This window comes from Dromiciops gliroides, chromosome 3 (genome assembly GCF_019393635.1).
Source record: "Dromiciops gliroides isolate mDroGli1 chromosome 3, mDroGli1.pri, whole genome shotgun sequence".
Lineage (NCBI taxonomy): Eukaryota > Metazoa > Chordata > Mammalia > Microbiotheria > Microbiotheriidae > Dromiciops > Dromiciops gliroides.
Genome location: NC_057863.1, coordinates 507,737,934 through 507,882,112, shown reverse-complemented (window position 1 = coordinate 507,882,112; position 144,179 = coordinate 507,737,934). Strand labels below are relative to the sequence as shown.

At 35.4% G+C, this 144,179-nt stretch overlaps 1 pseudogene; it reads right to left on the bottom strand.

Annotated features, from left to right (window-relative positions):
- Positions 1 to 28,591: 28,591 nt before the first annotated feature.
- Positions 28,592 to 90,545, bottom strand: LOC122747852 (annotated as a pseudogene).
- Positions 90,546 to 144,179: the final 53,634 nt, after the last annotated feature.

The following is a 144,179-nucleotide window of genomic DNA, read 5'->3' as shown; positions in this document are numbered from 1 at the left end:
TAAAAGTTAGGGGCAGCTAGATGGCACAGTGGATAGAGCACTGGCCCTGGAGTCAGGAGTACCTGAGTTCAAATCCGGCCTCAGACACTTAACACACACTTACTAGCTGTGTGACCCTGGGCAAATCACTTAACCCCAATTGCCTCACTAAAACAAACAAACAAACAAACAAAAACATTAAAAGTTGGTTCAACCCTCACTATTTAGTTTGAATAGAGTTTTAAGTAATATCAGTATTCCAAAGGAAATAAAACAGTGTCAAAATATTCCATTTCTCCATGATGGTGGAATGAAATATGCAACTGTTTCACATTAGACGCATGAGTTGAACCAGGCTACAGCTGGAGCTGATTTTGTGTAGACAAAGTCAGATTTGCTGGTTTCCCTTAAATTATTTTATATTCCTTTTTTTTTTCTCGACAGGATTTCTTTGTCAAGATAGGATTTAAGCAATGGTAAGATTAAGGTTTGCTAGACAGTGGGATTAATGACTAATTCAAGAAGAAATAGACCATTTGCAAGCAGTGCAAAATCTGGTATTTTTTTCTAAATGGAAGTACCTGTCGAATACTGCCTATATTTGTGCTTCTGACTTGTTGAGCTCCCTGAGAGATGAATTATGACTTTAGCCTTAGATTGCCATCCATCCTCATGTTACATGCTCCCAAAAAGAGAGAGACATAATTTTCTCAAGGTAAAAGTTTAAATAGGTGATGGATACACAAAGAATATTAGTGGGAGGTTCTTTATAGAGAATGTGGCTTAGAAAGGAGGATTTAAATAAAGATGAAAAGTTATATTTGGTTTTTTCTGAAATGTACATCTGCTGGGGACCCTCACCCACTGAGATTTGCCAGTATTAGTCAAGATTCAAATTGGTAAAATTTGCTCTATTATCCATTATTTAACTAGGCACCAGTCCTTTTTTCCAAGGAAAATTCTCATGTGCTTTGAAAAAAGGATACAAAATGACAGTATCTGAGAAATGCATTTAGCAAACATTGGTGATGTCAAGAAAGGTTTGAAACATCTGGAGTGGGGCTTGAGAAAAAACCTTATCAGAGGCTATGTCTGATGAGGAATGAATGACAATTTCTAGACATCAAGAGGTATCTAAATCTAGCAAAAAAAGCATGACAACTTACTTTTTAAAATGGCACCAAGACACACTTGGATACCAGCAAAATTCTTTAGAAGATCACAACTGAACAGAAAGGAAAGGAAAGAAAATTGGTATCATTTCAAAAAGAAGAGAGCATTGCAGAAAAGGATGGTTATCAAAAAATAAAACCTTAAGATAGAACAGTCTAGGAAAAACAAAAACAAAACATTGTCTTAAAAAGGAAGATAGAGAAGGGCTAAAGGACAATTGAGGGAAAATTCCTACCTTGCTAGCATACAAAAAAATCTACTAAAATTATATTAAAGAGGAGAGAAAGAAGCTCCATATGAAATCAGAGTTCAGTAAGAAAGAGAATCAATACAAGAGAAAAACAGTCATGGGAGATCTACAAATCTGACTTTGGTATTTTGGATACAGTAAGATACAATGGTATGTATTCATATTGTATTAAATTAAAACAATAAAGAAAAGAGAAAAATGAAACCTATTCTAGGGTAAATTACTGCTTAGTTTTCCTAAGAATTTATGTTCCTGTGAAGGCTAAAAGTAAATACCACAGAAATAAAAGAAAGTCAACTCAGGTAAAAATGATTTGCAAAAAATAATCAAGGATATCAGCAGCTCAAATATAAAGCATAAAATATTGGTTATAGGGGAGTGTAGAAAAGACTACAGGACATATGTATGAGCACAAGATGGAAAAAAAGCAAAGTATGAATGAAAAAAATTAGAAGGGAAGTCAAAATATTAAAGAAAAAAATTGTCTTTAGCATATCAAGGACCTGGGGTCACTGAAGAAGGCTGAAACTTTTTTAATAGTAAGAATAAATTATTGACCAATGAAATAGATGTTGCTAAAATATTAAATTAATTCCTTGCTTCTTGTCTCAGTTTTCACAAGGAAAATAAGGCACAAATGCTAGAAACTGACATTCATTTCCCTTGAGAGAACAAGAAATATTACAGGAAATGGTGATCATGCCAGAACAGGTAATCAAAAATAATGGTTGAACTGACCCACATAAGGAATACAAAAAAGGGAACAGCCAATGCTCCAAGTGGATCTTACAGTTTGTAATGAGACCATCCACAAGACAAAATACCAGAGGAGAAAGAGGATTTAGTTTCTGTTGCAGCCAATGTTTTTCTAAAACCTAATATTTAAAGTATTCAACCCACCATTTCTTTTGGCTATTATAGAAAGATAAGTGATAAGTACAGGAAGAAGGAAACACAATGGGATCAGTGCTCAAAACAACCACATTGTACCACCATATAATCCAAAGCAGCATTAACAGGTCTATAGACTTGTAAATTGCTCATAATTATGCTTACAAATACATGCTATAATTTGCAATAATAGCTCTTCAGCAAAGGAAAAAATAAGAGAAGATGCACTGTCCTACATTCATTACATTTCTCAAGAAGGGAAGAGAAGCTCCTGTTCATAAAGGGGCAAGAGACTAAAATAGGGCCTCTTTCATAGGTATAAGTGATGAAGCTAAGAATGGATGGAAATTAATTCATTGTTTTAAGTATGCAGTTGTTTAAAAATATGGAAAATTAGTTTAACATAATTGCTATTAATGTTCCAGAATTAGATGGGAATATGTAAGGTTTGTACAAGGAACTTTTAGTGAGGGAATTTCTTTGACTGGTGTATATTACAACCTATTATACAACTTAAATAACTTCCTGAGGCACATTGAGGTCATTTTTCCAAGGTTGAAAGACTAAATTAAAAACCCACTAAGGGGAAGCTAGGTGTCACAATGGATAAAGCACTGGCCCTGGATTCAGGAGGACCTGAGTTCAAATCTGGCCTCAGACACCTGACACTTACTAGCTATGTGACCCTAGGCAAGTCACTTCACCCTCATTGACCTGAAAAGAAACCCACAAAAAATATCCCACTAATATATATCACAAATCAAATTCAAACTCATCTTCTTGGATAAGGTCATGGGAATGCATGGCTTCTGATAATTCACTCCATCAATTCTTTATGAAAATAAAGATATAATCAAAGACAGAAACACCAAGCCTTTTGTTATCAAAGTAAAAAAAAAAGTTGAATATATTTGACTAACTGCAAGTAATACCTACTTAGGTACTTTGGTAATATAGTTGTGCAATGAGAACCTATTAAAGGGAGAAATCATAGTATAACAGAAAATGCTTTAGATTTGGAGTCAAATGATGTGTCTCTACCATGATTAACTTTGTGACCTTTGGCAAATCACTAGACCTAAGTGGTGTGAAGAAGCTAGCTAGAACAAGATCCCGGGGCAGTTAGCTGGCACAGTGGATAAAGCACCGGCCCTGGATTCAGGAGTACCTGAGTTCAAATCTGGCCTCAGACACTTGATACTTACTAGCTGTGTGACCCTGGGCAAGTCACTTAACCCCCATTTGCCCTGCAAAAAAAAAAAAAAGAACAAAAAAACAAGATCCCAAAGGCCAGTTGTTAAATTTCTAGGTGAACATTTACAACTTGGAAATAAAAACAAAACAAAAACCAGTACAAATCATGACATTTTATCGAACTGATGATTGTCTAAATTGAAGAAAGGTATAGAGAAAATGTTAAAAATGTAGGTTAAATATAAAATATATCCTCTGTGTGTGTTTTCCAGAGAGTGGGTTGTTTAACCTTTACTAGTATATTCCCAATTTACCTCCAAAGCTCTCGGGATCTCTAAAATGATGGATCTGGATTACATCCCTTTAACATCTCTTCTAGCTTTAATCTCTTATCCTATGATAGAGTATAGGAATAAAAGGAGCCTTCAGTATAATCAACAACAACTACTTCCCTTTATGCATGAGGGGATAGAGGCCCAGAAAAGCTTATTTATTGGCTAAAGGTTAGACAGAAAAGAAATAGTACAGAGGGATTTAAATTCAGGTTTTATGATTCCAAATTCTATACTCTTTCATTTGCACCATGGTATTGAGGGTTTCCTAATATTTTATTTTATTTTATTTATTATTATTTTTTTAGTGAGGCAATTAGGGTTAAGTGACTTGCCCAGGGTCACACAGCTAGTAAGGGTTAAGTGTCTGAGGCGGGATTTGAACTCAGGTACTCCTGACTCCAGGGCCAGTGCTCTATCCACTGCACCACCTAGCTGCCCCTTCCTAATATTTTAATAATGAAGTCTCATTAAATGTGTCCAAGATAGGTCTGTCTCTTATAGATACTACTTACTTTTGGCATCATCTTATTGCTCACCATATGAACAATAGCAACAATGATAATAAAGCACTTATAAGACACAGCTAATCAAGGAAAATTATAGTAAAGTTGTAATATACCATTAGTAAGGAGAATTGGGCCATCTTGAGGGAAAGTGAAAGAGGCAAAGTAGTAGTGAAATGCCACATTAATGCATGTTTCCTCCAAAATAGGGACAGCAAAAACAAGTTGTAGTTCTGGACACAGAAAGTCCACAAAAATAGGCAGAGACGAGCAGTACCTAACACTAGGAGAAAATTTCAGGATTTCCCCAAAGTTTGGGAAGTCCTAAAAAACCAACTACAAAGTGGAGGTCAGACAATATCAACTAAATTACACTTTGCTGTGCTCAACACTTGTGTAATTGTATAGAAGGTGAGAAGACTGGCTTTGTTTCTCAAGGGGTTGGAGCTATAATATGGAATCACATGATATATCTTCATCTTCCCTACACATTCCATAATTCCTGGCAATGATGTTCAAAGTGTTTGAAGATAACAAATGAAATTGTGAATGCTTGTTGTACTTTCTAATATTCAACCTTAAAACATGGTTTTCAGGAACATATAATATATTGAAACCAGGTACCATCATTACCAAAATATATTCTATAAAAATAAAAAGGGCATTCAAAATGTCATAGTCCCAGGGTAAATATGAGTAGATTAGTGAACATAATAGTCTAATAAATCATAGTTGGTATTTTGGAGAAAACCAAGGATATAATTCATTTTTCTTATTAATCAATAATTTAATTGCAATGACCAAATTATCTCCATTCACAGTCATTAATAGCATCTCATTTATAGATTTTATGAAATAATAATCCAGTAACTTTCTTATTCCCTTTGGGTTTATTGGGTAGTAAGAGAGAATATTACTTTCCCAAGCATTATTAGTCATTTGAGCATTGACTAATGATTTTAATTGACCCAGAACTACAAACTATTATTTCCAGTCAATATTATCCAGACATAAATATAATTTGAGCAAAGGCCAGAAACAAGAATAATACAAAGAAAAACAAATGAACCAGAAAAAGGTTTGTTAAATGTCAGTTTTCATGTATATGAACATTAGAAAAAGTTTTAAATCAACTTAAAAATACTGAGTCAAGGATGAAGAAGCACAAAACAACTATTATCCTGTTTTCTCTATCCGTTATCCAGGCTCACTTTCCATCTTGTCTCACCACCCATGCTTCTCATTTTAAGAGATTTAAAATGGAATTTATCTGTAGGCTTGGGAAAAGTGAAGCTGTACATGTGATGAAGCCAAATTAATACAAGTATCGACACCCGTATTAACATTATAAAACCTACATATAAAATTAGAGTTGGACAGCACTATATGCAAGTAAACATGAATTTTACATATGAAGAATGTTAGACATAAATTTTACTACACTAGAAGTTATAGAGCTTCATAGTGGCAAATAGAAGAATGAAACTCAAGTTTTCTGACTTCTGGTCTTATAGACTTTCTGCTATATGAAATGGCACAAGAAAATTAGGGAAACTTACCTTCATAAAATCAGATACTTGAAAATTAATCTCTAAGAATTCTGTTGATGTTTTTAATTTACGAAATTACATGTTAGAAATACCAACAAAAATATTATAGTTATTTAATCTGATATATTTCTAAATCAAAAGGAAATAAATAAATTATGACTGTTAATAAAATTTGCCAGTTTTCAAAGTCTATGATAGGTAGCAAGAACATAGAAATTTAAAAGTTAATAAATTGGCTAAAATAATGACCCCAAAATAAAAATAACAACAATAAACCTGACCCAAGAAAGTTATTATGGTGGGGAAAAAAAAAAGAAACAAACTTAGAAAAAGACAACAAAGTCAAAACAGCTACAAGCAAGGGCTCAAAATGAGAAATGGTCCCAGACCCATCAAGACTTCCAGGAAGAGCTCATAAAGGATTTTAAAAAGCAAATAAAAGAAATAGAGGAAAAACTTGGGAAAATTCAAAATGTTGCCAAAAAAATAGGAAGAACATCAGCAGCTTGAGAAATAAGACGCAAAAAATACTGAAGAAAATAACAACTAAAAAAATAGAATAGGCCAAATGGTAAAGGAGACACAAAAATCCACTGAAAAAAATAACTCCTTTAAGAAAAATAGAATTGCCCAAATGAAAAAGGAAACACCAAACCTAAGCAAAGAAAATAAGTCTTTAAAAATTAGAATTGGGAAGTGGCAGTCATCAAAACTATTTTGTACTGGCTAAAAAATGGAGTGGAGAGTCAATGGAATAGGTTAGTCACAGGAGACACAGCAGTAAATGACTTTAGTAATGTACTGTTTGATAAACCCAAAGATTCCAGATTCTGGGATAGGAACTCAGTATTTAACAAAAACTACTGGGAAAACTTGAACATAGTATGGCAGAAACTAGGCGTCAACCAACATCTTACATCTTATACTAAAATAAGATCAAAATGGGTACGTGATTTAGACAAAAAAAGGTGATACCATAGGTAAATTAGGAGAGGAAGGAATAGTTTACCTCTCAGGTCTTTGGAAAGGAGAACAGTTTATAACTGAACAAGAGATAGAGAATATTATGAAATGCTAAATGGATAATTTTGACTACATTAAATTAAGAAGTTTTTGCATGAATAGAAGCAATGCCTCCAAAATTAAAAGGGAGACAGAAAGCTGGGAAAGAATTTTTATAGTCAGTACTCCTGATAAAGGCCTCAATGCTAAAATATATAGGGAACTAAATCAAATTTATAAGAATCCAAGTCATTCACCAATTGAGAAATGGTCAAAGGATATGAACAGTTTTGTGATGAAGAAATCAAAGCTATCTATTGCCATATGAAAAAATGTTCTAAATCACTATTGATTAGAGAAATGCAAATTAAAACAACTCTATGGTACCAGATTGGCTAATATGACAAAAAAGGAAAATAATAAATGTTGGACAAGCTGTGGAAAAATTGGTGGAGCTTTGAACTGATCCAACGATTCTGGAGAGCAGTTTGAAACTATGCCCAAAAGGCTACAAAGCTGTCCATACCATTTGACCCAGCAATACCACTATTAGGTCTTTTTCCCAGGGAGATCATGGAAAAGGGAAAAGGACCCACATGTACAACAATATTTATAGTTGCTCTTTTTGTGGTGGCAAGGAATTGGAAATTATGGGGTTGCCCATTAATTAGGTAATGGCTGAACAAGTTGTGGTATATGAATGTAATGGAATACTATTGTGCTGTAAGAAATGATGAGCAGGAAAATTTAAGAGAAACCTGGAAGTACTTGCATGAACTGATGATGAATGAGATGACCAGAACTAGGGGAACATTGTACCCAGTATCAACAACATTATGTGTTCATCAACTGTGATAGACTTGATTCTTCTCAGCAATGCAATAGTCTGAGATAGTTCCAAAGGACTCAGGATGGAAAATGTTTTTTGTTAATGTTGTTTTTCTTTTTTGAGGTTTTTTTTTTCTTTTTGCTCTGATTCTTCTCTCATAACATGACTAATGCAGAAATATGTTTAATGTGATTGTACATACATAACATACATAACATTGTGTGATGAACAATGGGGATGGACTTGGCCCTTCTCAGCAGTGCAATGATCCAAAACAATTTCAAAGAACTCATGATAGAAAATGTTCTCAACATCCAGAAAAAAAGAACTCTGGATTATGGATGCAGATTGAACCATACTGCTTGTAGTTTTGGGATGTTTTTTCCTTTCTTTTTTAAGGGTTTTCCTTTGTGCTCTGATTCTTCTTTCACACTATGACTATTGCCGAAATATATTTAATGTGATTTTACATATATGACCTTTATTAGATTGCTTTCCACCTTGGGGAGGAGGGAGTGAAGGAAAGGTGGGAGAAAATTTTGAACTAAAGATCCAATGAAAACAATTGTTGAAATCTATCCTTACTTGTAACTGGAAAATAATAAAATAATTTTATTTTTAAAAATAGAATTGGGGCAGCTAGGTGGTGCAGTGGATAGAGCACCAGCCCTGGAGTCAGGAGTACCTGAGTTCAAATCCAGCCTCAGACACTTAACACTTACTAGCTGCATGACCCTGGGCAAGTCACTTAACCCCAATTGCCTCACACAGAAAAAAAAATTTTTTAAATAGAATTGGGAAAGTGGGAACTAATGAATTCATGAGAAATCAAGAAACAATTTTTAAAAATCAAAAGAATGTCAAAATAGAAGAAAATGTAAACTATCACTTTGGATAAATAACTGGCCAGAAAAATAGATTGGGCAGAGAAAATTAAAGAATTATTGGAGGCAGCTAGGTGACACACTGAATAAAACACCAGCCCTGGATTCAGGAGGACCTGAATCCAAATTTGGCCTCAGACGCTTGACACTTAACTAGCTGTGTGACCCTGGGTAAGTTAGCCCTCATTGCCCCACAAAACAAAACAAAAACAAACAAACAAAAAAATTATTGGACTATCTGAAAGCCATGATCATATTTCACGATATTATCAAGGAAAACTTACCTGATATCCTAGAGAAAGAAAGGAAAATGAAATAATTGCTCAATCTGTTCCTGAAAGAGGTCACAACAAGAAAACTTCAAGGAATGTCATTGCCAAATTGTAAAACTCTTAGGTGAAAGAAAAAATACTGAAAGTAGGCAGAAAGGCAAAATTTAAATATGGTGCAACCACAATCAAGATAACTGAAGACTTAGCAGCTTTTATATTAATGGGTAGAAAGACTTAGGTTATGATATTCTGGAAGGCAAAGGGGCTAGGATTACAAGTAAGAATCTCCTACCTTGCAAAAATTAGTATAATTTTTCTGGGAGGAGAAGAATGAATATTTAATGAAATAAAGGATTTTCAAGCATTCCTGATAAAAAGACCAGTTATAAGACATACCAGAGCTATAAGAAATATCAGAGCTGAAGAGAAAATTTGATTTCTAAATATAAGATTCAAGAGAAGTATAAAAAAGCTAAATATGAAAGACATTTAAGAAAGGATTTAATAAGATTATACTGTTTACATTCCTACATGGAAAGATGGCATACTTGTAACTTCTATAAATTTATCATTATCTTCACAATTAGGAGGATAAATAGAGCACATCAGTGTGAGTTGACTATGGTGGAATGATTAGAAAAAAATAAAATTAAGTGGTGAAAAAGAAATGTACTGGGAGAAGGGGTAAATGAGAAGTTTAATGGGGTAAACTATTTCACATAACAAAAGCATGAAAAAGCATATAAAGTGAAGGGGGGATATTAGGGGAGGAGGATAATGCTTGCACTTTATTTTTATCAGAATTGGATAAAAGAGGGAATGACACATACATTTGGTTAGATATAGAAATCTATCTTACCCTAAAAGGAAGTAGATAAGTAAACAGATAAGGGGGCAGGGGTATAAAGAGGAGGGTGGAATGGGGGAGGTTGTGATCAGTAGCAAAATCCTATTGTGGATGTACAGGGTGAAAGAATAATAAGAGATGAATAAAAAAGGGGAAATATAGAATGTAAGGGAAAACACAGTTATAATAATTATTAATGTAAATGGGATGAACTCACCTATAAAATCGAAATGGATAGCAGAGTGGATTAAAAATCAGAATCTGACAAAGCAAAAAGCCATATACAGATTAAAGGGATAGGAATTGAGCAAAAACTACTATTCTTCAGTTGAAATAAAACAACAACAAAAGAGAAGGGGTAGGAATCATGATCTCAGACAATGCAAAAGACAAAATACATAGAATAAAAAGAATTAAAAACAACAGTAGATTTTGCTCAAAGGAACCATAAATTTTAAAGTAATATTGATACAAAACATATAAGTACCTACTGGTATGGCATCACAATTATTAAAGGAAAAGACTCATAATGTACAAGAGGATATAGAAAGTAAAATGATACTGGGGGGACCTCAACTTTCTCCTGTATAATAATATATTCCCCTATTATATCAATAATAATAATGTACTGTTATTATATAAGAGAAATCTTACAAAATAAACAATAAATTAAGGAAATGAATAGAATTTTAGAAAGTTGAAAATTGAATATGAATAGAAAGGAATATACCTTTTGTTATCTAAGATTACTTGCTACAAAAATTAATCATGAATTAGGGCATAACCAAATGCAGGAAAGTAGAAATGCTATATTCAACCTATTCAGATAATAATGCAATAAGAATTACATTCAATAAAGGTTCATGGAAAGCAAGATTAAAAATAATTGAAAACAAAATATCAAATACTAAAGAATCAGTGGGCAAAGGACAAATCACAGAAATTAAATAAATCCTACATGCTCACAGTGTATGTTCTTTGTGTTTTAATCCTGTAGTTTCCTTGCAAGTATATTATCTTAAAATTGTTAAGTGATTTGTCCAGGGTCAAACAGATAAATAAGTCTGAGTTCATAATTGAATTCAGGTCTTCCCAACTCCAAACCCATGATTATACTCCCTGAACCAGCGAGCACCTATAGATATAATCTATAAGACTATAAATTACATATAAGTTATTGGCCCATTTTGATAGAGGGATTTTCCTTAATGGAGAGTTCACTATAAGATTGAAATCAGAAATCTAATCTCTAACATTCTTAATTTTCAATATTCAAAACAAATATTCATGGGATATAAGACAAGTGATTGTTCTTGATTCCAATGCTGAGATTAGGAAATCAAAATGGAATGAGTTTAAATGAATTGGTCAAGGTTATAAAAGAACTCTGGAGAAGCAGTCCAAATCCCTGTCCAATAACTTGATGTTCATTCCCTTGAGCTGTGCTGGCTCCCATCAAGTAATTAGTAGCTTTTCCATTCCAGTCAAGAGTGAGAAACATAAACCATATGAAGAAACAATGAAATGATGAAGGATCTGGGTGATTAATATGACCCATACTCTAATGAGTAAAAGTACAAGTAAGTTTTATAGACAAATATGAACTGATTTTCATTTTAAAGCTGCATATTCATACAGAAAAGAAAAACAAGGCAGGTTTCTGGCTAGTTGGTAAAGGAGTCAATACTTTTCAGTAACCAGAATCATTGAGCTTATAGTTGGAAAGAGTTTATCAAGTTCAATCCCTTTCATATAGAAATATATAAATAGAGCCATGGGAGGATTTTGTGAGATTTCCCAATATAACTATGTTGGAGCCAAACAAGCAAACAAAACAAAACAAAATACAAATAAAAAAACTAGGCACTGTCATCTCATGTTTGCAATTATTTCTACTAAATTACACTGCCACTCTGGTTCACTTCACTTGTTACCAAAATGTGGGTCAACACAGTGAAAGCATATATGAGTAAAATTGTAAATAACTAATAAGGTTTTTTAAAACCCGAATGTGGACCTTGCTATGTCTTAATTTATTTTTGATCCTTCATGACTATGACTATGCATGCTTTAAAGCCCATGTGGAATAATGATAAACTTGGAATAAAAACATTCAGGTTTCAAATTTCACATCTTGTAATAAAAAATACATATTATGGGCAAGTTATTTAATTTTCTTGAACTGTAATTTCATCACTTTTGTAATAGATTTTCTCAAAGGACTTATGTTCTATTTTTTGGTATGGTGTGGGTAGGTACATGTTACAGGTAGAAAGATAAGTAAAATGAGTAAATTTAAAAAATAAAAGAAAATAATTTTATCAGAGACCTGGGACAGCTGGGCAAAGCATTTCAAAGTGCCACTTGGGCTATGCTTTCAGGAAAATTAAAGACTTTAAGAAGGAATACAGAAAGAAGGAATTCTAAAAATAGGGTGAATGGGATTATGGTGGCCTATGTGAAGCCATTAAGGTGAGAGAAAGGTCAGCTACATCTAACATATACCTAGTTTGCCATGGAGAGTGCAAAAAAAAAAGGAATAATATTAATTATATTTATTTTTCAATTTTGAATAGAATTTTTTCCAAAATATATGTAAAAACAAATTTTGACACCAATTTTTAAAAACTTTGTGTTCCAACTTCTCTTCCTCCCTCCCTTCCCACCCCCTACCCACAAGAACTCAAGCAATTCAAAATGAGTTATATATGAGTAGTCATGGAAAATATTTCCACATTAGGTAGGTTGTGAGAGAAAACAGTTAAAAAACAAAACTTCAGATTAAGGAATTGTCAAAAACAATTTTTTAATGTGTTTCCATCTGTTTTCAGATAGTATCAGTTCTTCCTCTGTAGATGGATTGCATTTTTCCTTAAATCCTTCAGGGTTATATTGGATCATTGCCTTGCTGAAAATAACCACATGCTTCCCAGCTGATCATCTTAAACTATTACTGTTATTTTGTATACAGTACATTTCACTCTGCTTCACTTCATGTAGGTCTTTCCAGATTTTTCTGATAGCATCCTGTTCATCATATTTTTGATATAGTACCTTAAACTTGACAAAGAAATTTCTTCATAATAGCCCAGCAAAGTAGGTACCATATATTTTGCCATTATAATCAATCATATTAACTATTTCCCTCCATCCTATTCCCTTCCCATGATATTTACTCTATTTTCTATGTTCTTTTAACCTATTCCTCCTCAAAAGTGTTTTAATTCTGACTGTCCCCTCCCCTGTTCTGCACTCCCTTTTTTCACCCTTCCCTCCTTATCCTCTTCCCCTCCTACTTTCCTGTAGGGTTAAATAGATTACTCCTCCCACTTGGGCGTGAATGTTATTCCCTCCTTGAGCCCACTCTGATGAGATTAAGGTCTTTGAGCTAATTCTGTGTTCTAAATTTTTCTTCCTCCCTCCCTCCTCAACCTGTCCTATGAAATCAAGAAATTCACTATGTCATACTTGTGCAGTAATGCAGATCTTCACCTTCCTTGAAAGTGTTTTGCTTTTTACTGTTCCTTCCCCCAATCTGCCCTTCCTTACTTCTCTTCTTCTCCCTCCCCTCCCTCAGGGCAAACTATATTACTATACCTACTTGAGTATGTATGTTAGTCCCTCTTTGAACCAATTCTCATAATGTTAAGGTTCACTCACTCTCCCACTCCTTCCCCCTCTTCCCCTTCCCTCCATAAGCTTTTTTTCTTGTTTCCTTCATGTGAACTACCACTCCCCAGACTATCTCTCCCCTCCTATCTCCCCCCCCCCATCTATTCCTCCTTCACCTTAACCCTATTTTAATGATATCATCATGGATTAGTTAGGTGGCACAGTGGATAAAGTACCAGCTCTAGACCCAGGTGGCCCCAAGCCCAAATCTGTTCATAAGACACCCCACCCTGTTTGCCTCACAAAGAAAAAAAACATAAATGATTTACAGATATCATCCCTTCATAGAGAATAATATGAATTAAAAATGAAAGGTAAGTGACAGGTAGTTTGTGGACAGTTGTAAATGTCATTTTCAAGATTTGGTATTTTATTTTACAGGAAATACAGAATCACTAGAAATTTTTTATTACAAAGTTACATGGCTAGATATATAGTTTATGATGGAAGATATTTAAAGGATATAATGGAGATGAAACAGACTAGAATAAAGAAGTTCAATGAGTAAGCAATTCCAAAAGTCTAAGCAAGAAGTGATAAGTGTAAGAAGTGGGTTGTTTTCTTTATCAGTGAGAAGGCGCAGATGGATGGGAGGAAGGTAAAATCAAGAAGACTTGTCTTCTTTCATCATATAGAGAGGAAAGGAGAAGAAACAGGGATGATTATATTTATGAATCTAGGTGACTGGAAACTGTTATCAATTATGAACCTGGTAGTGTCCTTAAAAATGGTAAATTGTAGAGAAGAAATAAGTTTTGGAGGAAATGAGTAATTTTATTTGGGACAACTTAAGTTTAAGACTTCTATGGGATATTCAGGTGACAGTATTCAGAAAGGAAATTGTGATAACTTGACTGGATTTCCCATGAGACATTCAAACTAAATATATAGGTTGAAAGGCATCTGTATAAAGATAATGACCAAAACCAATGAAATTGATACCATTAAGAATGATATACTGCAGAGAAAAGAGGGCAGAAGAAGCAGTATCTGGTGTTCAAACATAGTGAGTGAAAATAGAACAATGATATTACAAATGATAGGGGGGGAAGTAGATTTGGAGATATTATCCAGGATAAGTGGGTGGTCAACAGGGTTAAAAGTTTCAAAGGAATCAAGTAGATTCAGGAATAAGGGAGGGCCATTGACTTCAATATCTGGGGTGTAAAGCTAACTTCTTTTCTTTTTGGAGCATCCTATTCATTGATTTATCATAGCTAATAACTAGTCTTGAGCTATTCAAATTTATTTTCTTTTATACTTGAAGTTCTTCCTCCTGGCTGCCTAAAATACATACATACATACACAAATACACACATGTGTATGCATGTGTGTATATATGTTCACATTCTGAACTTTGATTACTACTACTTGCCGTTAGTTGTTTCATTCATATCTGACTCTCCATTTCTCCATTTGGAGTTTTTTTGGCAAAGATAGTATAGAGGTAGGTCATTTCTTTTTCCAACTCACTTTACAGCTTAGGGAATTGAATCAAACAGGGTTACACAGCTTGTAAGTATCTTGAGACCCATTTTAAACTCGTGGACATGAGTCTTCCTGACTCCAGGCTTAGCACTCTTTCCACTATGCCATCTAGTACCCCTTTTGATTTCTACATGTACTATGAAAATTCTCTCTCTTAGTGGCCTATGGAACCTATTGGTCTCTACATTGCCTTCTTCTATTTACCTATATTTCTGGGGAATATTACATTTATTTTCTCTTAACTCCCCCTGCTATAGCATTCATGTTTTCTACTTGTACTTTTCTGGGATACCCATGATTCTCAAATTCTTTCTTTTGAATCTCATCTTCAGCCTCTACAGAGAAATACTATATATAGTTATCATGAATTAATTCCAGTGTTGTCTTGGGATTCCACCATGTGGTCAAAACAAATACATAAAAACATACAAAATCATTTGAAAAGAGGATTCCACTCACCACCAGAAAATGAATGTGTGCATCCTTATGAGCAAAATGAAATCCAGTATAACCAAAAGATAAATAGCTCTTGTGAGAAAACTTAGTAGGTTCTCAAATAAATAGTAGCTGAGTGAAACAAGGCTGGAAAATGAGTCAGCTTACTGAAGTCAAAGCTGGATACATATTTTTTCTGAAGTGTTAACAGTGATCAGGAATGTCATGAAGTTGGCAAAGGCTTTGTAATTGAAACTAGTTAACAAGATTGTATGCCTACCAGAAGAGATGAACACAACAGACTCAGAACAATGTAATTACTATTTGCAGGAAATCACCATACCACCACTATTTGTGTGTGTACTTGCACCATGAGGACCTGGAGACTCTCACCATCAATGTGCCTAAAGGGGACAAACTTATAATTCTGGTTAACTTTAACTCGAGACCAGGCTCAGATTATTAGACATGTCATGTAGTCTTTGTGATAAACAGAGTTGGAGACACAATAGCAACAGGCACTTACTACTTAAGACTTCTGTACCTCAACTTGTGACTTTCTCATCACCAACACGGTCTTCTGGTTCTCTAAACACACACACACACACACACACACACACACTACTAGGATAGCTTTTCAATTGCTATGAAGGTAGTATTCAACTACATCAAAATTAAAGTGCAGGTGAAGTTTAAAGAGATGCAGTATTCTTGGCTTAATAGGAAGCCAGATAAAATTCAGTGTTATGCTGAAAGTAACAATTTAAAGCATTTTTAATGCTGTGAGTATTATTTATGGGCCAAAGACTTATGATACATCTTAACTACTCAGGGCTAATGGAGCCACATTGATTAGTGATAAGGACATAATCCTAGAGTGAGGGACTGAACACTTCCATAGTGTTTTAAACAGACTGTCTATAAATTAATAGTGAATTGACTATATGCCTCAAATTGAAGTCAATCCCTCTCTACTCAAACTTACAACTGCAGAAGAGGTTTTGAATGTCATTAGGTGCCTCCCTTGTGTCGAGGTACCTGGTGTTGATTATATTCCAGCTGGGATTTACCAAGTAGGGGTCCACTGCTCATACAAAAGTTGATGGAAATTTCCTGAGTTATACAGTATAATATCAGTAAATCGAATTGCTTCCATTAGAATTATCTCAGGAAGATTATAAAGATCATCTGGCAAGATAAGGCACAGGCACTGAGGTCATTTCTTGAGCTAACCTGCCAGGAATTCAAACTCTACCTCAGGGAGCACAACTCCAAAGGGCTGGCCACAACATACAAATTCCAAAAGAAAGTTTGCCTAAAAGACTATTGTATGAACACAACACAAGTACTCACATGAAGGTCAGCAAGAAGAGATACAAGGATATTCTCATGGTCTTTCAAAAGAACTTTGCATTCAGTTGTGAGATACTGATACAGGCCTGCCCAGCATTGTGTGTCTGCATCAAAGAAGGCACTATACTGTATGAACAAAACAGAATTTCAATACCTCAAAAGAAATGTGAAATGTGCACATTTAGAAACATCTCCATTCCAAATGTACACATGAACTATTTGTCTTCAAGATATATTAGATCCTTCCAAGCTCATATGTGTCTGATCAGTTTCAGTTGGACACACTGTAACTTGACCCTAGTATAGTGATATCATTTTGGTCCTCTTTGAGAAGGAAGGACAATAAGTGACCAGCCAATCTTTCTGAGTCCATTCTGTTCATGTTCCACTTCACTGCAAAATGAGTTTTCTAAGCTTCAGGTCCAAGTGTTTCACCTCCATAGGCAATAATCTGCAATGGCTCTCTAGTTACTGTCAAGCTCAACTACAAATTATTTATTTGGTATTTAAACTCCATATAATTTTCTCCTTCCTATATTCCCAGTATTGTTATATTTTAAACCTCTACAAATACTCTAAAATGTATTGACATTGACTTCTTTACTATTTCTAGAACAAGACACTCTATTTCCTGATTCTGTCCCCTAAGCTTGTAATGACCTTCCTTTGCATTATTGCTTTCTGAATCACTTCAAGATTCAGCCCAAATATCACTTTATGTAAGAGATATTCCCTTATCCCCTCAACTGCTACTGTCTTTACTCTGAAATTATTTCCTATTGAACTGTTCATAACTAGTTTATATACATTTCTTTCCATGCTGTGTTCCCCATTAAAATGTAAACCATGATGGCAGAGACTGTATTTTTCTTTGTGTTTCCCAGTACCTGGATCAGTGTTTCACACAAAGCAAACCTTTATTAAATACTTTTTGACTAAGAGAATTATATTCTACATTTGTACAGTAGGTCTTCATATAGCAAAGCCTTGGCATCTCCCTTCTTGCTTAAACCCAAATTCATGTTATTTTAGGATATAGATAGATAGATAGATAGATAGATAGATAGATAGATAGATAGATAGATAGATAGATAGATAGATAGATAAAGATAGGGAGAGGCAATCATTGTTCACACAGCACCTTCATAAGGTATAGAGTTAAGTGCTTCAAATGGTCTTGGTGATATTATTAGAACATATTTTTCTCTTTGGATGTTATATTTCTAATCTTTATTGTCACCCTTCAATAATAGTCTAAGTAAAAAGGCCCCAGGGTTTATTGGTGGGTAAGGAAAATTGAGTTATTTTGGTCTTGAAGCATAATGGAACTAATCTGTTTCTTGGCACTATTTCTTTGGAATTGAGCTTCTGACAACTAACCCCACATTTTTCCTATAGCTATGAAAAATGGCTATTAATAACCAATGATTTGGGGAGATCCAAAGTTCCCCATTTTTCTAAAGTCCTCATTTCAAAAGCTCAGTTTCTTGAAGGACATTACTGATAATGAGATTGAATTAATTTTTCTCCATCTTTGTCAGACCCCACCCAAAGTATACTTAGGTTTCAATAGAGATAAATTATTTTAAAAGATTGCCCAAAGCTGGGTAATGTAAAAATGAATGATATAATCAAAGTTGATTAGAATAGGACCAACCTCTCATTGTAATATTCATTTTCTCATTAATTGTTCACCAATCAGAGTTGATTGCCACCCTCAGGAACACCCTTCTTTTTTTTTTAAAGTGTTTTCTCTCAACTCACATAGTTAAGGTTTTGGTTTTTTTGGGGGGGGTTGTGGGGCAATGATGGTTAAGTGACTTACTCAGGGTCACACGGCTAGTAAGTGTCAAATGTCTGAGGCTGGATTTGAATTCAGGTCCTCCTGAATCCAGAGCCAATGCTTTATCCACTGCACCACCTAGCTGCCCCCCAGGATCACCCTTCTTTCAAGGGCACATAAGCAATGAACCTGCTGCCATGATTGTCTTTGGCATTCACTGAATTTTTATTAAAATGGTAGCATTACTTATAAAATGACTACCCAGAAAGTATGTTTTTCAAACTTTTTAAACACCATATAGCATTCATCTATCTAGTTAGGTCATAACAAAATGAATATCAAGTTCTTTGCTTATTCTTTCTTAGTGCTGCTCATGCCTTGACCTCTAATGACAAGTGCTTTTTTCTTCCAGGAGGAGTGGCCCTTTATGCTACTCCATCTCCTGGATGACTTAGATATTTGTATGGAATCTAATTAGTTTGACGTTTTTTTCTTTTTCTTTTTTTTTTTTTTTTTGGCTTTAAGGCTCACATCTAGGAACATAACATAGACTGGTTTTGCCTCTGCCTCCTGCCTCCACATCTCACTTTTCAGACTTTTTCACCTCATCACCATCAAAATTCCTACAATGGAGCTATATTTCTATGCTCAGAAGAATCCTTTTTCCAAAGCAGGTACATATATATTGGTATGTGAGTGTTTATGTGTGTATGTGTATATGTGTATGCATACATGTATATATATATACGTGTGTATGTATGTGTGTGCGTATATAGGTATCCACACATATATCCCCATATAAACACATTTGTATACATAGATACATACATATTGATATGTATACATATGTGTGTGTGAATGTGTGTGTATGTGTGTGTGTGTATACACATATAGATAAAATATCCCCATACACACACATTCACAAATCCTGGATAAAGAACAGTTATACTAGAAGATAAATTGACAATTCAGTTGTATGGAGAGTACATACCATAGATGAGTACAAGTCATGATGATGCATCTACATGAGGGGAAGGAAGCTTCTGACTTCAAGTTAAAATAGGAGAGGTTTTTTTCCAGTGGAAGAGGGTCAAATTTGAAATTCCTATAAAGGAAAACAGATGAAAATAATTTAAATTCCAAGTGCAAGAGGACTGATACATGTAGTCATTCATTTGTTTTATATGTTTAAAAACATTATTCTAAGAAAGGTTTTACAGACTTTAGCAGATTTCCAAATGAATCAAGGGGGAAAAAATAAAGCATTCGTGCTCTAGAAACCCTCAAGAACCATGATGTCCAGTTGCTGTTTGTTCTGTAAGTTTAAATGCTTATAAGTGAGTCCCCTGTGGTTGTCCATTAATATTCTATATCCCACCACATCAGTCCTCTAACATTCCTTCATTGCTTCAATGGAATATGCAAAAGTGACTGTTCTTCTTATATTAATAAAGAGAGGCTTGAAAAATATATTTTTCTGTGATACCAATCTTGGATTTTTGTCTCCTATGAATATCTGAGAATTTCAACCACTCTTTTTAAAAGAAAATATAGCTATCTTTTAGCTTTCTTTCTCTTATCTTTTCAGCTTAAAGTTATTTTCTGACATTTTGCAATATTCCAGGTACACACACTTTTGCTAAACATTATTCAGTGTCCTCTCTACTTAGGCAAAAGGCCACTTACATTCTAACAAAATTATCCAAAATAAATATTGTTTTCAAAAATTATCATAACAATATATAAAATATTCACATTTTCCATTTTTTAAATGTATGAAAAACAAACATATAATACTGATTTTAATATAGAGGCTTTGTCATACATAACCTTCATCTTCATGCAAATACAATATCAGAATTTGATTTTAGGCATTATTTTAAATTTTTTTGAAGAGGAATATTAGAAGGGCTCAGCTGAGTGCTTTCTCTATTCCACCATCTTAAGCCTGTCACAAAACCTTTAATATATGTGAGGAAAATACCTTGTCTGAGTAAAGGCTGTAATGCTATATTTTCTGTACTGAATCACATGTTTTCTTAACACAAAAACTATAGGACACATGCAGATCTTCTATTCTCACCTCAGTTGAAATGTTTCTGTAAAGAGATTTTCCAGAGATGTGAATGGAACCATATATATCAGTAGATTTGAGAATCAAACAGTTGCTCAGTTGCCTTTTTCTTTAATTGTATAAACTGATTTTTTTCATGCTTTTCGGTTCTTCCTATCTTTTAGACATCTTAAAATTGATCTTAAAATGCCTTTATAATTGGACAAACTCTATCAGAGATTTCTTTAATATTTAACTAATACAACTTGTTTTAAAGACACTCATCTTTCTTCCCAATGTTATTTTTTTTATGTAACATTGACTCTTCTTCACATGGAGTATCAGATACTGAAGGATTAGAGTCCAAATTTGATTATTCTTTTCTCATAACTGGTAAAAATAATTCTTCAGTGATGAAAAATATGTCCCTTATCTTGAAATAGAGGTGGGCAACTATAAGGCAAAATATTTACTATGTTGTAAAATGTAGGCACTGTATTCTTTTAATTCACTAACTGTTTTTCTTTTCTATGAGGAATGTTTTGAAACCTAGGTAATAGTTGGTGGTATATCTGGAATTGATAATACAGAAATAAAACAAATGAATAACATATTACAAAAGTAGATCCCCCTTTGGAATGCTGGAAGATCTGATCTATTTCATGCCCATTTCCTTTTTTCCCATCTGGTACCATCTAAACACTATCTGACTATACTGATTTTCAGAATCATAGAATTTTATATTTGGAAGGTTAACTTGGTGGCCACTTACTTCAACACACATTTCAATGGAATTACAACCACAGTATATCAGGCAAGTGGATATCTAGCATTTGTGTGAAGATGTTGAATAAAGGGGAGCCTATTTTCTGAAGGCAGCCCATTTGACTATTGGAGGAGCTGAAAGGCCTCAGTAATTCAAGATTGGGATTTACCGAGGGGTGAACAATACTAGTACAAAGGGACAAAAAAGTTTGAGAGAACAGGAAGGGAGTAAAGTGAAGTCAGAGGAGTACATGACTGAAGAAGTTTCAGGACTCTAGGTCAGGTTAATTTGACTGCTGTTCCCAGAGCAAAATGTGGAAATTGCAGTGGTAGAAGAATATAATATATGTGTCATGGGAAAAAGATATCACTGGAGGAAAGATAAGATGGTAGTATAAAGAAAGCACTCACCTGAACTCTCCCAACTTTATCCTCCAAATAACTTTATAATAATGCCTCAAATAGAATTTTGGGGTGGCAGAGAAAACAGAAGGTCAGAGTAAAACATTCTTCCAGCCAAAGGTAACTTAGGAGTTCAGAAAGAGAGGATTTTGAAATGGTAAAAAAGACGATCCCAGGGGAGACCATGTGGATAAACACTCATGGTAGGATGAAGTGGTTGTGACAATAGAAGCAGGAACTTTGGAAATTCTTCAGCCAGTGATGGTAAGGGTCAGAATGAGGTTACAATAGGTGCCTGTGCTATAACTGCACACAGGACCAAACAATGTTTGGAAGTTCCTTTGGCTAGACCCATTTCTTGATTATATTTCAAGAGCAGAGAGGAGCACTTTTGGTCAAAAAAGAATGGAAGTTCTGAGGGGCAGTATTAGTTCCCATCACAAAGAGTTCAGAGACCCTGAGGAATAGTATCATTTACTGTTCCAGGGGAGGAGGGGCCTTGTGGAGCTATGTTGATTATAATCCGAAGAGATGAAGAGCCCCTCATATGTGTATATAGATACATTGAAATATTGACTACACATATACATACATACACACATATGTGTGTGTATGTATGGATACACACACTCAATTGTTAATTGAAATTTATCTTATTTCACAGGGAAGTAGGAGGGGAAGGGACTAAAAGAAAGTGGGTGATACAAGGTAGGGCAGATAAAAGAAGTCAGTTATCAGAAGTGAAATAGTCTTTAGAGGAAGGACAATATAAAAAGAGAAAAGGATAAACAGAAGAAATTAGGAATGAGTACAATGAAGTTAGCAATCATATCTGTGAATGTAAATAGGATGAACTGTCCCATAAAAGAGAAGCAGTAAGTAGAATGGATTAGAAATCAGAATTCAAAAAGTGTTGTTTACAGGAAATACACTGGAAACAGAGTTAAAATAAGGGGCTAGAACAGAATTGATTAAGTTTCAACTGATTTCTAAAAAGCAAGATTAGCAATCACCATCTCAGACAAAGCAAAAGCAAAAAATAGATCTAATTAACAGAAATAGGAAAGGAATTTACATCTTGTAAAACAGCACCACAAACAATAAAGTAATATCATTTTTTTCAGTGAGTTACTGAATACTTTTATTCTGCACATAGTTGCCACTAAGGATCTTGCCAGTGGGCTCATCGGGGCTGCATTACAAGCATAAGGTTGCACATATCAACACAATGGGTGGGGGTGAGAACATTGGAACCAGTCTAAAAATTTTTTTTTCTCCCACCCTCCATTCCCTCCCTTCTCCCCAAGATGGAAAGCAGTCTGATATAGGTTGTATATGTACAATCACATTAAAAATATTTCTACATTAGTCATCTTGTGAAAGAAGAATCAGACCACAAGGAGAAAACCTCAAAAAAGAAGGGGAAAAAACAGTCCAAAAGTAGAAACAGTATGGTTCAATCTGCATTCATAATTCATAGCTCTTTTTTTTAATGAATGTTGAGAACATTTTCTATCATGAGTTCTTTGAAACTGTTTTAGATTGTTGCACTGCTGAAAAGAGCCAGGTCTATCCCCATTGATTAACACACAATGTTGCTGTTACTGTGTACAAAGTTCTCCTGGTTCTGCTCCTCTCAGTCAGCATGAGTTCATGTAAGTCCTTCCAGGTTTCTCTGAATTCCTCCTGTTCACAATTTCTTACAGCACAATAATATTCCATTACATTCATATACCACAACTTGTTTAGCTATTCCCCTATGGATGGGCATTTCCTCGATTTCCAATTCTTTGCCACCACAAAGAGAGCAGCTATAAAAATTTTTGTACATGTGGGTCCTTTTCCCTTTTCCGTAATCTCTTTGTGATACAGACCTAGCAGTGGTACCACTGGGTCAAAGGGTATGAACAATCCCATAGCCCGTTAGGTATGGTTCCAAACTGCTTTCTAGAATGGTTGGAGCATTGTTCAACATTTATTATTTTCATTTTTTGTCATATTTGCCAATCTGATAGATAGTATTTTATTATTGTGTTCAGAGTTCCTGGGTTTGTCTTGGCAGGTAGACTCCCAAGTATTTTATATTGTTTACCATTAATTTAAATGGAATTTCTCTTTCTATCTCTTGTTGCTGAGCTTTGTTGGCCATGTTTAGAAATGCTGATGATTTATGTGGGTTTATTTTATGTCCTCCAACTTTGCTAAAGTTGTTAATTGTTTCAAGCAGTTTCTTAGTTTATTATTTAGGATTCTATAAGTATACCACCATATCATCTGCAAAGAGTGATAGTTTTGTTTCCTCCTTGCCTATTCTAATTCCTTTAATTCCTTTTTCTTCTCTCATCATGATAGCTAAGATTTCTAGTATAATATTAAATTAATATTAAATAATAGAGGGGATAATGGACATCCCTGTTTCACCCCTGATCTTATGGGGAATGCCTCTAACTTATCCCCATTAAATGTTTGCTGATGGATTTAGGTAGATACTGCTTATTATTTTAAGGAAGCTCCACCTATTCCTATGCTCTCTAGTGTTTTTAATAGGAATGAGTGTTGTATTTTGTCAAATGCTTTCTCTGCATCTATTGAGATAAAAAAAGGATTTTGGTTAGTTTTGTTATTGATGTGGTTGATCATATTAGTTTTTCTAATATTGAACCAGCCTTGAATTCCTGGTATAAATCCCACCTGGTCATAGTATATAATCCTGGTGATCACTTGCTGTAATCTTCTTGCTAATATTTTATTTAAGATTTTTACATTGATATTAATTAGGGAAATTGGTCTGCAAGTTTCTTTCTCTGTTTTGGCTCTTACTGGTTTAGGTATTAACACCATATTTGTGCCCTCAAAGGAATTTGGTGGAACTCCTTCTTCAAGTATTTTTCCAAATAGTTTGTATAGAATTTGAATTAATTATTCTTTAAATGATTGGTAGAATTCACTTGTAAACCCATCTGGCCCTGGAGATTTTTTCTTAGGGAGTTTATTAATGGCTTGTTCAATTTCATGTTCTAATATGGACCTATTTAAGGATTTTATTTCCTCTTCAGTTAACCTGGGTAATTTGCATCTTTGTAAATATTCATCCATTTCATTTAGATTTTCAAATTTATTGGTATAGAGTTAGGCAAAATAGCTCCTAATTATTGCTTTAATTTCCACTTCATTGGTGGTGAGATTACCCCTTTCAGTTTTGATACTGGTAATTTGCTTTTCTAATTTCTTTTTTTAAATAAAATTAACCAAAGGCTTATCTATTTTATTGTTTTCTTTCATTGAACCAGTTCTTAGTTTTATTGATTAGTTCTATAGTTTTCTTGCGTTCAATTTTATTAATTTCTCTTTTGATTTTCAGGATTTCTAATTTAGTATTTAGTTGTGGATTTTTAATTTGTTCTTTTTTCTAGCTTTTTAAGTTGCATGCCCAATTCATTGATCTCCTCTTTCTCTTTTATATTCATGTAAGCATTTAGAGATATAAAATTTCCCATAAGCACTGCTTTGGCTGCATCCCATAGGTTTTGCAATGATGTCTCATTATTGTCATTCTCTTGGATGAAGTTATTGATTGTTTCTATGATTTGTTGTTTGATCCACTCATTCTTTAGGATGAGATTGTTGTTTCCAAATAACTTTCGGTCTACTTTTCCATGGGTCTTTTGTACATGTAATTTTTATTGCATCATGATCTGAGAATGATGCATTTACTATTTCTGCTTTTCTACATTTCACTATGAGGTTTTTGTGCCCTAATACATGGTCAATTTTTTAGTATATGCCATGTAACGCTGAGAAAAAGGTATATTCCATCCTATCCCTATTCAGTTTTCTCCAGATAGCTATCATATCTATCTTTTCTAATATTATATTCACCTCTTCAACTTCTTATTTATTTTCTGGTTAAATTTATCTAATTCTGAGAGATGAAGGTTCAGATCCTCCACTAGTATAATTTTGCTATTTCCTCTTGTAACTCATTTAACTTTTCCCCTAAGAATTTGGATGCTATACCACTTGGTACTTACAGGTTTGGTATTGATATTACCTCATTATCTATCAATCTTTTAGCAAGATGTAATTTGCTTCCTTATCTCTTTTAATTAAATTTATTTTTGCTTTTGCTTTGTCTGAGATTAGGATTGCTAACCATGTTTTTTTGAAGTCAGCTGAAGCATAATATATTTTGCTCCAACCTTTTATCTTTACTCCCCATGTATCTCTCTGCTTCAAATGTGTTTCTTGTAAAAAACATATTGTAGGATTCTGATCTTTAATCAACTTTGCTATTCAATTCAGTTTTATGTGAGAGTTCATTCCATTCACATTCACAGTTAAGATTAGCAACTGTTTATTTCCATCCATCCTGCTTTCCATTTTGTTCATACTCCTTTTTTCCATTCTTTCACTCTATTCTTCTTGATCTGTGTTTTACTTCTGACCACAGGCTCCCTCAATCTGCCCTCCCTTTTATCAGCTATCCTTATTTTTCTTGCCCCTTTTTTCACCTGCTTCTGCCCTCCCTTCTGTCAATACCACCCTTTTTCCCTTCCCCTTTTGATTCCCTAAAGAGTAATTTAAGTTCCTTTCAACAAATGGAAGTGAATTTTCTTCCTTCCCTGAATCAAATGTGATGAGAGTAAGGTTGCAAAAATGCTCACCCATCCCTTCTTTCCCTCTATTGTAATGGGTTCTTTCTTTTCTTCTTCATATAATGGATTTAACCCCATTCCACCTCCTTCTTCCTCTTCTCCCCCTAGATTTCTTTTATTCTGCCCCTTAAGTTTCTTTATATCATAACATCAAAGTTGATTTAATAACAATACCTTAACAGAGATAAAGATCTCAAGAGTTAAAAGTATTATCCCCCCTCATAGGGATGCAAGCAGTTTAACATCATTGAACAACCTTCCACCCCACCCCCACCACCCTTTGTTTACCTCTTTATATTTCTCTAGAGTCTTGTATTCGGAGATCAAATTTCAGTTCTGGTCTTTTGATCAGGTATCCTTGGAAGTCCTCTATTTCATTGAATGTCCAACTTTTCGTCTGAAAAAGAATCCTCAGCGTTGCTGGATAATTGATTATGGGTTCTGATCCAAGCTCCTTTGCCTTCTGGAATATCATATTCCAAGCCCTCTGATCCTTTAATGTTGAAGCTGTCATGTCCTGTGCAATCTTGACTGTGGCTCCATGATATTTCAATGGTTTCTTTCTGGCTGCTTGGAGTATTTTCTCCTTCACCAGATAATTCTAGAGTTGGGCTACAAAATTCCTTGAAGTGTTCTTTTTGGGGTCTCTTTCAGGAGGTGATCTTTCAATGATGATTTTATCTTCTGATTCTATAATTTCAGGGCAGTTGTCATTGATAATTTCCTAGAATATGGTATCTAGACTATTTTCTTGATCATGGCTTTCAGGTAGTCCAATAATTCTCATATTATCTCTCCTGGATATATTTTCCAGATTAATTGTTTTTCAAATGAGCTATTTTATATCTTCTTCTATTTTTTCAGTTGTTTGATTCTGCTTGACAGATTCTTGGTGTCTCATGGAGTCATTAGCTTCCATCTGTCCAATTTTACTTTTTTTTTTTTTTTGTGTGTGTGTGTGTTTTTTTTTTTGGGGGGGGGGCAATGATGTTTAAGTGACTTCTCCAGAGTCACACAGCTAGGAAGTATCAAGTGTCTGAGGCCAGATTTGGATTCAGGTCCTCATGAATCCAGGGCAGGTGCTCCACTGTGCCACCTACCTGCCTCTTCCAATTTTAATTTGTAAGGCATTATTTTCCTCAGTAAGCTTTTGTACCTCTTATTCCATTTGCCCAGTATTTTTTCTCCCATTTGGCCAATTTTTTCCCCATTTGACCATTTTTTTCTCTCATTTGTCCAATTGTATATTTTAAAGAATTTTTTTCCTTAGTCATTTTTTGTATTTCTTTTTGCAGTGGAATTCTCATTTCTGTCATTTCTTTTTCCACTTTTTCTTTTACTTCTCTCATTTGGTTTTTAAAAGCCTTTTTGACCCCTTCAAAGAAGGCTTTTTGGTCTTGAGACAAGATCATCTTCCCATTTGTATCTTCACATGTAGGCATTTTGACAAACACATCTGAGTTTGAGTTTTGATCTTCCCTTTCACCATAGAAGCTGCCAATGGTAAGGGTCCTTTTTTGTTTCTTGCTCATGTTGTAGCCTATTTTTAAACTTATAAATTTGAACTCTGCTCCTTGGGCACAGGGTTCACTGTTGCAAGCTTCTTACTGTTCTCAGCTATACCACTGTAAGCTGCCTTACTCTCAGCTATGTCAAATTGCAACAGTGTTGAGCTGCCCACTCAGCCAACCTGTGCTGAGATGAGTTGCCAGCTGAGCTGAGCAGTGCTGAGCCTCCCTCCCCTTTCACCCAGGTGAGATAGACATTTCCTGAAGTCTTCTTAATTATATCAAGTTGGAGGATTGTGTCTCTTTTAGTAGGTTCTGTAGTTCCCGAATCTGTTTAGAGTCTTGATTTAATGTTGTTTTTGAGGGAAACATGGGATAGTTCAATTAACTTCCTGGCTTCTCTCTGGCATCTTGGGTCCACCTCCAGAACTCCAGAGCTTCCCATTCTCAGGACTGGAGATTCATGCCTGCTGGCTCTGAGGTTTCCTGGACAGATTACTTGGCCTGGGAGTTTCTGAAGTTCCTTCCAGCAAATTTAACCTTGCTGCCCAGCTCTTCCTCTATTCTGAAAAGCCAGTTATATTTGGCCAGATGCTTAGGTTGGCAGGGAGGCACCAGTCTTGATCTGCGCAGCGCAGTGACCTACCAGCAGGTTTACAATGAAGGCATCTTCAGTCTCCCAAGAATAATGAGAAACCATTACTCCTCACCCATTGGACTGGGTCAGCTTGCATGCCTTGAGAGATTAAGTCATGGAGCCAATCTAGTTTAGAGGCAGTTGCAGGATTTCTCACTCACAGCCTTTTCAGTGTTCCTGGGATTGGTCATGGTAAGATCATCCCCTACCAGCTGGATACCAGCAGTAGCAGTAAAATTCTTCCAAGCTCCTCAATCATCCTGATCAAATGGATCTTCAATAGACACCACTGTTTACTCATTGATGAAGCTCTTATAGAGTTAGCCAAGGTCAGAAGGGGAGCTGTATCTGATGGCATCATCAGGTGACTTGAAGTCCAAGTCATATTTCTCTGATCTGAAGAATTTTGAGGCAGCCACATCCATGAAATTATGATGTTATCAGTATAGCTGGCCTTACCAATGGCATTCTTTAGTAGCTCCAGAGCTTCCTTATTCTCCAGGATGTTAGGATCAAAGCCACCCTCATCCCCTATATTGGTGGCACCCTGTCCATATTTCTGCTTAATAACACTGTTCAGGTGATGTTAGACCTCAGCTCCAATGTGCATGGCCTCCTTGAAGTTTGCTGCACCAACCAAAAGGATCATGCACTCCTGCATGGCCAGCTTGTTACCAGCATGAGAGCCTCCATTGATCATGTTGAGAGCTGGAACAGGCAGGAGGAGTTCATCATTTCCAGCAAGGTCAGCAATATGTTGGAAGTGGGACACACCTTTCTTAGCAGCTCAGGCCTTACAAACAGCCAGAGGCACTCCCAAGATGGCATTTGCACCAAATTTAGATTTATTCTTGGTGGGGTCCATCTCAGTCATCAAGTTGTCAATCTTGTCCTGTTCCACAACACTCAGTTTCTTGCTAACCAGGGTTAGGGCAACAGTTTTATTGATGTGCTCAACCACTTTTTTTTTTCTTTTTTGGTGAGGCAATTGGGGTTAAGTGACTTTCCCAGGGTCACACAGCTAGTAAGTGTTAAGTGTCTGAGGTCGGATTTGAACTCAGGTCCTCCTGAATCCAGGGCTGGTGCTCTATGCACTGCGCCACCTAGTTGCCCCACTCAACCACTTTTGAGACACTTTTCTCCATGTAGCAGGTCTTATCCTTGTATTGGAGCTCCAGGACTTCATGGATGCCAGTAGAAGCACCACTGGGCACAGCAGCTCAGAAGAGACCTTTTTCAGAATAGAGATCAATTTTAACAGTGGGGTTTCCACAAGAGTCAAAGATCTCTCTTGTTTGGATCCTGAGAATATATATGTTGAGTTTCTGGATGAGGTCTCATCCGCAAGGTTCAGAGAACAGAGGCCAAGGGGGAGGTATTATCATTATTAATCTTATATATATATATATATATACTAAATGAAATAATATCTGGATTTTCAAAGTGAAAGTTAAATGAATTACAGGAGGAAACAGACAGTAAAATTATATACTAAAGGAGAACCTCAAGTTTCTCCTTTTAGAACTAGGTACATCTCCCCATAAAATAAAGAACAAGGTCAAATATATATATATAGAATCTTAGAAAATTTAGATATGATATACCTCTGGAGAAAATTGAATGGTAATAGAAAGGAATATGCCTTTTTCTTAGCTATACATGGTACCTTCAAAATAAGTGACCATGTATTACGGCATACAACCTCATAACCAAAAGAAAAAAAAGTACAAATATTACAGGCTATAAGACAATAAAATATATTAAAAAGGAGCAGTGAAAGCATAGATTAAAAGCTAATTAGAAATTAAAAATCTAATCCCAAATAATGAGAGAGTTAAAGAACAAATAATAGAAACAATAATATCATTAAAGAGAATGACAATGAAACAACATTTTCAAATTTATGGAATGCAGGCAAAGCAATACTTCAAGGGAAAATTATATCTTGAAATGTTTTCACCAATAAGATAAAAAGCAGATCATTGAATTGGGCCTGCAACTAAAACATGCTAAAATAATTATAAATTAAAAATCTTTAATTAATCAATCAGTTGGAAATCCTGAAAAACAAAGTAGAGATTAATAAAATTGAAAATAAGGAAACCACTGAACTAATAAATACAACTAGAAGATCCTTTATGAAAAAAAAATAAACCAATGGTTAATTTGATTTTTTAATGAAAAAAACCAAAATTACCAGTATCAAAAAATAAAAATGATAAATGTGCCACCAATAAAGAGGAAATTAAATTAATTTTAAAGTTAGTTTGTCCAATTATATTCCAGGAAAACTGATGATATAAAGAGATAGATGAATATTTTCTAAAATATAAACTTCCTAGATAAACAGAAGAGGAAATAGAATATTTAAATAACTTTATCTTAGAGAAAGAAATTGAAAAAGCCCTCACTGAGCTCCCTAAAGAAGAAAATACTCTCAGGATAAAATAGGTTTACAAGTGAATTCTACCAAACATTCAAAGAATTAATAATACCAATACCATATAAACTATTTTAATAGGTAAATAAGTAGTCATAAGAAATTCCTTTTATGATACAAATATTGTTTTGAAACTAGGAAGAACAAAGACAAAGAAAGAAAACTAAAAAATATTTTAATTAATATTTATTCAAACATTTTAAACTATTAGTAAGAAGTTTAGAGAACCATTTTAGAAAGGTACAACACTACAGGGATGGTTTAATAATGGAAAACCATCAACATGATTGACCATATCAATAACAAAAATCATAGGATTAGCTCAATAGATAAAGAAAACAGCCATTGACAAAATACAACACATATTCCTATTAAAAGCATTAGAAATCATAGGAATTGAAAATAAATAAATATTTAAATAAATATTAAGTTTAAGTAAATATTAAAATAATATTCTAAAACAAAGAGCAAGCATAATTTGCAATGGGGTTTAACTTCAAGTCTTCCCAGTAATTTCAAGGTGAAGCAAGGATGTCATTATCAAAATTATTGCTATAAACTTTACTTGAAATAAAAGCAATAGCAATAAAGCAAGAAAAAGAAATTGAAGGAATGAAAATAGGCAAGGAGTAAATGAAACTATCACTCTTTGCAAATGATATGAAGCTATATTTAGAGAACCCTAGAAAATCAGGTAGGTGGTGCAGTGGATAAAGCAACGATTTTGGATTCAGATGGGCCTGAGTTCAAATCCAGCCTCAGACACTTGACACTAGCTGTGTGACCGTGGGCAAGTCACTTAACCCTCATTGCCCTGCCCAAAAAAAAAAAGTATACGAAACAATTAACAACTTTAGCAAAGTTGCAGCATATGAAACAGGCCCTCAAAAATCATTAGCATTTCTACATATCGCCAACAAATTTTAGCAAGAGATTGAAAGAGAAATTTCCTTTAAAATAACTGCAGATTTTATAAAATATTTGGAAGTGTCCCTGTGAGGACAAATATAGTGATTATTTGAACACTATTATGAGACACTTTTTACACAAATAAATTCAGATTATGAACAAATGAGTTCTCTATCTCAGGAGAATTTGGGGTTGAGGCTACTGGTATTCTTTTTTTTTTTTTTTGATAAGGCAATTGGGGTTAAGTGACTTGCCTAGGGTCACACAGCCAGTAAGTGTTAAGTGTCTGAAGCTGGATTTTAACTCAGGTGCTCCTGACTCCTGGGCCAGTGCTCTATCCACTGCACCACCTAGCTGCCTCATATTCTTCTTTTGTAGAAGATATTCTTATTTGTGGAGGAGGTGGGTCAGATAAAACTGAGATTACCTGATTAGATAAGTCAATATACCTGTATAAAGCATCTATGGCAGGTCAAGCAATGTCCTAGACATAGGAAAAAAATAGTTTCAATGAGACATAATATTTGCTCTTATAGATGTTGACTTGTCTCATGCAAGTTATTTCTCTGTCCTTCATATCCATCCACTTTATGTTGATCATTATCTTAGTTTTTTCACTGTTCTTTTTACAACGTAGGACCAAAAACTAAACCTAGTACTTAAGTTGTGGTTCGACCAAGAGATATAATGCAAGTCTTTTCTCCTTATTTCTTAAAAATATGCCTCAGTTAATGTACAGTAAGACCACATTATCTTTTATATGAGTTGCTATATCACATTGTTTAATAAACTCAAGCCTGTATTCAGTTAAATTTCCAAATCTTTTTCTTTTCCTAATTTTTTTTTAACCCTACCTCCCATATTTGATATTTACAGAGTGGAATCTTGAGCCAAAGCATGAGATTTATTTTACATTTTTCCATATTATTGAACTCACTAAATGCATATATGTAAATTTTGTCCCAGTGCTGCCTCCTGGGAAATCTGTAAATGGATGATGTTCATCTAACTGCAATAATATACCTAGATGCATGCATTATAGTCATATTGTTGTTTAAGGGATTGAAAGTGATGCAATTAATGAGGGACATATTCACTTAGGATCTAGAACATAAGTATCAATAATCCTTAATATAATTACATAGAATAGAACATATGGAAAATAGCATGAAGATACACTGAAAGGTATATTCTGTTTTTGGGGAATGGGAATAATTGGATAGTTTTAAAATGCTCTTTGGAAACTAAGACAGGAAAAACCCAGATTCTAAAATCCCAGAAGTACTTCGATTGAAATGAATTGGTTATCATGACACTTAGTGGAGTGACTGAAAGACATGAGTTTGCAAGTTTAAGGATTGGATACAATAGGCAATTCCGTGAATGACCTCTCTAGCTAGAAATTAGAACTGAAGGATGGACTGTGACACACTGTCTCTTAAATTGTTGTACAAAGATTTCATGCATGGGGCTTTTATTCTGTGCACATTCTGCCAGTTGAAGTCAGGCTCTTCATTTTTGTCTTGTGTGACTGAATGTGCTGAGAAGAGAGATGAGAGCTCTTTTTTGGATCAGGGAACACACTACATGATGTTCTAATGCATAACTTAAAGGGGAAAGCAACACTCTGTGTAGCTTGTCAAGAAACAGCAAGGAGGACAATGCTATGATTGACCATTTAAATGGACTTAAATTCAAAAGCCTGGGCATCAATAAAGTCATTTCTTTGTGCTTGATATTTATGTGGATGATATTCCCCTTGTCTATTTCTTTTAATTTTATCAGTTTGGGGTAATATAATTGGGTTCTTACGCAATCTGGAGTTTTTCAATATCAAAATTGATTTCAATGGAATTCTAATGTAATGGGCAAACTATTCACCCTGTTTTCTATTTCTGACCTTCAAAAACTATGATTCCAATTTTTAACTAGAGTTGAAGTGACTTGTTTAAGGTCACATTCATAGTCAAGGGAAGAAGTGGGACTCAGAATCAACTCTCGCAACTCCTGATGGCTATTCCAGTGTTTTGGCATTCTAGCTTCTCCTATTTCTTTATTGTCATCAGGGTGTATGACCTTATATCTGACTTCTAAGATTAGGTAATGAGTCATGGCCCCAAGATTGTTACATATTTCCCCTGGGGTTACTTTTTTTTTTTTTGGTGAGGAAATTGGGGTTAAGTGACTTGCCCAGGGTCACACAACTAGTAAGTGTTAAGTGTCAGAAGCCAGATTTGAACTCAGATCCTCCTGACTCCAGGGCCGGTGCTCTATCCACTACGCCACCTAGCTCTCCCTTCCTGGGGTTACTTATATGGATTGTCCAACTTGATAGTTTGGATATGAAAAATTTGGCTCCTTTACTATTATTTTCTCTAACAATACCAAAGACTAAATATTAGGTTTCAGTGCAAGTGCATTACATGGGCCTAAGATGGCTTAAAGTGATGCAACTACAAATTTCAGTGCAGAATTAGTCAATAAGAGCTTATTTAGTATGTGCTATGTTTCAGTCATTGTTCTAGACACTAGGAATGTAAAGAAAAGGAAAAATAAGCAAACAAAAAACAAACCAAACAAACAAAACAGTTTCTGGTTTTACATATCTCAGTGTAATGGGGGAAACATGCAAATAACTATATACCAACAAGATATTCAAAATAAATTAGAGATAAGCAAAAGAAAGGAGTCACTATAATTTTTATCTTAATAGTATTTTATTTTTATTCCAATTACATGTAAAGATAGTTTTCAACATTCATTTTTTTAAGATTTTAAACTCCAAATTTTTCTTCCACCCTTTCATTCCTTTCCCCTCCCCAAGACAGCAAGGAATCTGATATAAATTATATGTGTAGAATCATGTTAAATTTTATCATATTATATTACAAAATTATATAATATTATATTATCATATTATAAAAGAAGAATCAGAAGAAAATGGAAAACCATGAGAAAGAAAAAAAAATGAAAATAGTATGATTCAATCTGCATTCAGACTCTATAAATCTTTTCCTCTACATGGAGGATATTTTCCATTATGAATCTTTTGGAATAGTCTTAGATCATTTTATTGCTGAGAAGAGCTGAGTCTATTGTAATTGATCATTATAAAATGTTGCTATTATTGTGTACAAGGTTGTCCTGGCTCTGCTCAAGAAGTCACTAGGATTAAGGAGAACAACAAATGATTCTTATAAAAAGGTGAGATTTTAACAGGGACTTGAAGGAAGCCAGGAGTAGACAAGAAAGAAGAAGAGAATTAATTCCAAGCATGGAGGCAACCAATGAAAATGTCCAGTCAGGAAATTCAATGTCTTATATGTGGAAAAGCAAAGAGGCCAGTGTCACTGGGTTATAGAATATGTTGTGGGGAAAAGTGTTATAAGGTGTAAGAAAACTAGAAGGGTAGGAGAGGTCTAGATTATGAAGGCTTTGAACACCAGAAAAGAAAATTTATATTTGATACTGGAGATAAAAGGGAGCAAGTAGGAGGGTGTCTAGGCAAGTCAGGAAGAGGTTCTTGGCCACAGCACAGACTGGCAGCTGAGGCCCCTTGGTCTTAGCTCACCAGGCTGGTGGTGCAGCAGGCCAGTTGTGAGATTCCCAAGCCACAGCTGAGAGGGAAAACTTCCAGATAGACAACCACTCACAGGAGAGGTCCAACTAGGCCAAGCCATCCCAGGGCAGAAAGCATGTCCAAAGTGACAAGGAATTAGTGAGCCCCAGAGATCACAGAGCAGAAAATCAGTGATCTGGAACAAGAAGCTTTCAATCATGGCCTATATGACCCAAGAACTTAGCTCAACTTTAAAAGTCACAATATAGGCTAAAATATGAGTAAGAAACAAATAAGAACCCTTACCATAAATAGCTTCTATGGTGACAGGGAAGACCAAAACACCAACTCAGATAAGGACAACATTGTCAAAATAACTACATATGAAACCTCAAAGGGGAAGATGAATTGGTCTCAAGAACAAAAAGCCTTATTGGAATGAGTTAAAAAAGGGTTTTTTTAATTTAAAATTTTATTTTCCCTCAATTACATGTAAAAACAATTTTAATATCCATTTTAAAACTTTGTTCTCCAAATTCACTTCCTTGCTCCTTCCATCACCCATTAAGAAGGCAAGCAATTCAATATGTTATACATATGTAGTCATGCACAACATTTCATATTACTCAGCTTGAGAAAAAAAGACAAAAAACACAAGAAAAATTAACTAAAATATGCTTCAGTCTGTATTCAGATACTATCATTTCTTTCTCTGGAGACGGATCACATTTTTCATCATAAGTCCTTCAGAGTTGTCTTTGATCATTATATTGCTGCTGACAATAGCAAAATCATTCTCAGCTGATCATCTTATAATATTGCTGGTACTTTGTATACAGTACATTTTACTTTTCATCAACTCATGTAAGACTTTCCAGGTTTTCCTGAGAGCATCCTATTCATCATATCTTATAGCAAAATAGTGCTCCATTATAATCATATCCCACAATTGGTTTATCCATTCCCCAATTGATTGGTGTCCCCTCAAATTAGAATTCTTTACTCAAAAAAAGAACTGCCATAAATATTTTTGTACATATAGATCATTTAACTTTTTGTTTTTTATCTCTTTGGATACTAACTTATTTTTACTAGATCAAAGAGTATGTATCTAGTATTTGCCATGGACTTTGCTAACTGCTGGGAATACAAAGAATGTATGGGCCAAACTCAGTGTGGGGAGAGTCAATTGGGCGGCTCACCATAATATTGGAGTTCAGAAAATAATGGGAGACCTCTAGGTCCAGAGTTTCTTCTCTTCCAAACTGCCTGTTATTTCTCTCAGACTGATATTAAAGGAGATTAACAGCCTCTTTTCCACAAACAAATCAGGTTCTATCAATGGGAACAAATTTACAACACAAGTGAAGTCAATAGAACCAGGGACAATGAGAAAGGGGATAAAGAAAGGGAAAAATATGTCCCACTTCCAAGATGGTTAGAATCTAAATCTCTAGGGTAAAAAGGCCCCCAGGTACCTTGAATAAGCTCTGCTTCCTCACCTACTCATAAATGCTTGGCTCGAACAAAAACTGACTCAAACCCTAAACTTGCTCCCAGCTCAGCTGGCCCAAAGAGCCAGCCTCGATTCAACAACACAAACTCATCACCACCTGGAATCTGCAGCTCTAAGGAGAATCAGCTGTGCAGTGTCTCCCAGCTTGGTCCAAAGGTCAACCACCCCAGGTCCTCTCAATCTTGCTCTTGCTCTCTTTTTACCCCCTTCCTCCAGAAGTTCTCTCTTCTCTTTCCTCCCTCTCTCACACAAGGGAGGTGTTTAGCCATGCTGAGTCTCCAATTGGTTCAACATAACCCCTGGGCTGTGCCCATTATAATTTGGCCAGGCCTGTGTGGGCATGGGGGACCAGGGTCTGGGGTCGGTCACCTAGTCCAGGCTTAGGTACTTTAGTGCATACTTTGACTCAATAAATGTTCTTTGTGTTATTCAGTCCTACCTAATATACATTGCAAATCTAATCAGAGTTCCCTTTTGCTTGTTCTATTATCTCCTCACATACACACCCATCTTCTCTTAGGCTTTTCAAGATTACATCTTTTCAGTCTGACCATAATGAAGCAAAGATGGGGTCATGGAAACCACAAATCACAATTAATTCCTTACAAATCCAACTACAATTCCACCAACAGTGCATTAATGGCTCATTTTCCCCATATCCTATACAACATTTGTCATTTTCCTCTGCTGTCCTATTATCCAATCCAAGAGATATGATGTAGTACCCCAGAATAGTGTTTACTTACATCTTTCTAAGCAATAGTGAATTAGATCATTTTTTTCATATGAATATAGATAGCTTTGATTATTTCATCTGAAAACTGTTCATATCTTTTGATCACTTATCAGTTGGGGAATGACTTATTTTAATAAATTTGACTCAGTTTTCTACATGTTTGAGAAATGAGGCCTTTATCAGACAAATTTGCTTCAAAAATTTTTCACAGTTACTATTGCTAACTGTATTTCTCTCCATCCTATTCCCTCCCCACAATAATTACTTTATTCTCTATCTCCTTTCATCTTGTCCTTCCTCAACGAAGTTTGTTTCTGAATGCCCCCTCCCCCAATCTGCCCTCCTTTCTATAAACTCCCTCCCCTCCTTTTCTCTACCCAATTAAGTGTGTATGTTATTCCCTCTTTAAGCCAATTCTGGTGAGAGTAAGGGTCACTCACATATACCCCAAACCCCACAGGATCTGCCCCACTTACTGTAAAATCTTTTTCTTGCTTCTTTTATGTGAGATACTTTACCCTTTCCATTGCCCTTTCTCCCAGTTCATTCTCCTATCACCCCATAATTTCATTTTTTAAAAAGATATCATCACTTGATATTCAACTCACACCTGTGCCCTCTGTCTAAATATACTCCATCCAAATTCCCTAATAATGACAAAGTTCTTATGAGTTAGAAGTATCATGTTCCCATGTAGGAATGTAAAGAGTTTAAACTTTTAATATCCCTTATGATTTCCTTTTGCTGTTTACCTTTCTATGCTTCTCTTGAGTCTTGTATTTGAAAGTTAAAATTTCTATTTATCTCAGGTCTTTTCATCAAGAGTGCCTGAAAGTCCTCTCATTAACTGAATTCCTATTTTTCCCCCTGAAGGATAATGCACAGTTTTGCTGGGTAGCTGATACTTGGTTGCAATCTCACTTCCTTTGCCCTCTGGAATATCATGATCCAAGCCCTCTGATCCTTTATATAGAAGCTGCTAAATTTGGGATTATCATGACTGTGTCTCCACAATACTTGAATTGTTTCTTTCTGGCTGCTTGCAGTATTTTATCCTTGACCTGGGAGCTCTGGAATTTGGCTATAATATTCCTGGGAATGTTCATTTTGAGATTTCTTTCAGGAGGTGATCAGTACATTCTTTCAATTTCTATCTTACCTTCTGATTCTAGAATATCAGCAATTTTCCCTGAAAATTTCTTAGAAGATGATGTCAAGGCTCATTTTTAGATCATGGTTTCAATCATTTTCAAATTATCTCTCCTTAAACTATCATCTAGGTCAGCTGTTTTTCCAATGAAATATTTTACGTTGTCTTCTATTTGTTTCATTCTTTTCATTTTATTTATTGTTTCTTGAGTTCTCATAAAGGCATTAGCTTCCATTTGCTCAATCCTAATTTTTAAGGAGTTATTTTCTTCAGAGAGCTTTTTACCTCCTTTTCCATTTGGCCAATTAATCTTTTCAAAGCATTCTTTTCCTCATTTGCTTTTTGTAACTCTTTTACCATTTGGCCTAGTCTTTTTTTAAGGTGTTATTTTCTTCAGTATTTTTCGTGTCTCCTTTACCAAGCTGTTGACTTTTTTTTCATGATTTTCTTAAATCACTATCATTTTTCTTTCCATTTTTCCTGTATCTCTCTTACTTTATTTTCAAAATCCAATTTGAACTATTTTATGACCTGAGACAAATTCACATTTCCTTCCAGGCTTTGGATGTAGGAGCTTTGACTTTATCTTCCTCTGAGGGTGTATTTTGATCTTCTTTGTCACTATTAAAACTTTCTATTGTCAGAATTATTTTTTCCATTTGCTCATTTTCCCAGCCTATTTCTTGAATTTTAATTTTTTGTCGATGTGGAGCATTGCTTCCAGGGTGGAGGATGCACTATCACCAGCTTCAGGGGAGTTTTGCAGCTGTTTTCTGAGATCTTTCTAGGAATTTGTAAGTTTTCCATTCTTCTAAGGTCATTTGACTTAAGGAGAGTTACATTTACTATTATCCTGGGCTGTGCTCTCATCTGGAATCAATCACCGGCCAGCTTTTCTGCCCTGCAACTATGAACAGAGTCCTGCTCCACTGTGACTACAAGCTCTGATGTGTTTGTGGTTCTCCCCTGCCCTGGACTGCCACCCAAGTCTTTGACCTGGATCTGAGTACTGGCCAAACAACAGAGTGACACCTTGGTACTCTCAAAGAAACCCCTGTAGTCTCTTTCTGGCCAACTGTTTGACCCCTTACCATCTGTGGGCTTAGACTTCCTGAAGCAGTTGCTACTGCTGTTTATTTGGAGGCTCTCAAGGCCTGCTCCTGGTTTGCTGGGGTTGGAGCTGTGCCTGTGATGGACTGCACCCCACCCTTACCCCAGTACAACAGACCTTTCCTGCTGACCTTCTCAGTTGTCTTTGGCTGGAAAAGTATTTCAGCCTCTAATTTTGTGGGTTCTGTTGTTCTAGGAATTCTCTTATGGCATTATTTGAAAGTATTTGGAGGAATCTTGGGGAGAGCTCAGGCAAGTCACTGCCTTTCCTCCACCATCTTGACTCCACCCTCAAAAAAAGAATTTAAAAAATTAAATAAGAGAAGTAGAAGAAAAATGAAGAAAGAAATGAGAGAAATGAGAGTTATGCAAGAACATTATGAAAAAAAGTCAATAGCTTGGAAAAGGAAGCACAAAAATGGACTAAAGAAAACAATTCCTTTAAAAAAAGCAATTGGCCAAATGGGAAAGGAGGTGCAAAAGTTTACTGAAGAAAATAATGTTTTAAAAATTAGGATTGGGCAGGTACAGGCTAATGACTCTATGAGACACTGGGAATCAGTCAAGCAGAATCAAAAGAATGTGAAAAAATAGGAAAATGTGAAATACCACATCAGAAAGAAAACTGAGCTGGAAAATAGATCCAAGAGATTTAATTTATTAATTATTGGACCACCTAAAAGCCATGATAAAAACAAACAAACAAACAAACAAAAAGAATCTACACACCAAGAAATTATCAATGAGAAGTACCTGATATCCTAAGAACCAGAGGCTAAAATAATCATTGAAAGAATCCACCTATCACCTCCTGAAAGAGATCCCACCATGAAAACTCCATGGAATATTGTAGCCAAACTCCAGAATTATGAGGTGAAGGAGAAAATAATACTGCAAGCAGTCTTAAAGGAACAATTTAAATATCATGGAGCCACAGTCACGATTGCACAGGACCTGGCAGCTTCAATATTAAAGGATCAGAAGTCTTGGAATATGATATTCTGGAAGGCAAAGGAACTTGGATTGCAACCAAGAAACAACTACCCAGCAAAATTGAGCATTAAATTTCAGGGGTAAAGATAGAAATTCAATGAAATAGGGGACCTTTAAGCTTTCCTAATGAAAAGACCAGAACTGAACAGAAAATTTGATCTTCCAACACAAGACTCAGTAGAAGTATAAAAAGAGACATTGAAGTTCAGTGTCAAGACACAAGTCAAGACAATTGTCAATATCTCCAAATGCAGTGTTTTTCTTTGGTGTCTTTAATGTCTAACCAAGCCCTAAGAACTCCACATTGTCTGCTTCCATGACTTTCATGGCCATTGGAAAATATTGTTCTCATTTGCCCATTTTATTGGAGGATGTCTTTGCATTTATGTGGTAGACACCCCCATAACTCAAAGACGAGTTACCTTCAACATGATTTAATCCATCTGCCAAGATGGATTACTGAGATGTTGCCACTACATATGCTATAGCTTTTTGAAACTAGGGGTGAAAGTTGAGTGCCAGGTAGATGCCAAATATAGATGAACAGCCTTGAAAAGGGCTCAGCAAGCCCTCATGCCAGAGGTGCTAGTCCTTCTTGAACTTCCTATATACACCAATAAAGGCACATCTCACTTAGGAAACATCTTCCAATCAGCAACAATCCAATGCCATTGAAAAAGTCCCCATAAAAAAAAAATAAAAAAGAAAAGAAATTTTAAAAAAGAGAAAGTCCTCAAAGGAGAAAAAAAGCACAGTATTTATCAGTAACCTTATTCCTCTAGTGACCATAAAAATTACATGCATTCAAAAGATGAACCCTGAGAAAATTATTTACTTGACTAGTAAGCAAACTTAGTTCATTAATGAAGTGCATAATTGAGAATAAAAGTATCAAGATTTATATGAATTATTAATAGTTGCCATGTGCTTTACAATACTTACAGGTAAAAATCCTAAGAATGAAGGCAAACTTCAAACACAGACTTCCAATCTTAAAAACAACTGAAGAAAATGTTCATAAATGGAGGGTAATGGGAACAGCCCTCACGCAAGAAAGTGAAATACTTTACACTGTTAGAAGTATTTTTTCACTTGAAAGTAAGAACTTGTGCATTTCCCAAATAATTTCCACTTTCTGAGCTTCCCCACCCCTGCAAATAACACAATCCCACTGAACCGTTCTCACTATACTTTCGACTCTACTCCAATGGCATGACTCCATGTTTTTATAAAGAAAATATATGAAATCCAAGTCTTTGATAGATTTTCATCACTAAAAATAAGGTGTTTTTTTATTCAGCTATTGGTCCTAATGAAATATGAAGGGTTACATTTTAAATAAAAAATATGCTCCTTGAAATTATGCACATTACATTTTGGGGGGAGGAAGAGAGTTGAGAAAGAAGAAAAAAGAAAGTACACTTTAAATACATGTGTGTGTGTATAGGTTGGTATATGCATGTGTTATGAAAGCTATCTTAACAAACTTCAACTACTTTCATATGGAAGCGGGAGGATACTTGTTCTATTTGGCATAACCAAGAGAGACTGGTAAAACTGTCAGGAAAAAATTCTAGCAATTAGAGTGGTTCAATGATGAAGCACATTATCCACTTCCTGACAGAAAGGTGATGGTCTCATGATCAAGATCTTGAAAGAGACATATTTTTTGGATATGATCACTGGATGTATTCATTTTGATTGGCTATGCTTATTTGTTACAAGGGGTTTTGTTTGTTTCTTTTTCGCTGAGAGTGAGAGAGAGATACTTTTTTTGTAATGCATGAGAACAGAGGAAATCACAGACAAGCAGGATAGTTTTGAAAGTAATATATGGAATTTGTTACATCCTTTATTTATAAAATGGAAAAAGTATCATATATACACAAACACATGTGTATATAGTATATATGTATATATGTATACATTCATGTAGATATGTGTATGTATATGTATATCTGTGTATATATGCATGCATATACATATATATGCATATATACACATATGCATACACACACATATATGTCAGCTCTTGGTCAGCTCAATTTTTCAGTGATATGTGAGGTCAGGTCCTCAGCTCAGAGGGTAGTAGAAAAGTCATGGTATGTTTAAAGGATTAAAATGTTTGGAAAAGCAACTGGGTTAGGCGGTATAGTAAATTATTTAGGGAGGGATAAAAGGATTGACTTTTCTCACTGAATGCCTGATTGGGATTATGCCATAAAATCTTCAGTGGACTCATTCATCAAAGTTTCATGATTTTCTCTATCTTCATTATTCATTCAGAAACATGTGTAAGACTGAAGCTAAAAGGTATTTGGCATAATATTAGCCTACGGCTTGGCAGGGCAAGGTCAGAGGTAGGATAAGGCAGCATTTTGGTTCAAGGAAAGAGGACAGTATGGAATTCAACTGGTTCACTGCCATATAAAAAGAGAACAGTGTTGCCAATATACTGGAAATAATTTGCAAAACAATTGATGGGGTTGAAATATTGGAGGTCATGGAGAGGATAAAGAAGAGGTGTTAGGGCAACAAGGAAGAGTGAGACTTGGAATGACAATAGATTTTGATCAGATAATGGAATTTCAGAGTTTATACACATTGACATGGGACAACTGAGCTTCCTATGCCAAGACATGCAAGCAAGGAAGCAACCCACTGGAGCTCTCCCACATTTCCTCTACAAACTGAAATAAAACTGCCTCTGAATCATTCCAGGAGCAGGAAAACAACCTACCAGCCATTCAGGAAAAGTCTGTCTTAAGTGGGTGGGAGAGAAGTGAGATCCAGGAGCAACAGCAACAGCTTCTGGGCTCATAGAAGAGGCCCTTGAAAGCAGGGCTCTGAGCCTGGGGTATTCCACCAGTGAGGCTTCACCCACCTGCAAACCAGTAGCTCCCTGGGCAGGTGATCAGTCTGGGCAGCAGAGCAGAGACCCTGACCAGGCTCCCCAAAGCTAGCACAGACCACCAGGGAGGCTTTGATCCCACTGTTGGCCAGTAGTGAAGCCCTGCCCAAGACTAGTCAAAAGTAAGTTCCCACCACTGTGACCAATTAGCAGAGAGAGTGTTTCCAGGGCAAAACAGCAGCAGGGTCTCAGCAGATTGCATCAGAATTACCCTTCCAGAGCCTGCAAGCAGAGTGGCTGGTTCCCATACCAATCCATCAGTAGGCCTCTCCCCCACCCCCACCCCCCACACACATACACATTTGGGCAGATTGGAAACAAAATTACTCCTCCATGTCCTGCTAACAAAAAGGCCCTGCTAACAGAGTAACCTAACTGCAAGACACTACCCCTGGGACAGACCAACAACAAGATCACTCCTCCAGGGCCAGTCACCAGAAAGACTTTGTTAACTTTAGCAACCCAGCAAAAACAAGGAGCTAAACCCTGAAGCCCAGTGAAAACTACCAGTAAGACCCAGAGCCTCAGCACAAATCTGGGGACAGTTTAGTAATAGAGCCCAACTTGAACATAAACATCAAGGGAGAAAAAAGTAACAAAAATGAGCAAAGTAACAACAACTAAAAAAGTTTGACTATTGACAATTACTATGGTGATAGGGAAAACCAAGGCATAAAAATAGAAGAGGACAATAGTAACCAAATGGCTACAGGTGAAGCTGCAAAGAAAAATACAAATTGGTATCAGGCCCAAAATGAATTCCTAGAAGAGCTTAAAAAGGACTTTACAAAACAAATTAGAGAAGTAGGAGAATAATTGGGGAAATAAATAAAAATAATGCAAGATAAGCATGAAAAAAATACACAAATTTACTTAGGAAAACAACTCCCTGTGCCGCCACTGGGGTCAAGGGGCCAAGTGTCTGTGGCTATGGTGCATATCCTAGTGCTCTCCCTTCTTTGGCTCTCTCTGGCTGCTCACCTGGTTCACTTGTGTCCTCTAAGTTTTAGCCAAGAACTTTCAGCTTGTTTAAAGTGAATGGCTGTCCTGTGGAGAGGATGGTTTTACAATTCCAATGCTGAAGTGTTTATGTGTGTGTGTGTGTGTGTGTGTGTGTGTGTGTGTGTGTAACATTTTATTCTGCCATAAGCTTGAGAAAACAGAACACCACCTAGGCTAGGGTTTGATTTCCACTATTCACTGTGAGCTTTGGAAAGCAACATAAATAGTTGAAAAGCATATTAAGCCATAGCATTTCTTGGTAATAATAGGTAAAAGGACTCACTTTAGTCAGAATTATAATCTTGGCAGGTTCCCTTCAATTGTTTTCCTTACCACCCACCAAAGGTGCTTTATTTAAAATGAAACAAAGAAAGCATATCTGTCTCACTTGGTGAAGGTCCTCACTGAGCATCCTCCACCATTTCAACTGTGTTTATGATGTCCCAACTATTGATGTTAATGTTACAACTTGGTGTTTTCCCAGTTTGGGTCAGTATTTTTCCATTTAAAAATACCAGCCTGTTATCCCTTCTCAGTTGAGTGCCCTTCGAAGGGACGAGTGTGATTGTTTTCAAGAAAAAAATACAAACCGACTACTATAAAGCTTCTTTCTTCAACTACTAAACGTCTGTTATTCTCATCCCTGTTTGATCTTGTGAAGCACTGTGACTCAGACTGTGCTTGGCAAGTGTGTGATGGAGAAGGAGGTCTTCAATAACACCCCTTCGGAAATCAGACATTAGCGTAATAAAGAGTTGAGCAATTACACGTGAGTTTGAATGTTCTGTTATGCTCTCTGGTGTCAATATGTTGGAAACATTAAACTGTACTCCATGAAAGTTCTCTTGGCTTTGATTTCTTCTTGTGCATCCCGGTTGGAGCTATGGTTCTTGAGTTCAATGTTTTCATTGAAGTTAATGTGTATAAAGAGGATTTATATCCCCAAGATAATTTTCCCCTTGAAACAGGAAGCCAGGGATAGGTCTGGGGTATAAGGATACCAGGTACTCCCTCTTCCACCTTCCAAAAAGAGATCTTATCTCATTATATAATTGTTTTGTGCCACTTAATATAAAAAAGAAAAGAAAAGATAAGAAAATCATTATTTCTGACAAAACAAAAGAAAAAAATGCATCTAGTTAAAAAATATAAAGAAGGAAACTATATCTTCCTGAAAGGTGCCATAGACAATGAAGTCATCTGCAAATATTATCTATAATGGGGATAACCTAAAATCCTTCCCAATACAGCCAGGGGTGAAGCAAGGATGCCCATTATCACCTCTATTATTTAATATTGTATTAAAATGTTAGCTCTAGCAAAAAGATAAGAAAAAGAAATTAAATTAATTACAATAGGTAATGAGGAAATGAAAGTATCACTACAGATATGATGTTACACTTAGAAAATCCTAGAGAATCAACTAAAATGCTACTTGAAATTATTAATAACCTTAGCAAAGTTGCAGGATACAAAATAAACCACATAAATCATCTGCATTTCTCTATATTACCAACAAAGTCCAGCAACAGCATATAGAAAAATAAATTCCATTTAAATTGACTCTGGCCAATATAAAGTACTTGGGAGTCTACTTTCCAAGAGAAACACAGCAACTATATGACCAGAACTACAAAACACTTTTCATAGAAATAAAGTCACAGCTAAACAACTGGAAAAATATTAATTGTTCATAGGTAGGCAGAGCCAATATAATAAAAATGACAACCCTACATAAATTAATTTATTTCTTTAGTACTATACTAATCAAACAATCAAAACAATATTTTATAGAGCTAGAAAAAATAATAACAATATTAATTTGGAAAAGGAAAATTTCAAGGATATCATGGGAATCAATGAAAAACAAATATGAAAGAAGGTTGTCTAATAGTACCACATCTCAAACTATATTTTAAAGTGGCAATCATGAAAACAGTCTGGTATCGACTAAGAAATATAGAGGTAGATCTATGGAAAAGAATAGATAGAAATTACACTATAGTAAATGACTAAAGTAATCTAGTATATGATAAACCCAAAGATCCAAGACTTGGAAACAAAAAACTCATTATTTGACAAAAACTTCTGGGAAAACTTGAAAACAGTATGGCAGAAATTAGATATAGATTAACACCTCACACTGTATACTAAAATAAGGTGAAAATGGGTACATGATTTACACATAATGGATGATACCATAAGCAAATTAAGAGAGTGGGAATCGTTTATCTGTCAGATTCATGGGCAGAGGAAGAATTTAGGACCAAAGAAGATATAGAGAGTAAAACAAAATGTAAAATTAATCATTTTGATTATATAAAATTTAAAAGCTTTTACACAAATAAAACTCATATAACCAAGATTACAAGGGAAGCAGAAAACTGGGAAAGAGTTTTTGAAACAAATGTCCCTGGGGCAGCTAGGTGGCACAGTGGATAGAGCACCGGCCCTGGAGTCAGGAGTACCTGAGTTCAAATCCGGCTTCCGACACTTAACACTTACTAGCTGTGTGACCCTGGGCAAGTCACTTAACCCCAATTGCCTCACTAAAAAAAAAAAAAAAAACCCACAAATGTCCCTGACTAAGACCTCATTTCTCAAATATATAGAGAATTTAGCAAAATTTATAAAAATACAAGTCATTCCCCAATTGATAAATGGTCAAAGGATATGTCCAGGCAGTTTTCAGCAAAGACATCAAAGCTATTTATAATCATATGAAAAATGCTCTAGATCACTATTAATCTGAGAAATACAAATTAAAACAACTCTGAGGTATCATCTCACACCTATCAGAGTGGCAAATATAACAAAAACAGAAAATATTGCATGTTGGAGGGGATATAGGAAATAGTGGGATGCCAATCCACTATTTGTGGAGTTGTAAAATATCCAACCATTATGGGGAGCAATTTGGAACTATATCCAAAGTTCTATAGAACTGTGCATACCCTTTGGTCCAGCAATACCACTGCTAGGTTTATATTCCAAAGACATCCCCAAACAGAGAAAAGGACCTATCTGTACAAAAATATTTATAGCAGCTCTTTTTGTAGTGGTAAGGATTGGAAATCAAAGGGATGGCCATCAATTGGGGAATGGCTAAACAAACTATGGTATATGATGGTGATGGAATATTATTGTGCTATAAGAAATGATAAACAGGATGACTTCAGAAAGACCTGGAAAGACATGTATGAATCAATTTTTCTTGGACAAAATGACAAATATGGTAATGTTTAACATGATCATATATGTATAACCCATATCTGACTGTTTACTGCCTCAGGGAGGGAAGAGGAGACGGACGGAAAGAAGGATAAAATTGGGACCCAAAACTATAAATAAAATGTTTGTTAACGAAACAAAAGACCATTTGTAGTCAATGGAAAGATAAAGGATATTACCAATTCTGTGTATACCTGAAGTGGAGTAGAGAAGTAAATCATGGGAAATGAAGGAACTGAAGTACAGGGAAGTAAAAAAATATTTGAGGTGATATTAATATATATTTTGAAACTACCTAGTATGAGAGCAGGTGTTTGGAGGGAGAGAAAGACTATGATCCTTGCACTGAACTCACTGAGGAAAAAAGGAGATTATAATGAGTTTGATAGACAACAGATATCAAATTTTGATTGGGTGATATATATGGATTTAATACACAGTAAATGAGGAAAGGTTATTAAATGAAGGTGGTAAGAGGACAGTATGAAATGTCAATGAGAAGCAATCAATCTTCTTACTCTCCCACAAAATCAGGAGATTTGAATGAAGATGCAACCAGTGCTTAGAGTATAGTCAGGTATGCTATGTCATCTGGAGGAAGCCATGTTTTATTGAGTATAGAAAGATGGAGGAATCTAGAAATGAAAACTTTTAAGATGGAGTGAAGTATATTGCATATGAATCAAGTATTCCAGTGAACACAGTGGAAAGTGGTACTGATTTAGAATTGCACATTGTGGTTTTGAGTTTAATCAGATAGGAAAAAAGAAAAGGGCAATGGGGGACAGAGAATATGGTTTAAATAATTACAGCCAGGCATTCATAACTATTGATGTAATACTGTGTGATGGAGTCAGGGTTTGTTGACCAGTGAGGAATGAATTAAAATATATTATCAGTATTTCTACAAATTCAGTCTAAGGGTAGAGATCTCTTGCATTTAAATATAAATGAAAGTGAGGAGTCGAGGACAGCACTAAGATTGTGGACTTGCATGACTTGAAGGCTAAAAATACACAGAAATTGTACACAGATAACAGTACACAGAAGTAGAGAAGTTAGACTTCAGGTACCTTTATTAGAAAAAAATATTGGGTTTAGTTTTGAATACATTGAGCTTGAGGCACTTATAAGAAATCTAATTTTACATTTCTAATAGGAAGTTTGTGATTTGGAAATAAAGTTCGGAAGGAATTTAGGTTTCAATGAGAGTCAGAGAATAGGAGGTATAGGAAAGGAAACATTTTAATATAAAATCAAGAGTGTTACTTATGGATTAGGAATTCCAATCGCCTATGTATGAGGTGAAGAAACTTCCAAGGCCATTGTAGTATAAGAAGATGGAGGGGTATGTCAGATAGATAGAAAGAGAATTAGAAGTATAGTGTCATGAAAACCAAGACAGAAGAGAAAACCTATCAAAAAGTGGGTAAATAACTGTCAGAAACTGCAGAAAGAAACAGAAAGATCGGGATTGAGAAAAGACTATCAGATTTGGAAGAGAGAATAATTCCAGTAGAATACTGAAGTCAGAAGCTTGACTACAGAGGGTTAAAAAGAAAGTGAGAGGAAAGGAAGTTAGGCACCATCAGCACGGTCAGAATGAAATCATTTTTTAGAATTTAGAAACCTGATTTCCATTCTTAACTATGCCAGTAACTAATAATGCATATTTAGGGGAAGCTTGTTGACATAGTGGGAGAAATAAAAAATAAAAAAGATTGTGCCTAGAGTCAGAAAGACATGAGTTCGAATCTGTCCTCAGATGTCTACAACCTGTGTGACTATGGGTAAGTTACAACTTTTGTTTGTCTCAGTTTCCTCAACTATAAAATGGGTATAATAATAGCACCTCCCTCCCAGGATTGTTATGAGGATCAACTGAGATAATACTTGTGAAGCTCTTAGTACAGGGCCTGCCACAAAGTAGTTGATTAAGAAATGTTTACTGTCTTTCTTCCTTCAACTTGTTAGGCCTTTGTTTCTTAATATTCAAAATATAGGAGCTTAGCTGGATGTCTTCTAAAATACCTCTTAGCTCTTTGGTTATATGGTTATAGTTCCATTTTGACAATCAAGACATATGCTCATATAGAAGACAGATGACAGCTTTTACAATCAGAAGACCAAGTTTCAAATCCCAGCTTTTCCATTTTCTAGCTATATGACCATAGAATACCATTTTCTTGTTTCTGACTCCTAGTTACCTCGTCTTCCAAAAAAAATCATAATAACACTTGCACAAAATATAGAATTGAGGTAAAATATTTTGATGAGCTGGTTTTTAAAATAACATATAAATGAATAGTAATATTTTACTATAATATAACATAAATGATTTGGTAATAATAATAGCTTCGATATATCTACTATTACAAACACTACATATTTAGTCCATTTGACATTAAGATGTTAATTGATTAACCTGTTGCACTTCCCAACATATTTGTATTTGGAAGAAAACATCAGTAATAGAGTGATATGTACCCTAAATCAGGGGAAATATTTATTTTATTAAAATATTTTTGGAAAGTGCTTTTAGGCAATAATCCTTAAGTGAAGCTAGGTATACTTACTCTGCCTGTGTACAGAGCTGACCTTGAAGATCATAGATTTTTAGAGTTAGGTCATCTTAAAGAAAATCTAAGCCAACTTCTCTTTATGGATGAATAAATTGAGGCTCTGAAAAGACAAGTGACTTGACTAAGTAATAGGATATGAATCTAAGTGTTCTAACTGAAAATTTAGTATTCTTGCTATCACCCAGATTTAGTGTGAGTGCTCAGTCCTTATGACTGCATCTTTAGTATGAATAATATGTTGTTACCAATTGTCTTTTTATTTATTAAATATTATAATGTCTTGCAAATATTAGGTAATAATAGGGATACATGCATTTTGCTAAAAATGGTAACATGGAAGCCTTTTTCATATATACTTTTTTCCTGAGATAATTGAGCCAGCAATATGTTTGGCTGAGCCATAAATAGGATAGGGCAACCTAGCTTTTGCACTAGGGTGCCAAAATTTACTGGGTACTGACAGTACTTCAGCAGCATAGAAATAAAATGCCCTAACTCCAAGTTTGCAAAAATAATTCGTTAAATTCGGAAGATTGCACATACTTTTTTTTAATCCATAGTGTAAGTACCCTGGTTAAGTACCTACTCTATCTTTGCTCCCTCTCATATATCCCCTGCTTACCCCAAGCAGTTTTTGCATTGTTTGCTTTAGGTACGGAAATTGCTATTTACAAGGGGTGGTGTCCTTAATAGAAATAGCAAAGTCTGAAAATGTAGTGGGTTTACTTTAGAAGATAAGTATTATTTTTGAGATGTTGGGTTTTAGCTATGTTTGAGATAACCAAGTTGTGATGATCAACAGAGATTTGATGATGCAGGACTGAATCTCAGAAGAGAATTAAGGATAATATTATGGTAGAATAATATGAATTGTTTTGTTTAAGTTGAAGAAAGAAGAATATGACTGACATAGGGAGGGACATATTGTAACATACAGCCACTTGTAGAAGCAGTAATTTAAAAATCATCCTTAGAATGTTATGTTGGAAACTGGTAAAGAATAAGCCATATTGTTTTTAGTTGAAAAAATTAGTACCCATTTTAAAATCTAATAATTCATATCAGATTTTGCATTCCTAGGCAAATCTATTAGTATGACAAGTGACATTTTAAGGAAGCATATATGGATGGAGTAATTTCAAGGGCAACACTTTAGACTACAAAGTATTTTTTTTTATTTTTACTTTTTTTTTTAATGTATGAGGTATTTTATTTTTTCCATTACATGTAAAGATAGTTCTCAACTTTTGTTTATACATGCTTTACAATTTCAGATTTTTCTCCCTCCCTCCCCTCCCTCCCCCCTCCCCTAGACAGCAGGTAATCTGATATAGGTTATATCTATATATCTCTATACATACACATATAGATATATATATATACACACACACACACACATATATATATACATAATAACATTAATCCTATTTCTGCATTAATCCTGTTACAAGAGAAAGAATCAGAGCAGTGAGGCAAAACCTCAAAATAGAAAAAAAAAACAACAGCACCCAAAACAAAAGAAATAATATGGTTCAATCAGCATCTATACTCCACAGTTCTTTCTTTCTTTTTTTTTTTCTTGGATTTGGAGATCCTCTTCTATCATGAGTTCCCTGGAACTCTTCTGTACCATTGCATTGGTGAGAAGAATATAGTCCATCACAGTAGGTCAACACTCAATGTTGATGATACTGTGTACAATGTTCTTCTGGTTCTGCTCATCTCACTCATCATCAGCTCACGTAAGACCCTCCAGGTTTCTCTGAACTCTTCCTGCTCATCATTTCTTACAGCACAATAGTATTCCATTGTATTCATATACCACAACTTGTCCAGCCATTCCCCAATTGATGGGCACCCCCTCAACTTCCAATTCCTTGCTACCACGTAAAGAGCAGCTATAAATATTTTTGTACACATGGTTCCCTTTCCCCCTTCCATGATTTCTTTGGGCAAAAGACCTAAAAGTGGGATTGCTGGGTCAAAGGGTATGCACAGCTTTATCGCCCTTTGGGCATAATTCCAAATTGCTCTCCAGAATGGTTGGATCAGCTCACAGCTCCACCAACAATGAATTAGTGTTCCAATTTTCCCACAGCCTCTCCAACATTTATTATCTTCCTTTTTTGTCATTTTAGCCAATCTGATAGGTGTCAGGTGGTACCTCAGAGTTGTTTTTATTTGCATCTCTCTAATCATTAGAGATTTAGAGCATTTTTTCATATGGGAATAGATAGCTTTGGTTTCTTCATCAGAAAACTGCCTGTTAATATCCTTTGACCATTTCTCCATTGGGAAATGACTTGGATTCTTATAAATTTGATTTAATTCCCTATATATTTTAGAGATGAGGCCTTTATCAGAAGCACTGGCCTCAAAAATTGTTTCCCAGCTTTCTGCCTCCCTTCCAATTTTGGATGCATTGCTTCTGTTTGTACAAAAATTTTTTAATTCAATATAATCAAAATCATCCACTTTGCATTTTATAATATACTCTATCTCATGTTTGGTCAAAAACTGTTCTCCTTTCCAAAGATCTGATAGGTACACTATTCCTTTCTCTCCTAATTTACCTATGGTATCACCTCTTATGTCTAAATCATGTATCCATTTTGACCTTATTTTAGTATAAGGTGTAAGATGTTGGTCTATGCCTAATTTCTGCCATACTATCTTCCAGTTTTCCCAGCAGTTTTTGTCAAATACTGAGTTCCTATTCCAGAAGCTGGAGTCTTTGGGTTTATCAAACACTACATTACTAGTGTCATTTACTACTGCATTTCCTGAGCCTAGCCTATTCCATTGATCTACCACTCTATTTTTTAGCCAGTACCAGATAGTTTTGATGACTGCCGCTTTATAGTAAAGCTCCAGGTTTGGTACCGCTAACCCACCTTCCTGTGATTTTTTTTCATTATTTCCCTGGATATTCTTGATTTTTTGTTTTTCCAGATGAATTTTGTTATTATTTTTTCTAGCTGTATAAAATAATTTTTAGGTAGTCTGATTGGTATGGCACTGAATAAGTAAATTAATTTAGGCAGTATTGTCATTTTTACTATATTAGCTCTGCCTATCCATGAGCAATTGATATCTTTCCAATTATTTAGATCTGATTTGATTTGTGTGAAGAGTGTTTGGTAGTTGTGTTCATAGAGTTCCTGGGTTTGTCTTGGCAAGTAGACTCCCAAGTATTTTATATTATCTACTGTTACTTTAAATGGAATTTCTCTTTCTATCTCTTGCTGCTGGACTTTGTTGGTCATGTATAGAAATGCTGATGATTTATGTGGATTTATATTATATCCTGCTACTTTGCTAAAGTTGTTAATTGTTTCAAGTAATTTTTGACTTGATTCTTGAGGATTCCTTAAGTATACCATCATATCATCTGCAAAGAGTGATAGTTTTGTTTCCTCCTTGCCTATTCTAATTCCTTTAATTCCCTTCTCTTCTCTGATTGCTAAAGCTAACATTTCTAGAACAATATTAAATAATAGGGGTGATAATGGACATCCCTGTTTCACCCCTGATCTTATTGGGAAGGCCTCTAATTTATCTCCATTGCATATAATACTTGCTGATGGCTTTAGGTAGATACTGTTTATTATTCTAAGGAAAGCTCCCCCTATTCCTAAACTCTCTAGTGTTTTTATTAGGAATGGGTGCTGTACTTTGTCAAAAGCTTTCTCTGCATCTATTGAGATAAACATATGATTTTGGTTGGTTTTCTTATTGATGTGGTTGATTATGTTAATAGTTTTCCTAATGTTGAACCAGCCCTGCATTCCTGGTATAAATCCCACCTGGTCATAGTGTATTATCCTGGTGATCACTTGCTGTAATCTCCTTGCTAATATCTTATTTAAGATTTTAGCATCAATATTCATTAGGGATATTGGTCTATAATTTTTTTTTCTCTGTTTTTGCTTTGCCTGGTTTTGGTATCACCACCATATTTGTGTCATAAAACGCATTTGGTAGAACTCCTTCTTCACCTATTTTTCCAAATAATTTGTATAATATTGGAATTAATTGCTCTTTAAATGTTTGGTAAAATTCACCCGTAAACCCATCTGGCCCTGGGGATTTTTTCTTAGGGAGTTCATTAATAGCTTGTTCAATTTCTTTTTCTAATATGGGTTTATGTAAGGATTTTATTTCTTCTTCCGTTAACCTGGGCAGTTTGTATTTTTGTAAATATTCATCCATTTCATTTTGATTGTCAAATTTATTGGCATACAGTTGGGCAAAATATTTCCTAATTATTGCTTTAATTTCCACTTCATTGGTGGTAACATCAGCCTTTTCATTTTTGATACTGGTAATTTGGTTTTCTTCTTCCTTTTTTTTAATCAAATTAACCAATATTTTATCTATTTTATTGGTTTTTTCATAAAACCAGCTCTTAGTTTTATTGATTAATTCTATAGTTTTTTTGCTTTCAATCTTATTAATTTCTCCTTTGATTTTCAGGCTCTCTGATTTAGTGTCTAATTGGGGATTTCTAATTTGTTCTTTTTCTAGCTTTTTAAGTTGCATGCCCAATTCATTAATCTCCTCTTTCTCTTTTTTATTCATGTAAGCATTTAGAGCTATAAATTTTCCCCTAAGCACTGCTTTGGCTGCATCCCATAGATTTTGGTATGTTGTCTCATTATTGTCATTCTCTTGGATAAAGTTATTGATTGTTTCTATGATTTGTTGTTTGGCCCATTCATTCTTTAGAATGAAATTATTTAGTTTCCAATTGATTTTCATTCTACTTTTCCCTGGCTCTTTCTTACATGTAATTTTTATTGCATCATGATCTGAGAAGGATGCATTTACTATTTCTGCCTTTCTACATTTGACTATGATGATTTTGTGCCCTAATACATGGTCAATTTTTGAAAATGTGCCATGTACTGCTGAGAAAAAAGTATATTCCTTTCTATCCCCATTCAATTTTCTCCAGACATCTATCATGTCTAACTTTTCTAGTAATCTATTCACCTCTTTCACTTCTTTCTTTTTTTTTTTTTTGTTTTTTTAGTGAGGCAATTGGGGTTAAGTGACTTGCCCAGGGTCACACAGCTAGTAAGTGTTAAGTGTCTGAGGCTGGACCTGAACTCAGGTACTCCTGACTCCAGGGCCAGTGCTCTATCCACTGCGCCACCTAGCTGCCCCTCTTTCACTTCTTTCTTATTTATTTTTTGGCTAGATTTATCTAATTCTGAGAGGGGGAGATTCAGATCCCCCACTAGTATAGTATTACTGTCTAATTCCTCTTGTAACTCATTTAACTTCTCCTCTAAGAACTTGGATGCTATACCACTTGGCGCATACATATTTAATATTGATATTACTTCATTATCTATATTACCTTTAAGTAAGATGTAATTTCCTTCCTTATCTCTTTTAATGAGATCTATTTTTGCCTGCACTTTGTCTGAGATAAGGATTGCTACCACTGCCTTTTTTACTTTAGCTAAGGCATAATATATTCTGCTCCAGCCTTTTACCTTTACTCTGTGTGTATCTCTCTGCTTCAAATGTGTTTCTTGTAAACAGCATATTGTAGGGTTCTGGTTTTTAATCCACTCTGCAATTCGCTTCCGTTTTATAGCAGAGTTCATCCCATTCGCATTCACCGTTACTATTACTGACTGTCTATTCACCTCCATTCTATTTACCCCCTTTGTACTTTTCCCCTCTTCTTTCACCCTATTCCTCCTCACCGACGTTTTACTTCTTACCCCTGCCTCCCCCGATCTGCCCTCCCTTTTTATCACCCCCCTCTCTTTTCTTTACCCTTTTCTCCCTTGCTTTTGTCCTCCCTTCTATCAGTCCCCCCCTTTCCCTTCCCCTTTTGTTTCCCTAATGAATGAGTTAAGTTTCTTTATCCCAATGAACGTATATGTTATTCCCTCTTTGAGTCAAATCTAATGAGAATAGGGTTGAAACCATGTTCCCCCCTCCTTTCTTTCCCTCTATTGTAATAGGTTTTTTTCCACCTCTTCATATGATATAATTCATCCAATTCCACCTCCCCTTTCCTCTCCTCCCCATAGACTCCCTTTTTATCCCCTTAATTCTTTTGTATCATCACATCAAAGACAATTTATATTTATACCCTCTATATAAAGTCCTTCTCTCTGCCCAAATACATTTACAGTTCTTAAGAGTTATGAGTATTATCTTCCTGTGTAGAGATATAAACAGTTTAACCTAATAGGGTAACTTTTTTTTTCCCCTCTGTTTACCTTTTTAAACTTCTCTTGAGTCTTGTATGTTGAGATCAAATTTTCTATTCAGTTCTGGTCTTTCCACCAGGAAAGATTGAAAGTTCCCAATGTCATTAAATGTCCATCTTTTCCCCTGAAAGAAAATGCACATTTTTGCTGGGTAATAGATTCTCGGCTGCAATCCAAGCTCCTTTGCCTTCCAGAATATCATATTCCAAGCCTTGCAGTCCTTTAATGTTGAAGCTGCCAGGTCCTGAGCAATCCTGACGGTGGCTCCATGATATTTAAATTGCTTCTTTCTGGCTGCTTGGAATATTTTCTCCTTCACCTGATAATTCTGTAATTTGGCTACAATGTTCCTTGGAGTTTTCCTTTTGGGGTCTCTTTCAAGAGGTGATCGGTGGATTCTTTCAATGATGATTTTATCCTCTGATTCTATGATATCAGGGCAGTTCTCCTTAATAATTTCCTGGAATATGGTGTCTAGATTCTTTTTCTGGTCATGGCTTTCAGGCAGTCCAATGATTCTCAAATTGTCTCTCCTCGATCTGTTTTCCAGATCAGTTGTCTTTCCAATGAGGTATTTCACATTTTCTTCTATTTTTTCATTTTTTTTATTCTGCTTGACTGATTCTTGGTGTCTCATGGATTCCTTATCTTCCAACTGTCCCACTTTAATTTGTAAGGCATTGTTTTCTTCAGTGAGATTATGCACCTTTTTTTCCATTTGGCTAAGTGAATTTTTTAAGGTATTGTTTTCTTCAGTGAGATTATGCACCTTTTTTTCCATTTGGCCAGATGAATTTTTTAAGGTATTGTTTTCTTCAGTGAGATTATGCAGCTTTTTTTCCATTTGGCCAAATGAATTTTTTAAGGCTTTGTTTTCTTCAGCTTCCTTTTCTAAGCTGCTGATTCTTTTTTCATAGTTTTTTTGTTTTGCTTTCATTTCTCTCCCCATTTTTTCTTCTACCTCTTGCAATTGATTTTTAAAATCCTTTTTGAGCTCTTCCAGGAAGGCTTTTTGTTCTTGCGACCAATTCACCTTCCCTTGTGAGGCTTCAGATGTAGCCAATTTGAGGCTATTGTCCTCATCTGAGTTTGTGTTGGCTTCTTCCCTATTGATACAGAAGCTCTCAATGGAGAGGGCTCTTTTTTGCTTCTTACTCATTATTGCAGCCTATTTATTTATTCTTTAAGTTGAGGTCTGCTCTGGGGGCACCAGGGTCCCTGTTTTGGGCTTCTTGTGCAGGGGTATAGGTGCTGTGTGACCGGGCTTTTACTCTGAGGCCTTTATGGTGTGTGGAAATCCCCCGCCCTGCACTTCCTGTCTGATTGTGCTCGGCCAGCCAGGCGCCAGACCCCGGCGTCTGATCCAGCCATTCGTTGTCCTCCCGTCCGGTGCAAGTAGGTTTTTCCACTGTCCTTCTTGGCCACCAGATTTTTGAACCAGGTTCTGGGAGCCTCAGTTGTTCTGCTGTGGCCCGCAGCTCCTGCTGACTTGCCCCGACCCCCTCGGCGCTGGGTTGCTGCCCTGCGCTGGGCCTCCCTTTTGCCCGAGTCAGACCGACCTTTTCCTGAAGTCTTCTAAATTATCTCTGGTTGGAGGACTGTGTCTCTCTGTCTCTTTGCAGGTTCTGCAGTTTCAGAATTCGTCCAGAGGCTTGATTTAATGTTCTTTTTGAGGGAACAGAAGGAGAGCTCAGGCAGCTTGCTGCTTCCTCTCTGCCATCTTGGCTCCGCCCCCCGACTACAAACTTTTAAAGAAAGCAAATGGTATGTCTGTCATTCTCTATGAAACATCCATCCAGTAATCAACAAGACTAAGCAATAGGATAAAAATGGTAAAATATTTAGCTTGTCCAAAGATTAGCTATGAGTATGAAGTTTGGAGTTAAATTTAGATGAAGTAAAGAAACTTATAGATAAGTAGAATTTTGAGCTAGAAGACATCTCAGAGATCATAATCTTGTTCTCTCATTTTTAGATGAAGAACAGTGAGAGTCAAATAGGTGCCATTATTTGCCCAAGTTTATAGCAAAGCAAGGATTTGAACCACAGGCTTTCTGAGTCTACACTCAGTGCTTTTTCAACTATTCAACATGACCATAAGTGAATTCATTTCTATAAATGTCATCACACATTTTGAGTGAAAAACAGAAACAATAAAGGCATGAAATTTTTCTTGTCTTTCTAGGGAAGCTGAGTCAATAACATTTTTTAAAGAAAGCAGGAAAAGCAAGTGATAAAATAGGGTGCTTCCAGTTTATCACGGAAAAAAAGCAATTTACAGTGGCAAACTCCCATAATACAAAACCCAAGAAAACATACACGTTCAAATTGTGTTGTGTATCCAACCAAACACGCAAAAAAGGCAAATAGAAACTTATAGTTTAATACATTAGCAAAAATAATTGACATACAAAAGACTCAATTTTTAAAAAGGATCAGATAATTATACACATTTTAAATCACCAAGATAATTAATTTAATTATGCATTTTCCTTTTCCTGTAATATACAAAACAATTAATATACTAAGATCCCTATGGTCATGCTATGTGTCTCGAATACCATCATCTCCAAGGTGTCAAAACTGTAGTTCTTCCCAATGGTAATAGACATATGTAAAATGGCCACAAGTAAGTTGAAATATATTGTTGATGATAAATAGCTTAGAAGTAGAGAAATATGTTGTTACTTTTTTTTCTTGGAATATAGGAAATACTTTTCAAACATAATTTATTCTACACTCTCCCCACTTTAACTGCATTCCCATAGTAACATCCATAGAATCAGTCAATTAGAAAATTTGGTAGGGACAAAAGAAACAATCTAATCCAACCCATACATAGAATAGATCCCAGGACTATAACACACAACAACTGGACTTGCAGCCTCTCAATAAAAACCTCCAAGAATGGGAAGTCCCCCACAGCTCTAGGGATTCCCTTTCATTTGGGAACAGTTCTAATTGTTAGAGAATGTTTCGGTTTGATTTCTCACTAACAGTGAGCCAAAATTTGCCTCTTTAAAATTTCTACTATTAGTGTTATATGCTCCAGTGTCCAATGGACCAAGTGTAGTGCCTGCTCCATGTGACAGCCCTTCAAATACTTTAAGACACCTATCATTTCCATTTCCCTGAGTCTCACCCACTTTAGGCTAAACATGACCAGTTAATTAAACTTATTCTCACATGACACGCACTCTAGGTTTTTTACTTTTCTCAATGCCAGGCCATTCCTCTGAACACCTTTTGTATTACCAATGCTATTCTGATGCTGTTTCAAATAGATAAACACAAAGTCTTTAGGAGAAGAGGATACAATGAGAATATCATCGCCTTATACTGGAATCTATGACCATGTTAGTATGTCCCAATATAGTACTAATATTTTTGCCTTAAATTTTTAAATTATTACTCCTTTTATGGATGACTTCCTGATCTTATGCTTGTAAAGTTGATTCTTTTTGTACCCATATAAGCATTTACATTTATTCTCATCAAAGGAAGAAAAGAAAAAATATTTAGTAAGGGCCTACCACATTCTAGGCACTGTATAAAGTGCTTTACAAATATTATCACTTTTTTCTTCACAACAACCCTTGGAGGTAACTGTTATTATTACTATTTGACAGTTGAGGAAACTGAGCATGACAGAGGAGCAAGGTAACAAGATACAAACAAAGCTCATAAGTACCTAAGGCTAGATTTAAACTCGCATATTCCTAACTCCAAACCCAGTGTTCTCTCCATTGCATAAAATCTCTGCCTCTATTCAACATTTTCATTTGTAATTGTGATTAATATGTCAGTTTATTTACAAGAAACATTGGTAAATTAAATAATCACTATTTATTAATTTGAATAAAAAGATAAATATTTTTCTCATGAATGAATGATTCTTGAGCAACAGAATATTTTAATATTGGCTCTTGGTTTCCTCACATTCTTTTTCTCTAGCTCTCTTTAAAATTCAAAATACATCCCACATCATCAGAGTTTCTCAAGAAGTGGTGCCAAGATGGCAGAGAGAAGCCAGAATGTTGCCTGAGCTCTCCCAAGTTTCCCTCAAAACCAAAATTAAATCAAGCCTCTAAACAAATTCTGAAATTACGGACCTACAAAAAGACAGAGAGACACAATCTTCCAACTTGAGATAATTTAGAAGACTTCAGAAAGTTCGGTCTCACTTGGGCAAAAGAGGAGCACAGCACAGGTCACAGTGCAGCACAGCACAGAGGAGTTCTGGGCAAGTATATAGGAAGCTCTTGGCCAAAGCAGAGCAACTGAGGTCCCTTTGATCCTGGCTCAGCAAGCTGGTTTCACAGTAGCCCAGTTGTGAGATTCACCAGCACCAGCTGAGACGGCAGGCTACTAGCTGGAGGGCAATCCATGGGAAAGGTGAGACCCAGCCTTGCCAGCCCAGAGCCTGGAGCAAGCATAGGGAGCAAGCCCAGGGCTGTGATAAATCCACAAGCCATAGAGGCCTCAGAGTAGAAAGCCAGTGACACAGTCCCAATCCTCCAGCACAAGAAGCTTGAAACAGTGATCCTTTTGCCCCAGGAACAGACCTCAACTTAAAAAAAAAAAAAAGTTGCAATATGAGTAAAAAACAGAAGAGGGCTCTTACTATTGAGAGCTTCTGTGTAGAAAGGGAAGAGCAAAAGAGAAACTCTGATGAGGACAATACTCTCAAATTACCTACATGTGAAGACTCAAGAGGGAAAATGAATTGGTCTCAAGACCAAAAAATCCTTCTTGGAAGAGCTCAAAAAGAATTTTAAAAATCAATTGAGAGATGTAGAAGAAAAAATGGGGAGAGAAATGAAAGCAACACTAGAAACATATGAAAAAAGAATCAACAGCTTGGAAAAGGAAGCACATTTCTTAAAAAACTCATTTGACTAAATGGAAAAGGAGGTGCAAAAGCTTAATGAAGAAAACAATGTTTTACAAAATTTGAATTGGACAGATGGAACCTAATGACTCCAGGAGACATCAAGAATCAGTCAAACAGAATTAAAAGAATGAAAAAATAGAAGGCAATGTGAAATACCTCATTGGAAAGACAACTGACATGGAAAATAGATCCAGGAGAGAAAATTTGAGAATCATTGGACTGCCTGAAAGTCATGAGCAGAAAAAGAATCTAGATACCATATTCCAGGAAATTATCAAGGAAAACTGCCCTGATATTATAAAATCAGAGGATAAAATAGTCATTGAAAGAATCCACTGATCACCTCCTAAAAGAGAGGCCAAAAGGAAAACTCTAAGGAACATTGTAGCAAATTCCAGTATTATCTGATGAAGGAGGAAATATTACAAGCAGCCAAAAAGAAGCAATTTAAATATCATGGAGCCACAATCAAGATTGCACAGGACTTGGCAGCTTCAACATTAAAGGATTGCAAGACTTGGAACATGATATTCTGAAAGACAAAGGAGCTTAGATTGCAAGCAAGAATGAACTACCCAGGAAAACTGCACATTCTCTTTCAGGGGAAAGATAGACATTCAATGAAATAGGGGACTTTCAAGATTTGCTGATGCAAAGACAAGAACTGAATAGAAAACTAGATCTTAACATACAAGACTCAAGAGAATTTTAAAAAGGTAAATGGGACAAAAAAGTTATTCAATAAGGTTAAATTGTTTACATTCCTACATGGGAAGTTAATACTTATAGCTCTTGAGAACTGTATATCTATTTGGGCAGACAGAAGGCACATACACAGAGGGTATAAATATAAATTGTCTTTGATTTGATGATATAAAGAAAACTAAGGGATGAAAAAAGGAGTTTATGGAGAGAATAGGAAAGTGGAGGTGGAATGGGATCAATTACATCATATGAAGAGATACAGAAAAACCTATTACATTAGAGGGAAAGAAGGGAGGGGTGAGTATTATTTCAACCTTACTCTCATCAGATTTGGTTGAAAGAGGGAATAACATATACATTCATTTGGATAAAGAAATTTAGCTTATTCTTTAGGGAAGTAAAAGGGTAAGGGAAAAGGGGGGCTGACAGAAAGGAGTGCAGAAGCAGGGGAGAAAAAGGTAAACAAAAGGGAGGGAGACTGATAAGAGGGAGGGTAGATTGGGGGAGGCACGGGTAAGAAGACAGTTACTAATAATAACTGTGAATGTGAATGGAATGAACTCTGCCATAAAATGGAAGCAAATATCAGAGTAGATTAAAAAAACAAAATCCTACAATATGCTGTTTGCAAGAAACACATCTGAAGCAGAGAGATACACACAGAATAAAGGTAAAAGTTTGGAGCAGAATATATTATGCTTCCGCTGAAGTAAAAAACCAGGGGTGGCAATCCTCATTTCAGACAAAGCAAAGGCAAAAATAGATCTAACTAAAAGATATAAGGAAGGAAACTACATCTTGCTAAAAGGTACCATAGATAATGAAGTAATAGCAATACTAATCATAAAAAACCCCAAGTGGTATAGTATCCAAAGTCTTACAGAAAGAAGTTAAATGAGTTACAAGAGGAAATAGACAGCAAAACTATACTAGTGGGGGACCTGAATCTTCCCCTCTCAGAATTAGATAAATGTATCCACAAAATAAATAAGAACAAAGTTAAAGAGGTGAATAGGATGTTAGAAAAGTTAAATATGATAGATTTCTGGAGAAAATTGAACAGGGATAGAAAAGAATATACCTTTTGCTCTGTGGTACATGGCACATATTCAAAAATTGACCATTATTAGGGCACAAAAACCTCATAGTGAAATGTATAAAGGAAGAAATAGTAAATGCATCCTCCTCATATCATGATGCAATAAAAATTAAATGTAATAAAGAGCCATGAAAAGGTAGACTGAAAATTAATTGGAAACTAAATAATCTCATCCTGAAGAATGAGTGGGTCAAACAACAAATCATAGAAACAATCAATAACTTCATCCAAGAGAATGACAATAATGAGACAACTTACCAAAACCTATGGGATGCAGCCAAAACAGTGCTTGGGGGAAATTTTATATCTCTAAAGGCTTACATGAATAAAAATGCGAAAGAGGATATCAATGATTTGGGCAATGCAACTTATAAGGCTAGAAAAAGAACAAATTTAAAAACCCCAATTAAATACTAAATTAGAAATCCTGAAAATCAAAGGAGAACTTATTAAAATTGAAAGCAAGAAAACTATAGAATTAATAAATAAATTTAAGAGCTGCTTTTATGAAAAAATTAATAAAATAGATAAACCTTTGGTTAATTTGATTAAAAAAAGAAATTTGAACAGCAAATTACCAGTATCAAAAAGGAAAGGGTTAGGGGCAGCTAGATGGCGCAGTGGATAGAGCACCGGCCCTGGAGTCAGGAGTACCTGAGTTCAAATCCGGCCTCAGACACTTAACACTTACTAGCTGTGTGACCCTGGGCAAGTCACTTAACCCCAATTGCCTCACTAAAAAAAAAAAAAAAAAAAAGGAAAGTGGTGATTTCACCACCAATGAAGTGGAAATGAAAGTAATGATTAGGAACTATTTTGCCCAACTATATGCCAATAAATTTGACAATCTAAATGAAATTGATAAATATTTACAAAAATATAAATTACCCAGGTTAACTGAAGAGGAAATAAAATCCTTAAATAAAAGAAAAAAAAAGAAAAGGCCAGATGGGTTTATAATTGAATTCTACCAAACATTTAAAAAACAATTAATTCCAATATTGTATAAATTATTTGGAAAAATAGGTGAAGAAAGAGTTCTACAAAATTCCTTTTTGACACAAATATTTTCTTGATATCAATGGTTCTCATCACCTAAAATGTAACATAGCCCTTATAGCAATGTCCTTAAGATTCAAGTTATTTTTTCTGCTCTTACTAATCCAATTGTTTCTTTATCCTAATGTAACTCATCAGTCATTGTTCTCATAGTAAATCATCAATTTTGACAAGCCAAATATCTCAGGAAATACTGATGTAATAATACCTAGTTAACCTGGAATAGAGTTTTGTCTTCTTTGCAAGCTTATTTGTCCTTGGAGGCATGTATTCCTGGCCTGGAATAAACACTTCAGGAAATTTCAGCTTCTAGTGAGCAAATTATGGTTCCAAGGTATAATTTACATAAAATTTTGCTGTGGTTACCAGAAGTTAAAAGGTCATAGTAGGCAGCATGGCAGGTATAGTGCAAATAATCACAGAACTCAAGTTAGAACTCAAGTCTTACACTCTCTTTGTGAGACTGTGGACAAATCACTTAACATTTTGGGGCCTCATTTTCCTCATCTATAAAATAAGAAACTTGGACTAAATGACCCTGAAAATCTCTTTCCCCTCTATATCCATGCTGATATGATACAAAATTTGTTATGTGGACAGGTAAACTAGTTTTGTCAGGTCACATGAGAAGGTTTGGCTGTATAGGATAATAAAAGCATAGACTTTTAATTGGAAAGAACTTCAGGAGTCATTCACTCTAGTCTTTACCTAAATCATGAGTCCTGTCTACAAAAAGCAATATCTAGCTTCCATTAGGTAACTTCCAGTGACTTGCTATCTTCAAGGAAGTTTTTTTTTCCTATTTTTGACAGGCCAATTTTATGTTAGAAATTGTTTTCCCCTTAACATGAATATGCAGTGTCTGTGACTTGGTCATCACAAAAAAAAAAAAAAAATCTTGGAATGGGAAAACCCTCCAACAACACAGATTATAATCCATCCATGACTTAGTAGACAAGTCCTAGGGAGCTGTCATGCCCACACAGCCTGACTAATGGTCACACAGATAATAAATGTAAGAATTGACATTCCATTCCATACCTTCCTGATGCCATCATTTGTATACTGAGCCCAAATTTGCCTTCCTATGATATCTACTTTGAGGTTGCATTTCTGTCCTTTGGGGTCAAGAAAAATAAGTCTACCCTATTTAGCAATATCCATGACATTATTATTTGAGACTGTCAGTGTACCCTCTACTTCATCCCCTTTGACCTTTATTGGATAAATCTCCCCAGCTCCTTTAATTAGTCTTTTTTGTGAGATGGTTTATAGGCCTCTTGCAATACTAGTCATCTCCATCTAGACCTATTCAGCTTCTAAGATATGGTTCTGATAATAGAACATGATTCCCCAAATATGGGGCATAGACAGAATTGAACAAACTAAATGAAATTTATAACCCTGCTCAATCTGAACCCTATACTTTAACACACTTGAATACTATTAATGCAGTCAAAGGTCACTTTAATTTTACAGGCTACAATATCACATGGTGAGATCATTGATTTTTGCCAATGCTTAAATTTCATAGGCATTTTTAAGGTTTCTTCTTGATTTTTAACAATTATTTTAAAAATCTGAATTCCGAATTTTCTCTCTCTCTCCTGCCACTCCTCAAGAACTGAAAAGGCAAGCAATATATCAATCATACATGTTAAGTCATGCAAAATATATTTCAATATTAGCCATGTTGCAATTTCATAGGCATTTTCAAAATGAACTGTGGCCTACTTATATCTCCCTGATTCTATATTTAGATATTTGATTCATTTTTTAATTCAAATGAAGGACTTGACATTTAAATTTATTAAACTAAAACTTGTTGCCTCTGTCCTGTTATTTCTTTATTGAAGGATATTTTTGAATCTTTATTCTGTTGTTTCAATACATGAGCTATCCCTCACTTTTGTGCTTTCTGGAAGTTTGATAAGCATGCATTATATTTCTTTATCCAAGCTACTGATAAACATGTTTAACATATCAATGCCAAGAAAAGAGTCCTGATGTAAATTCCTCTCAAGTGACATCACTATACAGGATCAAATGATCACAAGCTTACAGCAGGAAGGAACATTAAAAGTTACGTCTTAGAAGCCTCTCCCCCCCCCCATTTTATATTGAAGATTAGAGCTGAGAAGGAAGGAAGGAAGGAAGGAAGGAAGGAAGGAAGGAAGGAAGGAAGGAAGGAAGGAAGGAAGGAAGGAAGGAAGGAAGGAAGGAAGGAAGGAAGGAAGGAAGGAAGGAAGGGGAATGGGAGAAAGGTACTGTGATTATTCTTATTTTACAGTGAGGAAAATAAATCAAATAGATGTTAAATAACTTGCCTAGGTTCACACAACTAATAATTGTCTAGTAAGAATTGAACTTAGATCTCCCTGAGTTCCAGGTCAAGTGCTCTATCCATTCCATCACCTAGTTGATTAGTATTCTTTAAATTTGATTAATCAACCAATGATGTAACTATTGAACCCTATATCTTGTCCATTTCTCCTCTTTTTCTTCAAAGATGGTATAAGGATTTGTTAATTGCCTTGCTGTAATTCATATTGTCTTTGTCTATGAAATCCCCAATCAACTAGTCTAGTTAATTTTGCAAATAATAATAATAATAATGCAATAAATAAAGAAAATGAGATTCACCTGACATCTTATCATAATAAAGTCATGCCAGCTTTTAGAGATTAGCTCCTCCCTTACTAAGTACATAGAAACCATCTTGTTAATAATCTCTTCACAAATTTCAGCATCAATTTCTGTCAAACTCACTAACATAGGGTTTGACAGTCCTTCAAATGGCCATATAAAGACTTTATAAATAAAATGTATACATAGTTTGAAAGCTGATAAGAAAAATCTAGATGTAATTATGATAATGTATTGTACTATGCAATAAGACCACTAATTGATATTAATGTGACATATAATCTTACTTATTTCAAGACAGGGTAAAAGAAATATAAATTCCAAATGGTGGAATGACATCTGGTGTTTGAATAATATAAGTGAATTTAAAGTTCCATCAGAGAACTGAAAATATTACAGAGGTAGACACTGAAGCCATGAATTAAAGCTAAACCACCAGCATATAGTTTGGGGTCTTTGTTGTTGTTGTTGTTGTTGTTGTTTTTGTTTTTTGCAGGGCAATAGGGGTTAACTGACTTGTCACAAGTCACACAGCTAGTAAATGTCAGGTTTCTGAGGCTAGATTTGAACTCAGGTCCTCCTGAATCCAGGGCTAGTGCTTTATCCACTGCACCACCTAGCTGCCCCAAAAGCATATAGTTTGATTGGATTTTAGTACATTTGTTTTTATACAATTCAGTATAATAATGTTTACTGTGTACGTACTATATGCAAGTCTTTGTGCTAAGTATTGTGGGATTCAAAGATGGATAAGAGGGGGCAGCTAGGTGGTACAATGGATAGAACACCAGCCCTAGAGTCAGGAGTACCTGAGTTCAAATCTGACCTCATACAGTTAACACATACTAACTGTGTGATCCTGGGCAAGTCACTTCACACTTAACCCCAACTGCTTCACTAAAAAAAAAAAGATGGACAAAATATAGTCCTGTATCCTACCTTTAAGGTGTTTATGGGCTAGTAGGTTCCAAATAACAAATTATATAAAACAATCGGGTTAATTGCAGAAAAGAGATGCAAATTGTTATAGGATTTCAAAGGAAGACTACTTCTGGCTGTGATGTTGCTTTGTCCATCTATAGGAGATCATTATCTGAAATTGATAGCAGACATTGGAAAATTAAATATTAGTTTCTTTAACATATATGTAAAATATTCTTACCTCAAAATTTTTATAGCTTCTACTCCTATCAAACAAGCAAGCAAAAAACCAACAATAACAACAACAAGAAACAAACAAACAAACAAAAAACAAACAAGCAAGCAACAATTATAATGTTGAGATCTTTGTCAGGCAGTGTTCTAGGCCCTGAGGATACAAAGACAAAAAATGATACAGTCCCCAACTCCAAGGACCTTATACTCTATCTGAAGAAACAACATACACACATATACAAGGAAAGAGAAAGAGAGAATATAAAAAGTTCACATGAGGGTAATTTAGGAGGAGGACTCCAGCAGAGATCAGAAGGGGCCCTTGAGTTGAAGGAAGTGGGAGTTCTCCCAGGCAGTCATAGGAAGGAAGGACATTATAAGCATAGGGATCACTTATGGAAGGCACAGAGATAGAAAATGGAAGCTGCACATGAAGAACAAAATGAAGGGTAGGTGGATGGTTTATATAGTATGAGAAAGGGAATACTATGTAATAAGCATGAAAAGCTCAGTTTTGAAGGCCTTAAATAACAGAGAATAATATATCCAATCCAGTGGGCAACATGGAGCCATTGGAGCTTATTGAAAAAGGATACATGCGCACGCATGCGTGTGTGTGTGTGTGTGTGTGTGTGTATAATGGAATGGAATTTATTAATTTGATCATTGACAATGCTATGCTAAGGTTTAGTAAAAATCCAGCAATTCAAATGGTTAAAGAAGAGAATCCAGCTTTCCAGACCAGAGTCCAAAATCCAGTTTTCCAGATCAGAGTCCAGAGTGCAGAGCCCAATTTTCCAGACCAGAATCCAGCTTCCTCCTGATAACATCTTACCACTACAAGAAGACAAGAGAACTCAGAGACTTTACATGAACAGTTTTGTTTTGTTGGTTTTTGTTATCTCCTTCTGTTATTATATACCATCTGTAACATGTAGTCTCTGCAGAGGCCCTCCCTCTGCAAGACCAATGTCAAAGCATCGTGTTCATGAGGGACTGCCCCTCTGGACAAAACTATTCTTACTCCCTTTTTCTATATTGATATTAACATATTATTAGTTATCATAGGATATTATTTTTGGCTGTTTCACTGAGCAAACTCATTCTTTTTCAAATGAAACAAAGAGGGGAATGTGTTAAAAAACGGAGGTTTTAGCTGAATCATTTGAGAGTTAAGCGCATGCTACTGAAGTGGCTTTTGAGGCGATGAACTTCCAGTACGCCATCTTAAAACTGAGGGAGGAACAGAACTTCGCTCTCTCTGGTTTTTAAACATAGCCGTGGCGGTGCACATGGCTGGTGTTCAGCTTTGGGTATGCTGGTTCTCGGCCTGGCAGGCAGTTTGAGATTTGGTGAGTTTTATAAAGGAAAATAGACTAAGCTTAGATCTAAGATTATTCATTTGTATTTCTACTTTCCTATTTCCCTAATTGGTATCACCTTTTGTTGTCTAATTAATTCCCAAGCAATAAAAACTAATCCCCCACTGATTAAAACTCAGAGGCTTCTTTTGCTTAGTGGTCTGGGATATATATATATATATGAAAAGTTAAAAAGGGGAGTTTAATGCTCATTTATTCAATTTTTAATCTCACAATATATATGTGTGTGTGTATGTATATATGCATGTATGTGTGTATGTATATATCTATATATATATAGATAGATAGATAGATGTATGTGTATAGTTTGTGATATAATTGGACATGTGGCTGCTGTGTTATTATAGCTACTAACTCACATTTACATAGAGTTGGGTTTTTTGTTTTGTTTTTTTTTAAGTGAGGCAATTGGGGTTAAGTGACTTGCCCAGGGTCACACAGCTAGTAAATGTTAAGTGTCTGAGGACGGATTTGAACTCAGGTACTCCTGAATCCAGGGCTGGTGCTTTATCCACTGTGCCACCTAGCCGCCCCTACATAGAGTTTTAACATTTGCAAATTCTTTTCCTAAAGAACAATCTTTGAACAATTTAAGACTCAAAGAAGTTAAATTAATTACCCAGGGTCAATCAGCTAGTTAGAGCTTGACATTTGAGACTTAAACCATGTACCACTGTGATTCCAAAACTGATTTTTTTTTACTAGAATTGTTTGCCTAAATATGTGGACTATCATGCACGCAAACATTTTATCATAATCATCCCTATATATGAATGTTCATAGTTTTAAATGGTCTCTCAGTCTATTCTATACCATATGGAGTTATGCACTTTGGGTTCAGCAAATGTTGGGTAGTAACATCTCTTTTTACCATGTGCTATGTGGATACAGGTTTTGCATTACCAATTTAATTGCCAAGCTAGAAATTGGTAGAGAACAGAGACTCATTTAGAAGATTTCCTGCTTCATTCCAAGTCAATAGGAAAATTAGTGTCCACAGTAAAGGGAGCTTGGAAGTTTTCTTTTGGTTTCATAAATTTCTCATTACTCTCTATTCTATCGATTAAGGCATTCTTCTCAGTACATTGCATCTTTAGGAGATTACTGTCACTTTAATCATATTCATGAAGTGGAACATTTGTTTAAAAGCTTTCCATAAAAGCTTAGTCAAGTACACCAAGGGAGGGCAATAAATAGAGGTACTTTCATTTTTTTTTCTTTTTCTGTCTTTATTTTTTTTAATGTTCTCTTCCTTATGAGACAATAGGGAGGGCTACTTGCATCTCCATGAATCACAAATTTTTGATGATTCAATGAGTTCAAAAGCCAAAAATTAAATAGTGGAAACTGCATCCATAATTAATATTATAGTTTCCCTATCAATCATTTCAAAGTCATTACACTTGACTATGTATAATGACATTCTTTTTTAAAATTAAAATTTACTGATGTGTATATCTTTATCTCTATATATTATATCACTAGGATTTCTTCCATTCTACCCCTCCTCAGAAAGCCATTCCATATAGCAACTTTTAATGGAAAAAGACAAAAAAAAAAAAAAAGAAAACCAGTAAAACATATTAAAACATTAGAAAAGCTAGAATATTTGTTGTCTTTCATTGATTCAAACAATGTATATATGTGTATGCATGAATATGTGTTTATATGACTTCCAAACACTATGAATGGCACGTGGGGTGTGTACTTAGAACTTGCCTTAGAGTAGGTACAGATAATTCACTTCAACTTAGATTTGAGAGCCCTGGGAAATGATATTTCTAGCCTAGGTATCACTGTTTTAAATTCTCCCTGTGGATTTTTAATGTTCTTTACTTTTGAATAAATATTCCCCATTTTCCATGAAGCTTTATTATGTCAAGTATGTTTCCTTTTGACTGCATGAGCATAGAATTGTGGGGTTAGAGCAGCTAGGGATTTTAAAAGGCCATATACTCATGCCCCTTATTTTACAGATGAGAAAACAAAGGGCCAGAGAGTTTAAGTGATTTCTTGGATGTCACAAAGTTGACAAACCCAGGTACTCATCCTCCAAATCCAATGAATTTTCTACTGTGCCACACTGGCTTTTCCAGGAAGATATACTGCAACTGTTTTAAATCTTATTAATGGATATTATTACAATTACTGTGGCTGAAAAAATGCATTAAACTCTCACCAACTTTGGAAGAAACTGAGGTTCATGAAGGTTTGTCTTTACCCAAAAGTCCTATACTGAAAGCCCTTCTAATCTGGTAGAGCCTGCCAGAGACTGTGATTAATAGCAGTCTTCAAGTATCCAGGTTCAACTGGATAGTAAAACAAGGTGATCATGAAAAATTTAATAGAGGGTCGCCATTGTATTCTTTTAAAATGTGGCTTTTCCTAGGCTTTCCTCATTAACATCTTAGTGTTAATTAATGTATTGTCTGTGACAGAAAAGAGGTGAAAGACGCATATAGTTTAACTACTTCCTCATTTTTCCTAGAGCCAGATTTAGAGCCTTAAAAGGACTTGCAAATCATTTATGCTGTTGATATGAATATATGTATCACCTAAATTTGATGGAGGTACCTTATTATCCAAGGGGAGTTTTATGAAACCCTGGATTGATAGAATTAATGGGAGCAAAATGTCCTTCAACTGAATTCCAGGCTGAGCCCAGATAGCTAGCAGATAAAAGACCCTACCTAGTGATTTCTTTTCCCCTCAGGAAAGTAAGTCCCTATCTTATGATAACATCTGTCCATCCTCATCCTTGACAAACCCTTTTTTGTAATCCTGTAGTCTTATCATGATACTTCTGTATTTCTTCCATACTTGTTATAACTGAAATTGTTGAACTACCTTTTGATTTTGGGTTGATTTCTGTATCATACTATCAAAACTGACAATGCCCTGTAATCAGTGGACTAAAACCTTATATACCCTCAGAAATGAGGAGTCCTCTGAGTTTCTCTCTTAGGAGGGAAGTCTCCATATGATCATGTTTTGTTAACTTTCTTCTTGGGAAAATAAAATATTAAATTGATATTATGTTTTTTTCTGTCTGTCTCTGATCTGTTTTGGTAGGACAGGTATGGGTATCATGTTCTCTGATCTGGTTTGTTGTAGGAGATATAAGATGTAATTTCTCTTATCTGTTTATTAATTTGTAGGAGAGATTAAACATTATTTCTCTCATCTGTTTTTAGGAGACAGGCAGATACAAAAGCTATATTTGAATATTCAACAATACTAATCTCATACTTTTATAGACAGAGAAACTGAGACCTTAAGAAATTCAGTGATTTGTTCCAAGTCAATCAGATGACTGAAACATCATTCAAATCCCAATCTATGATTTAAAATCCAGGGATTAAGATATTTTTGTCAATTTCTATAACGATAAAATAAAACAATTTGTGCAGAAATATAGCAAAATTGATCAGTGGGCAAAATTATTAACACACTTCAGGTCCAAACTTCCATACTTTATCTGATATCAGGTTTTAAGTTTATAAATTCATATGATGTCAGCCTTGGAAGGGATCTAAAAAGCTATGCAGTTAATATGTCTTTGAAGAGGAATTCCCTCTACTACATTCATGATGGGTGGTTGCCTGAAAATTCCATCTTCTGGTCTCCTTGAAACCATTAGCATTTACATCATAGAATCCTACCTCATAGGGTTGGTGTAAGGAAAGGGCTTTGTAAATCTTTGTTTTGTTTTTTTGTTGATTTTTTTTTTGTGGGGCAATGGGGGTTAAGTGACTTGCCCAGGGTCACACAGCTAGTAAGTGTCAAGTGTCTGAGGCCAGATTTGAACTCAGGTCCTCCTGAACCCAGGGCCAGTGATCTATCCACTGTGCCACCTAGCTGCCCCTTGGCTTTGTAAATCTTAAAACACTAAATATTACCATTAGTTATTATTATATAACCTTGACCAAGTCACTTATCATCTCTTGGTCTCAGTTTCCTCACATCTAAAACAATGAAGTTTGACTGAATAATCCTTAAGGTTCTTTCCTAAGCTGGCATTCTCTGACTACAGTTTTTGCTCTTGATTGTGTCTATATAGCCACTTTGATGTGGGCAATCATGATATGACCATATGAGGGGAGATGTAATCTAAATGGATTTTCAAAATGATGATAGGTATGCAAAAAGAATCTTTTGGCAGTCTATAATATAAAGTGATTTGATAAACTTATAGGACTCCCTGAATAAATATACACATGCATGTAAGTATACATGTATGCATATGCAAATATAAAGATGAATGTACATGTGTTTGTGTTTGAATATGAATACATGCATTTTTATAGATGTATATATGTTTCTCTTTATATTTCTGTACAGTTGTATAAATCTGTATCTATATGACAACCATACTGTATATGGTGAGATAACTATAGGTATATTATCTATCTCTCTATAAATCTATATATCTAAATATTGATTTCTATATACGTCCCTTTCACTGGTATATAATGACAGTCAATATACATTCCCAAGAATTGTCTAAGGATAAACTCATTTTAACTATGTTAAAACATTATGTTTCCTGTACTTATGCTACACATAATCTGATAAAAAAAGAGTAGAAAATAGATTGATGTATACTCATTGACACTTAGCAGAAGGCAGATCTTGAGGAAGATCAAATAAGTAATTTTTCATGGTAGCACTGGGAAAATGCAAAAAAAGAGATAGGAAAGCAGATATTCCTTAGTAAGCTTTAGCTGAGCATGAAGCAGAAATTGCTTAGTAGCCACAGGAACTACAGGGTTACTAAGTTCAAAGGAGCAGCATAAGTATCTTTCAGCATCTCCCAGCATATTATCTGTTTAGAAAACAGAATGGAATATAGCTGGCACACACAAATGCTGGAGAAAAGCATGATCTCTTTCAACTTTCCTTCAACATAGCAAAGTGACACTGGTGATAAGCTTAGGCTCTGGCTTTCTTGGTGGCTTTAGCTCATCTAAACTTTTGATCTCTGATCTACCCCTGGATTTTGTGTCAGAATGTGAGTGTTCAGGCTGGCAGATTCTTTTGCTGTTTATATTGGAGAGACAAATCCTCATTGATTGTTCAGTCTTGAACCTTGACCCCAAATTCTGCTTCCCTGGCTTTTCTCTGCATCTGATTTCACAGCCTGACAAAACTTCCCCCTTTTATCCTTTACTCATCTCCTCTAGTAGCATTATGTACAGTTATATTTTCCCAGCTGGACTCAGTCTTAAAAGACACCTGTCGACATCATGCTACCTGGATGTGACAGAAGGTACCATAGAGGATATAGGAGATAGATAGGAAGAAAAGTATGAGGAAATCTTAGATACACTTAAATATTTACATTTTTTCACAATGTAGGTTCTATACTGTCCTAGAGGAATCACAATTCTCTAAAGTTCTAAGCACAAATTAATGTGCTCCATCTCCTAAAGCTAGCTAGCTATATCACCAATAGCCCTGTTGAAATTTTAATGGTTGCATCTTTCTAGGTAATTGAGCAAAAAGATGTGAAACAGTGAGAGGGTTCAGAATGGTCACAGAGGATATCATATGCTAAGCATTGATGACCGTGCTATAGATATCTGGAGTTTTTACTTTATTTTAGCATCCTTAGATGCTACTTTCAGGGATTTAAAACCTGTTTGGTTCCATATTATTTTGCCAATGAAGCACTCAGAATCACAACTTGGAAAAGGACATTTACTTAAAATAGAAATGCAAGGTGAATAACAACAAAAAATATAATAAGAAGAAAATACACTAACTATTGCTCGACCATATCTTTAGAGATGAAAGATTGAAGGTTCAGCTTTCCATACCGTATACTGATAAATCAGCATGATGCTTAATATAAAGGAGTAGGAAGAGTTGTATTAGAAAGTAATCCTAGGGGCAGCTAGGTGGCACAGTGGATAGAGCACCTGCCCTGGATTCAGGAAGACCTGAGCTCAAATCCAGCCTCAGACATTTGACACTTACTAGCTCTGTGACCCTGGGTAAGTCACTTAACTTTAATTGCCTTACCAAAAACCAAAAAAGAAAAAAAGAAAAAGAAAATAATCATAACAGATAAACACTGAAGAATTATCTTGGTGCCTAGCTCACCAATTCTTTAAATTAAACTTGTTAAGCCTTAGGAGTCCCCCACTTCTTCTTAATGGCATAAAAGGGGAAGACCCCCAAAGGTTTATCTAAAATATTACTACACTGAGGTGAAGTACCAAAATATAATGGTTTTAAAACTCTATGTAGCAATCCTTGCACCCACATTTTGTAAAAATAAACATTGTTGTAGTGCCTTTTTATTGAAATAATCTACACACAAAATATATTTACTTGGTGTTTTATTAAAATTAAATTCAGAATTACTACAATTTTTAAAATGCAAAAAAATCTTAACTATGATAAAATAATGTGATATCTGCAGATACATTTTTATTAATAAAGCATTTTTACTGTTTTACCATGTTTATGCCATAAATCACCAGAATAGTATTATGTATGTGATAAGTAAATATGGTTTTTGGTATGATTGATCAAGATGTGTCAATGCTATTGCTACACACAATTCTTTTTTAACCACTTATTCAGATGGATATTTTGTCATCATAATAGATACAGCATAAAATTTCATTTCAAACAAGATGTTAGAAATGATAGTAAAATGTGCCCTGCTCTGTTTGATAAATCAGAAATGTCTTTATTCACTGGTAATCCAAACAGAAGATGTTAACATTCAAAGTCGTAGTCTAATTCCTCAACATGTGAGCTAGTGACCTCAGAAACTTGAAGGCTATGCCAATGGAAAGCAAATTCTGGCAGGTTCTACCATTTTTGAAAGGTTGCATTTTCTAAGTATGAATATAGAGAAATGATAACTACCTAGTTTGCTAGCTAGAAAGGTAGAGTATTTACTAAATATGTGATATTTGCCAGGATAATGGAATACAAATGAAGCAAATAGAAAGAAAATGGGGATGTCAGCAAAGAGGAGTTAACTGTGAAGAGCAAATGGAGTATGCTAAGGCTATTCACTTCCTCAATAGAGATTTTGGGGAAGGATTCACCAGTTGGAGGAAGGGAGAAAGAACTGAGATTCCTCATAGTGAAAAGTTTCCTGTGGTAGAGTTGGAAAAATCCGAAGACTCAGAAATAAAGCTAGGAGAAAAGATGACAATGGAAAGTTCTGACCCAGAGTGGTCAATTTATTTATTTTTATAAAAATCAATTAATTACTTCAAGTGCCAAGATGGCAAAGGGAAGAAGGAGCCTTCTGAAGCTCTCCCATATTTCCCCTCCAAACAAATAGAAAACTGCCTTTGAATTGTTCCAGAAGCAGGGAAGCAGCTTACAAGGCCAACATGAAAGGTCTGTCTTACCTGGATGGAATGGAAGTGAGGTCTAAGTGTAGCAGCAGCAGCAGCAGCAGTATCAGCAGTTAGGCTGAAAGCAGGACACCTGTAACAGGGCATTAAGTCTGGGGCATTCCACAAGTGAGTGTCTGTCCTCCTGCAAGCCAACAGCCCCCTAGGCAAGTGGATAGTATGGGCAGAATAGCAGAGACCCTCACAATCACCCCACCCCCAGCACAAACCACCACGGAGGCCATAACCCCAATACTGACCAGTACTAAAGCCCCACTTGAGGCCAATAGTAAGACTTCACCCCTGGGACCTGCCATCAGAGAAACTCTTTTTTCACAGCAAACCAGCAGTAGGAGGCTCCAAGCTTCACAGATCTGTAACAAAATTACTAGCCCAGGGCTTGCTAGCAGAAGTACTCTATTACCATAGAAATCCAGCAGCATGGTTCCAACTCTTGGGCATATTTGCAACAAAATTACTCCTCCAGGGCTTGCCAACAATGAAGCCCCACTAACAAGAGCAACCCAACAGCAAAGTACCACCCCTAGGGCAGACCAACAACAAGATCCCTTCTCCAGGGCCAGCCACCAGAAAACTATAAGAACTTAGCAGAAGAGTACCACCCCTAGAGAAGGACTTCCCACAACCAGGATAGGACAAATGGGAAGAACAACTCCCCAATACCAGTCAGAAAGCTGGAGGAAAGGCTGAAATTTCCCCAAGATCCTGAAAAAACCTATTCACCCACTACAAGAAAAAATATTATAAGACAGCTCCTGGAGCAAGCTAATCCACAAAAGAAAAGAGTGAGACTATTTTCCAGCCAAAGACGGCATAATTAGGCTATTCAGGCTGAGATAGGAGCTCAGCACGCAGCACAGACCCCACCTCCAGAGCCTCAGAATCCTCAGTGCCAGCAGCTTCTTCTGAAACTTGGCTCAAGGAACAATATGGGTGTTCAGTGGTTGGCTGGGGTGAAATAGCTGTGGTCTGTACTAGATTTAAGGTGGAGCACCCTTATTCTGAACCAGTAAGCTGACCTGAGTGGCAGCAGCCCAGTGGGGGAGGGGCACAGGACCACCAAACTTCCAGGTCAAGATGAGTAGGCAGGGAAAGCAGCAGATCATAGAAAGCTTCTTTGGGGAAAAGGTAGACCAGGATACACCTTCAGAAGAAGATAATAACAAAGTCAAAGCTATAACATCCAAAGCATCCAAGAAAAATATTAATTGGTCTCAGGGCATGGAAGCATTCAAAAATGACTTTGAAGAAAAAGCAAGAGAAATAGAAGGATGATTTAAAGAGACAGAGGAAAAAAATGAAAAGAGAAATGAGAGCAAGGAGAAAAAAGTCACAAGAAAAAAGTCAACAGTGTGAAAAGTCAAATGGAAAAGGAGATGCAAAAGCTCTCATAAGAAAATAATTGCCTAAGAATTAGGATTGAACAAATGGAAGCTAGTGACTTCATGAGAAACCAAGACACAATAAAGCAAATGCATATGAATAAAAAAGTAGAGAGAAATATGAAATATTGGGAGGGGAAGGGGATGAGGGGGAGAGGCAAAGGAAGGGAGGACATATTGGGGGAGAGGGCAGCAAAAAAAAAAAACACTTTCTAGGAGGGACAGGGTGAAAGAAGACATAAAATAGAGTAAATATCAAAGGGGAGGGAATAGGATCTAGGTTAATACAGTTACCAATAGTAACTGTGAAAGAAATGATGAGCAGAATGATATCAGAAGGAGGTATGAAAAATGCAAACCATCAACAGAGGAAGAACTGATGTTATCGGAATACGGATTAAGGTATAATTTTATTTGTTAGTTCCTCTTTCTAAAGTTATTTTGTCTATTTTCTTTGACAACCTAACTAATGTGAATATATTTTGCATAACTGCACATGAATGACTTCTATTGAATTCCTTGTTTCCATAGTGAGGGTTAAGGAGGAAGGGAGGAAGAAAATTTGGAACACAAAGTTTTAAAAAATTAATGTGGAAAATTTTATTTTTTATTTTTTACATGTAAATTGGGAGAAATTCTAAATATTTTTTAATTAGAATTGAACAAATGGAAACTAATGACCCTAAAATACAGTAAAACAAAAGTTTAAAAGTTTAAAAAAAATAGAAGAAATTGTGAAATTTCTCACTGGAAAAACAACTGACTAGAAAGTAGATATTTGAGATAATACATAATATCATATATAATATAATATCATGACTACCTGAAAGTCATGATAGAAAAACAAATCAAAACAAAACCAAAAAAAAATCACAACAACATCCTGGACAATATCTTTCAAGAAATTATCAAAGAAAACTGCCCTGATATATTAGAACCAGAAGGCAAAACAGAAAGTTAAGGTATCCACCAACCAACACCTGACAGAGATTCAAAAACGAAAACTCCCTAGGACATCATAGTCAAATTTCAAAGCTCACAGATAAAGTTGAAAGCACTGCAAGCAGCCAAAAATAAACAACTCAAATATTGTGTAGTGACAGAATTACACAGGATATGACAGCTTCTATTTAAAAAAAATGGAGGGCTTTGTATACGATACAAAAAGCAAAGGAGTTATATTTACAACCAAGAATCACTGCCCAACAAAATTGAATATAAACTTTCAGGGGGGAAATGGACATTCAGTAAAATAGAGGACTTCTAAGAATTTCTGATTAAATGGCCAGAACTTAATAAAAATTTATCCTCCACATACAAGACTCAAGGGGGACATAAAGTAAAAAAGAAAAGAAACAAGAAAAAAATGTAAGAAATCAAATAAGGTTAAACTGTTTATATTTCTATATGACAAAATAATATTTGTGAGTCAATTTTATTATGAGAATTAGAAAAGAGTATATTTAGAAAGAGGATGTGGTTTTAAGGTGACATTGATGGTATGATCATATTTGTATGTCGTAATTTTTTATGAGTAATTAGAAGGAGTATATTAAAAAGAGGGTGTGGTTATAAGGTGACATTGATGAGATGAGAACCCCAAAAAACAAAATAAAGGGCTAAGAAAGAAATTGCATGGAAGTAGAAGGAGCAAGGAAATTTAATAGCGTAAATTATCCCACAAAAATGAGGCAATAAAGAATTACTATTAGGGAGGGGAGGACAGGATGTTGGTGGGCAAAGAAGAAAACCAAATTACCAGCATCACAAATGAAAAGGGTAAATTCACTACCAATGAAGGGGAAATTAATGCAATGTGTTTTTCCCATTTGTATGCCAATAAATTTTGACAATCTAAATGAAATGGATGAATATTTACAAAAATACAAACTGCCCAGATTAACAGAAGAGGAAATAAAATCCTTTAATAAGCTCATTTCAGAAAAAGAATTCAACAAGCCATCAATGAACTCGCTAAGAAAAAATCTCCAGGGCCAGATGGGTTTATAAGTGAATTCTATCAAACATTTAAAGAACACTTAGTTCCAATACTACAAAACTATTTGGAAAAGTAGGTAAAGAGGGAATCCTACCAAATTCCTTCTATGAGAGACATATTTTGCTGATACCTAAACCAGGAAGAACAAAAACAGAGAAAGAAAATTATAGACCAACCTCCTTAATGAACATTGATGAAAAAATTCTAAATGGAATACTAACAAACAGATTACATAAATTTATCACTAGGAGAATACACTGTGACCTGGTTGGATTTATACCAGAAATGCAGGGCTAGCTCAGTATTAGAAAAACTATCAACACAATTGGCCATGTAAATAAAAAATCTAACCAAAATCATATGATTATCTCAGTAGATGGATAAATGGCCTTTGACAAAATATAAAACCCATTGTTATTTAAAACACTAAAGAGCATAGGAATAAATGGAGCTTTCCCTAAGGTGATAAACAGTATCTATCTTAAACTATTTGCAAGCATTATATGCAATAGGGAAAAGTTAGAGGAATTCCCAATAAGATCAAGGGTGAAATGAGGATGTCCATTATCACCACTACTATTCAATATTGTACTAGAAATATTAGCCTTAGCAATAAGAGAAGAAAATGAATTTGAAGGAATTAGAATAGGCAAGGAAGAAACAAAACTATCACTCTTTGCAGATGATATGATGGTATACTTAGAGAATCCTAAAGAAACAACTAAAAAACTACTTAAAACAATTAGTAATTTTAGCAAAGTTGCAGGATATAAAATATAAAATAAAACCACATAAGACATCAGCATTTCTATATATGACCAATTATGTCCAGCAGCAAGAGATAGAAAGAGAAATCCTATTTAAAATAACTGTAGACAATATAAAATACTTGGGAGTCTATCTGCCAAGACAAACCCAAGAAATATATGAACACAATTACAAAACACTTTTCACACAAACGAAATCATATATAAACAAATGGGAAAATATAAATTGCTCCCCGGGAGGCCATGTTAATATAAAAAAATGACAATTCTACCCAAATTAATTTACCCATTCAGTGCCATGCCAATGAAACTACCAAAAAAGTATGTCACAGAGCTAGAAAAAACAATAACAATTTTCAAATGGAAGAACAAAGGTCAAGAATATCAAGGGAATTAATGGGAAAAAAATGGAAAGTAAGGTAGCCTAGCTGTACCAGATCTAAAATTATATTATAAAGCTGCAATCATCAAAACTATTTGTTACTGGCTAAGAAATAAAGAGAAGGATAAGTGGAATAGGTTAAGCACATAAAACACAGCAGTAAATGAATATAGTAATCTGTTTGATAAACCCAAAGAATCTAGCCTCCAGGATATGAACTCATTATTTGACCAAAAAAAAAAAAAGCTGTGAAAACTGGAAAATAGTATGGCAGAAACTAGGCATAGACAAACATGTTATACCATACAATAAAGTAAAGTCAAAATGGATACAAGATCTACACATAAAGGGTAATACCATAGGTAAATTAGAAAAGGAAGGAATAGTTTACTTGTTTGAACTATGGAGTGGGGAAAAAATTATGACCAATGATGAGATAGAGAACATTATGAAAAGCAGAGGGGATGATTTTGGCTATATTAAAGTAAAAAGTTTTTACACAAACAAAAACAATACAAACAAGATTAGAACGAAAGCAAAAAGCTAGAGAACCTTTTTTACAGGCAGTGTTTCAAATAAAGGCCTCATGTCCAAAATATATGGAGAACTGAATCAAACATATGAGAATACAAATATTGTGGTATATGAATGTAATGGGATATATGTATTGTATTGTATTGTATTGTAAGAAACGATGAATAGGAGGAGTTCAGAAAAACCTTGAAGGACTTACATGAACTAATGCTGACTGAGAGGAGCAAAACCAGGAGAATATTGTACACAGTAACAGCAACATTGTGTGACGAACAATGGGGATAGACTTGGCCCTTCTCAGCAGTACAACAATCCAAAACAGCTTCAAAGAACTCATGATAGAAAATGTTCTCAACATGCAGAAAAAAGAACTGTGAATTATGAATGCAGATTGAATCATAGTGTTTCTACTTTTGGACTGTTTTTTTTTTTCTTCTTGTTTGAGGTTATTCCTTTGTGCTCTGATTCTTCTTTCACAAGATGTAGAAATATGTTTGATGTGACTGTACATATACAACCTATATCAGACTGCTTTCCATCTTGGGGAGGAGGGAGGGAAGGGAGGAGAGAAAAGAAAAATTTGAAACTAAAAATCCAGTGAAAACAATTGTTGAAAACTATCCTTATATCTAATGTGTAACTGGAAAATTTTTTAAAAATGAATACAAATTATTCCCCAGTTGAGAAATGGTGAAAGGATATGAACAGGTAGTTTTCAGATAATGAAATTAAAACTATCTACAGCAATATGAAAAGACATTCTCAATCACTACTGATTAGAGAAATGCAAATTAAAACTACTCTGATATACTACCTCACACCTATCAGATTGGCTAATATGACAAAAAAAGGAGAATTATAAATGTTGGAGAAGATGTGGGAAAAGGAGAACATTAATTTACTGTTGGTGAAGCTGTGAATTGATCCAACCATTCTGGAGAGCAATTCGGAATCATACCCAAAAGGCTTTAAAACTGTGCATACCCTTTGACTCAGCAATACCACTACTAGGTCTATATCCCAAAGAGATCACGTAAAAAGGAAAAGGACCCACATTTACGAAATATTTATAACTATTCTTTTTGTGGTAGCAAAAAATTGGAAATTGAGGGGATGCCCATCAATAGGGGAATGACTGAACAAGTTGTGGTATATAAATGTAATGGAATACTATTGTGTTATAAGAAAAGATGTGGAGGTGAATGTCAGATAAACCTGGAAAGACTTACATGAATTGATGTTGAGCAGAACCAAGAGAACTTTGTATGCAGTAACAGCAACACTGTGTGATGATCAACTATGATAGAGTTAGCTCTTCCCAACAATGTAATGATCCAAAGCAATGTCAATAGACTTATGGTGGAAAATGATCTCCACATTCAGAAAAAGAACTATGGTATCTGAATGCAGACCAAATTATCTTATCTTAACTGTTGTTGTTGCTTTTTTTGTTATTGTTCTTGTTTGTTTTTTCTTGCTTTTTTTCTTTCCTTTTGTTCTGATTAATGTGGAAATATGTTTAAAAGGATTGTAATGTTTAACTTATATCAAATTGCTTACTGGCTTGGGATAAGTGAGGGAAGGGAGTGTGGGAGAAAAAGGTGGAACTCAAATATCTTTACATGTAATTGGGAAAAATGAAATAAATGAATAAAATCTAAAAAATAAAAATAAATAAGCAAATAAATTGATAGATGAATGAACAATTAAACAAATTAATTAATTACTAATAAATATATCTAGAGCTTATGTGTGTTGGATAATACATAATTCTTAGAGTACTGAAGAACCAGTATAGAAGGTATCTAAAAGATAAAAAACACTAAAGGTGTACAAAATAATCTAGGACATTATTAATACAGAAAAATATGACTAAGAAAAAATAAATAGATATTGATCTATCTAGTATTCTATCCACATAAATTCTTTATGAGAAACATCTATACATGAATCAAGGGAATTAATAGAGAACAACAAAGCTTTCAAAAGTAACATTCATCATTTACTATTTACTACTATTCACTATTTTAGAACTTTATGTTTTAGGCAACTTCATTTATTTTTATGACAGAAATTTATTTGGGGGAAAATATTGTTCTTGCACTTAATATTCCATATAAAAGTTATTATTTCTTGTTAACATATTCTATATGCATATTTTCTAGATATCATTTAAATTTTTTAGGTTTCATGATAAGTGCTGCTAAATCATTCTCATAAATCAAAGATAGTAGTCTCTTCTCTCTATCCATAACCATGCTTATAAATTGCAATGATAAAACATTTTTGTTATGATTTTTTTTGTTTTTACTTAATATTTCTTTATTTCTGCTATTAAAGCTATATCTAGAGTATGTAGGTTTACTAATGACACCAACTCTATTCAATTTTCTCTTCAAACCTAATATGTATTTATCTGAAAATGATATTATTTATCTTTGAAAAACTGAAACAATAAAAATTCAAGAGAAAATTAAATCCTAATTGTGATAAATTTTAAACGACTATTTATAACTGTACTTGAGTTATTTCCATTTTTAAAGTACAAGTTCAGGAGAATCCAGGTTATTTTAGTGTATTCACCAAAATGAATGATGTTAAGAAGTATATCAGTTATTATGGCACTTTAAATTTCCATGCAATAACTGCTTTCATTAAATTTTACATGTTTTATGTTCAAAGATACCAAGGAAAGTAACAATATAACATCTATGTAATGAACACATGAGGGGTGATGATAAAAGAACAAATTATGCCTATGTCAATATTAAACACATGTAGACTCAAATTCTATCTCATTTGTGTATGTGGTAGTCAATAATCAATGCTTAATTGGAGCCAATTTGTCATGTTAGTGTTATTCGTGGCAAATTTGATTGACCTTTGTTTTCATTGAAAATTGGATAAATTTATACAGGATTTATGCTAGAAAAAAATAGATAATGTTGCTCATTTCTTCATACACTCCATTCCTCTAAAGGTATCTCACCTCCCTGCCCCCACAGTTTGGCTAACTCTACCTTATTGTCTGACAAATCCAGTAAAAAGAAATGAATGTCAGGACCATTTCTTGGCTTCAGATTCATTTCTTTTCCTCCTTCATCTTCACTTTATTTTTCACTCATCACTCTGTCTTTTATGCTGCTACTGTTCCCAACGTTAAATTATCTACCACTTGTAAAATCTATACATTTTATCCTTTGTTTCTCTGTAAATTCTCTTATACAAGCAGAGTTTAAATCAACCTGTTATCATAATTTCCATGTCTAGACATCTGGCATCCTGTGGTAGATTAAAGCAGTACAAACAAAAGGTTAATAAACCTTTAGACTCCATGAATACCTGAAAAATAGGTACAAAAAACAAAACAGGGACTGGGGAAAGAAATTTTAATTCAAATGCAGAACATGAACGTATCAGGAAAGAGAAGACAATAGGTGCAACATTCATTCTTCATTCCTTTGTTTTAGTTCTATGAAAGTTGAAAGCTCAAGGTGTTTTCCACTCTTTTTTCTTGTTGTTTTGGAAGTATTGTCCATTTAGCTAGCCATCAGAGACTACCGTCTCTCTCTCTGAAGGCAAGGCATGGTCGACACCCATCTGCTTCTACCTTTTTTTTTTTCTTTTTCTGGCTTAGGACAAGATAGGCAATGTAGTGAAACCATAACTACATTGTGTTTAGAACCTGTTCTTGATATTTTTCTAGTAGAATATAGAAGAATTAGCCAATCCACATAAATCTTTTGCATATGCTTGATAGAAGATGAATTTTAGTGTTATTTTATGAATGCATAGAAGTTACATTGCTATATTATCATATTTATTTTTGAAATAATTTCCCCATTGAGTATTATACCTTCGATATGTATTCATTTAGGATCCCTGTATTCAGAGATGTGTGTGTGTTTGTGCATTTTATAACTGAACAATAAATGAAAACACCTACTTACCATTACCTATATCTACCCTGAGTTCAAATCTAACTTAAGATACTTACTAACGGTGTGATCCTGATCCAGTCACTCAACCCCAATTGCCTTAAACATCCAGGGCCATGTTCCATCATTATGATGTATATCTTGCACTGGACCCAGATGGCAGTGGAGGAGAGAGTGAGCTTGGTAACTTTGCACAGCCCTCCATCATTTAAATCTAATTCACTACAAGTCATGACATCACCCTAATGTCATGGTGCTCCTTCAGAACAAAGGAAAAATAACAGCATTTACTATCAATACAAAGCTTGTTTCAGGAGAATTTAGGGAGTAGTACTTAAAAAATTCTGGTTGTAAGGTGAATAATCAAATTAATTCAAGTCAGTTCAATTCAACAAACCTACTGTATGACAAGCATTATACAAGGCATGTGGAATAGGGACTTTTTAAAAGCAGCTTCTTCCTTATATTTTATTATGGAAATATAGCATGTAGACAAAGAATCAGTACAGATCTATCAAAATGTAGAGTACCCTAGGAAAGAAGTTGTAGAAGCCTGAACTAGAGTGATGGTTGGGTGAGTCATGACGAGATAGATATGAGAGGTGACATAGAAGTAGATGGTACAAGATATGGAAATTGATTGGCCATTGGAATGAAAGAGAATGAGGAATAGAGTATTACACAGAGGTCATGGAACAGGGAGACTGAAAGAATGATGGGAGTCTCAACAGAAATAGGGAATTTATTGAATGCAAAAATGTTTTGAGTCAGATAGAAAGATTAATGAAAGAGAAAGAGACAGAGATACAGGCAGAAAGAGAGAAGTAGGGGAAGGGAAGGGAAGAAAGGGAAGAGGAGGGGCAAGAAGAAAAGAGAGGAGAAAACAGGAGAGTAGAGAAGACATTTATTTATTAAAGACTTACTATGAGGCATACATTGTGCTAAATATTGAGGATAAAAATACAAAAAAGTCAGTCCCTCCCTTTAAGCAGCTTAGATCTTAATTGGAAAAGAAAACATAAAAGTAGGACTGGAAATCTGGGTAGCAAGTATGAGAAAATTGTAAGAAAATTGTAATTGTAAAATTGTAGGGCTTTGGCATAGAGGTTTGTGCCCTGGAAAAAGTGAGGCAAAATTTTATCTATCAGAGTGAGGAATGCAAGAGGAGCCAGAGACTGAGTCTAAGTTTCTGTTATAAAGACAATGATTGCTGTTTAAAGATGTTGACTTTGAGGTACCTATGGTATTGTGTAATTTAAGATTCTAAATGTGGATTCTAATCTGTTACCCCAGTTTTGGGGGAAAGTGACTAAAATCATTGATAAAACAAGTTTAGGTTTTTAAGGGTTTATTGAAAAATAGAAAGAGAAAGATTGAGAAAAGAATTCCAACTGCCTGGCATTCCTATCTTTCCTCAAATTTCCTGTGAAGTTCTCTGCTGCCACCACCACCATCAAGTCAGGAACCCAAAAAAAGGAGACAGAGCTCTCCACACAGGCCCTCTTTCCTCCTTCCTGTCTCCTCCCAGAAAATAGGAGGCTCCTCAAGTTGATTGGCTGGTAGCCTTGATAGACAGCACCCATGAGCAAATGTCACTTCCTGACGCCAAGGAAAAGCCACATGGCCTTGCCCTCTGAGGCATTCTCCTCATGGTGGAACTTTCCTATAGTAAGTCTCCAGTAGGTGGCATCATTCCAATCATTACAGGATCGTCAGTTGAATTTGGTAATGCAGGATTGGAAATTAAATGCATGAGAGCCAATAAGGTGCCCAATCAAGGGAGTATAGGGGGAAAATTCAGAAATCCTGAAAAGAGCTTTAGGGAACAGAGAGTTAGGGGATGTAACAATGATAATCTAGAAAAGGGTAAAATGGTCATTACCACCCATGTTCACCTCCACTCCGCCTCACAACTGGCTTTTCCAATACTTTCATTCTTCAATTTGACACTATATATTAAACAGTACATTATTTATACAGTATTAGTTTTTCAGTGATTCCCACTTCAAAGAGCTCATATTGTGGTCTTATTTAACTTTTTAGTTTCTGGCTTCCACTTCATAGTACTAATATCTCTATACCAATACATTCCATAATAAAAACAAAAACAAATTTAAAAATTTTTCTTAACATCCTTTTTAGCTTAAAAACAATCAATAATATAACTGGGAGATATTTTATCTGTCATATTTTATCTGTCATTCTAAAACTTCATGGCCTTGGGAGATGAGGGGAAACAAGGCAGGCAGAGCAGATTTTAAAATCTTTCTATAATAACTATACTTCCTGATGTTCCATCAAAATCCCCTCTCCCAAAGAATACTTAAAGGAGGATGAATGTAATTTATGTTTAGTGGGGGTAGGGACTTCTAGACACTACTCTATAGCAAGGGAAATGTCCCTTGTGGCATAGTACATGAAGCTGAATGGGCACTAGGGGAAATGATGCTATACCATGATCTGCTGTTGCCCAGAGCCCACTCTAGAACATGAGCTATGACAAAACATGTTGATCAAATGATTGTCAGCGTCTTTTTTCCCCACATTTTTTTCTCTGAGGAGTGCTTTATAACACTCAAACCAATTACTGAAACACAGTAAGTACTTAATAAATGTTTGTAGATTAAGTGGGTGACTTTCCTTACCTCTTATCTATAAGCCATAAGAGTGCATAGGGACTTCCTCAGCAGAGAAGAGCTGGTGAGAGAACAAAGAAAGGGATACAAATATCTATCCTCATGGTAATAGGAGAATATATCTGTTTTAACTTCATTCTAATTTCATTAATATTTAAGCTATAACAACCTTATGATTTTTTAAAATAAGTTGTGTAGTGGGCAGAACCGAGATGGCTGAGGAAAGGCAGTAAATTCTCAGAAGTCCCCACATGATCACTCCAAAAACCTCCAAATGATTCCATAAGACAATTCCTGGAGCAGCAGAACCCACAAAAGGATGGCATGAGATCATTTTCCAGGAAAATACCACTTAGAAGGTTGATGGAAAAGATCTGTTGTGCCATGTTGGGAATGGAGCCCAGACCCATGACCACGCCATGCAGATGTAGCCCCAGAGAAGCCATGCCAGAAAAACAGACCCTTGGAGTCTCTGAATTGGATGCAGTGGCAGCTTCTTCTGGAACTATGCTCCTGGTCTGGTGAGAGGGCTGAGTATTTGGCAGGGGGCAGATTACAGGGGTGTTTGCCGGTGCTGAGGTGGAACTCAGTTATTTTGCCCATGCTGGGAATTGGGAAACAGTCTTGAGTGGCAGTGGCTGAGGTAGGAGAGAGGCACAGGCTCCCCAAAGCCGGAAACCACAGCAAAACAGAATTTTTTGTTTTCTGCTTAAAGAGCAAGTAGGCCAGGTGTCATTTACAGACCAGAGAGAGCACAGGCCAGGCAAGTGAAGAATGTGTGTCTCCTTAAACTGTACCACCAGGGACCCTGTGAAGCTTGGGATAATGGGTCCTGGAAGCACAGCCCCACTTTAAGAAGGAGTTAAAAGTCAAGATATAGGCTAGCAAAATTAACAAACAGAAAAGGATGCAGACCATTGAAAGTTTCTGTGATGACAAGGAAGATAAAAATATACCCTCACAAGAAGATAACAAGGTCAAAGCTCTTGCATCCAAAGCTTCCAAGAAAAATATGAATTGGTATCAGGCCATGGAAGCACTCAAAAAAGGAATTTAAAGATAAATAAAGGTAGAGGAAAAATGGAAAGAGAAGTGTGAGTGATGCAGGAAAGTCATGAAAAAAGTCACCAGCCTGAAAAGCCAAATGGAAACGATCTCTGAAGAAAATAATTGCTTGAGAATTAGGTATGAACAAATGGAAGCTAATGACTATGAGAAATCAAGACACAATAAAGCCAATCCAAATTAATGAAAAAAAAATAGAGGGCAATGTGAAATATTTCCTTGGAAAAACTGCTGACCTGGAAAATAGATCCAGGACAGATAACTTGATAATTATTAGACTACCTAAAGCCATGATCAAAAAATGACCTCGGACATCATCTTCCAAGTGATTCTCAGGGAAAATTGTCCTGATATTCTAGAAGCAGAATGTAAGATAGAAAGAGACCCCAAAAGGAAAACTCCCAGGAATATTATAACCAAATTCCAGACCTCCCAGGTCAAGGGGAAAATATTGCAACCAGGCAGAAATAAACAATTAAAGCACTCTGGAGCCATAGTCAGGATCACACAATATCTAGCAGCTTCTATATTAAACAATCATAGTGCATGGAATAGGCTGTTCTGGAGGGCAAAGGAATTGGGATTACAACCAAAAATCACATACCCAGTTCCCTTTCTCTGGTGCAGGCTGCTTGGGGCTGGATCTGTGTTGATGTGGCCTGGGTCTGGGATCCACTCCCATCATGACACAACAGATCTTTCCTGAAGACCTTGTAAGCCATCTTTGGCTCTTCAATGATCTCACCCCATCCTTTTGTGGCTTCTGCAGCCCCAGGAATTATCTTATGACATTATTTGGAGGTTTTTTGGAGTGATCTTGTGGGAAGCTCTGAGAGGTTACTACCTTTCCTCAGTCATCTTGGCTCTGCCCCAGAAGTTCTGGTGGATTCTTCTTACGGGGACCTTCTGATAATTTGTTTTTCCTAGGGGCCAGAGGGAAACTATTGCTTGATAAAAGGTTTAGAGTCCTAAATGGCCTTGATAAGGAGGCATCTCTTCGAGTTCAGAAACACTTGGTGAGTGACTCAAGTAATGATCCCTCAGTTAATGCCAATTGCTTAACAGGATTTTTATATGTGTTACAGCTATCTTCCTGTATGTTTAAATGAGTCAACATGAGTATAAATAAAAATGTCACAAATAGCAAAACAAGATCAATAAATCATTGATTAATGATTAATATGTCTGTAGTTTGGGGAAACCAGTCACTTCCTAAGGCAATCCATTCCCTTTTGAATAGCTCTAATTTCTAGGATTCCTTTTCTTGACATTTATCCATTGATTACTTTTCCTTAGGACTAGTCATTCAAATAATTCTGAGACATCCTGTTTTATCATCCAGCTGACATGCTTCTATCTTTCCCATCAGGAAAACATGCATTATATTATCAAATGCTTTGCTTAAATACAGGTGCAACTTTTCATTATCAGAACATCTTTTAATCATAATTAGAGTCATAATTATGCTTCACATCAATTGCCTCACTCTTGATAATATATGGAATTTCCAGTTAATTTCATAACAAGTTCAAGCTAATAGAATTCCAAATAGCAATGTGTTCATTGTATTATCCTTTGCCTCAAGTGAAAAAAATGATTGGATTGATCTGTCTTCTTTAAAGTGCAAAAAGAAGGCTAAACTGAAAAATGGGTACTGTTAAATGGATAAAGTATGTATGTATGTACCTGGGAAAATGAGGTAGGAAATAACAGCTTACAAAGAAAATAGGTCAAATATTATGAGAAGAATCTATGATTTATTCAAAGGTAGGAATTTCCTCTACATAATCAAATCACAACTTTGGTCTCATAGGATAGTAGATTTAAAGATAAACAGTACCCCAGAGTCCATCTAGTCTAAACTCATGTTAAAAAAGAGGAAATTGAGAACAGAGGTAGTGTTATAATCAAAAAGGCTGTATGCATCAGATGTAGTAATTGAACCCAGGTCATCAGACTCCTGAGTTCTTCTGTCTGATTGCCTTCAACCCATATGTGTCTTAGTGAATTTCTGGATATTGAGTTCTTACCATTTATTTGATTTGATTTGACTGATGGATTGGATCATGCATCCCTTTTAGCAATTTGGTGAACTCTATGGACTTCTTTGAAAACTTCAAACTGAGATACACAGTAATTGCTTTTATTATTTGTTGATGATGATCTATTGAGAAAACAATGAAAGTATTCCACCCCTCTCTCCAGGATCATGCCCTTTTCACTAATCAATGTGGCTCCATCAGCACTGAGTAGTTGAAATGCTCCATAGGTCTTTGGCCCATAAATTGCCTTCATGGCATCATAAGAGTGCTTTGGATTTTTAGAATCATTGTAAAACTGAATTTCATCTACCTTCATACTGAGCAAAGAATACTGCATCTCTCCAAGCTTTACTTACAATTTACTTTTGATGGAATTCAATTATGCTTTCATAGAGATGAACAAACTGCTGTTCTGATAAATCATGTGGAGTTCTCTTTTTCATTTTGAATTTTCACATCATTTTCATTAAGTTTTTCCTGATATTTGTGAGTTTGGCCCAAATGAATAAATTCTGCATTGTACACAAAACCTATGAAAGCTGCCTACTCCTTTTTTTTGTTCCATTGTTTCCAACCAAGAATTGCTTCAGCTTTCCCTCCAAGTCAGCAACATACTATTAGAATTGCAAGACTGTAAAATCCTTATTTAAATGACCTATCAATGAGTTCCCATCAATTGGGAAATGGCTGAAGAAATTATGGCATATGAATATATTTTGCCACATAAAAAGATTAATTCAGTGAAAAAATTAGAGGACTTAGATGAATTGGTACATATTGCATAAGGTAAAACCAAAAGAACAATGACTATAATAATATAACTTAAAACAACACTTACTTAAAGTAGTCAAACTATAATGAAATAAAATGAATCCTCTTGATCCTAAGAAAATGATAAAATTTACTTTAACCGTAGGAGAGCTGAGTAACATAACTGTGGAATTCAGTATACACTATCTGACCCAGTTGTTGAGTCTGTGACCTTTAATTAAATTGTTAAACTGTTTATTATTGTAGCTGTTAAAAGGAAGATTTAGGTGGCTTTTGGAAAGGAAAAGAGGCCTGTTGGAATACACTTTTCACATCCATTTTTATTATTGGGGAAGCTTTTCCATGCTTGGGGTAAATACCACCACCTCCACACTCACTGACAGGTTCAAGGCCTGTCAGTTACCTTCAACCTGGTTTAGCCTATTTGCCAAAATGGTTTTACTAGTGTGGTCATTGTGCATGGTACATTTTCTTGGAGCCACAGCTGAGAGTTAGGTGGCAGGTGGATACCAAAGGTGAATGAAGAGCCCTAAGAAGGACTCAGCAATTCTAACATCAGAGGTACTAGTCCTCCCTGACCATCTCATATACTTCACAGTGCTTGGACCATAGTAGATATTTAATAAATATTTGATTTGTACATTAAAGTATTAGGAGATAATAGATGCTTCCCCTCTGAGCACTGCCATCATCAAGATTCATAGAGGGAATCCAATTATACAAGGCCTGGGAGCCTTGATTATCCTCAGAAAAGAATGAAAAGACAGGGAAAAAGAATATGGGGAAATGATGCAAGGGAATGCAAAAGAAGGTTAGGGGAAATTATCTCAAATAATCAAGGTATACAAGTAGGCATCTATACAAAAAAAGAGGGTGGAAGTAGGGGAAGCAGTTAGCACTTGAAAATCATTTTCATCTACATTGCTCAAAAGGAAAAAAAAGAATACTTACACACAGTTGCATACAGAAGGACATTTTACTCAAAAGTGAAATTAGAAGAAAAAGGGCAGAAGACATAAGGGAGAATCAGATGGAGGATAGAATCAGTGAGGGCATAATCCAAAGCAAAACAAATTCTAACAATGTATAAAATATTATAGCATTTTTTCAAAGTAGCAAAGAATGATAATATGAGGGGATACTTATAAATTAGGGAAAGAATGAGCAAGTTATAGTCTATAAATGTGATAGAATATTACTATTCTAAACTCCTACTAGCATAATGACCAAGCAAGAATCCAGAGTACTAATACATGATACTAATGCCCTGACAGAGAGGTGAAAGATACACAATATAGAATGAAATAATTTTTAAAGGAATTTTTTGTCTGATTATACATTTGAATAATTGGTTTACTTTTCTCTTGTTCTCAATAGGGGTGTGTAATTAGAGTACATGAAATGTCAGGTATTGACTGAATAAACTAAATTAATTATATTATGAATATATGTATATATATATATATATATACACACATATATTCATATACATATATATATATTTATATATTTATGTGTGTGTTTATGTGTGTATATGAAAACGTGGCAACTCTGACAAACACAGTGACCAAAACTGTTGTCCACCTATTGACAGAGGAGTGATGAATTCAGAGCACAGATTCACATATAGCAAAGGGGAAAATTTTTTTTTGCTTGAATAAACATGTTTTGGTGGTGGTTGTTCCTTTCTTAAGGTAGCAAGTTGGGGGAGGGAAATAAAAGGGAGAAACAGGGGACTTCCAGGGAAGAGCCAAGATGGTGGAGGAAAGGCAGTGAGCTCCCAAACTCATGACATGATCACTCCAAAAAACATCCAAATAACGCCATAGGAAAATGCCTGGAGCAGCAAAACTCACAGTAGAATGTGCTGAAATCATCTCCTAACCAAGAACAGCTTGGAAGGTCAGAAGGAGGAAGCTGCTGTGCTAACACAGGAGTCGAGCCCAACCCCACAGTCACCCTGACACAGATCCAGTCCCAGGAATGCATCACCAGAGAAGCATACCCCCAGAGTCTCTAAATCAGATGAAGCACCATTGTTTTGAACTAAGCTCACAGTCTGGTGAGTGGGCTGAGCCCTGGGCAGGGGGGCAACTGCAGGGGTCTTTGCTGGTACTAAGGCAGAACTTGGATTTTACACGCCTGCTGAGAACCAGGAAGTAGGCTCCAGTAGCAGTGGCCCAGGTGGGGGAGGGGCACAGGCTCATCGGAGCTAATAACCACAACACACAAAGCTGATTGATTAGCAAGTTGGTCTGGGGTCTTCTATGGACCAGGGAACCGGCAAGGCAAGTGAAGACCCTGTTCCTCCTAAAATCATACCGCCTATGACTACTTTTTTTTTTTTTAGTGAGGCAATTGGGGTTAAGTGACTTGCCCAGGGTCACACAGCTAATAAGTATTAAGTGTCTGAGGCCAGATTTGAACTCAGGTACTCCTGACTCCAGGGCCAGTGCTGTATCCACTGCGCCACCTAGCTGCCTCCACCAGGGACTTCTTAAGCTTGGGATACTGCAGCTTGGAAACATTGCCCCACTTTAAGGAGCTAAAAGTCAAGTAAAAGAAAGGCAAGATGAACACACTGAGAAAGGTAAGGACCATACAAAATTTCTTCAGTGACAAGGAAAACCGAGGTGCAACCTCAGAGGAAGATGTCAACATCAGAGCCCATATATCTAAAGCTTCCAAGAAAAATATGAATTGGTCTCAGGGCATAGAGGTGCTCAAAAAGGACTTTGAAGATAAAGTTAGAGAGGTAGAGGAAAAAATGGAGAGAGAAATGAGGGGGATGCAGGAAAAACATGAGAAAAAAGTCAACAGCATGAAAAGCTAAATTGGCCAAATGGAACAGGAAGTACAAAAGCTCTCTGATGAAAATAATTGCCTAAGAATTAGGATTGAACAAATAGAAGCCAGTGACTTTATGAGAAACCAAGACACAATAAAGCAAATCCAAATGAATTAAAAAAATAGAGGGCAATGTGAAATATCTTCTGGGAAAAACTGCCGGACTGGAAAATAGGTCCAGGAGAGATAATTTGAAAATTATTGGTCTTCCTGAAAACCATGATCAAGGAAAGAGCTTAGACACCATCTTCCAAGATATTCTCAGGGAAAATTGCCCTGAAATTCTAGAAGAAGAAGCTAAAATAGAAATTGAAAGAATCCACTGATCACCTCCTGAAAGAGATCCCAAAAGGAAAACTCCTAGGAATATTATAACCAAGTTCCAGAGCTCTCAGGTCAAGGAGAAAATATTGCAAACTGCCAAAAAGAAAGAATTCAGGTACTGTGGAGCCCCAGTCAGGATAGCACAAGATCTAGCAGCTTCTACCTTAAAGGACCAGAGGGCATGGGATGATATTCCAAAGGGCAAAGGAAATGGGATTACAACCAAGAATCACCTACCCAGCAAAACTCAGCATTATCTTTTAGCAGAAAAAATGGGACTTTAATGAAAAATAAGACTTTCAGATATTTGTGATGAAAAGACCTGAACTGAATGGTAAATTAGACGTTCAATTACAAGACCCTAGAAAACCATAAAAAATTGGAGCTGGGGAACATACCTTGGGTCATACAATGGGCTACTGTCTTGTGTCTGAAGCCAGGTTTTGGCTAGGATCCCCCGGGGTCCAGAGGTGATGCTTTGTCCACTGTGTCACTTAGCTAGGTGATGACATCTTTAGGGTTAAATTGAGTGGTGAAGGGAATTCACTGGGGGAGGGGGAAGGGCAGAAGTGAAATTCTACATGAAAGAAACAGGAAAAGGCTTATGGAGTAGGGAAAGAGATGGGAGAGGAGCAGGGCAGTAAATGAATTTTACACTCATCAGAAAAGGCTCAAAGATCTTAAACTCATCAGAGCTGCCTCAAGGAGGGACTAACACACACACACACCCAACTGGGTGGAGTAATCTATTTAATCTGGGCAGTAAAAGAGCCTAATACTCATCAGAATTGGCTCAAAGACCTCAATCTCATTAGAATAGGCTCAAGGAGGGAATAATGTACACACTCAATTGGGTAGAGTAATCTCTCTAACCCTACAGGAAAATAGGAGGGGAAGGGGATAAAGAGAGAGGGGCAAAAGAAGGAAGGGCAGAGTGAGGGAGGGGACAGACAGAAGCAAATCCCTTTTGAAGAATGATAGGATGAAAGAAGATGTATAATAGAATAAATATCATGGGAAATGAAATAGGATAGAAGGGAAATAGTTAATAATAGTAATCATCAAAAAGAGATAAGGGGGAAAAATTGTACAAAAATATTTATAGCAACTCTTGGTGGAGGCTAAAAATTGAGAATCAAGGGAATATCCATCAATTGAGGAATGATGGAAAAAGCTGTTATTTGATTGCAGTGGAATGGTCTTTTGCTATAGGAAATGACTAACAGGATGGTCCCTGAAAAACCTGGAAAGACTATTGATATATAGTGAAGTGAGAAGAGCAGGGAGGACATTGTGAGTAGTTACAGCAGTATTGTTCAATGAACAATTTTGAACGACTTAACTACTCTCAGCAGTGCAATAATCCAAGACAATCCCAAGGAACTAATGAGGAAGCTTACTATGCACCCCATAGAAAGAACTGATATAAAAAAAAAAAAACCACTTGTAGATTGCACGTATATAACATGGTTGTAATCTTGTGGAGGGGGGAGGAAAGGGAGGGAGGGAGGAAGAAAAATTTGGAACTCTAAATCTTATGAAAATGAATGTTGAAAACTACCCTTACATGTAACTGGAAAGTAAAATAAATGTTTGTTGCTGGAAAAGAACCAAAAAAAGGGAGAAAGAAATATTTTTTAAATAAAATTTAATTTTAAAAAGTACAATAATTGGCAGTTACCTCTACTCTAGATCTAATGTTGCTGTTTCTGCAGATATACTGCATTACTTTATGAGACATTTTCTAGAATAAAATACAAAGATATTGGTTTCAGGTTTTATAAAAATTTTGAATTTTCTTACACTAGTTAAAGTCATATTCACAGTAATTTTAACCTTGATATCTGACCAAATAGCCTTTTCATTCATTTTCCAGGTGCAGTATTATACAAAGATTTTTCTGAGTGCTTTGAATGCTGAAAAAAAGGCAAGGTAAGTGGTTGAAATTCTGTATGTGTAGTTTTTGAAAAAAAAAAAGGCTAAATGTTGTCCTTTAAGAATGACAATGATGATAATGACTGACCATTAGCAGGGGGTGTATTTCGAGCTATTTTTCCAGCTACAGTGAAGACATTGCACAGAGCTATGCATAATCTCATGCTAAATTGTCTATGGCTCTGGAACAGAATAAGGTGAACTAGATCCTATTATATTGAGTTCATGGTCTCATTATCAGCATGCAAACTGGAGGTAAACGTGCATAAAACTTTAGAAGAAAAAAAGTTAAACAAAACTCTGAACACAGTTCCATTTAGAGGCAAGGGATTGGACAAAATTATATTGATTTTTTCCTGTTTGTACAATGCGATGGGTCTCTTTGGTAGACATATAGAAGAATGATATGCATAATTTATGTATTATATGACATTTGCTGGTACTTTTAGAATGCTGCAAAGAATTCATTCAAGTCTGCATCTATAATGGCTGGAGGATGCCAAAGAGAAAGGGTTATTTTCTGTCTGAACTGATTTGCTAATCCCTAATGGAGTCCACTGATTCTTTGCAATTAGGCCTCTATGCATCCATGGTAACCATTCTGTATGATGACTTACCTGGGCAGCATTTGCACCAGGCATCAAGAGGCTAAAGGGCCTGAATGGCATTAACAACAAAAAAAATTTTCCTCCAATATTGGATCAGCTATTGGGTAATAAAAGGCCTGGCTTGAAGCCTCTATGTTTAGTTGGCGGGGGGGGGGGGGGGGGGGGGGGGCGATTAGGGGCAGGTCAGGGAATCATTAGATGTATTCCCACATCATAGAAAATGCATGATGTTAGTGTATTTTTAGGAGGCACAAAAATGAAAATGAAATAACCCACATCTTTTCTTCCTACAAAGTGAATAAAATCTATGGAGTATAGATGAATTTACTTTCTGCAAATCTCTGCGTGCCCACTTCCACGTGGAAAATAAAGCCTGAAACCAGAGGGACTTCGAACCGGATTATCACAGGGATAAGCAATGGCAAAAAGAAGTGCTCTCATCCAAATGAAGAAACCATAATTCTGGAGAGAGGTGTGCAGGAAATGGGGCTTAATCACCAAGGGAACAGAGTTATAATTCAGTGTTCTATTTTTGCACACCATTTCTAGAATTGTAGGAGACACATTTGGTGAAAAAAATGTCTTACAGTTTTATAAATAGTGTCCCACAGGAATGGTCCTATTTGGTATCTCTTATAAATGACATCCAGTTAATTTACCTGATTATAAGATGTTAGTTTAAAATAATTCCATTACCATATATGGGAGTGTTATGAAGCTTTTCCTTTTTAAAATATATTTTTCCATTGAATTTATATTAGAGTCCCCAATAATCCAGGTTGTATTTTCTTTTCTTTTTTTTTTTTTAATTTTGCTCAGGGCAATGGGGGTTAAGTGACTTGCCCAGGGTCACACAGCTATTAAGTGTTTAGTGTCTGAGGCTGGATTTGAACTTAGGTACTCCTGAATCCAGGGTAGGTGCTTTATCTACTGCGCCACCTAGCCGCCCCTAGGTTGTATTTTCTTGAAGAAGACTTTCTAGAAAAGGAGAGGAAAGAAACATAGAAGGGCCGAGGCCTTCATCTCTGATTCCCAAAGAGGGGCTAGCTCATTTAGTCTATTCCTCACTTTACCTAACTCCTATTGTGTAGAATTTGAGGGATAGGAAACCACTAAAATCCTTCTATAGGTCTGGCTGCTGAACTCTGGCCTATGTCAAACATCTAAAATTCATCCTGTCTAAGGATTTCTGAAAATTCTTTTCATCTGCTTCCTTATGGGCCTATGATACAAGGATGCTATGAAGTTGCAAGTCTGATGTACTGGAAAGTCAGACATTCAATATTCATTTTTGCTTCATAAAAACTAAATCATAAAATTTCAATCAGGCTCAATCTGCCTAATTATCTTATTCTGACTCCATAGGATAGAACAATATATTCTGTGGGGATAGAGAGGGGAGGAGATCCTCTCTAACCACCTTCTCAAACACAGTTCCAATGGGAAATTTCTCAATTGCATTTGTTTCAGCCAGTGTGATTACACACTTAACTTATGTAAGTACCTTCAAAAGCTTCCTATAAACTTGCTCAAGCACAGGGAAGCAGCAGAAGTGGTTAGGCAACAATGATTGCATGATCTAACAAAAGCCAGAACTGATACAAAGCTAACTCTAGCTATGTTGACTGGAATACAGTGGACATTAAATTAAAGGATCTGGGTCCAATTTCTAGTTCTTCTATTTACTATCTGTAAGATACTATTAAATTACTTTTACCTGTCTAACCTGTGTCATCATCTGAAACCTCTATAATGGATCAGAATGACGATGAAAGAAATGATTCGAAATATTAAAGAAATAAGAGAAGGGATTTAAGAGTTTATGGAACAATTCAGTAAGTTTAAAGAATTGACTAAAGACTAAATTGTCAGGGCAGCTAGATGGCACAATGGATAAAGCACTGGCCCAGATTTCAGGAAGACCTGAGTTCAAATGCGGCCTCAGACACTTGACATTTACTAGCTGTGTGACCCTGGGCAAGTCCCTTAACCTTCATTGCCCTTCCCCCCCCCAAAAAAAAGACTAAATTGTCCACAGACTAAAGAATTTAGAATATAAGACAGAACAGCTATCTACAATATTAGATTCTCTGAAAAATAATGCAAAATAATAAAAATGCAAAAATGCAGAAGCAAAAGGACAAGTAGTGAAACAATGTTAAAATAGTGTACTAGAAGAATACAGAAAGGATCTCTCTCAAAATAATCAACTTGAAAAAGAGTGTAAGGAAATAATCTAAAAATTAAAGATGTTCTAGGGGAAAGACAGATTCTTCCCACCTCACCCCCATCAAAAGGGAAATGATATGTCAGGCAATACTTAGTCATGGCTTGAAAAGGGAAGTAGAATAGTGTCATTCAGTTTCTTCCCTTGACTTGGGAGAGGTGATTGGACAGTTATGAGAGAACACTGGGGGAAAGGGGAGACTAAGGAATATCATGAGTTTGGTATACCCAGCAGAAAGTGAGTACTCTGGTAGCATTGTATGAAACTCTAATCCAAAGGAGACATGCAATCCATATGTAAGGAGAATACTTTAGGGTCACATAGTGACAGTTTTAAAATGTAATGTTACCTATGTTTATTGTAATTTATTTTGTTAAATCTTACCCAATTTTATTTTAATTATTTTCAAGAAGCACTTGGGAGTTTTACATGCTGTATGCAGCCTGTCAGTTGTGCTTTTCACACATTACAGAAGAATGGGAGGGAGGAAGACAGGACAGGGGTATGCAGAATGGATTTTGATAGTTCAACAGATCAGCTTCAAAAAAGATGGTCTTCTGCTCTATAATTGTAATTCAAATTATGAAAATGGGAAGTGGTTGGAATCATTGAAAGGCATACCTGAGATGTTAAGAGGATTTAAAATTGAGGGATGGAATGGCATAAAAAAAAATAAAAATCGATCAAAGAAACAAGAAATAAGCAGATCAGGAGACATGGATCAGAACTAATAGTTTCAATTGCATCTAAATAAATTGTTGGTATTTAGTAACATTAATCATTGTCAGCCTTCAGAATAGTTCCTAGAGAATCCAACATGGGGTAGGGCATGAAAGAAAGAGAGAACCAAAAAAATATACATCTAGGAAAAAGGGTTACAATACAATGCATGCCATGACTGAGAGATGATTAGGTATTATACTCTTTTCTGAGCTGAAAGAATTAAATCGATCAATAAATGAATCGTTAATCATTTGTTAGGTACCCATTAACTAGGTATTTCATGTGGCAATGGTGCAGAGATGGAATTGAAGAGACAAGTTCTGATGAAAGTAAAATAAACTTCCAAGACTATGTTAATTTATAAGAAGAGGGGCAGCTAGGTTGCACAGTGGATAGAGCACCGACCCTGGATTCAGGAGGAACTGAGTTCAAATCCGACCTCAGACACTTTACACTTACTAGCTCTGTGGCAAGTCACTTAACCCCAATTGCCTCACAAAAAAAAAATTTATAAGAAGAGATAAATCCACATACAAGAACATTTTTAAAAGATAATCAATCAAACATACAAAATAAGTGACAAGAACTATGTAATTTTAATTACATTAAATATTTTAATTTACATTATTTTAATTTCATTAAATATTTCGAAATTATATAGAAAATAATTTTGACAATCTTTAAAAAAAACATTTTGAATTCAAAATTCTATCACTCTCTCCTTTTGCTTCCCTCCCCTTTGTGAAGGCAATTTGATAGAGATTATAAATGTGAAGTCATGCAGGACATATTTCCATATTAGTCATGTTACAAAGGAAAAGACAGACAAAAGAAACAAAAAAAAAATTTTTAAAGTGTACTTCAATCTGTATTCATATACCATCAGTTCTTTCTTGGGAGGTGGATATAATTTTCCATCATGAAGTCCTTCATAACTGTCTTTGCTCATTTTGTTGCTGAGGATAGCTAAGTCATTCACAGAAGATGACCATAGGGTATTATTGTTAACATGTAGAATGTTCTCCTGGCTCTGCTCCCTTCACTTTGCATCAGTTCCTCTAAGGGTTTCCTGTTTTTTTCTAAAAACATTCCTCTTCTCATTTCTCATAACACAAGAGTATCCCATCAACAGGTTCAGCCACTACCAAAATGATGGTATCACCTCAATTTCTAAATCTTTGCCACCACAAAAAGAGATGCTATAAGTATTTTTGTACATACAAGTCATTGTCCTTTTTCTTTGATCTCTTTGGGATACAGATCTAGGAGTATTATTGCTGGATAAAAAGATATACATGGTTTTATACCCCTACAGAATTGTTTGATGAACTCAACCAACAGTGCATTAGTGTCCCAATTTTCACACATCTACTCTGAAATTTATCATTTTCCTTTCCTGTCATATTACACAATTTGATAGCATGATGGAATAATTCAGATTTTTGTTTCAACTTGCATTTCTCTAATCAAAAGGTATTAAGAGTCTTTTTCATATAACATTAAAGATCTTTGGTTCCTTCTTCTGAAAATGTTATATCCTTTGGTCATTTATTAATTGGGGGAAGACTAACGTTCTTCTCAATTTATTTAAGAAATATAGGGAGGGATGTGCAAGGTCACCTGCATCACTCTATCCTACAGATCCATCTGAATTATATTTATGTTATAAAAGGAATTTGGTGGGACTCCTTTTCCTATTTCCTCAAATAGTTTATATAGTATTGTAATAAATAGTTCTTTATTTTTTGTTGTTATTGTATTATCATGTGAATCCATGTGATCCTGGAAATTTTTTCTTAGGGAATTCATTGATGCCTTGTTCAAATTATTTTTCTAAGATAGCATTGTTCGAATATTGTAATTCTTCTATTAATCAGGTTGATGGATCTTTTTGTAAGTATTCATCTCTTTCATTTAGACTGTTGGAATATAATTGGGCAAAGTAGCTCCTAATAATTAATGGCTTAAATTTTACCTTTGTTTTTTTTTTTCATTTTTATATTGGTAATTGTTTTCTTTCTTTTTCTTAAATAAATTAAACAGTGGTTTATCTATTTTTTCCTTGTAAAAATAGAACCAGTTCATAGTTTTATTTATTATGCCAATAGTTTTCTCACTTTCAATTTTTGTCTTTAATTGGGGATATTAAATTTATTCTTTTAATAGTTTATTAACTGTATACCTGATTCATAAATCAGTTCTTTTTTCTTTTTATGTAGATGTTTAGAGATATAAAATTATCCCTAAATAAAGCTTTGTCTGTATTCCACAAATTTTGTTATACTATCACATTATTGTCATTCTCTCTAATAAAATTGATAGTTTTTATGACTTATTCTTTGACTCATTCATTATTTGGGATTATATAATTTAATTTCCAATAAATTTTAATCCATAGCCATTTACTGAGTGTAATTTTATTGTATTAAGGTCTGTAAAGGATGCATTTAATGTTTCTTGTTTTTTGCATTTAGTTATGAAGTTTTATGCCCTAAAATGTTCATTTTTGTGAAGATGCCATGTAAAGCCAAGCAAAAGGTATATTCCTTGCTCTTTCAATTCATTTTTTCCAATTGACCACCATATTATTTTTTTTCTAAAATTCTATTCATTGCTTTGACTTCTTTCTTGTTTATATTATGGTTAGTTTTAACTAGTTTGGAGAAGGGAAAATGAAATTTCCGTATTAGTAAAGTTTAGGTCTATTTTCTATTGTAACTCATTTAACTTTTCCTTTAATAATTTGCATGCTATACTATTTGGTATATGGTCACTATTGATATCATTACTTCATTGTCTGTTACTTTTGTTTTTGTTTTGTTTTGTGGGACAATGGGAGTTAAGTAACTTGCCCAAGGTCACACAGAGAGGAAATGTAAAGTGTCTGAGGCTGGATTTGAACTCAGGTACTCCTGAATCCAGGGCCAGTGCTTTATCCACTGCACCACCTAGCTGCCCCATGTCTGTTACTTTTTAGTAAAATGTAGTTTCCCTGAATATCTCCTTCAATTAGATCTATTTTTGTTTTTTTTCCTTTGTTGGAGATTATTATAAATACCCTGTTTTTAAGCTAAACTGAAGCAGAATATATTCTGTCTCAGTCCTTTATTTTTACTCTGTATGTGCCTCTTTGTTTCAAGTGTGTGGTTTTTTTTTGTAAAGAACATATCATTGGAATGTAGTTTTTAATCTATTTTGCTATACAATTCTATTTTATAGGTGAGTTCATATACACAGTTATTATTATTAATTCTATATTTCCTTCCAAACTATTTTCCTTCTTATATTGCTCTATATTTTTACCCTGGATCTGCTCAAAATTCTGTTTTTCTTCTGACAACCACCTCCCTAATTCACCTTCTATTCTTTTTGCACTACACTTTTCTTAATATCTTCCCCTCCTACTTTCATTTAGGTTAAGATAAATTTCTATACCTAACTTAGTGTGTGTATTATTCCCCTCTGTGGGCCAATTTCAATGGGAATAATGTTCAAGCATTTCCTTCTGTCCCCCATTTCCCCCTTAACTCTAAAAGCTCTTTCTTTTGTGACTCTTTTATGTGAGACTATTTCTCCCATTCCTCTGCTCCCTTTATCCCTATCCAAGTGAATCCCTTTTTCTTGCCACTTAATTTTATTTTTAAATCATCCCATTATAATCAACTCCTGTTTCAATAACGAAAAATTCTTATCATCTTCAAATATTAGAATGTAAATGATCTAACTTTATTGAATTCTTTATGATTTATTCTTCATATTTACCCTTTTATGCTTCTTTTGAATCTTTTTCTGAAAATCAAATATTATGTCATAGTCTTTTTAAAATCAGGTATGTTTGAATGTCTTCATAATAAAATAATCAGGATAGCATTTTCTAAGGCATCAAATCCTTTAATATAGAAACTGCTAAATCTTGTCTTATCCTGGTATGGCTCCATTGTTGTGTTTTGTTTTTTTCCTGGCTACTTGCAATGTTTTCTCCTTGACCTCAGAGCTCTGAAATTAGGCTATAATATTCCTTGAAGCCTATCTTTTAGGAACTATTTCAGGAGATGATTAGTAGATTATTTCTATTTATATTTTACCTTCTGTTTCTAGGATATCAAGGCAGATTTCCATGATAATTTTTGGAAGTATGATGGTGAGGTTCTTTCTTTGACCACAGTTTCCAGGAAATTCAATAAGTCTTGAATTAATTTTCTTTTATCTATTTGCCAGTTCAGTTGTTTTTCCAATGAGTTAGTTTCCATTTTCTTCTTTTTTTCATTCTTTTCATTTTCATAAACACGTTTGGTAAAGGAGCCACAAGAAATAAGGAAGAAAATAATACCTTAAAAAGCAAACTACATCAAATGGTAAAAGAGGTACAAAAAGCCAATTCTACCTATATTAATTTGCTTTACTTATTCAGTGCCATACCAATAAGACTACATAAAAAATTATTTTATAAAGCTGGAAAAAACAAAATTCATCCAGAAAAACAAAAGGTCATGAATATCAAGCAAAATAATGAAAAGGAAATTCACAGGAAGGTGGGCTAGCTGTACCAAATCTGAATCTTTGATATAAAGTGGCAGTCATCAAAACTATTTGGTACTGGCTAAGAAATAGAGGGGTAGATCAATGGAATAGGTTAGGCACAGGAGACACAGTAGTAAATGACTTTAGTATTCTACTGTTTGATAAACCCAAAGAATCCAGCTTCTGAGATAGGAACTCAGTATTTGACAAAAACTGCTGGGAATCCTGGAAGATAGTATGGCAGAAACTAGGCATAGAACAACATCTTACACCTTAAACTAAAATAAGTCCAAAATGGGTACATGATTTAAACATAAAAGGTGATACCATAAATAAATTAGGAGACGAAGGAATAGTTTACCTCTCAGACTTAGGGAAAGGAAATAGTTTATGACCAAACAAGAGATAAAGAATATTATGCAATGCAAAATGGATGATTTTGATTACATTAAATTTAAAAGTTTTTGCATAAACAGAAGCAATGCATCAAAAATTAAAAGGGAGATAGAAAGCTGGGAAAAAAATTTTATAACCAGTATTTCTTATAAAGGCTTCATTTTGAAAATATATTGGGAACTAAATCCAATTTATAAGAATCCAGGGGCAGCTAGGTGGTACAGTGGATAAAGCACCGGCGCTAGATTCAGGAGTACCTGAGTTCAAATCCCGCCTCAGACACTTGACACTTACTAGCTGTGTGACCCTGGGCAAGTTACTTAACCTTCATTGTGCTACAAAAAAAAAAAAATAAAAGAAGAATCCAAGTAATTCCCCATTTGAGAAATGATCAAAGGATATGAACAGGCAGTTTTCTGATGAAGAAATCAAAGCTATCTATTGCCATATGAAAAAATGATCTAAATCTCTATTGATTAGAGAAAAGCAAATTAAAACAACTCTGAGGCACACTACCTGACACCTATCAGATTGGCTAATATGACAAAAAAGGAAAATAATAAATGTTGGAGAAGCTGTGGAATAATTGGAAGACTAATGCTTTGTTGTTGGAGCTGTGAACTGATCCAACCATTCTGGAGAGCAGTTTGGAACTATGTCCAAAGGGCTATAAAGCTGTGTATACCATTTGACCCAGCAATAATACCATTAGGTCTTTTTTCCAAAAGAGATAATCAAAAACGGAAAGGGACCCACATGTACAAAAATACTTTTAGCTGTTATTTTTGTGGTGGCAAGGAATTGGAAATTGAGGGGATGACCATCAATTGGGGAATGGCTGAACAAGTTGTTTTATATGAATATAATGGAATACTATTGTGCTGGAAGAAACAATGAGCAGGCAGATTTCAGGAAAACCTGGAAGGACTTACATGAACTGATGCTGAGTGAGATGAGCAGAACCAGGAGAACATTATACACAGTATCAACAACATTGTGCATTAATCAACAGTAATATACTTGACTCTTCTCAGCAATACAATGGTCCAAGATTGTTTCACAGGATACATGATGGAAAATGCTCTCCAAATCCAGAAAAAGACAAAACAAAAAAAAACTATGGAAACTAGATTCCGATTAAACCATACTATTTCTATTTTGTTTTTTGAGGTATTTCCTTTTTGCTCTGATTCTTCTTACACAGCATGACTAATTCAGAAATATGTTTAATGTGATTATAAAAATATAACCTATATCGGATGACTTGCTAACTTGGGGAGGGGGGAGGGAGGGAGAAATTTTGAAACTAGAAATCTTATTAAATGTTGAAAAATATCTCTACATGTAACTGGAAAATAATAAAATACTGTTATGAAAAAAGTCCAAAAAGCCAAGGAGGAAAAGAACGCCTTGAAAAGCCTAATTGTCCAAATAAAAAAAGGAGGTACAAAAGCTCTTTTGAAGAAAATAACACCTTAAAATTAGGATTAAGCAAATGGAAATTAATAACTTTATGACAAATCAAAACACAACAAAAGAAAACCAAAAGAATGAAAAAATATAAGGCAATGTGAAATATATCATTGGAAAAACAACTGACCTGGAAAATAGATCCAGGAGAGATAATTTGAAAATTGTTGGACTACCTTAAAGCCATGATAATAAAAAATAAAATAAAATATCCTAGATATCATCTTCCAACAAATTGTCAAGGAAAATTGCCCAGGTTGCCCAGATATTCTAGAATATGGCTAAATAGAGATTGAAAAATCCACGAATCATCTGCTAAAACAGATCATAAAATGCAAACTCCCAGGAACATCATACTGAAATTCTAAAGCTCCTAGGTCAAGGATAAAATATTACAAGCACCCTGAAAGAAACATTTCAAGTATTATGGATCCCACAATGAGCATAACACAAGATTTAACAACTTCTACATTAAAGAATCAGAGGGGTTGGAATATGATATTCAGGAGGGCAAAGGAACTGGGATTACAACCAAGAATAACCTACCCAGCTAAACAGTATAATCCTTCAGGGAAAAATGGAAATTCGATGAAAGAGAGGACTTTCAGGTATTCTTGATGAAAAGATCTGAGCTGAATAGAAAATTTGACTTTCAAATGCAAGACTCTCAAGAAGCATGAAAATGTAAACAGAAAATGAAATCACAAGGGATATTAAAAGGTTAAACTGTTTACATTCCTACATGAGAAGATGATACTTTTAATTCCTAAGACATTCCTGATTATTAGGGCAGGGGAATGGAATATATTTAGGCAGAGGGCAAAGGTGTGATTTGAATATGAAGGGATGATATCTTTTAAAAAATAAAATTCAGGTGTGAGAGAGGAATGCCCTGGGAGAAAGATCAAGGGAGAAGTAGAATAGGGTAAAAATATCTCATATAAAATAAGCAAGAAAAAGCTTATACAGTGGATGGGAATATTGGTGTTTTTCTAGGGAGTGAGTGAAATTTACTCTTATCAGAATTGTCTCACAGAGGGAATAACACACACACACTCAATTGGGTATAGTAATATAACTTAACCTGAAGGAAAGTAGGAGGGGCAGGGCTTAAGGGGGTGGTGGTGATGATAGAAGGGAAGGCAGATTGGGGGAGGGAGCAGTCAAATGGAAAATAACTTTGAGGAGATAAAGGGTGAAAAGAGATAGAGAATAAAGTAAATGACCTAAGGTGGGAGTAGGGTGGTGAGAAATTCAGTTAGCAACAGTAATTGTAAAATGATGAGCAGTATTCTCTCAGACAAACCTAGAAAGATTTACATGAGCTGATGCAAAGTGAAATGTACTGTACACAAAGTAACAGCCATATTGTAAGATAGTCATTTATGAATGAATTGGGTATTCTCAGTAATGCGACGATTGAAGACAACTCTGAAAGATTTATGAAAAAAGTGATCCATTTCCTGAGAAAGAATTGATATTGGCTGAATACAGATTGGAGCATTTTTTTTTTAGTTTCTTTTACTGATATATATATATATATTTTAGTCTGATTTCTTCCACAACCTGAATAATGCAGAAATATTTTGTATGACTACACATGTATAACATATTTAATTGCTTGAATTCTTTTTGTTTGTTTTTTATTCTGTTTTCAATCAATTCCAGTTCTTTCTCAGGGAGTGGATAGTATGCTTCATCATTAGTCCCTTGATAATTGTCTTGGATCACTGCATTGCTGATTGTAGTCAAGTCATTCTCAATTGCTCATAGAACAATAGTGCTGTCCCTGTGCACAGTGTCCTCCTAGTTCTACTCACTTCACTAAAAATGAGTTCATATGAGTCTCTCCAGGTTTCTCTGAAATCATCTTGCCTGTCACTTCTCACAGCATAATAACACTCCATTACAATCACATACCATAGCTTCTTTAGTCATTCCCCAATTGATTGACATTCCAATGATTTCCAAATCTTAGCCACCACCAAGAGTTGCTATAAATACTTTTGTACAATTTTTCTTTTTCTCTTTTTCACAATAACTATTGTTACCTGTTTCATTCCTTCTTATTCCCTTCCTCATGATATTTACTCTATTATCCATCTTGTTTCACCCTATCCCTCTTACAAAGGGATTTGCTTCTTATTGTCTCCTCCCCCAATTTGCCCTCCCTTCTTTTTTCCCTCCCTCTTTATCCCTTTCCCTCCTATTTTCTTGCAGGGTTAGAAATATTACTCCACCCAATTGAGTTATTATCTTATTCCCTCCTTGAGCCAATTCTGATGAGATTAAGGTCTTTGAGCCTATTCTGATGAGTGTGAAGTTCATTTACTGCCCTGTTGCTCCCACATCTCTTACCCTATTCTATAAGTCCTTTCCTGTTTCTTTTCTGTGGGATTTCACCCCATAATACCTTTCCCCTTTCCCCTCCTCAAGTGCAGTCCTGTCAACCTTCAATTTTACCCTAAAAATGTTATCATGGATCAGCTAGGTGACACAGTGGACAAAATATTCACCCTGGACCCAGGAGGACCCCAGCCCCAATCCAGCCTTAGAAACAAGACATTCACCCACTTCATGACCCCAGGCATGTCACCCAAATCCACCTTTTTATGGTTCTCTAGAGTCTTGTATTTTCCATTCAGTTCAAATCTTTTTATCACAAATACCTGAAAGTCCTCTTTTGCATTGAAGACTCATTTTTTCCTCTGAAAGATTATACCCTGTTTTTCTGCATAGGTGATTCTTGGTTGTAATCCCGATTCCTTTGCCCCCCAGAATATCATATTCCATGTTCTCTAATCCCTTAATGTAGAAGCTTCTAGATCTTGTGCTATCCTGACTGGGGCTCCACAGTACTTGAATTCTTTCTTTTTGGTAGTTTGCAATATTTTCTCCTTGACCTGGGAGCTCTGAAAATAGGCTATAATATTCCGGGGAGTTTTCCTTTTGGGATCTCTTTCAGGAGGTGATCAGTGGATTCTTTCAATTTCTATTTTACCTTCTTCTTCAAGAATATCAGGGCAATTTTCCCTGACAAATTCTTGGAAGATGATGTTTAAGCTCTTTCCTTGATCATGGTTTTCAGGTAGACCAATGATTTTCAAATCATCTCTCCTGGATCTATTTTCCAGGTCAGCAGTTTTTCCAAGAAGATATTGCCCTCTATTTTTTTTTACTCATTTGTATTTGCTTTATTATGTCTTTGTTTCTCATAAAGTCTCTAGATTCCATTTGTTCAATCCTAATTCTTAGGCAATTATTTTCATCAGAGTTTTTGTTTCTCCTTCTCCTTTTGGCTTTTCAAGCTGTTGACTTTTTTTCATGTCTTTCCTGCATCACCCTCATTTCTCTTTCCATTTTTTTCCTTTACCTCTCCATCTTTATCTTCAGAGTCCTTTTTGAGCACCTCTATGGCCTGAGACCAATTCATATTTTTCTTTCAAGCTTTAGATAGGTCCTGATGTTGCCATCCTCCTCTGAGGTTCCACTTCGATCTTCCCTGTCACTAAAGAAACATTCTATGGTCCTCACCTTTCTCTGTCTGCTCATTTGGCCTTCCTTTTACTTGATTTTTGGTTCCTTAAAGTAGTGTACTGCTTCCAGGCTGCACTCTCCCAAGCTTCAAGGGGTCCCAGCTGGTATGATTTAAGGAAGAGCACGTTCTTCACTGGCCTGGCCTGTTCCCTAGTCTGTAGATAACCCAAGGCCAACTTGCTAATCAACCAGCTTTGTGTGCTCTGGTTGTCAGCTCTGATGAACCTGTGCCCCACTTGGGATACTGATACTCAAATCTACCTCTTGGTTCCCAACATGCTTGAAAAACACAACTTCCACCTCAGCACCAGCAGAGACCCCTGTAATTTCTCCCCTGCCAAGGGCTCAGCCCTCTCACCAGAACATAAGCTTACTTCCAGGTGCCACTGGTGCTGCAACTTACTCAGAGGATCTGGTGTTTTCTTTTGCTAGAGAGGCTTTCTTGGGAATGGATCTGTTTCAGGGTGACTGTGTGGTTAGGATCCACTCCTGTATCAGCACAGCAGCTCCCTCCTTCTGACCTTCTAAGTTATCCTTTGTTGGAAAATGATCTCCTTATTGCTTCCATTCTTAAGGGGAGGAGGGAGTGAAGAAAATTTGGACCACAAAGTTTTAAAAAGGGACATAAAAATTGTTTTAACATGTAATCGGGGGAAAATAAAATTCTCAATAAATGAAAAAAGAAGCACGAAAATCCAATGAAGTAGAGAAATTTTTAAAAAGAGAATCAGCCAAAGAAAAAAGGAGGTTAAAAAAAACTTAATGAAGAAAATTATTCCTTAAAATGTAGAATGGTCCAAATGGGGAAATGGGCAAAATCTTGCTAAAGAAAATAATTCCTTAAAAATTAGAATTGACCAACTGAAAGCTAAAGACATGAGACATCAAGAAAAAAATAAAATAAATAAGGTCAGAAGAATAAAGAATATAGAATAAACTGTGAAGTATGTCATTAGAAAAATTGATTTAGAAAATAGATTGAGATTAGATAATTTAAGAAATATTATGCCACCTGTAAGTGATATTTTTTTGTTTTGTGTGTGTGTGTGTGTGTGAGGCAATTGGGGTTAAGTGACTTGCCTAAGGTCACACAGCTAGAAAGTGTTAAGTGTCTGAGGCCAGATTTGAACTCAGGTACTCCTGACTCCAGGGTCGGTGCTCTATCCACTGTGCCACCTAGCCGCCCCATGATATTTTTTTAAAAGCCTACATATCATATTTAAGAAATCTTCAGTGCCCCAGTAATATAGAACCTGAAGGTAAATAGAAATTTAAAGAACCTACCAATCCCTTACTGAAAAAGATGTCAAAACAAAAATTCCCAGGAATATTATGGCTAAATTCCTGACCTCCCAAGTCAGAGAAAATATTGTAAGCAGCCAGAAAGGAATTAATTAAATACATGCAACCACAATAAGGATTAGACAAGATTTAGCAGCTTTTACCATAAAGGATGTTAGGGCTTAGAATATGGTATTCTGAAAGGCAAAGGAGCTAGGATCACAACAAATAATTGCCAATTCAGTAAAACTGTGTATTATCCTTCATGGAAAAAATGGGTATTTAATGAAATAGAGTACTTCCAGGCATTCCTGATGGAAAAAATAAAACAGAGCTAATAGAAAATTTGACTTTAAAATACAAGGGACAAAGAAAGCATAAATAGGTAAATATCAAAGAGATACCAAAATTGGTTCAATAGGATTTTCTGTTGATTATGATGAGATGATATCAAAAAAATAAAATTAAGGGGCAAGAAAGGAACAGATATTATGAGATGAAATTTTAAAAAACATAAAATTAAGGGGTAAGAAATAAGGATATAAAAATAATAATAATAAATCTTTTTTAAAAGGGGAAAATAGATGGCACAGTACATAAAGCACTGGCTCTGGATTCAGGAGGACCTGAGTTCAAATCCAGTCTCAGACACTTGCTGCTTACTGTGGCCCTAGGCAAGTCACCTCAATGCCCAGGGGATAAAAGGTTTAAAAAAATTTTAAAAATAAAGAAAAACATTAAAAAAAATTTTTAAAAGAAAAGAAATAAGGATATACATGGAGAAAGGAGGTGGAAGAGGTAGAATGGGGAAAATTATCTCATGTAAAAAGGTGCAAAATAGCATTTAGAGTGGAGAGGAAGACGGGAGGAGGCAGAAAGCTTGAACTTTACTCTTATCAGAACTGGCTCAAAGAGGGAATAACATATACACTTTGTTGGATATGGAAATCTGTCTTACCCTATGTGGAAGTGGAAGAGGAAGGAGATATAAGAATGTGGTAGAGCTGATAGAAGGGGAGGGCAGATTATTGATGTCAGTTATCAGAATAAAAACACTTCCAAGAAGACATAACATGGAGAGAGACAAGGATAAATCAGATAGAAATAGGATGGAGAAAAATCCACAGTAACCAGAAATGTGAAAATAAAATTACAGCAAGTTTTTTCTTAAAAAAGCCCTGCTTTTTTTTAAATCTAGAGAGAACTAAGCCAAAAATATAAGAATATGTCATCCCACACTTGAAAAATGGTCAAAAAATATGGACAAGCAGTTTTCAGATTAAGAAAAAAAGCTCTCTATGGTCATAGGAAAAAATACTCTGTCATTATTGATTAGAGAAATGCAAATTAAGCAACTTGAAGGTGCCACCTAATACCTATTAGATTGGCTAATATGACAGAAAATGCTACATGCTAGAGGGGATATGGGAAATTAGGACACTAAACATTGTTAGTGAAGTTGTGAATAGATACATCCATTTTTAGAGAAATTTAAAATCGTATCCAAAGGGATAAAAAACAGTGCATACCCTTTTACTCAGTAATACCACTGCCTGGTCTGTATTCCAAAGAGAATTTTTTTAAATAAAAGAATCTACATGTACAAACTATTTATGGCAGCTTTTGTTTTGAGGCAAAGAACCTGAAGTTGAAGGGATTTCCATCAATTTGAGGGTGGGTGAACAAGTTATATATAATTGTGAAGGAATCATATTGGGCGATAAGAAATGAGGAGCAGGAATTTTTCAGAAAAACCTGGAAAGACTTATATGAACTAATGCAAAAGAAAGTGAGCAGGGGCAGCTAGGTGGTGCAGTGGATAGAGTACTGGCCCTCAAATCAGGAGGACCTGGGTTCAAATCCAGCCTCAGACACTTGACACTTACTAGCTGTGTGACCCTGGGCAAGTCACTTAACCCAAATAGCCTCACCAAAAAAAAAAGAAAGAAAGAAAGAAAGAAAGAAAGAAAGAAAGAAAGAAAGAAAGAAAGAAAGAAAGAAAGAAAGAAAGAAAGAAAGAAAGAAAGAAAAGTAAAAGTGAGCAGAACCAGAATAGTGCACAACCTAACAGCAATAATGTTTGATGATTTTTTAATGATTTGGCCATATAACCCAAGATAATTCTGAAGGACTTATGATAAAAATGTGATCCACTTGCAGAGAAAGAACTGAGTGTAGTCTTCCTTCAGATTTGATGCATACTTTTTAAACTATTTTTTTTCTTGAATGATTTTGGTCTCTTTTCCTTTTCAACTTGGCTCATATGGAAATATGTTTTGCTTGACTGCATATTTATGACATAAATCTAATTGCTTGCCATCTCATGGAATGGGAAGGAAGGAAAGAAGATAATGTTAAAATGTTTTACATACAATTGGAAAAATATCATATTCAAACTCTAAATAAATACAAATATACAATTTTCTAGTATCCTTAAAATACTCTCAATTGAAGCATCCATCCCCACCAGTTTTCTGATATCTCTCCTCCCTTTTGTAACCAAACTCCTTTCTAAAGTTATCCTTGTAGAATAGCTGGCACTACTACCTTCCTTTCCTCTTTCTTCTTAATTCTCCATAGTCGAGCTTCTGACCAGATTCACATGAAAATGCTTTATCTTAAGTTATTAATTTCCTGAATTTTTATTTTTGTGTGTTTTATTATTTTTATTTTCTAATTACATGTAGAAATAGTTTTCAACATTTGTTTTTATAAGATTACTAGTTCCAAATTTTTCTCCTTCCCTCCCCCATCCCCAATATAGCAAGCAATCTGATACAGGTTATATATGTACAATCACATTAAACATATTTCTGCATTACTCATCCTGTGAAAGAAGAATCAGAGAAAAAGGGGAAAACCTCAAAAAAGAAAAACAAAAAAGTAGAAATATTATAGTTCAATCTGCATCTAGCTTCCACAGTTCTTTTTTTCCTGAATGTTTATTAAAGTCACACCTGCTAATTGTGTGTGCAATGCACCTCAGTTCTTCGCCTTTTTCAGTTATACCTCTATATTATTTTATTTGTGTCATTTGAAATATTTGGGGGATACACTTGTTTCTGTTCTAAATCACTTAGGTAATAGGCTGGGGTTTCTAAGATATTATTACTTGTAAATTAGAGACTATTATACCAGTTTTGGCAGCAAACATTTATTATTAATTTGACCACATGTCTGAATAGCTTCTCCACTAGTTACGCACCTAGCATGGGATCCCAGGAAATGGGGCTGGGGAGAGCATACCAAGGATAAGAGAGTAAGAGAGCAACCCTTGTGTCTCCAGGGATTTTTATCCTCCTTCAGGTAAAGGTGGGTCACCACACATTGATCTAAGCTAATTGATTAGCATCATTCAGTTCCATTGATTGACATGACTTGGGGGGGGTGGTCATATTGTGTTCCCCTTCCCCCATCTAATCAGAAAAGGCAATTTTCATTCCTTTTGTTAAGCTGCAGGTTTTTCACAAACTGGAGAAGGGGAGAAAACTGGTTCAGGATTTCTCCTAGATATTCATTATTAATTATTTTTTCACACACCTATTGATCTCATCACTTCAGTAGGATTCATTTATCATCTCTGTTAATCATTATATTTACTTATCTTGCCTTAAACTCTCTCTTGACCTTTAGTCTCATATATACACCTGCTTCTTATACATCTCAAATTAGACATCCTATATACATCTCAAATACAATATGTACAGAACCGGATTGCTTTCTTTTTCTTTTTTTTTGCTGGACAATGAGGGTTAAGTGGCTTACCCAGAGTTATATAGGTAGTAAGCATCTTAGGCCAGGTTTGAACTCAGGTTCTCCTGAACCCAGGGCCAGTGCTCTATACACTGTGCTACCTAGCTGCCCCCCTTGGATTACTTTTCTATCAAAATATTCCTTCCTGAGTACAAACATATCTATTATTGTCAAGGACACTACCATCCTCTCAGTCATCCAGAATTGCAAAGCAAGTAATTTATTCAATTTCTCTTTCTGTCTCAATATCCTCATAAACAATTTGTGGCCAAGTTCAGTCAATTTTACCTTTGTAACATCCCTTGTATATAATTTGTATTCTTCTCTATAACACATTTCTTGTATACATTCTTCTCTTCTGAAACTGTGATAATCCTGGTGCAATTCCTCACACCTGACCTATTTCAACAGTCTAAATTTTATCAAGTCTCTATTGTAGTCCACTCTCCAGTCAGCTATAAAACTGATTTTCCCAAAGCTCATATTTGACTATGTCATATGCCTATTCAATAAACTCCAGTGGCTCTCTGTCACTTGCAAACTCAAATTTAAAATCTGTTTGATGTACAAAACTCTAGATAAGACACTCTTTTGCATTTATATTGTTTTTAAATTTACTTACTCCTACATAGTATATTATCCAGTGACTCTGGATTCTTTACTGTTCTTTGAACAGAGTACTCTATCTCCTATTTCCCAGCATTTTCCCTGTCAGTCTCATTACTGGAATTTTCTCCCTTCTCATTTGTTTCTCATGCGTTTCCAAACTTCCTTCAAATTTCTGCTAAAATGCCACCTTTCATAAGAAAACTTTTGTTATTTTTCTTGATAATACTGTATTCCTTCTGTTGATAATCTTCAAGTTATCCTCTATTTTTTTCTATGCATCTTTGTCTCATGTTGTTTTCCTCATTGGAATATCATCTCTGTGACATTAGGGTATCCCTTCTTTCATTTCTTTTCATCCTAAATGCTTAGCACAGTCCCTCACATATAATAGGTACTTAGCAAATGTTCAGAAACTGTCTATTCAAATTTTATATAAAAAATAAAGATCAAATACTTTTCATAGCTTCGCTAGGGGTATAATTTTAACTATATAAAGTTGAAAAAGATCTTAGAAGTAAAATAAAAAATATTGAATATAAAAATTTAAAATATTTGTATGACTGAAATAAATGAATACAGAATAAGGGAAAATATAGAATGTTTTAAAACAAATGGTGATCAATTTTGATATCATATAAATATATGTACATTTATATATATACATATATATATATTATATATATATACATAGACACATGTACATACACACATGATCAGTACAAAGATAAAATTCCAGACACTTTTCACCAATAGATGTTTTAAAATGTGGTGAACAATTTTCTAAAGTTTCAATATATACATATATATATGTTTGTATTTATGTGTATGCATACATATATTTATTTAAATGGCTACATGAAAACATGTTAAAAATACTAAGTGGGGAGCAGCTAGGTGGTGCAGTGGATAGTGGGTCACACAGCTAGTAAGTGTTAAGTGTCTGAGGCCGAATTTGAACTCAGGTACTCCTGATTCCAGGGCCGGTGCTCTATCCACTGCACTACCTAGCTGCCCCGACATTTGTTTTTCAGAAGAAAATATCTATAGGCAACATTATAGCTTTCTTCAGATATTTGAAGATCAGTTGAGAGATGACTGAGTCATCACTCACTAGCGATGTTCTCTCAGTGACTATTTTGAGACTATAGTTTCATAGATTTCTAGGTGGACATGACTTTAGAGGACATCTAATTGAGTACAATCGCTTCACTCTACAGGTGAAGCAGAAACATAAATAACTCGGCCAAGACAAGATAATTATTGATTTGACACAGATAAGATATTGTAAAAGGCGATTCTGTTCAAGGATGTTTTGGAGTACTTGTTGTCTGATGTCTCTTCCAACTCTGAGAGCTTATGATTCATTATGTTTGGCTCCAAAACAAAGCACCAGCGGCAATAGACCTCAGTTGCTGATTAATGAAAGAAGGGATTTGGACTCAAAGATCATTAAGGTCCCTACGTTTCTGAAGATATGATTCCATAAATTAGAATGATGTTCAATTTAATTTCCATGGAAGGAAAATCTATCTAACAATTAGATCTCTCTGTAAGTTGAATAGATTGCCTAAAGAGTTAGTGGATTTCACTTTACTCTGGAGTTTCAGATATCTTCAAGGACTGATATTGAGAAAATTTCTACCCCAATATGCATTGCACTAGATGGCTTCTGAGTTATCTTTCAACTAAGAGCATCTATCAACCTATGAGTCTCTTGCTTCTGATTTCTGAGTGATGTTCTAGGGAGAATTAATAAGTAAGTAAGGATACATGAGTTGATGATTTTTTTAAGAAAGAAAAACACTATTTTCTTAGTACTTGTGTTTAAGCTAAAATTATATTATTTTTATTGTTGTAATTTTTTGTTACTGTTTTCAATATAAACTATGTTTTTGTTTTAGCTACCTTCCACTTAATGGGTATTGGAGGAAGAGAAAAAGAAAGGGGGAGAAAAACAGAGCTTTGAGTAGGGAGAAAAGAATAACTGTGATGAAATTGAAATAATAAGGCCTTAGGAAACAGAAGACCTCAATTCTAGTCCTGGCAGGAACACTTATTGGCCATTTGACTTTAAATAAATCACATGACTATTTGGACCAGAGTTTCTTCATTTTCAAAATAAACTTGCTACCATCTTCTCTTTCTACCCCTTAGGAATATTGCAAAGTTGATTGAAAATATTTTAATATGAATATGAAATGTTATTGTTACAAATGAAGAGAGAAAAGTAGAGTGAGGAGAGATAGGAAATGTGACAAATATAGGAGGAGATGGAGGAGTGATGTAAAGGGAGATAAACAGGACAAGTATTTGATGGAGGCAACATCTTCATTTGAACCTCCAGCTTTAAAGAAATATTACTTATTAATTATGGTCTGTTGAGTGTAATCTCTGGGTGACAATTCAGGGACTATGTTATTCTTCTTCCATTATACAATGAATGTTTATTTGAAATGTATGTAATGGAGTTGACATGCTGACTTTCTAATTAATCATTGCATACAGCTTTTCAATCAATTGGATTCTTAGACCCTTTGTGACTGTCCTAAAAAAATATTAAGAGCAGGACAGGGGAGGGACAAATGATTCTTTGAGGGCATAGTGGCCAAGTTAAATCTAATCTCTATATTTGAAGTTCCACATCATCCCAACCAATTCTCCTGTCTCAGTTTAGATAAGTTCATTTTTTACACCTTAAAAAGTTTATTTCCTCCTTGATTTTTTTTTCTGGATGGGGAGATCAGGGGATAATGAGGTGTCATTTCAACAACGATTGTTAAACTTGCACAAATATCCTCCCGACTCTCTTTTACAAAGGAATCAAATACTTGGTTTAATACTTATTACTTGTATAAAATCCTTATTTCTCTTGAATCCAGGGCAGATAACTGCTGAATCTGTATATGTAAGTATACATTAGTCATTGAATTTATTAAATACAGCTGCATTCCATGAAAGGTATATGCTCAAGTGAGTCTAAGTACTTAGTGTGCTTACACTTACGGATATAATACATATGGTGTCACTTTGCTTATGAGCTCAGAAATATTGTGCCAAATAAGGGTTTAGATTCTATCAATTTCCTACTTTTGTAATTTTTCCATCTTGAGAATTATACAAAAAGCAGTGAAGCCCTATCCCTATGTAAGGAAAAGAAAAAGAAAATCCTAAAAAGGTAATGTGAAACATTTTAAGATAACTATCTTGTTTGAATTTTTTTAAAGGGATTATCTTCAGAGCCTCTGTGCCAGGATGATTGTATCTGTAAGAAATACTTTGGCATTTACTGGGCCAAAATAAACTTAGTATTTGGAATTTGTACATCATTCTTTAAGCATAAGATTAACCAAATTTGTTTTTAAAAGTTTTCATCTGGTATATGTCAAGATTTTCTTTTAAATAACAGGAGGGAAAAGGCTCAAGGTATCATTTTTTAAGGGGAGTAAAACAATTTATCTCTGTATCACTTACTTTAATCTATTTTAAATGAATTTGCTGATATATTATTGATGGTTGTTTGTGGAAGCAAGTTGGTGGTCTGGTCCCAGTTTCATATATGCAGGTGTAAGTGCCTGAGCTTGATGTAAGACTGAGCTTGATGATTCAACTGAAGCTGAAAAATCCATGGGCCATGAAAAACCTAGCATTACAATATTTCCTTTGGGAGACAGGGTAGCTTAGGAGACTGAGGAACAGATTTAGTATAGATGACCTGATTTCAAATTTTCTTCTGCCATGTTTGCTTTCTGACCCTATAAATAAACATTCCGTTATTTGGACAATTACTCAGTTTATAAGTTACAGAAAATATGACAATTTCCAATTAGTGGAGGCAATTTCTATTATGGAAGTTCCCTATGAAGATGAGATAATGGGTCTACATTGAGGGTGGCTAGAATAAGTTCTCCTTCAGCTTAATCAGAAATAGCAATTGCTATTAATGATTCCTCTGCAACTACCACAGTTAATATATTTTTTACAATTTTCAAATATGGTAGCTATGACTCAGAGAAGTCACTTGGTCAAGGTCTCACACTTAATCAGTGGAATTGCTTTGAGCTAATACATGGCAAAAATTCTAGTTATATCTCACCTTCTGTATGAAGTTAGTCTCACTCATGATCCTAATTTGGTGTAATACCATAGTAATTGAACTTTTGACTCACTCCTTGTAATGTTGATACTTTCTTGAAGCCTAATCCAAAATGACTGATCAACAAAAATCTTTTATTCCTGAATGCCTGAGTCTTTCTATGACACATTATTCGTTACTGTAGTTTCTATAAGATTGAGTTCTTGTCTAGCTCTAATTTTCTCAACATCTGAAGTTTTATTGAACTTCTATTTGCTTTGACTATGTCCTGGCTACTGCTTCCAGAATAACCTACTTTTTTCCTTCCTTGCCCTTTCCCCAAATAGACACATACACCTAAACAAATAAACAAAACTAAACTAAAAAGTAAAGCCAAAATCAATAATAAAAATACACTTTTTGTGTTGTCATTGATTTATTGCATGCAACTAGATCACGTTGTTGCCATTTCATACTTGCTTACTGGAGCAATTAGCCTTTGCCCACAGTTAGATCTCTATAATAAGTTGTTAATTTAGATTTTTAGCACTACTCAACTACCAAGCTACCCATGCAGGTGCCCAGATTTCCTTCTCATACCCACAGCTAGAAACTTCCCAGATTACATTCCCCAAAGTTGTATCCAGTCTAGACCCAAGACCCAGGAAGACCTTATCTAACATATTCTACCAGCATCATTAACTCAGCTCTGATACCCAGAGGTAAAGGGATTAGTGACCAGTGAGCAGAAACTTTATAGGAAACCAACCTGTAAAATATGTGAATATGTAAGTATGTATGTACATATGTATGCACACTCATATATATACATACACACAGGCACACATATGCATTTACATATATACACATAAATACATATCTATGTGCATATACAAACATATCTACATATATACCCATACTCACAAAACACACATGCAAACATACATACATATCTCTCAAACTGAATTTCCTATCTAGAAGGCTAATCATACTAGCTTAAGGTGTGGGGATCAAGAGACAATTAGTAAATATAAAACAGGGTAAGAGAGAGAGGGAAGTTGGGGGGACAAAGAAAAAGGAGTAAAGAGTTTTGCTATATGCATATATTTGAGTTTATAGACTTTAGAAAGATAAGATTGTAATAGTTATGTGGAGCACCAAATTTTTCTCCAGATTAAGTCTTTGAACCATTTGGGAACTACTGAATAAAGACTAGAAATAAAAATTCCACAGACCTCTCAAAGTCTCAAGTTAAATATTTTTTCCTTTGTTTATTATTTTATTTTCCTCAATTTCGTGGGGGTTTTTTTGGTGGGGCAATGAGGGTTAAGTGACTTGCCCAGGGTCACACAGCTAGTAAGTGTCAAGTGTCTGAAGCTGAATTTGAACTGAGATCCTCCTGAATCCAGGGCCAGTGCTTTATCCACTGTGCAACCTGGCTGACCAACACCCCCCACCTCAATTTCATGTTAAAATAATTTGCAACATCCATTTTTAAGAGTTTGAGTTCCAAATTCTCTCCCTTTCTCTCTGCCTCCCCCTACCTTCTAAGAAAGAAGGCAAACAATTCCATATAGGTTATACATGTATAGTCATGCAAAATATTTCTGTATTAGTCATACTGTGGAAGAAAAGAGAAAAAAAACTTCAAGATAAATAAAGATAGTAAAAAAAGAAAAAAAATACTTCTATCTGTATTCAGACACCATGAATTCTTTCTCTGGAGATGGATAGGATTTGTCATCATGAGTCCTTAAAAGTTGTTTTGGGTCATTGTATTGCTGAGATTAGGTAAGTCATTCACAGCTAATTATCTTACAATATTGCTGTTACTATGAACACAGTACATTTAACTTTGCATCAGGTCAAGTAAGTCTTTCCAGGCTTTTCTGAGAGTATCTTATTCATCATTTCTTATAGAACAATAGTTTTCCACCATAATCACATACTACAATTTGATCAGCCATTCCCCAGTTGATGGGCATCTCCTCAAATTCCAATTCTTTGTCACCAGAAAAGAGCTGCTATAAAAAATTTTGTACCTATCAGTTATTTTCCTTTTTGCTTTGTTTTTTTCCTCTTTTTGGATACAGATCTAGCTGTGGTACTAGGTCAAAGGGTATCCTTGGTCCCAAAGCCCCCTTGGTACAGCTGCAGAATGCTCTACAGAATGGTCAAACCTTTTCACAACTCCAAGAACAAAGCATTAATGTCTCATTTTTCCCACATCCCTTCCAACAGCTGCTATTCTCTTCTTGTTCTATTAGGGAATCTAACAGGTATGAAGTAGTACCTAGAATTGTTTTGATTTGCATCTCTCCAATTAATAGTAAGTTAGTGCATTTTTTCATATGACTATAGCTTTGATTACTTCATCTGAAAACTTCCTATCTTCTGAGCTTTTTTCAATTGGGGAATGGTTCCTTTTTTTAAAAAAATTGACTCAATTCACTATATATTTGAGAAATGCAGCCTTTATCAAAGAAACCTACTTCAAAATTATGTTTCACAATTACTGCTAGCTGTATTTCCCTCCATTCTATTCCCTCCACTCTGTTTATTCTATTTCATCTCTCCTTTCATCCTGTCCCTCCTCAAAAGTGTTTTGCTTCTGATTACCCTTTCCCCTAATCTCCCCTCCCTTCTTTCACCTACCCAACCATTTGTTATCCCCTTTCCCTTATATAGTTTCCTACAGGGTAAGATAAATTTCTATGCCCAATTGAGTGTATGTTATGTTTTCTTTGAACCAATTCTAATGAGAGTAAGATTCACTCACTCCCCTTCACTTTCCCCATCTTTTCCTCCACTGTATAAGCTTTGTCTTGCTTCTTTTATGTGACAATACCCCATTCCACCTCTCCCTTTCCCTTTTTCTCAGTACTTTCTTTTATCATCCTTTGATTTTGTATTTTTTTAGATATCATCCCTTCATATATAATTCATACCTGTGCCCTCAGTCTACATACACCCCTTCCAACTGCCCTAATAATGAGAAAGTTCCTATGAATTACAAGTATCATCTTCCTTTGTAGGAATGTAAAAAGTTTAACCTTTTTCAATCACTTATGATGTCCTTTTTCTGTTTACCTTTTTATGCTTCTCTTGAGTCCTGTATCTGAAAGTCAAATTTTCTATTCATCTTTGGTCTTTTCATCAAGAATGCCTGAAAATACTCTCATTAATTGATTGCCTATTTTTCCCTCAGAAGGATTATATTCGGTTTTGCTGGATAGGTGATTCTTGGTTGTAATCCCAGTTTCTTTGCCCTTTGGAATATCATATTCCAACTTCCTTTAATGTGGAAGCTCTTAAATCTTGTTATCCTGACTGTGACTCCATTGTACTTGAAATGTTTCTTTGTGGCTGCTTGTGATATTTTCTCATTGACCTGGGAGCTCTGGCATTTGGCTATAATATTCCTGGGAGTTTTCATTTTGGGATCTCTTTCAGAAGGTAAACTGTGAATTCTTTCAATTTCTGTTTTATCTCCCTGGTTATACATTACCAGGGCAATTTTCCTTGATTATTTCTTGAAAGATGATGTCTAGTCACTTTTTTTTTTTTTTTGGATCATGGCTTTCAGGTAGTCCAATAATTTTTTAAATTATCTCTCCTTTTATTATTTTCCAGGTCAGTTGTATTTCCAACGAGGTATTCCACATTGTCCACTATTTTTTTCATTCTTTTGGTTTTGTTTTATTATTTCTTGATTTTTCATAAAGTCATTAGCTTCCATTTGATCAAATATACTTATTAAGTTTTTTTTTTCTTCTGTGATTTTTTTGTGCTTCTTTTTCCATTTGGCTGAGCCTGCTTCTCATTAGCTTTTTGTACCTCCTTTACCAATTTGCCCAGTCTGTTTTTATGTTGTTATTTTCTTCAGTATTTTTTCTGTCTCCTTTACCAAGATATTAGCTCTTTTGTTTTCATGATTTTCTTGCATCACTCTCATTTCTCTTCCCAATTTTTCCTCTTCCTCTCTTACATTATTTTCAAAGTTCTTTTTGAATCCTTCCATGGCCTGAGTCCAACTCATATTTTTCTTAGAGTCTTTGTATGTAGGAGCTTTAACTTTGTTATCTTCTTTTGGGGGGGTGTTTTGATCTTCCTTATCACCATTGTAATTTTTTATAGTCAGAATCTTTTTCTGTCATTTGCTCATTTTTTCTTGATTTCTAACTCTTTCTTAAAGTAGTATTCTGTTTCCAGGGTTGAGGGTGCACTGTCCCAAACTTCAGGGATTTTGTGCAACTGTTTTCAGAGATACTTCAAGGGCCCTACAAATTTTCTTCCAAGGTGGCATTAACTAAGGAGAGGTATGTTTACTCTTCTCCTAGCCTGTGCTCTGGTCTGTGAATGATCACAAGCACTCTTCTCTGACCTGACACTGTGAGGAGGGTCCCTGATTTACTGGGGAGTCAAGCCTCCTGGCTCTAATACAGAGACCCAGGACTTCAACCTGGATTTGAGTAAGAGCAAAGTGACAAAATTCTGTCTCAGTGCCAGCAAAGAGATCCCTGTAATCTTCTTACCAGGTTTGTTTTTATTTTTTAACCTCTTACTGTCTGGCTGAGAGTTGTAGAAGGATTTGAAGATTCTTCTGCTTATTCAGTGCTTGCTAAAGCCTGCTCCTGGTTTGTCAGGGCCAAGTTTACACTGGTGCAGCCTATGCTGGACTGTGCTTCACTCTCACCCCAGTACAACAGACATTTCCTGTTGACCTTCTAAATTGTCTTTGGCTGGAAAATTAATTTACCCTAACCTTCTGTGGGTTCTACTGCCCCAGGAATTGTCTTATGACATTATTTAAAGGTAATTCAATAGGTTTCAGGGAGAGCTCAGGTGGATCACTGCCTTTCCTCTGCCATCTTGGCCCTCTCTCCCTCCCCCATAATCCTCAAGTTAAATCTTAAAAGAAAATTTGGGGAAGACAAATTAACTGTCTTCAAGGACTGGCTTTTACAAACAAGAGACATTGACCTTGGGTTTTTTTTTTTGTTTTGTTTTCTTTTGTTTTTTTTTTTTAATTAATGAGGCAATTGGGGTTAAGTAACTTGCCCAGGGTCACACAGCTAGTAAGTGTCAAGTGTCTGAGTATGAATTTGCACTCAGGTCCTCCTGACTCCAGGGCCAGTGCTCTATCCACTGTGTCACCTAGCTGCCCCAACCTTGTTTTTTATAGCTCTAGAGAGCATAACTAGGGAATATGAGCCAAATTTATAATGAAGCAAATTTGGGATAGATGAATGTAATACAAAAACAAGCATCTTATTAAAAGTTAGAGGTTTCCTAAAGTTGAAGGGTTTGCTCTCAGTTTCCACCCATTGGGAATTTTCAAATAAAGACTGACATCATTATATGAAACCTCTCTATACCCATAAAATACAATAATAATAGAAGCCATGACTCTCATTCTTCCACTGAAATACTATAACATTGCATCATCGTGGCAGGAAGCAATATTTGAGCTCGCAAAAAATATCCTAGTATAATACAAGCTTTTGTTTTGTTTTTTTTTTTAGCAGACTGGAAAGTGTCAGCACAAGGGTGGTGCCAGACATGTTTCTGAAGTGGAGTATGGAGGGAGTGGGGGAGGGATAGAGGGAAAGAGAGATAGAAAGAGAAAAATAGAGAGACAAAGAGACAGAGAGAGATGGAGAGAAAGGGAGGTAGAGAGAGAGAAAGAGAGAGAGAGAAGTGAGGAGGAAAGTAAGGAGAAAGGGAAGCAGAGATTACTAGAAGGTTAATTATCAAGGGATTTTTGCTTGTGTGTGTGTTTTTATTTGTGTGTGTTTATAATTCTTGAAACAATTAATTAAGGAGTGGAGAGATTTTGCTTAGTTTCATTTCAGTACTTTGTATGTGGATATATATATATACACATATATATGCATAATCTATCTCTAATATTTATATATTGTGTCTTTTGAAAATATAGGGGGGGTGTCTGTCTCTGTTCTAGGTTTTAGGGAAATTATCTGGGGTTTCTAATATATTGTTACTTATAAAGTGGAGCCTATAACATCAGTCTTTGGCATTAAACATTTATTAAAGCATATTAAATATTAGTAAAGAGAGAGAGCACAATTCCCAGAATTAGAGTAGAAAAGCCCTACGTATCTAGATAGAAAAGAGAGTGGGGACCACATGGCTGTCTGCCCCAGGATCCCAGGCTCAGCATAAGATCCCAGGGTGGGAAGAGGTGCAGAGAGAAGAGATGGGGAGAAAAAATAGTGATCCCCCTTGCCACAAGGGTTTTTATCACTGCACATTGACCAGCTAATTGGCCAGTCCATTGATAGGCATGACTTGAGGTTAGTAGCCTAGGTGAGTTAATTTCCTTTAGGTAGTCAGGAAGGTCAATATACATTTCTTTAGTAATTCTACTGACTCTGGGATGGCTTTAAAAGAGGTCAGGCAAGGGTCCCTCAATTGGAGGACCCTTTGGGCCCCCCAGAACACCATTCTTTTCTCATAATATAAAGGTGCATGAAACAAATTAAAGTGCTTCAACATGCTTGGCTGGGAGAAACCTTTTTAATTGACTATATAACTAGAACTGAGGCATCTTAAAAATGTCTTAGGTCATCAAAACTCTTTGGAACTGGCTACAAAATATAGAGGAGGATCAGTGGAATAGGTTAGGCACAGGAGACACAGTAGTAAATGACTTTAATAATGTACTGTTTGATAAAGCTGAATACTCCAGCTTCTGAGATAGGAACTCAGTATTTGACAAAAACTGCTGGGAAAATTGGAAGACAGTATGGCAGAGGGGCAGCTAGGTGGCACAGTAGATAGAGCACTGGCCCTGGATTCAGGAGGACCTGAGTTCAAATCCAGCCTCAGACACGTAACACTTACTATCTGTGTGACACTGGTTAAGTCATTTAACCCCAATTGCCTCACAAAAAGAAAAGATGATATGGCAGAAACTAGATGTAGATCAACATCTTGTACTTTATACTAAAATAAGATCCAAATAGCTACATGATTTAGACATAAAAGGTGATACCATAGGTAAATTAGCAGAGGAAGGAAGAATTTACATCTCAGATCTTTGGAAAGGAGAACAGTTTATGACCAAAAAAGAGAAAGAGAATATTATGAAATTTAAAATGGATGATTTTGATAACATTAAATTAAAAAGCTTTTGTACAAATAGAAGCAATGCATCCAAAATTAGAAGGGAGGCAGAAAGCAGGGAAACATTTTTTTATAGCTATTACTTCTGATAAAGGCCTCATTTCTAAAATATATAGGGAACAATATGAAATTTATAAGAATCCAAGTCATTCCCCAATTGAGAAATGGTCAAAGGATATGAATAGGCAGTTTTCTGATGAAGAAATCAAAGCTATCACAATATGAAAAAATGCTCTAGGGGCAGCTAGGTGGCACAGTGGATAAAGTACCAGCCTTGGATTCAGGAGGACCTGAGTTCAAATCTGATCTCAGACACTTGACACTTACTAGCTGTGTGACCCTGGGCAAGTCACTTAACCCTCACTGCCTCATCAAAAAGAAAAAGAAAAAGAAAGAAAAATGCTCTAAATCACTATTGATTAGAGAAATGCAAATTAAAACAACTCTGAGGTACCACCTGACACCTATCTGGTTGGCTAACATGACAAAAAATGTTGGAGAAGTGGTAGAAAAATTGAAACACTAATGCATTATTGGTGGAGCTGTGAATGGTTCCAACCATTCTGGAGAGCAGTTTGGAACTATGCCTAAAGGGCTATAAAGCAGAGCATACCTTTTGACCCAGAAATACCACCATTAGGTCTTTTTCAAAAGAGATCATAAAATAGGGAAAGGGATACACATGTACAAAAACATTTATAACTGCTGTTTTTGTGGTGGCAAGGAATTGGGAATTGAGGGGATGACCATCAATTGGCTGAACAAGTTATTGTATTTGAATGTAATAGAATACTATTGTGCTGTAAGAAATGATGAATAAGCAAATTTCAGAGAAACCTGGTAGAACTTGCATGAACTGATGATGAGTGAAATGACCAGAACCAGGCGAACATTGTACACAGTAGCATCAACATTATGTGTTTATCAACTGTGATAGACTTCATTCTTCTCAGAAATATAATGGTCCAAGATAGTTCCAAAGGACTCATGATAGAAAATGCTCTCCAAATCCAGAAAAAAAAAGAACAGTTGAATATGGATACAGATTGAACCATACTATTTCTTTTGCTTTTGGTACTGTTTCTTTTCTTTTTTGAGGTTTTTCCTTTTTGCTCTGATTCTTCTTTCACAGCATGACTAATGCAGAAATATGTCTAATGTGATTGTACATATATAACCTATATCAGATGACTTGCTGTCTTGGGGAGGGAGAGGGAGGGGAGGGAAGGAGAAAAATTTGAAATTAGAAATCTTATACAAAAAACAAATATTGAAAACTATCCCTACATGTAACTGGAAAATAATAAAATACTTTTATAATTAAAGAAATGTCTTAGGTAGCTTTTGAAATTTTCTTGCCTGCCTGGCTCTCGGTTGGACTGAATTTTTGATAGTAATATTTCTGTCCAATAAGAAAGAATGCATTAAAGAGAGAGGCCTTGAGCTCTCTCCAACAAGGATGTATTGTGGCCCTTTAAAGGACTCAGGACTTGTTTTTTGTCCTCTGTGTTTATACTTTTTTGTATTAGGTGACAGGAATTAGACTCCTACCTTGTTCATTTGGGGAATATATATATATATATATATATATATATATATATATATATATATATATATATATATATATATATATATATATATATATATATATACATATATATACATATATATACATATATATACATATATATATATATACATATATATATATACATATATATATATATATACACATATACATATATGAGTAGGCAACCTAGAAGCCGTGTTTTTTAGAGTAAAATGACTACCACAGGAAAATTTATGATCCAGAAATGAGAAAAGAGGGAGGAAAAAGAATAGTAGGAAGTAATCTAAAGTCTCTAGACCTTTCTACATACCCTATTGAAACACCTATTCTACTTAAATTCTTTTGTAAACAGAATGGGAGACTTTTTTTGTCCTTAACTTTTTTTTTTTAATAAAAGTATTTTATTATTTTCCAGTTACATGTAGAGACAGTTTTCAGCATTTGTTTATATAAGATTTCTAATTTCAAATTTTTCTCCATCCCTCCCCTCCCTCCCCCACTCCCCTAGATAGCAGGCAATCCAATATAGGGGACACACACACACACACACACACACACACACACACACACACACACATATATATATACACACATATATATATACACATACATATACATAACAACATTAAACATATTTCTGCATCAGTCATGCTATAAGAGAAGAATCAGAGGAATAAGGGAAATCCTCAAAATAGAAAAAGAACAGCACCAAAAACAAAAGAAATAGTATGGTTCAATCAGCATCCATATTCCACAGTTGTTTTTTTCTGGATTTGGAGAGCCTTTTCCATCATGAGTCCCCTGGAACTACTTTGTACCATTGTATAGGTGAGAACAATCCAGTCTATCACAGTTGATCCATGCATAATGTTGATGATACTGTGTATAATGTTCTTCTGGTTCTGCTCATCTCACTCATCATCAATTCATTCAAGTTCTTCCAGGTTTCTCTGAACTCCTCCTGTTCATCATTTCTTACAGCACAATAGAATTCCATTACATTCATATACCACAACTTATTCAGCTATTCCCAAACTGATGGGCAACCCCTCAATTTCCAATTCCTTGCCACCACAAAAAAGAGCAGCTATAAATATTTTTGAACATGTGGGTCCTTTTCCATTTTTATGATCTCTGTGGGTAAAAGGCCCAAAAATGGTATTGCTGGGTCAAAAGGTATGCACAGCTTTATAGCCCTTTGGGCATAATTCCAAATTGCTCTCCAGAACAGTTAGACTAGTTCACAGCTCCACCAACAATGCATTAGTGTTCCAAATTTTCCACAGCTTCTCCAACATTTATTATTTTCCTTTTTTGTCATTTTAGCCAATCTGATAGGTGTCAGGTGGTACCTCAGAGTTATTTTAATTTGCATTTCTCTAATAAATAGTCCTTACCTTTTTTAAGAAAGTACTCTGGGGGCAGCTGAATGGTGCAGTGGATAGAGCACTAGCCCTGGATTCAGGAGTACCTGAGTACAGATCCAGCCTCAGACACTTAACACTTACTGGCTGTGGGACCTTGGGCAGGTCAATTAGCCCCAATTGCCTCACCAAAAAAAAAAAAGTACTCATAATCCACTGATCTTCATACAGGAATGACTTCTGTATCATTTTCTAAAGCTCAAATTCATGCCTGTCTAACTGAATAAAAATTAATATCTGAAGCAAATCTCATATTTCAGAAGCTGGCCAGTAGGCTCTTGGAAATGAGATAAAAAGAATCTAAACACAATTATTTTGGAATCACATAAATAAAATCAGAATTAGCATTTTAACTTATAGAAATCCAAAGTACTTGTAAATAAAATATACCAATACATAATAAAGAGTGAAGGTATTAAATAGGAGGAAAAACACATTTTTCTATAATGAAATGATGCCTACTAAAACCTCATTTAAAAGTAGGCTTAAATTGAACATAATTGTAAATAATATTTATTATGTAAGTATACTTATAAAATGTCTTTACTAATGACAATTAGCAGAATTGGCAGGAGGAAGTTAAACTCAATTGACTGGAAGAATCATGTATAAAGAAAAAAGTAAATTAAGTCCTTCAAACAACAACCTACCCTAACAGTAGAATACTCTCTCCCTCTCCTTTTCTTTGTATATATTATATGTATGTATATATGTATTGTATTAAAATACACATGAATATTGACATTTTCCCATTTTTATCTTTCTCATGCCATTTTCTATATTTCTGGATGATAATTGCTAATTATCTCTCAATTTGTTAGAATAGGTTGAAGGGGAAAACTGACTGGTGAGAAAGCATAGGTCAGTTTAACACACAAACCCAAACCCATTTATATATATATATATATATATATATATATATATATATATACACATATATATATATATACACACACACACACATATATAATATATATTATATATTATAATATCCATTCACCATATATATATATATATATATATTTACTTACTTACTTCAATTGTCCTGTATCTCCTCAGTACAGTTCTGGAAAAGGAGAAAACTGGAAAGAGAAATTGGGCTGGTTGAAAATGGGCTAAAATATTTATTCCATTTGAACCAGAGATTCCATTGTGCTTCACATACCCCAAGAAAGTCAGCGACAAAAAGAACATCACCAAAAATGTTAAAATATTTGTAACAGCACTTTTGTGGGCACAAAAAATGGAAAGGTATTGATTAGGGAATGGGTAAATAAATTATGGAAGATTACTATAATGGAATAACACTATGCTGTAAGATATGACAAAGATGATGCATAAAGAAAAGCTTATGAAGACTTAGAAAAACTAGTATAAAGTTGGATAAATAGAGTTGAAAAAACTATACAGAAGCCAAACAGTGAAAATGAAAGGAACCACTAAGAAAAAAATGGAATTTTTGTTATAACATTATAAAGACTAAGCTTGGTCCCTAAAAAGAAATATGATTATTAATCTCTCCCTGTTCTTTTTCAGAGGTTGGAGTCCATGGGTGTAGAACATTCTTTTATAATGGAAGATTTCTTATTATTTTTCCTATTGAGTTTTATGATATTCATCATGGCTTTTGGCCTGCCACTTTGGTTGAATGCCATTGTTGGGTTTGTAGTGGACAATTCTATGATCAGTGCTGCACCTTGCACCACATATACCCTCAGGTACTCTCACATACTGTCTGTCTCTTTTCCTTACAATGATGTAGTCTGCTAAATGCCAAAGTGTGATACAGGGGTATATCCAAGAAGTACCGTTGAGTTTAAAAAAAAAAAAACAGTGTTGGTAATGCCCACAAGTAAGTCTTCAATAGTAAATGACCATTGCTGTTGTTTCCAACTCGATTCCTCCCAAGGACTCTCTGCCATGTCTGATAGCCTATCCCTACTCTGGTGTTAGTCATCTTGAGTTACACGTTTGTCCTTTTTGCCACATCAGTGATGAGTGTCTCCAGGAATTCATACAATTTTTTCTTTGATCTTATCAGGGTTTATCATGGTTGGACCATAAACATTGATGGTGGTGTACTACTTTCCTACAAATGGAAATCACATAGCCATGAGCCTGTTTTTCACTCCTTTTGGGAAACATACAAGCCTGTTGATTAGATTAGATTCAATTATAAAACCTACCACCAGCTTCATGGCACTCTTCTTGATGGTAGGTAACTCCAGAAAAATGTGTATTCAGCTTCAACTTCTGTCAGGTGGTCTTCCTTTGCTTGCCTTATTTCAATTTAATACCTTCTGAGTTCTCTTGCCACAAGAGCTGTTCATTTTGCAGTTTTACTGGATGTCTTGTTGTCCATAACTGAGAGCACATTCCATGTACAAAAGGTGAGTTTAATCATCTTTGCTAAAGTTTTTGTACATTTTGTGTGTATGGTTTTTGACCACAGGGTATGATTCCCACCTGCTACAGTAATCAGGCCAGGGTTAGGTTGAGTAAAGCAGACAAGTTTTAAAATATGTTTTCTTGCCATTTCCTCTTACCAGGTCATAAGCAGTGAGGTTTTTACAAAAGGCTTTTACAGATACCCAGGGGACTGCCAAATTCTACTGCTGCTTCAGTCAAGTCCAGTCCTTATAGCTTAGACTATTTTGTTCAAGGTTGTTGTTGCAGCTCACAGTGTATCTGCACCAGCTCTTCTGTCACTAGCCCACCACCACAGGCCTCTGTGATAGATAAAATAGTAAAGATTATAATATAGTAATTTAATAAAATAATAAATAATAAAACAGCAAAATGCTTGAATAGTAAAATAATAAATTGATAAAATTGTAAAACTATTGAATAGTAAAATAGTAGAATAGTAATATGGTATGGGTGCTGCATTTTGACTTGTATCTAAATTGGATTTAAATGAGACACAGTTGAACAAAGGCATCAGCCTCACTTTTTCTTCCAGAGACATCAGAGCCCACTGGGAAGACAAAAGTCAAGAAGACCACATGTGATGCCTCTGGATTTGGTATATGACCTTGGGGGCTTTAGTGTCTATATAAACTCTAAGTTCTCCACAGCACCTGCTTCTGTGGCCTTCATGGGATGTGCAGTCTCTGATGACTCTGGGGCTGAAATGCAGCAAACAATATTTGGATTCTTTCTTGCTTGAGCTAATTTGGCCTCGCAAGTAACACCAAAACATCAGACGTACTTCAGCAGTCAGCACTACACCATATAGATGTGGAATCATCACTTACAGCAAAGGAAATTTTGAATGCTTTGGATAAGTTCACTTATCTTGGCAGTTTACTTTCCAGAGATGTACACATAGATGATGAGGTTGATGCAAGCCTTGCCAGAGCTAGGTCAGCATTTCAGAGGCTCAGAAATAATATGTGGGGGCAGCTAGGTGGCACAGTGGATAGAGCACTAGCCCTGGATTCAGGAGTACCCGAGTTCAAATCCAGCTTGAGACTCTTGACACTTACTAACTGTGTGACCCTAGGCAAGTCACTTAACCCCAATTGCCTCACCAAAAAAACCAAATCAAATCAAAACAAAACAAAACAAAAAAGAAATAATATGTGGGAGAAAAGAGGTATAAAGCTGCCTACCAAACTGAAGGTCTACAAAGTCATTGTACTGACCTCATTGTTTAATGCCTGGGAAACCTTGACACTCTACCAACATCACACAAGAAATTTGAACTGCTTCCATTTGAATTGTTTTAGGAAGATTTTGAAGATCACCTGTCAATATATGGTATTGGACACTGAGGTTCTTTCTGAAGTTGATCTGTTAAACTTTTGAACTTTACTGAAGAGAGTACAAGGTTGATTGTCTGGCTAACCCTAAAAGCCAAACATTTGCCTAAAATGGGTCTGAGCAAGATGAACTTAGATCTCCTATTATTAATAACCTGCTGCCTTATTAATAAAATTATTGAATTACCCAGAAACCATGTTTATCATATTTATAATCATCACACTTTTCAAAAGTTATAAACATTGCTAGTATATCTCAGCCTTTTGAATAAAACTAAACATGAAGTGAGGAAGTATATATCCCTCAAGAAGTTGTCAGTTATTAACCTTCCCTTACCTTTGCTGTAAATTCTCCCATATCTTTTGTCCAACATGAATTACCTTCATAAAGGAATCAATACATTGCTGGCCTATGGAGATATGAACAGGCGCTGTAGTTTCCTTTCCGTTTTGCCTGGTATTTTATGGTTAAAAATTATAAATATTAAAAAAAAACATTTTACCTCAAATCTAATTTGATTGCTAAGGTAAAATAAAAACCAATTCAAAATTTCAAAATAATTTATTTGTACTCTTCCTTTCCCCTCATTTTTAGAAATTAACAACATACATATTGAAGTGCAGAAAGAATTAATGGTAATAAAGCCTATACAATAAAGGACAAAAATTTGATATGGTACTGCTCACTCAAAAGCAGTGTAAAAGATCTTATTCCTTTATGGTGACCAAAAGTGAGAATTAGGGAGCCATTAATGAGAATTAGTGCAATAGCGTCTTGACAAATTTCAAAGAAATAAAATTAAAATAGTCTTTGTGAGATTGATTTCTTTATACATAAGGATCCACAAATTAACTTTGTGGTAGAATAATAACAGTACAGAATGTTATACCTGGAAGAAACATTCACAATTATATAATTCTTTCTTCTTCTTTTATAATAAAGAAAGTGAGATTTAGAGCAGCAATGTCACAGAGTCAATTGGTCTCCCTATTAAATAAGACAAATTAAAGAACTAGTCCTACATTCCATTATCAGAAAGAATAAAAATTAGGTTAAAAAGGGGGAAAGAAAATAGAATCTTAAAACAATAAGCTGCTTTGCTTGACTTGGATTCCAGTCCTTGTTCTTAAAGGAATGGTTTCTAAGTATCTATCTAAAAGAGGAAATTAACATAGGAGCTAACAGATTAAATTCACATGGGGTTAAACCAGGACAAGATATATTTTATTTATTTTTTTAATTATTTAATTATACAAAATTATTGTTGAGATAATAAAATTCTGAAGTCACAAAGAATATTTTGTTTTTGTTTTTTCCATCAAAGAGTATAAAGGGGAGATACCGACAAAGCTGATGTGAGTGTGTGGAGAATTTATTAATCAAGTTAGATTTTTAAATTGTATATACAGAAGATAGAAGCAAAGGCAAGTAACAAAAGATAGATCTTAAAGCCTGGCACAGTTTTGTAAGAATAATCTCAGAACTGCTAAAATCATAATGAGCTGAGGCTGGCAAGAAAAGCTAAGGATGACAAAAATAGATATTTTGTGAATTCTGTGTTTTTAGTTAGACTGGGGTCATAAGAATAATCAAATTGGGCTATGATTACAGCTAAGGTTGATGGGATGATGATAATAGAAGTCAATGTGCCTCAATTCTTAACTATAGCCTTGGGTATGGAAAGAACTGGAGCCAGTGATTTCTCAGTCACTGTCAGTAGAAAATTATGGCAATTTTGAGAGGTACTCCAAAAGTCAAGAAAGTCAAATGTTGACTTTATATGTGTCAGATATTGTCCTGGACCCTGGGGATATGAAGATAGCAATGAAATGGCTTGTCCCCTCAAAGGGCTTACTTTTCTATTAAGGGAAAAAGCATATGCAAAATACAAAGAAAGTAAATATATGATAATTTCAGGGAAGCTAGTATTCTGCAGCTGGGAAGATCAGTAAAAGACCCATTTGGTAGCTAGTACATGGGTTGAGCCTTCAAGGACTCCAGAGAGTCTAAGAGGCTAAGAAAAGGGGGGTATGTTATAAGCATGGGTCATAATCTAGGTAAGTGTAAGGAAATGGGTGATTGACTGTCATAAGCAAGGAAGAGTAAGAGCAAATATGGCTCAATGGTAGGTGGTCCAAAGGGATATACTGCTTTATAAATGTGGAAAAGTACATTGCTGTGAGAATTTTTAAGTCTTTAAATGCCCAATAGAGGAGTTTGTGTTTTATCTTAAAGACCAAAGGGAGCTCTTGAAGACAAATGAGCAGCCAGATTTTCAAAGAAGGAATACTACTTTTAATTTTTGTTTTGTTTTGTTTTACAACAAACATTTATTTTATTTTTTCCAATTACATGTAAGGGTAGTTTTCAACATTCATTTTCATAAGATTTTGAATTCCAAATTTTTCTCCTTCCCTCCCTTTCCTCCCCCCTCTACAAGACATCAACCAGGTCATATATGTAAAATCGACAACTGCTCTTTTTATCAGTTCTTTCTATGGGGGTGGATAGCATGCTTCATCATTAGTCCCTTGGGATTGTCTTAGATCATTGTATTGCTGAAAGTAGTTAACTCATTCACAATTGCTCTACCCACAATACTGCTGTCAATATGTACAATGTCCTCCCAGTTCTACTCACTTCACTATACATCAGTTCATATGAGGCTTTCCAGGTTTTTCTGGTATCATCCTATTTGTCATTTCCTATAACACAATACCATTCCACTACAATCATGTACCACAGCCTCTTCAGTCATTCCTCAATTGATGGACATTCCCTTGAATCCCAGTTCCTAAACACCACAAAGTGTTGTTGTATTTTTGTAAAATTTTCAGCCTTTTCTCTTTTTCATGATACTGTTTCCCTCCATCCTATTCACTTCCCCATGATATTGACTCTCTTCTCTATCTTCTTTCACCCCATCCCTCTTCAAAAGAGATTTGCTTCTGTCTGTCCCCTCCCCCATTCTGCCCTCCTATTTTCCTGCTGAGTTAGATAGATTACTCCACCCAATTGAGTGTATATGTTATTCCCTCCTTGAGTCAATTTTGATGAGATTGAGGTCTTTGAGCCAATTCTGATGAGCGTTAGGCTCATTTACTGCCCAGATTAAATTGATTACTCCACCCAATTGTGTGTTTGTGTGTGTGTGTGTGTGTTAATCCCTCCTTGAGGCAACTCTGAAGAGTTTAAGGTCTTTAAGCCTATTCAGATCAGTGTAAAATTCATTTATTGCCCTGCTCCACCCCCATTTCTTTCCCCACTCCATAAGCCCTTTCCTGTTTCTTTCCTGTGGGATTTTATCACTTAATACCTCTGCCCTCACACCTACCCCAGTGCATTCCCCTCACCCTTCAATTTAATCCTAAAGATGTCATCATGGGCCAGCTAGGTGACAGAGTAGACAAAGAATCCACCCTGGAACCAGGGGGATCCTGGCCTCAGACAAAAGACAGTCACCGAATGCATAACCTCAGGTATTTCCCCCAACACTAATTTTTTTATGGTTCTCTAGGGTCTTGTATTTGAAAGTCAAATTTTCCATTTAGTTCAGGTATTTTCATCACAAATACCTGAAAGTCCTCTTTTTCATTGAAGTCCCTTTTTTCCTCTGAAAACTTATGTGAAGTTTTGCTGGGTAGGTGATTCTTGAATGTAATCCCAATTCCTTTGCTCTCTGGAATAGCATATTCTACCTCCTCCTGTTCATTAATATAAAAGCTACAAGATCTTGTACTATCCTGACTGGGGCTCCACAGTACTTAAATTCTTTCTTTTTGGCAGGTTGTGGTATTTTCTCCTTGACCTGGCAGCTCTGGAATTTGGCTATAATATTCCTAGTTTTCTTTTGGGGGTCTATTTCAAGAGGGGATCAGTGAATTCTTTCAATTTAAATTTTATCTTCTGCTACTAGAATTTCAGGGCAAATTTTCCTGACAATTTATTGGAAGATGATTTCTATGCTCCTTCCTTAATTATGGTTTTCAGGTAGACCAATAATTTTTAAATTATCTCTCCTGGATCTATTTCCCAGGTCAGCAGTTTTTCCAAGATATTTTACATTGCCCTCTATTTTTTTATTCATTTGGATTTGTTTTATTGTGTCTTGGTTTCTCATAGTCACTAGCTTCCATTTGTTCAATCCTAATTCTTAGGCAATTATTTTCATCAGAGGGTTTTGTACCTCCTTTTCCATTTGGCCAATTTGGCTTTTCAATATATTGACTTTTTTCTCATGTCTTTCCCTCATTTCTCTTTCCATTTTTCTCTCTACCTCTCTAACTTTATCTTCGAAGTCCTTTTTGAGTGCCTCTATGGCCTGAGACTGATTCACATTTTTCTTGGTAGCTTTAGATATTGGGGCCCTGACATTGACATCTTCCTCTGAGGGTACACGTCGATCTTCCTTGTCACTAAAGAAACTTTCTATGGGCCTCATATTTCTGCTCATCTTGCCTTTCTTTTACTTGACTCTTAGTTCCTTAAACTGGGGCACTATTTCAAAGCTGCAGTATCCCAAGCTTCAACAGTCCCAGGTGATATGATTTAAGTAAGAGCAGGTTCTTCACTCACCTGGCCTGTTCCCTGGTACATAGATGACCCCAGACCAACTTGTTAATCAACCAGCTTTATGTGTTGTGGTTGTCAGCTCCAACGAGCCTGTGCCCCTCCCCCACCAGGGCCACTGCTATTCAAGCCTACCTCCTGGTTCCCAACAAGGGTGAAAACCCCAAGTTCTCCATCAGTACCAGCATAGAACCCTGTAGTCTCCCCCCTGCCAAGGGTTCAGCCTTCTCATCAGACTGTGAGCTTAGTTCCTGATGAGACTGGTGCTTCAGATGATTCAGAGGCTCTTCGGGGGATGCGTGGGGGGTTCTTTCTCTGGCAAGGCCTTCATGGGACTGGAGCTGTGTCAGGGTGACTGTGGGGTTGGGCACTGCTCTTGTCTCAGCATAGCAGCTCCCTCCTTCTGACCTTCCAACCTGTTCTTGTTTAGAAGATGATCTCAGCACATTCTTCCTTGGGTTTTGCTGCTCTAAGAATTGTCCATTATTTGGCTATTTTTTTGGTGAGATTGTGTCATCAGTTTGGGAGCTCACTGCCTTTCTTCTGCCATTTTGGCTCCACCCTGGAATTCCTCCTCCATTTGTTTTTTTTTTGTTTGTTTGTTTGTTTGTTGTTTTTGCAGGGCAATGAGGATTAAGTGACTTGCTCAGGGTCACACAGCTAGTAAGTGTCAAGTGTCTGAGGCTGGAATTGAACTTAGGTCCTCCTGAATCCAAGGCCAGTGCTTTATCCACTGTGCCACCTAGTTGCCCCTCCATTTGCTTTTAAAACCTTTTGTGACCTTGAATATTTTTTTTTACATGGAAAGGAACAGAATCTAAAAAGTTTAGAACATTGAGTTTCCTGTCACTCAATTATTAATTACATACTATATGTAGACACTATGCTAAGCAATAAGAGTAGAAATAGAGGTCAAAAGATTTCCTGCCCTCATACAGCTCAGATTCTTTTTTTTTTTTTTTTAAGTGAGGCAATTGGGGCTAAGTAACCTTCCCAGGGTCACACAGCTATTAAGTATTAATTGTCTGAGGCTGGATTTGAACTCAGGTACTCCTGACTCCAGGGCCAGTGCTCTATCTACTGTGCAACCTAGCTGCCCCGATACAGCTCAGATTCTAATGGGGAATACCACATGCAAACCAATATGTACATATAAGATTTATAGAGAGTAAAGTGAGATAATCTCAAAGGAAATCCATTAATATTAAGGAGGGAAATGAAAGTTTTCTTAGAGAAGGGGAGATTTTAGCTAAAACTTAAAGGAAATAATTTGTTAAGCACCTAATAAGTGCTAGGAAATATGTCAAGCACTTTAAAAATATTACCTCATTGTGAGGAGTGAAAGAATTTCAGGCATGGGAGAAAACCAATGAAAATGCAATCAGGAGTTAGAATATCATATAGACGGATCAGTAAATAGAACTGTATATCTGGATCATGGTGTACATGGAGGGAAGTCAAATGTCAGAAAACTAGAAAAGCAGGAAGGGGACAGACTTTGAAGGGTTTTTAAATATAGACAGGTGACAACTGTGCTTTAAGAGGATACCATTAAGAGTTGAATAAAGAATATGGAGGAGAGAGACTTCAGGCATGGTGTCAGTCATTGCAACAGTACAAATGTGACATGATGAGGGCCTGGAAAAGTATGGTTTGTTCCTGGGGGAAAAAAAGCTTCAGGACCATATTATTAAAGAAATAGCAAACATCTAGAAAAGGAAGTAATGATTATATAGCTTGAGCATAGCTTCATAAAGAACAGATCATGCTAGATTAACCTTATTTTCTTTATTGATAGGGTTAACATCCTAACAGATCAGGTAATAGGTGAGACTTGGGTGAAAGGTGGATTCTTGAGGTCTATAAGCAGCCTCAAAAAGGGATCAGCAAGTCCTCATAGCAGAGGTGCTTGTCATCCCTGAAGACCCAATAAAGCCAATTCTCACTTGTGGCTACAAGAAGCTATAGCATGCACAGCAGCCACATTCTGGTAAAACTGTATTAGCAGGGGGCAGCTAGGTGGCGCAGTGGTAAAGCACCCGCCCTGGATTCAGGAGTACCTGAGTTCAAATCTGGCCTCAGACACTTGACACTTACTAGCTGTGTGACCCTGGGCAAGTCACTTAACCCCCATTGCCCCGCAAAAAAAAAAAAAAAAAAAAAAAAAAAAACTGTATTAGCAGATGGGCTAAACCAAATTGAGGGTAACTAACATACGTCAAACCCATCATTGAGGTAGAGAGATATGTAGCCCAAGCATTGGAAAATTTCCTTTGGTGGAATGGGAAGATGAGAAAAAATTGTTTCAATGACCATGAAGGTGGCAGAACTAGTGCTATGTAAAGCTTAGAGCTTGGGCTAACATTGAAGAAAAGAATGTCATCCTATTCCACTCATCCTGTCTTTTGTCTTGACACTGGACTCTGAAAGAGAAAGTTAGGCTAACAACTTTGTGCAACTCTTCTTCACTTAAATTTAATTCATGTAAAAGTGAAGATATCACCCTTTGATGTTAGCCATCCTCTTCAAAACAAAGGGCAAACAAAAAATCAGGGAATGCTATAGACAAATTTTAATAGAATTTCTCAAAAGGTGAAAAAATCCTTCATGTAATTCTTTTTTTGGACGGGTTGTGGCAATGAGGATTAAGTGACTTGCCCAGGGTCACAAAGTGTTAAGTTGTCTGAGGCCAGATTTGAACTCAGGTCCTTCTGAATCCAGGGCCAGTGCTTTATGCACTGTACTACCTAGCTGCTCCCATGCAATTCTTTTAAAAAATATGGAGATGTATGATTTTTTTGGAACTATGCCCAAAGGGCTATGGGACTGTTCAAACCCTTTGGCTTAGTGGTACAACTGCTAGGTCTGTATTCCAAAGAGACTATAGAAAAGGGAAAAGGACCCACATATACAAAAATATTTATAGCAGCTCTCTTTGTGGTGTCAAAGAATTGGAAATTGAGGGAATGCCCATCAATAGGGGAATGGCTAAACAAATTGTGGTATATGAATATAATGGAATACTATTGTACTGTAAGAAATGATGAGCAAGAGGAGTTCAGGCAAACCTGTAAGGACTTACATGAACTGATGCTGAGAGGAGCAGAACCAGGACAACATTTTACACAGTAATAGCAACATTGTGTGATGAACAATGCAGATAGACTTGCCTCTTCTCAGCAGTGCAACAATCTAAAACAGTTTCAAAGAACTCATGACAGAAAATATTCTCAACATCCAGAAAAAAGAACTGTGAATTATGAATGCAGAATGTTTCATACTGTTTCTACTTTTGGACTTTTTTTCCCTTCTTCTTTGAGGTTTTATCTTTGTGCTCTGATTCTTCTTTCACAAGATGACTATTGTAGAAATATGCTTGATGTGACTGTACATATACAACCTATATCAGATTGCTTTCTGTCTTGGGGAGGAGAGAAGGAAGGGAGGGGGGGAGAAAAGAAAAATTTGGAACTAAAAATCCAGTGTAAACAAATATTGAAAACTATCCTTTATGTAATATGTAATTGGAAAATAAAGTAAAATAAAAACAAATAAAAAGATGCAGATATATGGTTTTGATAATAACACAGTGCAATGCATTTAGTAGTATTTGAATGTCAATGGGATATATACTCGGTTCTCTTCTATCTAAAATTTTATGTCAATTACTTAAAAGGAATTAGATAGATATAATATTTTATAACAAATGGAATTATTGGCTGTTAGACCTAGATTCAAGTCATTCCCCCTAACATATACTGGTTGTGTTTCTCTGGACAAGTCACTCAATCCCTCAGTACTCTAGGGAATACTCTAAGAATATAAGTTACAAAGATGGTGCCAATTGAAATTAATAGAGGGAGTTTCCTGCTCTGGTAGTTCCTCTATAACAAGGAATATTAATTCTAGTCTCCATCCTTATCCCTACTTGAATAAAGGTGTATAAGACACACTTAGTAAATTACAGCTGACAAAAAGTATTTATAGTTACCAAAGTAGATAACAGAAACAGGATATAGAAAGATTGGTGTTTTTCAGCCATTATGTAATTTAATATTAACAAAAGTTAATTGTATAGGGAGATTTTGAAGTATTAGATTTTGGTTTGTAAAGCCTTTCACAGTAAAGGGGAGTATGATTAGGAAGCAGGAAAAAGACATGAAGGATGGGGTGGATTGCAAACAGCAAGATTCAATAGTGTGATGTAACACAAAAATAAAAGGAATGTCAATGTATAATTCATTGGGAAAGCCATTTTTCCAGGAATAATCCTTCTATATTTTTCTGTTCAGAACATAATTACAGTATATATTTTTCAGTCCTCAGCATAACAATTTATAGATTACATTGTTAAACTACAGAGGACCCAGAAGAGGGCAATGTGAACAGTTAAAGTTCTTGCATAGACTTTGAGTTGAATTGGTTGTGAAAATTCTGGGAAGCAGTGATGGCTGAGTACCAATATAGTTTCATTAAAAAAATTCCATGACAGAAAATCTCATTTCCATTTTGACAGAATTAATGAACTGGTAGATTAAGGGAATAAGAAATAAATACTTTACTTTGACTTAGCCAAGCATTAGACAATAGCTTTCATGCTATCGTTGTGGACTGGTTGAAAAGATACAATTAAACATGTACTATGAAGTGGATTCGGAGCTTATTTACTGACAAAGATCAAATAATAGGTACCAATATATTAGTCTTGACCTGGAGGGACAAC